Here is a 144,179-nt window from a genome sequence, read left to right as displayed (position 1 = left end):
GAATGTCGGCAGAATAGTGGTTTAAACCCTTCCCATTTTTTTTTCGAATATCAACTTGTGTTCGCGATTCCCGGTTTGAGGCTATCGTGTAACAAGTAAGTCAAGGGGGAATACAGGACCGTATCCCGTTCCTCGGTAGGGTCATTATTCCCGGAATTAGAGACCGAAATACCATTGGTACCGGAAAAAAAAGTGTAGAAAAAAGTGCGGCGGATTTGCTGGATTTTCACGGTGGTTATTACTGAGGATACCTGGATGCTACAGCTAAAAGGGCGGGCCCCTGGTTCGCTTCGTTCTCCTTGTGTAGAAAAATTTCTTTTTTGGAAGGTCAAAATGCCCGATTTTTTAAATTTTGCCCGTCTCTCCTGTCCAAACGCACGGGGATAGAAAGTTGTCCTTTACACCAGAGATAGAGTTTGAGGAGCTGAATTCAACGCACTCTTCGGCTTTATTGTCACTTCAAGCACTGAGGAATTATGGCGGCTAGAATGTCGGCAGAATAGTGGTTTAAACCCTTCCCATTTTTTTTTTCGAAAATCAACTTGTGTTCGCGATTCCCGGTTTGAGGCTATCGTGTAACAAGTAAGTCAAGGGGGAATACAGGACCGTATCCCGTTCCTCGGTAGGGTCATTATTCCCGGAATTAGAGACCGAAATACCATTGGTACCGGAAAAAAAAGTGTAGAAAAAAGTGCGGCGGATTTGCTGGATTTTCACGGTGGTTATTACTGAGGATACCTGGATGCTACAGCTAAAAGGGCGGGCCCCTGGTTCGCTTCGTTCTCCTTGTGTAGAAAAATTTCTTTTTTGGAAGGTCAAAATGCCCGATTTTTGAAATTTTGCCCGTCTCTCCTGTCCAAACGCACGGGGATAGAAAGTTGTCCTTTACACCAGAGATAGAGTTTGAGGAGCTGAATTCAACGCACTCTTCGGCTTTATTGTCACTTCAAGCACTGAGGAATTATGGCGGCTAGAATGTCGGCAGAATAGTGGTTTAAACCCTTCCCATTTTTTTTTCGAAAATCAACTTGTGTTCGCGATTCCCGGTTTGAGGCTATCGTGTAACAAGTAAGTCAAGGGGGAATACAGGACCGTATCCCGTTCCTCGGTAGGGTCATTATTCCCGGAATTAGAGACCGAAATACCATTGGTACCGGAAAAAAAAGTGTAGAAAAAAGTGCGGCGGATTTGCTGGATTTTCACGGTGGTTATTACTGAGGATACCTGGATGCTACAGCTAAAAGGGCGGGCCCCTGGTTCGCTTCGTTCTCCTTGTGTAGAAAAATTTCTTTTTTGGAAGGTCAAAATGCCCGATTTTTGAAATTTTGCCCGTCTCTCCTGTCCAAACGCACGGGGATAGAAAGTTGTCCTTTACACCAGAGATAGAGTTTGAGGAGCTGAATTCAACGCACTCTTCGGCTTTATTGTCACTTCAAGCACTGAGGAATTATGGCGGCTAGAATGTCGGCAGAATAGTGGTTTAAACCCTTCCCATTTTTTTTTCGAAAATCAACTTGTGTTCGCGATTCCCGGTTTGAGGCTATCGTGTAACAAGTAAGTCAAGGGGGAATACAGGACCGTATCCCGTTCCTCGGTAGGGTCATTATTCCCGGAATTAGAGACCGAAATACCATTGGTACCGGAAAAAAAAGTGTAGAAAAAAGTGCGGCGGATTTGCTGGATTTTCACGGTGGTTATTACTGAGGATACCTGGATGCTACAGCTAAAAGGGCGGGCCCCTGGTTCGCTTCGTTCTCCTTGTGTAGAAAAATTTCTTTTTTGGAAGGTCAAAATGCCCGATTTTTGAAATTTTGCCCGTCTCTCCTGTCCAAACGCACGGGGATAGAAAGTTGTCCTTTACACCAGAGATAGAGTTTGAGGAGCTGAATTCAACGCACTCTTCGGCTTTATTGTCACTTCAAGCACTGAGGAATTATGGCGGCTAGAATGTCGGCAGAATAGTGGTTTAAACCCTTCCCATTTTTTTTTCGAATATCAACTTGTGTTCGCGATTCCCGGTTTGAGGCTATCGTGTAACAAGTAAGTCAAGGGGGAATACAGGACCGTATCCCGTTCCTCGGTAGGGTCATTATTCCCGGAATTAGAGACCGAAATACCATTGGTACCGGAAAAAAAAGTGTAGAAAAAAGTGCGGCGGATTTGCTGGATTTTCACGGTGGTTATTACTGAGGATACCTGGATGCTACAGCTAAAAGGGCGGGCCCCTGGTTCGCTTCGTTCTCCTTGTGTAGAAAAATTTCTTTTTTGGAAGGTCAAAATGCCCGATTTTTGAAATTTTGCCGGTCTCTCCTGTCCAAACGCACGGGGATAGAAAGTTGTCCTTTACACCAGAGATAGAGTTTGAGGAGCTGAATTCAACGCACTCTTCGGCTTTATTGTCACTTCAAGCACTGAGGAATTATGGCGGCTAGAATGTCGGCAGAATAGTGGTTTAAACCCTTCCCATTTTTTTTTCGAAAATCAACTTGTGTTCGCGATTCCCGGTTTGAGGCTATCGTGTAACAAGTAAGTCAAGGGGGAATACAGGACCGTATCCCGTTCCTCGGTAGGGTCATTATTCCCGGAATTAGAGACCGAAATACCATTGGTACCGGAAAAAAAAGTGTAGAAAAAAGTGCGGCGGATTTGCTGGATTTTCACGGTGGTTATTACTGAGGATACCTGGATGCTACAGCTAAAAGGGCGGGCCCCTGGTTCGCTTCGTTCTCCTTGTGTAGAAAAATTTCTTTTTTGGAAGGTCAAAATGCCCGATTTTTGAAATTTTGCCCGTCTCTCCTGTCCAAACGCACGGGGATAGAAAGTTGTCCTTTACACCAGAGATAGAGTTTGAGGAGCTGAATTCAACGCACTCTTCGGCTTTATTGTCACTTCAAGCACTGAGGAATTATGGCGGCTAGAATGTCGGCAGAATAGTGGTTTAAACCCTTCCCATTTTTTTTTCGAATATCAACTTGTGTTCGCGATTCCCGGTTTGAGGCTATCGTGTAACAAGTAAGTCAAGGGGGAATACAGGACCGTATCCCGTTCCTCGGTAGGGTCATTATTCCCGGAATTAGAGACCGAAATACCATTGGTACCGGAAAAAAAAGTGTAGAAAAAAGTGCGGCGGATTTGCTGGATTTTCACGGTGGTTATTACTGAGGATACCTGGATGCTACAGCTAAAAGGGCGGGCCCCTGGTTCGCTTCGTTCTCCTTGTGTAGAAAAATTTCTTTTTTGGAAGGTCAAAATGCCCGATTTTTGAAATTTTGCCCGTCTCTCCTGTCCAAACGCACGGGGATAGAAAGTTGTCCTTTACACCAGAGATAGAGTTTGAGGAGCTGAATTCAACGCACTCTTCGGCTTTATTGTCACTTCAAGCACTGAGGAATTATGGCGGCTAGAATGTCGGCAGAATAGTGGTTTAAACCCTTCCCATTTTTTTTTCGAAAATCAACTTGTGTTCGCGATTCCCGGTTTGAGGCTATCGTGTAACAAGTAAGTCAAGGGGGAATACAGGACCGTATCCCGTTCCTCGGTAGGGTCATTATTCCCGGAATTAGAGACCGAAATACCATTGGTACCGGAAAAAAAAGTGTAGAAAAAAGTGCGGCGGATTTGCTGGATTTTCACGGTGGTTATTACTGAGGATACCTGGATGCTACAGCTAAAAGGGCGGGCCCCTGGTTCGCTTCGTTCTCCTTGTGTAGAAAAATTTCTTTTTTGGAAGGTCAAAATGCCCGATTTTTTAAATTTTGCCGGTCTCTCCTGTCCAAACGCACGGGGATAGAAAGTTGTCCTTTACACCAGAGATAGAGTTTGAGGAGCTGAATTAAACGCACTCTTCGGCTTTATTGTCACTTCAAGCACTGAGGAATTATGGCGGCTAGAATGTCGGCAGAATAGTTTTTTTTTCGAAAATCAACTTGTGTTCGCGATTCCCGGTTTGAGGCTATCGTGTAACAAGTAAGTCAAGGGGGAATACAGGACCGTATCCCGTTCCTCGGTAGGGTCATTATTCCCGGAATTAGAGACCGAAATACCATTGGTACCGGAAAAAAAAGTGTAGAAAAAAGTGCGGCGGATTTGCTGGATTTTCACAGTGGTTATTACTGAGGATACCTGGATGCTACAGCTAAAAGGGCGGGCCCCTGGTTCGCTTCGTTCTCCTTGTGTAGAAAAATTTCTTTTTTGGAAGGTCAAAATGCCCGATTTTTGAAATTTTGCCCGTCTCTCCTGTCCAAACGCACGGGGATAGAAAGTTGTCCTTTACACCAGAGATAGAGTTTGAGGAGCTGAATTCAACGCACTCTTCGGCTTTATTGTCACTTCAAGCACTGAGGAATTATGGCGGCTAGAATGTCGGCAGAATAGTGGTTTAAACCCTTCCCATTTTTTTTTCGAAAATCAACTTGTGTTCGCGATTCCCGGTTTGAGGCTATCGTGTAACAAGTAAGTCAAGGGGGAATACAGGACCGTATCCCGTTCCTCGGTAGGGTCATTATTCCCGGAATTAGAGACCGAAATACCATTGGTACCGGAAAAAAAAGTGTAGAAAAAAGTGCGGCGGATTTGCTGGATTTTCACGGTGGTTATTACTGAGGATACCTGGATGCTACAGCTAAAAGGGCGGGCCCCTGGTTCGCTTCGTTCTCCTTGTGTAGAAAAATTTCTTTTTTGGAAGGTCAAAATGCCCGATTTTTGAAATTTTGCCCGTCTCTCCTGTCCAAACGCACGGGGATAGAAAGTTGTCCTTTACACCAGAGATAGAGTTTGAGGAGCTGAATTCAACGCACTCTTCGGCTTTATTGTCACTTCAAGCACTGAGGAATTATGGCGGCTAGAATGTCGGCAGAATAGTGGTTTAAACCCTTCCCATTTTTTTTTCGAAAATCAACTTGTGTTCGCGATTCCCGGTTTGAGGCTATCGTGTAACAAGTAAGTCAAGGGGGAATACAGGACCGTATCCCGTTCCTCGGTAGGGTCATTATTCCCGGAATTAGAGACCGAAATACCATTGGTACCGGAAAAAAAAGTGTAGAAAAAAGTGCGGCGGATTTGCTGGATTTTCACGGTGGTTATTACTGAGGATACCTGGATGCTACAGCTAAAAGGGCGGGCCCCTGGTTCGCTTCGTTCTCCTTGTGTAGAAAAATTTCTTTTTTGGAAGGTCAAAATGCCCGATTTTTGAAATTTTGCCCGTCTCTCCTGTCCAAACGCACGGGGATAGAAAGTTGTCCTTTACACCAGAGATAGAGTTTGAGGAGCTGAATTCAACGCACTCTTCGGCTTTATTGTCACTTCAAGCACTGAGGAATTATGGCGGCTAGAATGTCGGCAGAATAGTGGTTTAAACCCTTCCCATTTTTTTTTCGAAAATCAACTTGTGTTCGCGATTCCCGGTTTGAGGCTATCGTGTAACAAGTAAGTCAAGGGGGAATACAGGACCGTATCCCGTTCCTCGGTAGGGTCATTATTCCCGGAATTAGAGACCGAAATACCATTGGTACCGGAAAAAAAAGTGTAGAAAAAAGTGCGGCGGATTTGCTGGATTTTCACGGTGGTTATTACTGAGGATACCTGGATGCTACAGCTAAAAGGGCGGGCCCCTGGTTCGCTTCGTTCTCCTTGTGTAGAAAAATTTCTTTTTTGGAAGGTCAAAATGCCCGATTTTTGAAATTTTGCCCGTCTCTCCTGTCCAAACGCACGGGGATAGAAAGTTGTCCTTTACACCAGAGATAGAGTTTGAGGAGCTGAATTCAACGCACTCTTCGGCTTTATTGTCACTTCAAGCACTGAGGAATTATGGCGGCTAGAATGTCGGCAGAATAGTGGTTTAAACCCTTCCCATTTTTTTTTCGAAAATCAACTTGTGTTCGCGATTCCCGGTTTGAGGCTATCGTGTAACAAGTAAGTCAAGGGGGAATACAGGACCGTATCCCGTTCCTCGGTAGGGTCATTATTCCCGGAATTAGAGACCGAAATACCATTGGTACCGGAAAAAAAAGTGTAGAAAAAAGTGCGGCGGATTTGCTGGATTTTCACGGTGGTTATTACTGAGGATACCTGGATGCTACAGCTAAAAGGGCGGGCCCCTGGTTCGCTTCGTTCTCCTTGTGTAGAAAAATTTCTTTTTTGGAAGGTCAAAATGCCCGATTTTTGAAATTTTGCCCGTCTCTCCTGTCCAAACGCACGGGGATAGAAAGTTGTCCTTTACACCAGAGATAGAGTTTGAGGAGCTGAATTCAACGCACTCTTCGGCTTTATTGTCACTTCAAGCACTGAGGAATTATGGCGGCTAGAATGTCGGCAGAATAGTGGTTTAAACCCTTCCCATTTTTTTTCGAATATCAACTTGTGTTCGCGATTCCCGGTTTGAGGCTATCGTGTAACAAGTAAGTCAAGGGGGAATACAGGACCGTATCCCGTTCCTCGGTAGGGTCATTATTCCCGGAATTAGAGACCGAAATACCATTGGTACCGGAAAAAAAAGTGTAGAAAAAAGTGCGGCGGATTTGCTGGATTTTCACGGTGGTTATTACTGAGGATACCTGGATGCTACAGCTAAAAGGGCGGGCCCCTGGTTCGCTTCGTTCTCCTTGTGTAGAAAAATTTCTTTTTTGGAAGGTCAAAATGCCCGATTTTTGAAATTTTGCCCGTCTCTCCTGTCCAAACGCACGGGGATAGAAAGTTGTCCTTTACACCAGAGATAGAGTTTGAGGAGCTGAATTCAACGCACTCTTCGGCTTTATTGTCACTTCAAGCACTGAGGAATTATGGCGGCTAGAATGTCGGCAGAATAGTGGTTTAAACCCTTCCCATTTTTTTTTCGAAAATCAACTTGTGTTCGCGATTCCCGGTTTGAGGCTATCGTGTAACAAGTAAGTCAAGGGGGAATACAGGACCGTATCCCGTTCCTCGGTAGGGTCATTATTCCCGGAATTAGAGACCGAAATACCATTGGTACCGGAAAAAAAAGTGTAGAAAAAAGTGCGGCGGATTTGCTGGATTTTCACGGTGGTTATTACTGAGGATACCTGGATGCTACAGCTAAAAGGGCGGGCCCCTGGTTCGCTTCGTTCTCCTTGTGTAGAAAAATTTCTTTTTTGGAAGGTCAAAATGCCCGATTTTTTAAATTTTGCCGGTCTCTCCTGTCCAAACGCACGGGGATAGAAAGTTGTCCTTTACACCAGAGATAGAGTTTGAGGAGCTGAATTAAACGCACTCTTCGGCTTTATTGTCACTTCAAGCACTGAGGAATTATGGCGGCTAGAATGTCGGCAGAATAGTTTTTTTTTCGAAAATCAACTTGTGTTCGCGATTCCCGGTTTGAGGCTATCGTGTAACAAGTAAGTCAAGGGGGAATACAGGACCGTATCCCGTTCCTCGGTAGGGTCATTATTCCCGGAATTAGAGACCGAAATACCATTGGTACCGGAAAAAAAAGTGTAGAAAAAAGTGCGGCGGATTTGCTGGATTTTCACGGTGGTTATTACTGAGGATACCTGGATGCTACAGCTAAAAGGGCGGGCCCCTGGTTCGCTTCGTTCTCCTTGTGTAGAAAAATTTCTTTTTTGGAAGGTCAAAATGCCCGATTTTTGAAATTTTGCCCGTCTCTCCTGTCCAAACGCACGGGGATAGAAAGTTGTCCTTTACACCAGAGATAGAGTTTGAGGAGCTGAATTCAACGCACTCTTCGGCTTTATTGTCACTTCAAGCACTGAGGAATTATGGCGGCTAGAATGTCGGCAGAATAGTGGTTTAAACCCTTCCCATTTTTTTTTCGAAAATCAACTTGTGTTCGCGATTCCCGGTTTGAGGCTATCGTGTAACAAGTAAGTCAAGGGGGAATACAGGACCGTATCCCGTTCCTCGGTAGGGTCATTATTCCCGGAATTAGAGACCGAAATACCATTGGTACCGGAAAAAAAAGTGTAGAAAAAAGTGCGGCGGATTTGCTGGATTTTCACGGTGGTTATTACTGAGGATACCTGGATGCTACAGCTAAAAGGGCGGGCCCCTGGTTCGCTTCGTTCTCCTTGTGTAGAAAAATTTCTTTTTTGGAAGGTCAAAATGCCCGATTTTTGAAATTTTGCCCGTCTCTCCTGTCCAAACGCACGGGGATAGAAAGTTGTCCTTTACACCAGAGATAGAGTTTGAGGAGCTGAATTCAACGCACTCTTCGGCTTTATTGTCACTTCAAGCACTGAGGAATTATGGCGGCTAGAATGTCGGCAGAATAGTGGTTTAAACCCTTCCCATTTTTTTTTCGAATATCAACTTGTGTTCGCGATTCCCGGTTTGAGGCTATCGTGTAACAAGTAAGTCAAGGGGGAATACAGGACCGTATCCCGTTCCTCGGTAGGGTCATTATTCCCGGAATTAGAGACCGAAATACCATTGGTACCGGAAAAAAAAGTGTAGAAAAAAGTGCGGCGGATTTGCTGGATTTTCACGGTGGTTATTACTGAGGATACCTGGATGCTACAGCTAAAAGGGCGGGCCCCTGGTTCGCTTCGTTCTCCTTGTGTAGAAAAATTTCTTTTTTGGAAGGTCAAAATGCCCGATTTTTGAAATTTTGCCGGTCTCTCCTGTCCAAACGCACGGGGATAGAAAGTTGTCCTTTACACCAGAGATAGAGTTTGAGGAGCTGAATTCAACGCACTCTTCGGCTTTATTGTCACTTCAAGCACTGAGGAATTATGGCGGCTAGAATGTCGGCAGAATAGTGGTTTAAACCCTTCCCATTTTTTTTTCGAAAATCAACTTGTGTTCGCGATTCCCGGTTTGAGGCTATCGTGTAACAAGTAAGTCAAGGGGGAATACAGGACCGTATCCCGTTCCTCGGTAGGGTCATTATTCCCGGAATTAGAGACCGAAATACCATTGGTACCGGAAAAAAAAGTGTAGAAAAAAGTGCGGCGGATTTGCTGGATTTTCACGGTGGTTATTACTGAGGATACCTGGATGCTACAGCTAAAAGGGCGGGCCCCTGGTTCGCTTCGTTCTCCTTGTGTAGAAAAATTTCTTTTTTGGAAGGTCAAAATGCCCGATTTTTGAAATTTTGCCCGTCTCTCCTGTCCAAACGCACGGGGATAGAAAGTTGTCCTTTACACCAGAGATAGAGTTTGAGGAGCTGAATTCAACGCACTCATCGGCTTTATTGTCACTTCAAGCACTGAGGAATTATGGCGGCTAGAATGTCGGCAGAATAGTGGTTTAAACCCTTCCCATTTTTTTTTCGAAAATCAACTTGTGTTCGCGATTCCCGGTTTGAGGCTATCGTGTAACAAGTAAGTCAAGGGGGAATACAGGACCGTATCCCGTTCCTCGGTAGGGTCATTATTCCCGGAATTAGAGACCGAAATACCATTGGTACCGGAAAAAAAAGTGTAGAAAAAAGTGCGGCGGATTTGCTGGATTTTCACGGTGGTTATTACTGAGGATACCTGGATGCTACAGCTAAAAGGGCGGGCCCCTGGTTCGCTTCGTTCTCCTTGTGTAGAAAAATTTCTTTTTTGGAAGGTCAAAATGCCCGATTTTTGAAATTTTGCCCGTCTCTCCTGTCCAAACGCACGGGGATAGAAAGTTGTCCTTTACACCAGAGATAGAGTTTGAGGAGCTGAATTCAACGCACTCTTCGGCTTTATTGTCACTTCAAGCACTGAGGAATTATGGCGGCTAGAATGTCGGCAGAATAGTGGTTTAAACCCTTCCCATTTTTTTTTCGAAAATCAACTTGTGTTCGCGATTCCCGGTTTGAGGCTATCGTGTAACAAGTAAGTCAAGGGGGAATACAGGACCGTATCCCGTTCCTCGGTAGGGTCATTATTCCCGGAATTAGAGACCGAAATACCATTGGTACCGGAAAAAAAAGTGTAGAAAAAAGTGCGGCGGATTTGCTGGATTTTCACGGTGGTTATTACTGAGGATACCTGGATGCTACAGCTAAAAGGGCGGGCCCCTGGTTCGCTTCGTTCTCCTTGTGTAGAAAAATTTCTTTTTTGGAAGGTCAAAATGCCCGATTTTTGAAATTTTGCCCGTCTCTCCTGTCCAAACGCACGGGGATAGAAAGTTGTCCTTTACACCAGAGATAGAGTTTGAGGAGCTGAATTCAACGCACTCTTCGGCTTTATTGTCACTTCAAGCACTGAGGAATTATGGCGGCTAGAATGTCGGCAGAATAGTGGTTTAAACCCTTCCCATTTTTTTTTCGAAAATCAACTTGTGTTCGCGATTCCCGGTTTGAGGCTATCGTGTAACAAGTAAGTCAAGGGGGAATACAGTACCGTATCCCGTTCCTCGGTAGGGTCATTATTCCCGGAATTAGAGACCGAAATACCATTGGTACCGGAAAAAAAAGTGTAGAAAAAAGTGCGGCGGATTTGCTGGATTTTCACGGTGGTTATTACTGAGGATACCTGGATGCTACAGCTAAAAGGGCGGGCCCCTGGTTCGCTTCGTTCTCCTTGTGTAGAAAAATTTCTTTTTTGGAAGGTCAAAATGCCCGATTTTTGAAATTTTGCCCGTCTCTCCTGTCCAAACGCACGGGGATAGAAAGTTGTCCTTTACACCAGAGATAGAGTTTGAGGAGCTGAATTCAACGCACTCTTCGGCTTTATTGTCACTTCAAGCACTGAGGAATTATGGCGGCTAGAATGTCGGCAGAATAGTGGTTTAAACCCTTCCCATTTTTTTTTCGAAAATCAACTTGTGTTCGCGATTCCCGGTTTGAGGCTATCGTGTAACAAGTAAGTCAAGGGGGAATACAGGACCGTATCCCGTTCCTCGGTAGGGTCATTATTCCCGGAATTAGAGACCGAAATACCATTGGTACCGGAAAAAAAAGTGTAGAAAAAAGTGCGGCGGATTTGCTGGATTTTCACGGTGGTTATTACTGAGGATACCTGGATGCTACAGCTAAAAGGGCGGGCCCCTGGTTCGCTTCGTTCTCCTTGTGTAGAAAAATTTCTTTTTTGGAAGGTCAAAATGCCCGATTTTTGAAATTTTGCCCGTCTCTCCTGTCCAAACGCACGGGGATAGAAAGTTGTCCTTTACACCAGAGATAGAGTTTGAGGAGCTGAATTCAACGCACTCTTCGGCTTTATTGTCACTTCAAGCACTGAGGAATTATGGCGGCTAGAATGTCGGCAGAATAGTGGTTTAAACCCTTCCCATTTTTTTTTCGAAAATCAACTTGTGTTCGCGATTCCCGGTTTGAGGCTATCGTGTAACAAGTAAGTCAAGGGGGAATACAGGACCGTATCCCGTTCCTCGGTAGGGTCATTATTCCCGGAATTAGAGACCGAAATACCATTGGTACCGGAAAAAAAAGTGTAGAAAAAAGTGCGGCGGATTTGCTGGATTTTCACGGTGGTTATTACTGAGGATACCTGGATGCTACAGCTAAAAGGGCGGGCCCCTGGTTCGCTTCGTTCTCCTTGTGTAGAAAAATTTCTTTTTTGGAAGGTCAAAATGCCCGATTTTTGAAATTTTGCCCGTCTCTCCTGTCCAAACGCACGGGGATAGAAAGTTGTCCTTTACACCAGAGATAGAGTTTGAGGAGCTGAATTCAACGCACTCTTCGGCTTTATTGTCACTTCAAGCACTGAGGAATTATGGCGGCTAGAATGTCGGCAGAATAGTGGTTTAAACCCTTCCCATTTTTTTTTCGAAAATCAACTTGTGTTCGCGATTCCCGGTTTGAGGCTATCGTGTAACAAGTAAGTCAAGGGGGAATACAGGACCGTATCCCGTTCCTCGGTAGGGTCATTATTCCCGGAATTAGAGACCGAAATACCATTGGTACCGGAAAAAAAAGTGTAGAAAAAAGTGCGGCGGATTTGCTGGATTTTCACGGTGGTTATTACTGAGGATACCTGGATGCTACAGCTAAAAGGGCGGGCCCCTGGTTCGCTTCGTTCTCCTTGTGTAGAAAAATTTCTTTTTTGGAAGGTCAAAATGCCCGATTTTTGAAATTTTGCCCGTCTCTCCTGTCCAAACGCACGGGGATAGAAAGTTGTCCTTTACACCAGAGATAGAGTTTGAGGAGCTGAATTCAACGCACTCTTCGGCTTTATTGTCACTTCAAGCACTGAGGAATTATGGCGGCTAGAATGTCGGCAGAATAGTGGTTTAAACCCTTCCCATTTTTTTTTCGAAAATCAACTTGTGTTCGCGATTCCCGGTTTGAGGCTATCGTGTAACAAGTAAGTCAAGGGGGAATACAGGACCGTATCCCGTTCCTCGGTAGGGTCATTATTCCCGGAATTAGAGACCGAAATACCATTGGTACCGGAAAAAAAAGTGTAGAAAAAAGTGCGGCGGATTTGCTGGATTTTCACGGTGGTTATTACTGAGGATACCTGGATGCTACAGCTAAAAGGGCGGGCCCCTGGTTCGCTTCGTTCTCCTTGTGTAGAAAAATTTCTTTTTTGGAAGGTCAAAATGCCCGATTTTTGAAATTTTGCCCGTCTCTCCTGTCCAAACGCACGGGGATAGAAAGTTGTCCTTTACACCAGAGATAGAGTTTGAGGAGCTGAATTCAACGCACTCTTCGGCTTTATTGTCACTTCAAGCACTGAGGAATTATGGCGGCTAGAATGTCGGCAGAATAGTGGTTTAAACCCTTCCCATTTTTTTTTCGAAAATCAACTTGTGTTCGCGATTCCCGGTTTGAGGCTATCGTGTAACAAGTAAGTCAAGGGGGAATACAGGACCGTATCCCGTTCCTCGGTAGGGTCATTATTCCCGGAATTAGAGACCGAAATACCATTGGTACCGGAAAAAAAAGTGTAGAAAAAAGTGCGGCGGATTTGCTGGATTTTCACGGTGGTTATTACTGAGGATACCTGGATGCTACAGCTAAAAGGGCGGGCCCCTGGTTCGCTTCGTTCTCCTTGTGTAGAAAAATTTCTTTTTTGGAAGGTCAAAATGCCCGATTTTTGAAATTTTGCCCGTCTCTCCTGTCCAAACGCACGGGGATAGAAAGTTGTCCTTTACACCAGAGATAGAGTTTGAGGAGCTGAATTCAACGCACTCTTCGGCTTTATTGTCACTTCAAGCACTGAGGAATTATGGCGGCTAGAATGTCGGCAGAATAGTGGTTTAAACCCTTCCCATTTTTTTTTCGAATATCAACTTGTGTTCGCGATTCCCGGTTTGAGGCTATCGTGTAACAAGTAAGTCAAGGGGGAATACAGGACCGTATCCCGTTCCTCGGTAGGGTCATTATTCCCGGAATTAGAGACCGAAATACCATTGGTACCGGAAAAAAAAGTGTAGAAAAAAGTGCGGCGGATTTGCTGGATTTTCACGGTGGTTATTACTGAGGATACCTGGATGCTACAGCTAAAAGGGCGGGCCCCTGGTTCGCTTCGTTCTCCTTGTGTAGAAAAATTTCTTTTTTGGAAGGTCAAAATGCCCGATTTTTGAAATTTTGCCCGTCTCTCCTGTCCAAACGCACGGGGATAGAAAGTTGTCCTTTACACCAGAGATAGAGTTTGAGGAGCTGAATTCAACGCACTCTTCGGCTTTATTGTCACTTCAAGCACTGAGGAATTATGGCGGCTAGAATGTCGGCAGAATAGTGGTTTAAACCCTTCCCATTTTTTTTTCGAAAATCAACTTGTGTTCGCGATTCCCGGTTTGAGGCTATCGTGTAACAAGTAAGTCAAGGGGGAATACAGGACCGTATCCCGTTCCTCGGTAGGGTCATTATTCCCGGAATTAGAGACCGAAATACCATTGGTACCGGAAAAAAAAGTGTAGAAAAAAGTGCGGCGGATTTGCTGGATTTTCACGGTGGTTATTACTGAGGATACCTGGATGCTACAGCTAAAAGGGCGGGCCCCTGGTTCGCTTCGTTCTCCTTGTGTAGAAAAATTTCTTTTTTGGAAGGTCAAAATGCCCGATTTTTTAAATTTTGCCGGTCTCTCCTGTCCAAACGCACGGGGATAGAAAGTTGTCCTTTACACCAGAGATAGAGTTTGAGGAGCTGAATTAAACGCACTCTTCGGCTTTATTGTCACTTCAAGCACTGAGGAATTATGGCGGCTAGAATGTCGGCAGAATAGTTTTTTTTTCGAAAATCAACTTGTGTTCGCGATTCCCGGTTTGAGGCTATCGTGTAACAAGTAAGTCAAGGGGGAATACAGGACCGTATCCCGTTCCTCGGTAGGGTCATTATTCCCGGAATTAGAGACCGAAATACCATTGGTACCGGAAAAAAAAGTGTAGAAAAAAGTGCGGCGGATTTGCTGGATTTTCACGGTGGTTATTACTGAGGATACCTGGATGCTACAGCTAAAAGGGCGGGCCCCTGGTTCGCTTCGTTCTCCTTGTGTAGAAAAATTTCTTTTTTGGAAGGTCAAAATGCCCGATTTTTGAAATTTTGCCCGTCTCTCCTGTCCAAACGCACGGGGATAGAAAGTTGTCCTTTACACCAGAGATAGAGTTTGAGGAGCTGAATTCAACGCACTCTTCGGCTTTATTGTCACTTCAAGCACTGAGGAATTATGGCGGCTAGAATGTCGGCAGAATAGTGGTTTAAACCCTTCCCATTTTTTTTTCGAAAATCAACTTGTGTTCGCGATTCCCGGTTTGAGGCTATCGTGTAACAAGTAAGTCAAGGGGGAATACAGGACCGTATCCCGTTCCTCGGTAGGGTCATTATTCCCGGAATTAGAGACCGAAATACCATTGGTACCGGAAAAAAAAGTGTAGAAAATAGTGCGGCGGATTTGCTGGATTTTCACGGTGGTTATTACTGAGGATACCTGGATGCTACAGCTAAAAGGGCGGGCCCCTGGTTCGCTTCGTTCTCCTTGTGTAGAAAAATTTCTTTTTAGGAAGGTCAAAATGCCCGATTTTTGAAATTTTGCCCGTCTCTCCTGTCCAAACGCACGGGGATAGAAAGTTGTCCTTTACACCAGAGATAGAGTTTGAGGAGCTGAATTCAACGCACTCTTCGGCTTTATTGTCACTTCAAGCACTGAGGAATTATGGCGGCTAGAATGTCGGCAGAATAGTGGTTTAAACCCTTCCCATTTTTTTTTCGAAAATCAACTTGTGTTCGCGATTCCCGGTTTGAGGCTATCGTGTAACAAGTAAGTCAAGGGGGAATACAGGACCGTATCCCGTTCCTCGGTAGGGTCATTATTCCCGGAATTAGAGACCGAAATACCATTGGTACCGGAAAAAAAAGTGTAGAAAAAAGTGCGGCGGATTTGCTGGATTTTCACGGTGGTTATTACTGAGGATACCTGGATGCTACAGCTAAAAGGGCGGGCCCCTGGTTCGCTTCGTTCTCCTTGTGTAGAAAAATTTCTTTTTTGGAAGGTCAAAATGCCCGATTTTTGAAATTTTGCCCGTCTCTCCTGTCCAAACGCACGGGGATAGAAAGTTGTCCTTTACACCAGAGATAGAGTTTGAGGAGCTGAATTCAACGCACTCATCGGCTTTATTGTCACTTCAAGCACTGAGGAATTATGGCGGCTAGAATGTCGGCAGAATAGTGGTTTAAACCCTTCCCATTTTTTTTTCGAAAATCAACTTGTGTTCGCGATTCCCGGTTTGAGGCTATCGTGTAACAAGTAAGTCAAGGGGGAATACAGGACCGTATCCCGTTCCTCGGTAGGGTCATTATTCCCGGAATTAGAGACCGAAATACCATTGGTACCGGAAAAAAAAGTGTAGAAAAAAGTGCGGCGGATTTGCTGGATTTTCACGGTGGTTATTACTGAGGATACCTGGATGCTACAGCTAAAAGGGCGGGCCCCTGGTTCGCTTCGTTCTCCTTGTGTAGAAAAATTTCTTTTTTGGAAGGTCAAAATGCCCGATTTTTGAAATTTTGCCGGTCTCTCCTGTCCAAACGCACGGGGATAGAAAGTTGTCCTTTACACCAGAGATAGAGTTTGAGGAGCTGAATTCAACGCACTCTTCGGCTTTATTGTCACTTCAAGCACTGAGGAATTATGGCGGCTAGAATGTCGGCAGAATAGTGGTTTAAACCCTTCCCATTTTTTTTTCGAAAATCAACTTGTGTTCGCGATTCCCGGTTTGAGGCTATCGTGTAACAAGTAAGTCAAGGGGGAATACAGGACCGTATCCCGTTCCTCGGTAGGGTCATTATTCCCGGAATTAGAGACCGAAATACCATTGGTACCGGAAAAAAAAGTGTAGAAAAAAGTGCGGCGGATTTGCTGGATTTTCACGGTGGTTATTACTGAGGATACCTGGATGCTACAGCTAAAAGGGCGGGCCCCTGGTTCGCTTCGTTCTCCTTGTGTAGAAAAATTTCTTTTTTGGAAGGTCAAAATGCCCGATTTTTGAAATTTTGCCCGTCTCTCCTGTCCAAACGCACGGGGATAGAAAGTTGTCCTTTACACCAGAGATAGAGTTTGAGGAGCTGAATTCAACGCACTCTTCGGCTTTATTGTCACTTCAAGCACTGAGGAATTATGGCGGCTAGAATGTCGGCAGAATAGTGGTTTAAACCCTTCCCATTTTTTTTTCGAAAATCAACTTGTGTTCGCGATTCCCGGTTTGAGGCTATCGTGTAACAAGTAAGTCAAGGGGGAATACAGTACCGTATCCCGTTCCTCGGTAGGGTCATTATTCCCGGAATTAGAGACCGAAATACCATTGGTACCGGAAAAAAAAGTGTAGAAAAAAGTGCGGCGGATTTGCTGGATTTTCACGGTGGTTATTACTGAGGATACCTGGATGCTACAGCTAAAAGGGCGGGCCCCTGGTTCGCTTCGTTCTCCTTGTGTAGAAAAATTTCTTTTTTGGAAGGTCAAAATGCCCGATTTTTGAAATTTTGCCCGTCTCTCCTGTCCAAACGCACGGGGATAGAAAGTTGTCCTTTACACCAGAGATAGAGTTTGAGGAGCTGAATTCAACGCACTCTTCGGCTTTATTGTCACTTCAAGCACTGAGGAATTATGGCGGCTAGAATGTCGGCAGAATAGTGGTTTAAACCCTTCCCATTTTTTTTTCGAATATCAACTTGTGTTCGCGATTCCCGGTTTGAGGCTATCGTGTAACAAGTAAGTCAAGGGGGAATACAGGACCGTATCCCGTTCCTCGGTAGGGTCATTATTCCCGGAATTAGAGACCGAAATACCATTGGTACCGGAAAAAAAAGTGTAGAAAAAAGTGCGGCGGATTTGCTGGATTTTCACGGTGGTTATTACTGAGGATACCTGGATGCTACAGCTAAAAGGGCGGGCCCCTGGTTCGCTTCGTTCTCCTTGTGTAGAAAAATTTCTTTTTTGGAAGGTCAAAATGCCCGATTTTTGAAATTTTGCCGGTCTCTCCTGTCCAAACGCACGGGGATAGAAAGTTGTCCTTTACACCAGAGATAGAGTTTGAGGAGCTGAATTCAACGCACTCTTCGGCTTTATTGTCACTTCAAGCACTGAGGAATTATGGCGGCTAGAATGTCGGCAGAATAGTGGTTTAAACCCTTCCCATTTTTTTTTCGAAAATCAACTTGTGTTCGCGATTCCCGGTTTGAGGCTATCGTGTAACAAGTAAGTCAAGGGGGAATACAGGACCGTATCCCGTTCCTCGGTAGGGTCATTATTCCCGGAATTAGAGACCGAAATACCATTGGTACCGGAAAAAAAAGTGTAGAAAAAAGTGCGGCGGATTTGCTGGATTTTCACGGTGGTTATTACTGAGGATACCTGGATGCTACAGCTAAAAGGGCGGGCCCCTGGTTCGCTTCGTTCTCCTTGTGTAGAAAAATTTCTTTTTTGGAAGGTCAAAATGCCCGATTTTTGAAATTTTGCCCGTCTCTCCTGTCCAAACGCACGGGGATAGAAAGTTGTCCTTTACACCAGAGATAGAGTTTGAGGAGCTGAATTCAACGCACTCTTCGGCTTTATTGTCACTTCAAGCACTGAGGAATTATGGCGGCTAGAATGTCGGCAGAATAGTGGTTTAAACCCTTCCCATTTTTTTTTCGAAAATCAACTTGTGTTCGCGATTCCCGGTTTGAGGCTATCGTGTAACAAGTAAGTCAAGGGGGAATACAGGACCGTATCCCGTTCCTCGGTAGGGTCATTATTCCCGGAATTAGAGACCGAAATACCATTGGTACCGGAAAAAAAAGTGTAGAAAAAAGTGCGGCGGATTTGCTGGATTTTCACGGTGGTTATTACTGAGGATACCTGGATGCTACAGCTAAAAGGGCGGGCCCCTGGTTCGCTTCGTTCTCCTTGTGTAGAAAAATTTCTTTTTTGGAAGGTCAAAATGCCCGATTTTTGAAATTTTGCCCGTCTCTCCTGTCCAAACGCACGGGGATAGAAAGTTGTCCTTTACACCAGAGATAGAGTTTGAGGAGCTGAATTCAACGCACTCTTCGGCTTTATTGTCACTTCAAGCACTGAGGAATTATGGCGGCTAGAATGTCGGCAGAATAGTGGTTTAAACCCTTCCCATTTTTTTTTCGAAAATCAACTTGTGTTCGCGATTCCCGGTTTGAGGCTATCGTGTAACAAGTAAGTCAAGGGGGAATACAGGACCGTATCCCGTTCCTCGGTAGGGTCATTATTCCCGGAATTAGAGACCGAAATACCATTGGTACCGGAAAAAAAAGTGTAGAAAAAAGTGCGGCGGATTTGCTGGATTTTCACGGTGGTTATTACTGAGGATACCTGGATGCTACAGCTAAAAGGGCGGGCCCCTGGTTCGCTTCGTTCTCCTTGTGTAGAAAAATTTCTTTTTTGGAAGGTCAAAATGCCCGATTTTTGAAATTTTGCCCGTCTCTCCTGTCCAAACGCACGGGGATAGAAAGTTGTCCTTTACACCAGAGATAGAGTTTGAGGAGCTGAATTCAACGCACTCATCGGCTTTATTGTCACTTCAAGCACTGAGGAATTATGGCGGCTAGAATGTCGGCAGAATAGTGGTTTAAACCCTTCCCATTTTTTTTTCGAAAATCAACTTGTGTTCGCGATTCCCGGTTTGAGGCTATCGTGTAACAAGTAAGTCAAGGGGGAATACAGGACCGTATCCCGTTCCTCGGTAGGGTCATTATTCCCGGAATTAGAGACCGAAATACCATTGGTACCGGAAAAAAAAGTGTAGAAAAAAGTGCGGCGGATTTGCTGGATTTTCACGGTGGTTATTACTGAGGATACCTGGATGCTACAGCTAAAAGGGCGGGCCCCTGGTTCGCTTCGTTCTCCTTGTGTAGAAAAATTTCTTTTTTGGAAGGTCAAAATGCCCGATTTTTGAAATTTTGCCCGTCTCTCCTGTCCAAACGCACGGGGATAGAAAGTTGTCCTTTACACCAGAGATAGAGTTTGAGGAGCTGAATTCAACGCACTCTTCGGCTTTATTGTCACTTCAAGCACTGAGGAATTATGGCGGCTAGAATGTCGGCAGAATAGTGGTTTAAACCCTTCCCATTTTTTTTTCGAAAATCAACTTGTGTTCGCGATTCCCGGTTTGAGGCTATCGTGTAACAAGTAAGTCAAGGGGGAATACAGGACCGTATCCCGTTCCTCGGTAGGGTCATTATTCCCGGAATTAGAGACCGAAATACCATTGGTACCGGAAAAAAAAGTGTAGAAAAAAGTGCGGCGGATTTACTGGATTTTCACGGTGGTTATTACTGAGGATACCTGGATGCTACAGCTAAAAGGGCGGGCCCCTGGTTCGCTTCGTTCTCCTTGTGTAGAAAAATTTCTTTTTTGGAAGGTCAAAATGCCCGATTTTTGAAATTTTGCCCGTCTCTCCTGTCCAAACGCACGGGGATAGAAAGTTGTCCTTTACACCAGAGATAGAGTTTGAGGAGCTGAATTCAACGCACTCTTCGGCTTTATTGTCACTTCAAGCACTGAGGAATTATGGCGGCTAGAATGTCGGCAGAATAGTGGTTTAAACCCTTCCCATTTTTTTTTCGAAAATCAACTTGTGTTCGCGATTCCCGGTTTGAGGCTATCGTGTAACAAGTAAGTCAAGGGGGAATACAGTACCGTATCCCGTTCCTCGGTAGGGTCATTATTCCCGGAATTAGAGACCGAAATACCATTGGTACCGGAAAAAAAAGTGTAGAAAAAAGTGCGGCGGATTTGCTGGATTTTCACGGTGGTTATTACTGAGGATACCTGGATGCTACAGCTAAAAGGGCGGGCCCCTGGTTCGCTTCGTTCTCCTTGTGTAGAAAAATTTCTTTTTTGGAAGGTCAAAATGCCCGATTTTTGAAATTTTGCCCGTCTCTCCTGTCCAAACGCACGGGGATAGAAAGTTGTCCTTTACACCAGAGATAGAGTTTGAGGAGCTGAATTCAACGCACTCTTCGGCTTTATTGTCACTTCAAGCACTGAGGAATTATGGCGGCTAGAATGTCGGCAGAATAGTGGTTTAAACCCTTCCCATTTTTTTTTCGAAAATCAACTTGTGTTCGCGATTCCCGGTTTGAGGCTATCGTGTAACAAGTAAGTCAAGGGGGAATACAGGACCGTATCCCGTTCCTCGGTAGGGTCATTATTCCCGGAATTAGAGACCGAAATACCATTGGTACCGGAAAAAAAAGTGTAGAAAAAAGTGCGGCGGATTTGCTGGATTTTCACGGTGGTTATTACTGAGGATACCTGGATGCTACAGCTAAAAGGGCGGGCCCCTGGTTCGCTTCGTTCTCCTTGTGTAGAAAAATTTCTTTTTTGGAAGGTCAAAATGCCCGATTTTTGAAATTTTGCCGGTCTCTCCTGTCCAAACGCACGGGGATAGAAAGTTGTCCTTTACACCAGAGATAGAGTTTGAGGAGCTGAATTCAACGCACTCTTCGGCTTTATTGTCACTTCAAGCACTGAGGAATTATGGCGGCTAGAATGTCGGCAGAATAGTGGTTTAAACCCTTCCCATTTTTTTTTCGAAAATCAACTTGTGTTCGCGATTCCCGGTTTGAGGCTATCGTGTAACAAGTAAGTCAAGGGGGAATACAGGACCGTATCCCGTTCCTCGGTAGGGTCATTATTCCCGGAATTAGAGACCGAAATACCATTGGTACCGGAAAAAAAAGTGTAGAAAAAAGTGCGGCGGATTTGCTGGATTTTCACGGTGGTTATTACTGAGGATACCTGGATGCTACAGCTAAAAGGGCGGGCCCCTGGTTCGCTTCGTTCTCCTTGTGTAGAAAAATTTCTTTTTAGGAAGGTCAAAATGCCCGATTTTTGAAATTTTGCCCGTCTCTCCTGTCCAAACGCACGGGGATAGAAAGTTGTCCTTTACACCAGAGATAGAGTTTGAGGAGCTGAATTCAACGCACTCTTCGGCTTTATTGTCACTTCAAGCACTGAGGAATTATGGCGGCTAGAATGTCGGCAGAATAGTGGTTTAAACCCTTCCCATTTTTTTTTCGAAAATCAACTTGTGTTCGCGATTCCCGGTTTGAGGCTATCGTGTAACAAGTAAGTCAAGGGGGAATACAGGACCGTATCCCGTTCCTCGGTAGGGTCATTATTCCCGGAATTAGAGACCGAAATACCATTGGTACCGGAAAAAAAAGTGTAGAAAAAAGTGCGGCGGATTTGCTGGATTTTCACGGTGGTTATTACTGAGGATACCTGGATGCTACAGCTAAAAGGGCGGGCCCCTGGTTCGCTTCGTTCTCCTTGTGTAGAAAAATTTCTTTTTTGGAAGGTCAAAATGCCCGATTTTTGAAATTTTGCCCGTCTCTCCTGTCCAAACGCACGGGGATAGAAAGTTGTCCTTTACACCAGAGATAGAGTTTGAGGAGCTGAATTCAACGCACTCTTCGGCTTTATTGTCACTTCAAGCACTGAGGAATTATGGCGGCTAGAATGTCGGCAGAATAGTGGTTTAAACCCTTCCCATTTTTTTTTCGAAAATCAACTTGTGTTCGCGATTCCCGGTTTGAGGCTATCGTGTAACAAGTAAGTCAAGGGGGAATACAGGACCGTATCCCGTTCCTCGGTAGGGTCATTATTCCCGGAATTAGAGACCGAAATACCATTGGTACCGGAAAAAAAAGTGTAGAAAAAAGTGCGGCGGATTTGCTGGATTTTCACGGTGGTTATTACTGAGGATACCTGGATGCTACAGCTAAAAGGGCGGGCCCCTGGTTCGCTTCGTTCTCCTTGTGTAGAAAAATTTCTTTTTTGGAAGGTCAAAATGCCCGATTTTTGAAATTTTGCCCGTCTCTCCTGTCCAAACGCACGGGGATAGAAAGTTGTCCTTTACACCAGAGATAGAGTTTGAGGAGCTGAATTCAACGCACTCTTCGGCTTTATTGTCACTTCAAGCACTGAGGAATTATGGCGGCTAGAATGTCGGCATTCGAATATCAACTTGTGTTCGCGATTCCCGGTTTGAGGCTATCGTGTAACAAGTAAGTCAAGGGGGAATACAGGACCGTATCCCGTTCCTCGGTAGGGTCATTATTCCCGGAATTAGAGACCGAAATACCATTGGTACCGGAAAAAAAAGTGTAGAAAAAAGTGCGGCGGATTTGCTGGATTTTCACGGTGGTTATTACTGAGGATACCTGGATGCTACAGCTAAAAGGGCGGGCCCCTGGTTCGCTTCGTTCTCCTTGTGTAGAAAAATTTCTTTTTTGGAAGGTCAAAATGCCCGATTTTTGAAATTTTGCCGGTCTCTCCTGTCCAAACGCACGGGGATAGAAAGTTGTCCTTTACACCAGAGATAGAGTTTGAGGAGCTGAATTAAACGCACTCTTCGGCTTTATTGTCACTTCAAGCACTGAGGAATTATGGCGGCTAGAATGTCGGCAGAATAGTTTTTTTTTCGAAAATCAACTTGTGTTCGCGATTCCCGGTTTGAGGCTATCGTGTAACAAGTAAGTCAAGGGGGAATACAGGACCGTATCCCGTTCCTCGGTAGGGTCATTATTCCCGGAATTAGAGACCGAAATACCATTGGTACCGGAAAAAAAAGTGTAGAAAAAAGTGCGGCGGATTTGCTGGATTTTCACGGTGGTTATTACTGAGGATACCTGGATGCTACAGCTAAAAGGGCGGGCCCCTGGTTCGCTTCGTTCTCCTTGTGTAGAAAAATTTCTTTTTTGGAAGGTCAAAATGCCCGATTTTTGAAATTTTGCCCGTCTCTCCTGTCCAAACGCACGGGGATAGAAAGTTGTCCTTTACACCAGAGATAGAGTTTGAGGAGCTGAATTCAACGCACTCTTCGGCTTTATTGTCACTTCAAGCACTGAGGAATTATGGCGGCTAGAATGTCTTCCCATTTTTTTTTCGAAAATCAACTTGTGTTCGCGATTCCCGGTTTGAGGCTATCGTGTAACAAGTAAGTCAAGGGGGAATACAGGACCGTATCCCGTTCCTCGGTAGGGTCATTATTCCCGGAATTAGAGACCGAAATACCATTGGTACCGGAAAAAAAAGTGTAGAAAAAAGTGCGGCGGATTTGCTGGATTTTCACGGTGGTTATTACTGAGGATACCTGGATGCTACAGCTAAAAGGGCGGGCCCCTGGTTCGCTTCGTTCTCCTTGTGTAGAAAAATTTCTTTTTTGGAAGGTCAAAATGCCCGATTTTTGAAATTTTGCCCGTCTCTCCTGTCCAAACGCACGGGGATAGAAAGTTGTCCTTTACACCAGAGATAGAGTTTGAGGAGCTGAATTCAACGCACTCTTCGGCTTTATTGTCACTTCAAGCACTGAGGAATTATGGCGGCTAGAATGTCGGCATTTTTTTTTCGAATATCAACTTGTGTTCGCGATTCCCGGTTTGAGGCTATCGTGTAACAAGTAAGTCAAGGGGGAATACAGGACCGTATCCCGTTCCTCGGTAGGGTCATTATTCCCGGAATTAGAGACCGAAATACCATTGGTACCGGAAAAAAAAGTGTAGAAAAAAGTGCGGCGGATTTGCTGGATTTTCACGGTGGTTATTACTGAGGATACCTGGATGCTACAGCTAAAAGGGCGGGCCCCTGGTTCGCTTCGTTCTCCTTGTGTAGAAAAATTTCTTTTTTGGAAGGTCAAAATGCCCGATTTTTTAAATTTTGCCCGTCTCTCCTGTCCAAACGCACGGGGATAGAAAGTTGTCCTTTACACCAGAGATAGAGTTTGAGGAGCTGAATTCAACGCACTCTTCGGCTTTATTGTCACTTCAAGCACTGAGGAATTATGGCGGCTAGAATGTCGGCAGAATAGTGGTTTAAACCCTTCCCATTTTTTTTTCGAAAATCAACTTGTGTTCGCGATTCCCGGTTTGAGGCTATCGTGTAACAAGTAAGTCAAGGGGGAATACAGGACCGTATCCCGTTCCTCGGTAGGGTCATTATTCCCGGAATTAGAGACCGAAATACCATTGGTACCGGAAAAAAAAGTGTAGAAAAAAGTGCGGCGGATTTGCTGGATTTTCACGGTGGTTATTACTGAGGATACCTGGATGCTACAGCTAAAAGGGCGGGCCCCTGGTTCGCTTCGTTCTCCTTGTGTAGAAAAATTTCTTTTTTGGAAGGTCAAAATGCCCGATTTTTGAAATTTTGCCCGTCTCTCCTGTCCAAACGCACGGGGATAGAAAGTTGTCCTTTACACCAGAGATAGAGTTTGAGGAGCTGAATTCAACGCACTCATCGGCTTTATTGTCACTTCAAGCACTGAGGAATTATGGCGGCTAGAATGTCGGCAGAATAGTGGTTTAAACCCTTCCCATTTTTTTTTCGAAAATCAACTTGTGTTCGCGATTCCCGGTTTGAGGCTATCGTGTAACAAGTAAGTCAAGGGGGAATACAGGACCGTATCCCGTTCCTCGGTAGGGTCATTATTCCCGGAATTAGAGACCGAAATACCATTGGTACCGGAAAAAAAAAAGTGTAGAAAAAAGTGCGGCGGATTTGCTGGATTTTCACGGTGGTTATTACTGAGGATACCTGGATGCTACAGCTAAAAGGGCGGGCCCCTGGTTCGCTTCGTTCTCCTTGTGTAGAAAAATTTCTTTTTTGGAAGGTCAAAATGCCCGATTTTTGAAATTTTGCCCGTCTCTCCTGTCCAAACGCACGGGGATAGAAAGTTGTCCTTTACACCAGAGATAGAGTTTGAGGAGCTGAATTCAACGCACTCTTCGGCTTTATTGTCACTTCAAGCACTGAGGAATTATGGCGGCTAGAATGTCGGCAGAATAGTGGTTTAAACCCTTCCCATTTTTTTTTCGAATATCAACTTGTGTTCGCGATTCCCGGTTTGAGGCTATCGTGTAACAAGTAAGTCAAGGGGGAATACAGGACCGTATCCCGTTCCTCGGTAGGGTCATTATTCCCGGAATTAGAGACCGAAATACCATTGGTACCGGAAAAAAAAGTGTAGAAAAAAGTGCGGCGGATTTGCTGGATTTTCACGGTGGTTATTACTGAGGATACCTGGATGCTACAGCTAAAAGGGCGGGCCCCTGGTTCGCTTCGTTCTCCTTGTGTAGAAAAATTTCTTTTTTGGAAGGTCAAAATGCCCGATTTTTTAAATTTTGCCCGTCTCTCCTGTCCAAACGCACGGGGATAGAAAGTTGTCCTTTACACCAGAGATAGAGTTTGAGGAGCTGAATTCAACGCACTCTTCGGCTTTATTGTCACTTCAAGCACTGAGGAATTATGGCGGCTAGAATGTCGGCAGAATAGTGGTTTAAACCCTTCCCATTTTTTTTTCGAAAATCAACTTGTGTTCGCGATTCCCGGTTTGAGGCTATCGTGTAACAAGTAAGTCAAGGGGGAATACAGGACCGTATCCCGTTCCTCGGTAGGGTCATTATTCCCGGAATTAGAGACCGAAATACCATTGGTACCGGAAAAAAAAGTGTAGAAAAAAGTGCGGCGGATTTGCTGGATTTTCACGGTGGTTATTACTGAGGATACCTGGATGCTACAGCTAAAAGGGCGGGCCCCTGGTTCGCTTCGTTCTCCTTGTGTAGAAAAATTTCTTTTTTGGAAGGTCAAAATGCCCGATTTTTGAAATTTTGCCCGTCTCTCCTGTCCAAACGCACGGGGATAGAAAGTTGTCCTTTACACCAGAGATAGAGTTTGAGGAGCTGAATTCAACGCACTCTTCGGCTTTATTGTCACTTCAAGCACTGAGGAATTATGGCGGCTAGAATGTCGGCAGAATAGTGGTTTAAACCCTTCCCATTTTTTTTTCGAAAATCAACTTGTGTTCGCGATTCCCGGTTTGAGGCTATCGTGTAACAAGTAAGTCAAGGGGGAATACAGGACCGTATCCCGTTCCTCGGTAGGGTCATTATTCCCGGAATTAGAGACCGAAATACCATTGGTACCGGAAAAAAAAGTGTAGAAAAAAGTGCGGCGGATTTGCTGGATTTTCACGGTGGTTATTACTGAGGATACCTGGATGCTACAGCTAAAAGGGCGGGCCCCTGGTTCGCTTCGTTCTCCTTGTGTAGAAAAATTTCTTTTTTGGAAGGTCAAAATGCCCGATTTTTGAAATTTTGCCCGTCTCTCCTGTCCAAACGCACGGGGATAGAAAGTTGTCCTTTACACCAGAGATAGAGTTTGAGGAGCTGAATTCAACGCACTCTTCGGCTTTATTGTCACTTCAAGCACTGAGGAATTATGGCGGCTAGAATGTCGGCAGAATAGTGGTTTAAACCCTTCCCATTTTTTTTTCGAAAATCAACTTGTGTTCGCGATTCCCGGTTTGAGGCTATCGTGTAACAAGTAAGTCAAGGGGGAATACAGGACCGTATCCCGTTCCTCGGTAGGGTCATTATTCCCGGAATTAGAGACCGAAATACCATTGGTACCGGAAAAAAAAGTGTAGAAAAAAGTGCGGCGGATTTGCTGGATTTTCACGGTGGTTATTACTGAGGATACCTGGATGCTACAGCTAAAAGGGCGGGCCCCTGGTTGGCTTCGTTCTCCTTGTGTAGAAAAATTTCTTTTTTGGAAGGTCAAAATGCCCGATTTTTGAAATTTTGCCCGTCTCTCCTGTCCAAACGCACGGGGATAGAAAGTTGTCCTTTACACCAGAGATAGAGTTTGAGGAGCTGAATTCAACGCACTCTTCGGCTTTATTGTCACTTCAAGCACTGAGGAATTATGGCGGCTAGAATGTCGGCAGAATAGTGGTTTAAACCCTTCCCATTTTTTTTTCGAATATCAACTTGTGTTCGCGATTCCCGGTTTGAGGCTATCGTGTAACAAGTAAGTCAAGGGGGAATACAGGACCGTATCCCGTTCCTCGGTAGGGTCATTATTCCCGGAATTAGAGACCGAAATACCATTGGTACCGGAAAAAAAAGTGTAGAAAAAAGTGCGGCGGATTTGCTGGATTTTCACGGTGGTTATTACTGAGGATACCTGGATGCTACAGCTAAAAGGGCGGGCCCCTGGTTCGCTTCGTTCTCCTTGTGTAGAAAAATTTCTTTTTTGGAAGGTCAAAATGCCCGATTTTTGAAATTTTGCCCGTCTCTCCTGTCCAAACGCACGGGGATAGAAAGTTGTCCTTTACACCAGAGATAGAGTTTGAGGAGCTGAATTCAACGCACTCTTCGGCTTTATTGTCACTTCAAGCACTGAGGAATTATGGCGGCTAGAATGTCGGCAGAATAGTGGTTTAAACCCTTCCCATTTTTTTTTCGAAAATCAACTTGTGTTCGCGATTCCCGGTTTGAGGCTATCGTGTAACAAGTAAGTCAAGGGGGAATACAGGACCGTATCCCGTTCCTCGGTAGGGTCATTATTCCCGGAATTAGAGACCGAAATACCATTGGTACCGGAAAAAAAAGTGTAGAAAAAAGTGCGGCGGATTTGCTGGATTTTCACGGTGGTTATTACTGAGGATACCTGGATGCTACAGCTAAAAGGGCGGGCCCCTGGTTCGCTTCGTTCTCCTTGTGTAGAAAAATTTCTTTTTTGGAAGGTCAAAATGCCCGATTTTTGAAATTTTGCCCGTCTCTCCTGTCCAAACGCACGGGGATAGAAAGTTGTCCTTTACACCAGAGATAGAGTTTGAGGAGCTGAATTCAACGCACTCTTCGGCTTTATTGTCACTTCAAGCACTGAGGAATTATGGCGGCTAGAATGTCGGCAGAATAGTGGTTTAAACCCTTCCCATTTTTTTTTCGAAAATCAACTTGTGTTCGCGATTCCCGGTTTGAGGCTATCGTGTAACAAGTAAGTCAAGGGGGAATACAGGACCGTATCCCGTTCCTCGGTAGGGTCATTATTCCCGGAATTAGAGACCGAAATACCATTGGTACCGGAAAAAAAAGTGTAGAAAAAAGTGCGGCGGATTTGCTGGATTTTCACGGTGGTTATTACTGAGGATACCTGGATGCTACAGCTAAAAGGGCGGGCCCCTGGTTCGCTTCGTTCTCCTTGTGTAGAAAAATTTCTTTTTTGGAAGGTCAAAATGCCCGATTTTTGAAATTTTGCCCGTCTCTCCTGTCCAAACGCACGGGGATAGAAAGTTGTCCTTTACACCAGAGATAGAGTTTGAGGAGCTGAATTCAACGCACTCTTCGGCTTTATTGTCACTTCAAGCACTGAGGAATTATGGCGGCTAGAATGTCGGCAGAATAGTGGTTTAAACCCTTCCCATTTTTTTTTCGAATATCAACTTGTGTTCGCGATTCCCGGTTTGAGGCTATCGTGTAACAAGTAAGTCAAGGGGGAATACAGGACCGTATCCCGTTCCTCGGTAGGGTCATTATTCCCGGAATTAGAGACCGAAATACCATTGGTACCGGAAAAAAAAGTGTAGAAAAAAGTGCGGCGGATTTGCTGGATTTTCACGGTGGTTATTACTGAGGATACCTGGATGCTACAGCTAAAAGGGCGGGCCCCTGGTTCGCTTCGTTCTCCTTGTGTAGAAAAATTTCTTTTTTGGAAGGTCAAAATGCCCGATTTTTGAAATTTTGCCGGTCTCTCCTGTCCAAACGCACGGGGATAGAAAGTTGTCCTTTACACCAGAGATAGAGTTTGAGGAGCTGAATTCAACGCACTCTTCGGCTTTATTGTCACTTCAAGCACTGAGGAATTATGGCGGCTAGAATGTCGGCAGAATAGTGGTTTAAACCCTTCCCATTTTTTTTTCGAAAATCAACTTGTGTTCGCGATTCCCGGTTTGAGGCTATCGTGTAACAAGTAAGTCAAGGGGGAATACAGGACCGTATCCCGTTCCTCGGTAGGGTCATTATTCCCGGAATTAGAGACCGAAATACCATTGGTACCGGAAAAAAAAGTGTAGAAAAAAGTGCGGCGGATTTGCTGGATTTTCACGGTGGTTATTACTGAGGATACCTGGATGCTACAGCTAAAAGGGCGGGCCCCTGGTTCGCTTCGTTCTCCTTGTGTAGAAAAATTTCTTTTTTGGAAGGTCAAAATGCCCGATTTTTGAAATTTTGCCCGTCTCTCCTGTCCAAACGCACGGGGATAGAAAGTTGTCCTTTACACCAGAGATAGAGTTTGAGGAGCTGAATTCAACGCACTCATCGGCTTTATTGTCACTTCAAGCACTGAGGAATTATGGCGGCTAGAATGTCGGCAGAATAGTGGTTTAAACCCTTCCCATTTTTTTTTCGAAAATCAACTTGTGTTCGCGATTCCCGGTTTGAGGCTATCGTGTAACAAGTAAGTCAAGGGGGAATACAGGACCGTATCCCGTTCCTCGGTAGGGTCATTATTCCCGGAATTAGAGACCGAAATACCATTGGTACCGGAAAAAAAAGTGTAGAAAAAAGTGCGGCGGATTTGCTGGATTTTCACGGTGGTTATTACTGAGGATACCTGGATGCTACAGCTAAAAGGGCGGGCCCCTGGTTCGCTTCGTTCTCCTTGTGTAGAAAAATTTCTTTTTTGGAAGGTCAAAATGCCCGATTTTTGAAATTTTGCCCGTCTCTCCTGTCCAAACGCACGGGGATAGAAAGTTGTCCTTTACACCAGAGATAGAGTTTGAGGAGCTGAATTCAACGCACTCTTCGGCTTTATTGTCACTTCAAGCACTGAGGAATTATGGCGGCTAGAATGTCGGCAGAATAGTGGTTTAAACCCTTCCCATTTTTTTTTCGAAAATCAACTTGTGTTCGCGATTCCCGGTTTGAGGCTATCGTGTAACAAGTAAGTCAAGGGGGAATACAGGACCGTATCCCGTTCCTCGGTAGGGTCATTATTCCCGGAATTAGAGACCGAAATACCATTGGTACCGGAAAAAAAAGTGTAGAAAAAAGTGCGGCGGATTTGCTGGATTTTCACGGTGGTTATTACTGAGGATACCTGGATGCTACAGCTAAAAGGGCGGGCCCCTGGTTCGCTTCGTTCTCCTTGTGTAGAAAAATTTCTTTTTTGGAAGGTCAAAATGCCCGATTTTTGAAATTTTGCCCGTCTCTCCTGTCCAAACGCACGGGGATAGAAAGTTGTCCTTTACACCAGAGATAGAGTTTGAGGAGCTGAATTCAACGCACTCTTCGGCTTTATTGTCACTTCAAGCACTGAGGAATTATGGCGGCTAGAATGTCGGCAGAATAGTGGTTTAAACCCTTCCCATTTTTTTTTCGAAAATCAACTTGTGTTCGCGATTCCCGGTTTGAGGCTATCGTGTAACAAGTAAGTCAAGGGGGAATACAGTACCGTATCCCGTTCCTCGGTAGGGTCATTATTCCCGGAATTAGAGACCGAAATACCATTGGTACCGGAAAAAAAAGTGTAGAAAAAAGTGCGGCGGATTTGCTGGATTTTCACGGTGGTTATTACTGAGGATACCTGGATGCTACAGCTAAAAGGGCGGGCCCCTGGTTCGCTTCGTTCTCCTTGTGTAGAAAAATTTCTTTTTTGGAAGGTCAAAATGCCCGATTTTTGAAATTTTGCCCGTCTCTCCTGTCCAAACGCACGGGGATAGAATGTTGTCCTTTACACCAGAGATAGAGTTTGAGGAGCTGAATTCAACGCACTCTTCGGCTTTATTGTCACTTCAAGCACTGAGGAATTATGGCGGCTAGAATGTCGGCAGAATAGTGGTTTAAACCCTTCCCATTTTTTTTTCGAATATCAACTTGTGTTCGCGATTCCCGGTTTGAGGCTATCGTGTAACAAGTAAGTCAAGGGGGAATACAGGACCGTATCCCGTTCCTCGGTAGGGTCATTATTCCCGGAATTAGAGACCGAAATACCATTGGTACCGGAAAAAAAAGTGTAGAAAAAAGTGCGGCGGATTTGCTGGATTTTCACGGTGGTTATTACTGAGGATACCTGGATGCTACAGCTAAAAGGGCGGGCCCCTGGTTCGCTTCGTTCTCCTTGTGTAGAAAAATTTCTTTTTTGGAAGGTCAAAATGCCCGATTTTTGAAATTTTGCCGGTCTCTCCTGTCCAAACGCACGGGGATAGAAAGTTGTCCTTTACACCAGAGATAGAGTTTGAGGAGCTGAATTCAACGCACTCTTCGGCTTTATTGTCACTTCAAGCACTGAGGAATTATGGCGGCTAGAATGTCGGCAGAATAGTGGTTTAAACCCTTCCCATTTTTTTTTCGAAAATCAACTTGTGTTCGCGATTCCCGGTTTGAGGCTATCGTGTAACAAGTAAGTCAAGGGGGAATACAGGACCGTATCCCGTTCCTCGGTAGGGTCATTATTCCCGGAATTAGAGACCGAAATACCATTGGTACCGGAAAAAAAAGTGTAGAAAAAAGTGCGGCGGATTTGCTGGATTTTCACGGTGGTTATTACTGAGGATACCTGGATGCTACAGCTAAAAGGGCGGGCCCCTGGTTCGCTTCGTTCTCCTTGTGTAGAAAAATTTCTTTTTTGGAAGGTCAAAATGCCCGATTTTTGAAATTTTGCCCGTCTCTCCTGTCCAAACGCACGGGGATAGAAAGTTGTCCTTTACACCAGAGATAGAGTTTGAGGAGCTGAATTCAACGCACTCTTCGGCTTTATTGTCACTTCAAGCACTGAGGAATTATGGCGGCTAGAATGTCGGCAGAATAGTGGTTTAAACCCTTCCCATTTTTTTTTCGAAAATCAACTTGTGTTCGCGATTCCCGGTTTGAGGCTATCGTGTAACAAGTAAGTCAAGGGGGAATACAGGACCGTATCCCGTTCCTCGGTAGGGTCATTATTCCCGGAATTAGAGACCGAAATACCATTGGTACCGGAAAAAAAAGTGTAGAAAAAAGTGCGGCGGATTTGCTGGATTTTCACGGTGGTTATTACTGAGGATACCTGGATGCTACAGCTAAAAGGGCGGGCCCCTGGTTCGCTTCGTTCTCCTTGTGTAGAAAAATTTCTTTTTTGGAAGGTCAAAATGCCCGATTTTTGAAATTTTGCCCGTCTCTCCTGTCCAAACGCACGGGGATAGAAAGTTGTCCTTTACACCAGAGATAGAGTTTGAGGAGCTGAATTCAACGCACTCTTCGGCTTTATTGTCACTTCAAGCACTGAGGAATTATGGCGGCTAGAATGTCGGCAGAATAGTGGTTTAAACCCTTCCCATTTTTTTTTCGAAAATCAACTTGTGTTCGCGATTCCCGGTTTGAGGCTATCGTGTAACAAGTAAGTCAAGGGGGAATACAGGACCGTATCCCGTTCCTCGGTAGGGTCATTATTCCCGGAATTAGAGACCGAAATACCATTGGTACCGGAAAAAAAAGTGTAGAAAAAAGTGCGGCGGATTTGCTGGATTTTCACGGTGGTTATTACTGAGGATACCTGGATGCTACAGCTAAAAGGGCGGGCCCCTGGTTCGCTTCGTTCTCCTTGTGTAGAAAAATTTCTTTTTTGGAAGGTCAAAATGCCCGATTTTTGAAATTTTGCCCGTCTCTCCTGTCCAAACGCACGGGGATAGAAAGTTGTCCTTTACACCAGAGATAGAGTTTGAGGAGCTGAATTCAACGCACTCATCGGCTTTATTGTCACTTCAAGCACTGAGGAATTATGGCGGCTAGAATGTCGGCAGAATAGTGGTTTAAACCCTTCCCATTTTTTTTTCGAAAATCAACTTGTGTTCGCGATTCCCGGTTTGAGGCTATCGTGTAACAAGTAAGTCAAGGGGGAATACAGGACCGTATCCCGTTCCTCGGTAGGGTCATTATTCCCGGAATTAGAGACCGAAATACCATTGGTACCGGAAAAAAAAGTGTAGAAAAAAGTGCGGCGGATTTGCTGGATTTTCACGGTGGTTATTACTGAGGATACCTGGATGCTACAGCTAAAAGGGCGGGCCCCTGGTTCGCTTCGTTCTCCTTGTGTAGAAAAATTTCTTTTTTGGAAGGTCAAAATGCCCGATTTTTGAAATTTTGCCCGTCTCTCCTGTCCAAACGCACGGGGATAGAAAGTTGTCCTTTACACCAGAGATAGAGTTTGAGGAGCTGAATTCAACGCACTCTTCGGCTTTATTGTCACTTCAAGCACTGAGGAATTATGGCGGCTAGAATGTCGGCAGAATAGTGGTTTAAACCCTTCCCATTTTTTTTTCGAAAATCAACTTGTGTTCGCGATTCCCGGTTTGAGGCTATCGTGTAACAAGTAAGTCAAGGGGGAATACAGGACCGTATCCCGTTCCTCGGTAGGGTCATTATTCCCGGAATTAGAGACCGAAATACCATTGGTACCGGAAAAAAAAGTGTAGAAAAAAGTGCGGCGGATTTACTGGATTTTCACGGTGGTTATTACTGAGGATACCTGGATGCTACAGCTAAAAGGGCGGGCCCCTGGTTCGCTTCGTTCTCCTTGTGTAGAAAAATTTCTTTTTTGGAAGGTCAAAATGCCCGATTTTTGAAATTTTGCCCGTCTCTCCTGTCCAAACGCACGGGGATAGAAAGTTGTCCTTTACACCAGAGATAGAGTTTGAGGAGCTGAATTCAACGCACTCTTCGGCTTTATTGTCACTTCAAGCACTGAGGAATTATGGCGGCTAGAATGTCGGCAGAATAGTGGTTTAAACCCTTCCCATTTTTTTTTCGAAAATCAACTTGTGTTCGCGATTCCCGGTTTGAGGCTATCGTGTAACAAGTAAGTCAAGGGGGAATACAGTACCGTATCCCGTTCCTCGGTAGGGTCATTATTCCCGGAATTAGAGACCGAAATACCATTGGTACCGGAAAAAAAAGTGTAGAAAAAAGTGCGGCGGATTTGCTGGATTTTCACGGTGGTTATTACTGAGGATACCTGGATGCTACAGCTAAAAGGGCGGGCCCCTGGTTCGCTTCGTTCTCCTTGTGTAGAAAAATTTCTTTTTTGGAAGGTCAAAATGCCCGATTTTTGAAATTTTGCCCGTCTCTCCTGTCCAAACGCACGGGGATAGAAAGTTGTCCTTTACACCAGAGATAGAGTTTGAGGAGCTGAATTCAACGCACTCTTCGGCTTTATTGTCACTTCAAGCACTGAGGAATTATGGCGGCTAGAATGTCGGCAGAATAGTGGTTTAAACCCTTCCCATTTTTTTTTCGAATATCAACTTGTGTTCGCGATTCCCGGTTTGAGGCTATCGTGTAACAAGTAAGTCAAGGGGGAATACAGGACCGTATCCCGTTCCTCGGTAGGGTCATTATTCCCGGAATTAGAGACCGAAATACCATTGGTACCGGAAAAAAAAGTGTAGAAAAAAGTGCGGCGGATTTGCTGGATTTTCACGGTGGTTATTACTGAGGATACCTGGATGCTACAGCTAAAAGGGCGGGCCCCTGGTTCGCTTCGTTCTCCTTGTGTAGAAAAATTTCTTTTTTGGAAGGTCAAAATGCCCGATTTTTGAAATTTTGCCGGTCTCTCCTGTCCAAACGCACGGGGATAGAAAGTTGTCCTTTACACCAGAGATAGAGTTTGAGGAGCTGAATTCAACGCACTCTTCGGCTTTATTGTCACTTCAAGCACTGAGGAATTATGGCGGCTAGAATGTCGGCAGAATAGTGGTTTAAACCCTTCCCATTTTTTTTTCGAAAATCAACTTGTGTTCGCGATTCCCGGTTTGAGGCTATCGTGTAACAAGTAAGTCAAGGGGGAATACAGGACCGTATCCCGTTCCTCGGTAGGGTCATTATTCCCGGAATTAGAGACCGAAATACCATTGGTACCGGAAAAAAAAGTGTAGAAAAAAGTGCGGCGGATTTGCTGGATTTTCACGGTGGTTATTACTGAGGATACCTGGATGCTACAGCTAAAAGGGCGGGCCCCTGGTTCGCTTCGTTCTCCTTGTGTAGAAAAATTTCTTTTTTGGAAGGTCAAAATGCCCGATTTTTGAAATTTTGCCCGTCTCTCCTGTCCAAACGCACGGGGATAGAAAGTTGTCCTTTACACCAGAGATAGAGTTTGAGGAGCTGAATTCAACGCACTCTTCGGCTTTATTGTCACTTCAAGCACTGAGGAATTATGGCGGCTAGAATGTCGGCAGAATAGTGGTTTAAACCCTTCCCATTTTTTTTTCGAAAATCAACTTGTGTTCGCGATTCCCGGTTTGAGGCTATCGTGTAACAAGTAAGTCAAGGGGGAATACAGGACCGTATCCCGTTCCTCGGTAGGGTCATTATTCCCGGAATTAGAGACCGAAATACCATTGGTACCGGAAAAAAAAGTGTAGAAAAAAGTGCGGCGGATTTGCTGGATTTTCACGGTGGTTATTACTGAGGATACCTGGATGCTACAGCTAAAAGGGCGGGCCCCTGGTTCGCTTCGTTCTCCTTGTGTAGAAAAATTTCTTTTTTGGAAGGTCAAAATGCCCGATTTTTGAAATTTTGCCCGTCTCTCCTGTCCAAACGCACGGGGATAGAAAGTTGTCCTTTACACCAGAGATAGAGTTTGAGGAGCTGAATTCAACGCACTCTTCGGCTTTATTGTCACTTCAAGCACTGAGGAATTATGGCGGCTAGAATGTCGGCAGAATAGTGGTTTAAACCCTTCCCATTTTTTTTTCGAAAATCAACTTGTGTTCGCGATTCCCGGTTTGAGGCTATCGTGTAACAAGTAAGTCAAGGGGGAATACAGGACCGTATCCCGTTCCTCGGTAGGGTCATTATTCCCGGAATTAGAGACCGAAATACCATTGGTACCGGAAAAAAAAGTGTAGAAAAAAGTGCGGCGGATTTGCTGGATTTTCACGGTGGTTATTACTGAGGATACCTGGATGCTACAGCTAAAAGGGCGGGCCCCTGGTTCGCTTCGTTCTCCTTGTGTAGAAAAATTTCTTTTTTGGAAGGTCAAAATGCCCGATTTTTGAAATTTTGCCGGTCTCTCCTGTCCAAACGCACGGGGATAGAAAGTTGTCCTTTACACCAGAGATAGAGTTTGAGGAGCTGAATTCAACGCACTCTTCGGCTTTATTGTCACTTCAAGCACTGAGGAATTATGGCGGCTAGAATGTCGGCAGAATAGTGGTTTAAACCCTTCCCATTTTTTTTTCGAAAATCAACTTGTGTTCGCGATTCCCGGTTTGAGGCTATCGTGTAACAAGTAAGTCAAGGGGGAATACAGGACCGTATCCCGTTCCTCGGTAGGGTCATTATTCCCGGAATTAGAGACCGAAATACCATTGGTACCGGAAAAAAAAGTGTAGAAAAAAGTGCGGCGGATTTGCTGGATTTTCACGGTGGTTATTACTGAGGATACCTGGATGCTACAGCTAAAAGGGCGGGCCCCTGGTTCGCTTCGTTCTCCTTGTGTAGAAAAATTTCTTTTTTGGAAGGTCAAAATGCCCGATTTTTGAAATTTTGCCCGTCTCTCCTGTCCAAACGCACGGGGATAGAAAGTTGTCCTTTACACCAGAGATAGAGTTTGAGGAGCTGAATTCAACGCACTCTTCGGCTTTATTGTCACTTCAAGCACTGAGGAATTATGGCGGCTAGAATGTCGGCAGAATAGTGGTTTAAACCCTTCCCATTTTTTTTTCGAAAATCAACTTGTGTTCGCGATTCCCGGTTTGAGGCTATCGTGTAACAAGTAAGTCAAGGGGGAATACAGGACCGTATCCCGTTCCTCGGTAGGGTCATTATTCCCGGAATTAGAGACCGAAATACCATTGGTACCGGAAAAAAAAGTGTAGAAAAAAGTGCGGCGGATTTGCTGGATTTTCACGGTGGTTATTACTGAGGATACCTGGATGCTACAGCTAAAAGGGCGGGCCCCTGGTTCGCTTCGTTCTCCTTGTGTAGAAAAATTTCTTTTTTGGAAGGTCAAAATGCCCGATTTTTGAAATTTTGCCCGTCTCTCCTGTCCAAACGCACGGGGATAGAAAGTTGTCCTTTACACCAGAGATAGAGTTTGAGGAGCTGAATTCAACGCACTCTTCGGCTTTATTGTCACTTCAAGCACTGAGGAATTATGGCGGCTAGAATGTCGGCAGAATAGTGGTTTAAACCCTTCCCATTTTTTTTTCGAATATCAACTTGTGTTCGCGATTCCCGGTTTGAGGCTATCGTGTAACAAGTAAGTCAAGGGGGAATACAGGACCGTATCCCGTTCCTCGGTAGGGTCATTATTCCCGGAATTAGAGACCGAAATACCATTGGTACCGGAAAAAAAAGTGTAGAAAAAAGTGCGGCGGATTTGCTGGATTTTCACGGTGGTTATTACTGAGGATACCTGGATGCTACAGCTAAAAGGGCGGGCCCCTGGTTCGCTTCGTTCTCCTTGTGTAGAAAAATTTCTTTTTTGGAAGGTCAAAATGCCCGATTTTTGAAATTTTGCCGGTCTCTCCTGTCCAAACGCACGGGGATAGAAAGTTGTCCTTTACACCAGAGATAGAGTTTGAGGAGCTGAATTCAACGCACTCTTCGGCTTTATTGTCACTTCAAGCACTGAGGAATTATGGCGGCTAGAATGTCGGCAGAATAGTGGTTTAAACCCTTCCCATTTTTTTTTCGAAAATCAACTTGTGTTCGCGATTCCCGGTTTGAGGCTATCGTGTAACAAGTAAGTCAAGGGGGAATACAGGACCGTATCCCGTTCCTCGGTAGGGTCATTATTCCCGGAATTAGAGACCGAAATACCATTGGTACCGGAAAAAAAAGTGTAGAAAAAAGTGCGGCGGATTTGCTGGATTTTCACGGTGGTTATTACTGAGGATACCTGGATGCTACAGCTAAAAGGGCGGGCCCCTGGTTCGCTTCGTTCTCCTTGTGTAGAAAAATTTCTTTTTTGGAAGGTCAAAATGCCCGATTTTTGAAATTTTGCCCGTCTCTCCTGTCCAAACGCACGGGGATAGAAAGTTGTCCTTTACACCAGAGATAGAGTTTGAGGAGCTGAATTCAACGCACTCTTCGGCTTTATTGTCACTTCAAGCACTGAGGAATTATGGCGGCTAGAATGTCGGCAGAATAGTGGTTTAAACCCTTCCCATTTTTTTTTCGAAAATCAACTTGTGTTCGCGATTCCCGGTTTGAGGCTATCGTGTAACAAGTAAGTCAAGGGGGAATACAGGACCGTATCCCGTTCCTCGGTAGGGTCATTATTCCCGGAATTAGAGACCGAAATACCATTGGTACCGGAAAAAAAAGTGTAGAAAAAAGTGCGGCGGATTTGCTGGATTTTCACGGTGGTTATTACTGAGGATACCTGGATGCTACAGCTAAAAGGGCGGGCCCCTGGTTCGCTTCGTTCTCCTTGTGTAGAAAAATTTCTTTTTTGGAAGGTCAAAATGCCCGATTTTTGAAATTTTGCCCGTCTCTCCTGTCCAAACGCACGGGGATAGAAAGTTGTCCTTTACACCAGAGATAGAGTTTGAGGAGCTGAATTCAACGCACTCTTCGGCTTTATTGTCACTTCAAGCACTGAGGAATTATGGCGGCTAGAATGTCGGCAGAATAGTGGTTTAAACCCTTCCCATTTTTTTTTCGAAAATCAACTTGTGTTCGCGATTCCCGGTTTGAGGCTATCGTGTAACAAGTAAGTCAAGGGGGAATACAGGACCGTATCCCGTTCCTCGGTAGGGTCATTATTCCCGGAATTAGAGACCGAAATACCATTGGTACCGGAAAAAAAAGTGTAGAAAAAAGTGCGGCGGATTTGCTGGATTTTCACGGTGGTTATTACTGAGGATACCTGGATGCTACAGCTAAAAGGGCGGGCCCCTGGTTCGCTTCGTTCTCCTTGTGTAGAAAAATTTCTTTTTTGGAAGGTCAAAATGCCCGATTTTTGAAATTTTGCCCGTCTCTCCTGTCCAAACGCACGGGGATAGAAAGTTGTCCTTTACACCAGAGATAGAGTTTGAGGAGCTGAATTCAACGCACTCTTCGGCTTTATTGTCACTTCAAGCACTGAGGAATTATGGCGGCTAGAATGTCGGCAGAATAGTGGTTTAAACCCTTCCCATTTTTTTTTCGAAAATCAACTTGTGTTCGCGATTCCCGGTTTGAGGCTATCGTGTAACAAGTAAGTCAAGGGGGAATACAGGACCGTATCCCGTTCCTCGGTAGGGTCATTATTCCCGGAATTAGAGACCGAAATACCATTGGTACCGGAAAAAAAAGTGTAGAAAAAAGTGCGGCGGATTTGCTGGATTTTCACGGTGGTTATTACTGAGGATACCTGGATGCTACAGCTAAAAGGGCGGGCCCCTGGTTCGCTTCGTTCTCCTTGTGTAGAAAAATTTCTTTTTTGGAAGGTCAAAATGCCCGATTTTTGAAATTTTGCCCGTCTCTCCTGTCCAAACGCACGGGGATAGAAAGTTGTCCTTTACACCAGAGATAGAGTTTGAGGAGCTGAATTCAACGCACTCTTCGGCTTTATTGTCACTTCAAGCACTGAGGAATTATGGCGGCTAGAATGTCGGCAGAATAGTGGTTTAAACCCTTCCCATTTTTTTTTCGAAAATCAACTTGTGTTCGCGATTCCCGGTTTGAGGCTATCGTGTAACAAGTAAGTCAAGGGGGAATACAGGACCGTATCCCGTTCCTCGGTAGGGTCATTATTCCCGGAATTAGAGACCGAAATACCATTGGTACCGGAAAAAAAAGTGTAGAAAAAAGTGCGGCGGATTTGCTGGATTTTCACGGTGGTTATTACTGAGGATACCTGGATGCTACAGCTAAAAGGGCGGGCCCCTGGTTCGCTTCGTTCTCCTTGTGTAGAAAAATTTCTTTTTTGGAAGGTCAAAATGCCCGATTTTTGAAATTTTGCCCGTCTCTCCTGTCCAAACGCACGGGGATAGAAAGTTGTCCTTTACACCAGAGATAGAGTTTGAGGAGCTGAATTCAACGCACTCTTCGGCTTTATTGTCACTTCAAGCACTGAGGAATTATGGCGGCTAGAATGTCGGCAGAATAGTGGTTTAAACCCTTCCCATTTTTTTTTCGAAAATCAACTTGTGTTCGCGATTCCCGGTTTGAGGCTATCGTGTAACAAGTAAGTCAAGGGGGAATACAGGACCGTATCCCGTTCCTCGGTAGGGTCATTATTCCCGGAATTAGAGACCGAAATACCATTGGTACCGGAAAAAAAAGTGTAGAAAAAAGTGCGGCGGATTTGCTGGATTTTCACGGTGGTTATTACTGAGGATACCTGGATGCTACAGCTAAAAGGGCGGGCCCCTGGTTCGCTTCGTTCTCCTTGTGTAGAAAAATTTCTTTTTTGGAAGGTCAAAATGCCCGATTTTTGAAATTTTGCCCGTCTCTCCTGTCCAAACGCACGGGGATAGAAAGTTGTCCTTTACACCAGAGATAGAGTTTGAGGAGCTGAATTCAACGCACTCTTCGGCTTTATTGTCACTTCAAGCACTGAGGAATTATGGCGGCTAGAATGTCGGCAGAATAGTGGTTTAAACCCTTCCCATTTTTTTTTCGAAAATCAACTTGTGTTCGCGATTCCCGGTTTGAGGCTATCGTGTAACAAGTAAGTCAAGGGGGAATACAGGACCGTATCCCGTTCCTCGGTAGGGTCATTATTCCCGGAATTAGAGACCGAAATACCATTGGTACCGGAAAAAAAAGTGTAGAAAAAAGTGCGGCGGATTTGCTGGATTTTCACGGTGGTTATTACTGAGGATACCTGGATGCTACAGCTAAAAGGGCGGGCCCCTGGTTCGCTTCGTTCTCCTTGTGTAGAAAAATTTCTTTTTTGGAAGGTCAAAATGCCCGATTTTTGAAATTTTGCCCGTCTCTCCTGTCCAAACGCACGGGGATAGAAAGTTGTCCTTTACACCAGAGATAGAGTTTGAGGAGCTGAATTCAACGCACTCTTCGGCTTTATTGTCACTTCAAGCACTGAGGAATTATGGCGGCTAGAATGTCGGCAGAATAGTGGTTCCTTCCCATTTTTTTTTCGAAAATCAACTTGTGTTCGCGATTCCCGGTTTGAGGCTATCGTGTAACAAGTAAGTCAAGGGGGAATACAGGACCGTATCCCGTTCCTCGGTAGGGTCATTATTTCCGGAAATATTGGTCATATCGTGGAACGGTTTGCGTTCTTTTATTCCCCCTTTACTTACTTCGAACACAATATCATCAAAATGGGAATCTCGAATACAAACTGATTATCGAGAAAAAATACCAAGGCTTTTAAACTTCTAATCCTCAAATATTCTCGCCGCCATATCTCCGCCATATGTGTAATTACAACAAAGTTGATAAATTTTTCGAATAGATCTCGTCGAACTCTTTCTGTAGTGTAAAAGACAACCCTCTGTCCCCAGGCATATGGACGGTAGAGTCCGTGATATTTAAAAAACCTCGTCATTTTGGCGTTCCAAAACAGAATTTTCTCGACACAGGTAGAACGAAGGAGCTCAGAGACCCTGTCTTTGCACTGTAACATCCCCGCATGTTTACTAATATTCACGAATAAAATCGATCTAATCCGTTGCACTTTTTTTTAGGGTTGTTCTCTTGAGCTGTGCATTTTTCATCCCTTGCAGTGAGGGTATTCCTGCTGACACTGATTGTTGTTTGCTGTTATGTACTGTACTCATCGACTTTAGAAATGTCAGATTTCTTCAAAATTATGGCAATTAATGTTGTTTTTGTCTCATCTCTAAGCCCCTTTGTTGTACTTTTTAAAAAATATATGTTTACTCATTATTTTAATAGTTTGATAATTATTTGGACATTTATTGTAGTAGTAAGCGCATTGTACTTTGTATACCTTACACCATCTGCAGTTCTCTTTCTCCTATTTCACATTTTCTGACAATTATTATCCTTGCAATGGTCAAAATGTAGATTTGAAATTGGGCAAAAGACTTCATTGAGGCACCAAGTCCTAGTTCAAAATTGTGGCTATGTTGCAAACTGAAACCGTTATTTTGAATTGAATGCAATTATTTAATTCCATGATTATAGTGATATATTCTAATGTGGGATATGTTTACAATGTTTGATTTTCCAGTTATGAATATTTTTCCTTTGGCATTCTTCGTTTGCTTCGTCTTGTTTATGTATTTCATGTCTTCGTTGCATTGTTGATTTCAAACATAGAGATATTGCAGCTATAACATTGCTTATGTTTGCAGACTGGTTCCTCGGGTAGATGGCAGTATGTCGCTGGATTGCCTGGCAGTTATGTTTCGTTCATGTCGCAGACTGGTGTGGCAGCACTGTCCTCGTGACATGATACAGCTGGACACGTAAAGAGTTGCAATGTGAGAAGAGAAAGTTGAAAGAATGAGTGGTTTAGTTAAATAATACAAGTTTATTTCAAGAACACCTTAATTGGACTATAGATACGCGCGTGTGTGTGTTTGTGTGTAATATGTATAAAGGAATAGAGGAAAAATAATTCTTAACAATAAGAGACATACTGTAAACTGCATAAAAGCTAATTTCATTGTCAATGATTTTCAGTATCCAACATGTTACAATTAGTGTTAATAGGAGGCTCACAGTATAAAATGTTGACGTCATTAGGCCTAGTATTTCGTAAAGAGAAGGTGTTAAAGGAATAGGTACTGTAGATGATAGAGATGCAATGTGTAATGAATAACCTTCAGTATAGTGACTATATCATTACATGAGCGGTGTTATAAGTTTATTAAGGCATGTAGGAACAGGATATATTTATTAACCCTTTCTTACCTATAGATACCATATGGCAATAATTAACTTTATAGCATTTATATACTTGTGTGTTACATATGAAGGTAAATTTTACTGGATAATTTCTATTTCAATACATTTTCATGAATATAGTTTTGTTTCAAATGTTGCCACTCCCGTAACTTGGTCCTAATATAGCTATTTGTTTCAACATGGATTGCTTGTAAATTTAATTTGGGTTAGAAAGGGTTAAGTCTATTTTAAGAAAGGAATGTTTGTATAATGTTGATGATAATTTTTTAAATATACATTTGAATAAAAATGTTTGACTATGCCTGTATACTTTGTATTTTATGACAATAAAGTAATATGAATATAAACAAAATGACATGGAGGAGGAATGCTTCCTGTGGACTCTTTGCTTGGAAGCGATCAGCACTTTGTACTTAACTAGTGAGCTAACATAACATGTATTTACGTCATTGAGTTCATACCTTACATTGCAATTGAGGCTAACTACACATGTGTATGACTAGAGTTGAGTCTGGTGTGAACAGGGTGCACAGCTGAATAGGACTTAACACGTCGAGCGCCTGGGTGGACCCTGGGGGTCTGCTATCTATATTTTCTTGTGCGTGAAGGCTGCCAGCATCCCACTACAGGCCACCTGACCGCTGCTGTATTGAATATGAATCCGACTGCTATGGGGTTTGCATGGTGTTTATTATCTATAGTAATAACAAATCTGTAGCCGAAATTTTTCTGGTAGTTTTCGATTTTCCAAAAATAATTGGTCCTAACATATATAATTAACCACCCTGAAAACGAAAATTGCTTTTTTTAAATTTTTGTTTGTATGTCTGTCTGTCTGTCTGTCTGGATGTTTGTTACCTTTACACGCGATAATGGCTGAACGGATTTCGATGAAAATTGGAATATAAATTAAGTTCGTTGTAACTTACATTTTAGGCTATATCGCATTCAAAATACTTTATTTCAAAGGGGGGTTATAAGGGGGCCTGAATTAAATAAACCGAAATATGTCGCTTATTATTGATTTTTGTGAAAAATATTACATCACAAAAGTTTCTTTAAAAATTATTTCCGATACGTTTCATTCCAAGCAAAATTTTGATGGGACCAAATTGCACCAAAAACGGATGTTCTCTGAATCAAATGATCATATTTTAATTATTTGCATGTAATAACAATTAAGAAACATGGTAAAGGAATTATCATTACACTAAATGAGTGATCTCAGGACCAAAATCATCGCATTTTAATTATTTAAATACAATTTAAATTAAGTAACATATTAAACGATTTATCCTTTTACGAAACACGAATGTTCCCTGGACCAGATGTCCTATTTTAATTATGTAATTACTTTATATTTATTTCTAACAAGTGCAGCGGAGCGCACGGGTACAGCTAGTAGAATCATAAATCTAAACATAATAAGATGCATATCACTACGAGTACAACATTTAATGAAGTAACCTTGAATGAACATTGCATCTTACTGTCTTGCTTGAAAATATTCGAAATGCAGTTTTTAAGCTACAGAAAAATTACATCATCGAACCTTGTTTGAAAGAGAGTAATTCACATTAGATTTTCTTTGACAAATACTACTTATTATAATTCATCCATGACATCTACCCGAAGTGGACTATGAAAATATTCCCGTCGTCGTCGATTTCGTCTGGTCGTCGTCTTTGGCTCGTCGTCATCGAATTCATCTCGTCGTCGACTTCATTTCTTCGTCGTTGTCGATTTCGTCTAGTCGTTGCCGTCCACTTTGCCTCTTCGCCGACGTCGACATCGTCCCGTACTTGCCGCCGACTTCTCGTTGTCATTGTCTGCCTCGTCGTCGTCGACTTCGTACCGTCTAATTTCGTCTAGGTGGCATTATCGACTGCGTCTCTTCGTAGTTGAAAAGTCATCTAGGTCTCGTCGTCTTCCACTTCATCTCATCATCGTCGTCTACTTCGTCTCGTCGTCGAAATCGTCTCTTCTCCGCCGTCGTCATATACTTCCTATTCCTCGTCGACTTCGGCCAGGTTCCCTGTCCAGGACGCCGGGATCTATATACAGGCCTCCGCTTTCAGGATTCCGGGTTCCGAGGAAACTATTTTGCGTTCCGGGTCCAAGACTCGCGGACCTGGATAAAGAACAATCGGTTCCGGTTAGGATTCTGGGACAATACTGTCTTCCGGATCCAGGACAGCGAGTTCCGGGTTCAGGACTCAGGTTACGCGTGGACACCCAAACTCCCGGTTCCGGTTCCCAAACTCCGGGTTACGGTTCCAAAATCCGGGTTCTAACAGCCCAAACTATGGTTTCCGGGTAAAACTCCGGTTTCCGCTTCCCAAACTACGGGTTCCGCTTCAGAAACGCCGGGTCCCAAACTCCGGGTTACACTTCCCAAACTGCTCGTTCCGTCTCCCAAACTCCGAGCTCCGGTAACCAAATTCCGGGTCCCAGATAGCGGGTTCCGGATCCCATACTCCCGTTCCGGGTCCCAAACTCCGGGCTCTGGATCCAAAACTACGGGTCTCAATCTCCGTATCCCAAACTCCGGGTTCCAAGCCCGATGCTCCGGGTACGGGTCCCAAACTCCGGGTCCCAAATTCCGGGTTTCTGGACCAAACTACGGGTTCCAGTCACCAAACTCCTGGTTCCGGTTCCCAAACTTCGGGTTCCGGTACCCAAACTTCGGGTTCCGGTTCCAAAACTCTGGGTTCCGGGACCCAAACTACAGGTAGGGGTTCCAAAACACCGGGTTGCGGGTCCCTAACTCCGGGTAGGGGTTCCAAAACTCCGGATTTTGGTTTGCAAACTCTGGCTCCACAACTCCGGGTTCCGCTTCCCAAACTCCGGGTTCTGGTTACCAAACTCCGGATTCCGGTTCCCAAACACCGTGTCCCAAACTCCTGCTTCCGGTTCCCAAAGTCCGGGTTCCAAACTCCGGGCTCTGGCTCCAAACCTAGGGGTCCCAAACTCCGGGTCCCAAAATCCGGGTGCCGGCAACAAACTCCTGGTTCCTGGTACCAAACTCTGCGTTCTGGGTCCCAAACTCCGGGATCCGGCTCCAAAACTACGGGTGCCAATTTCCGTTTTCCAAACTCCGGGTTCCGGGTTCCAAACTCCGGGCCACAAACTACGGGTTCCGGATTCCAAAGTCCGGGTTCCGGTTCCCAAACTCCAGGTTCCTGTTTCCAAACTCGTATGCATTATATCCATAATTGGATCACACATGTAATCCACGTATTTGGATCACATATGTAATCCATACATAATTGGATTACTTATGTAATCCAGTTTTGGATTACGTATGTAATCCATCCATAATTGGATTACACATGTAATCCATCCATAATTGGATTACACATGAAATCCATCCATAATTGGATTACGTACGTAATCCACACAGATTTGGATTGCGTATGTAACCCATTCATAATTGGATTACGTATGTAATCCTCCATAATTTGGATTATACATGTAATCCATCCATAATTGGATTACGTATGTAATCCATACATAATTGGATTACACATGTAATCTATTCATAATTGGATTACCTATGTAATCCACACAAATTTTGGATTACGTATGTAATCCATCCATAATTGGATTACGTATGTAATCCATCCACAATTGGATTACACATGTAACCTATCCATAATTGGATTACGTATGTAATCCATCCATAATCGGACTACACATGTAATCCATCCATAATTGGATTACATATGTAATCCACACAGATTAGGATTACGTATGTAATCCACCCATAATTGGATCACATATGTAATCCACGTACTTGGATCACATGTAATCCATCCACATTGGATTACATATGTAATTCACACAGATTTTGATGTCATGTACTCCTAAACTCCGGGTAGCGATCCAAACTCCGGGTTCCGGTTCCAAAACTACGGGTTCCGGTTCCCAAACTCCGGACAGGGTTCAAAACTCCCGGTTCCAGTTCCGAAACTCCGGGTTCCGTCCCCAAACTCCGGGTTCCAGTTCCCAAACTCCAGGTTTTGGGTTCCAAAATTCCGGGTTCCGCTTCCCAAACTCCGGACAGGATTCCAAACTCCGGGTTCCAGTTTCCAAACGCCGGGCAGGATTGTAAAACTCCAGGTTCCGGGGTCCCGACCTCCGGGATCGGGTCCTAAACTCCGGGTTCCGGGTACCATACTCCGGTAAGGTACCAAACTCCGGGTTCCTGTTCACAAACTCCGGGTATGGTTCCAAAACTCCGGGTTCCCAAAATAGGGGCCCCAAACTCCGCATTCCGGTTCCCAAACTCCGGGTAGGTTTCCAAACCTTCGGGTTCCTGTTCACAAACTCCGGGTTCGTGGTCCCATACTCCGGGTAGAGTTCCAAAGTCCAGGTTCCGGTTCCAAAACTCCGGGTTCCGGTTCCCAAATTCCGGGTTCCTTGTCCAAAACTCCGGGTTCCGGGTATGAAAATCCGGGTTCAGGGTCCACAACTCCGGGTTCCGGGTATAAAACTACGGGTAGTGTTTCCAAAACTCCGAGTTCAGGTCCCCAAACTCCGGGTTACTAGTCCCAAACGCCGGGTAGAGTTTCTAAATTCCAGGTTCCGGGTAAAAACTCCGGGTTCCGGGTATAAACTTAGGGTTCCGGGTCCACATACCGGGTAGGGTTTCAAAACTACGGGGTCCTCGTCCCAAACTCCGGTTTCCGGTTCCCAAACTCAGGGTTCCGGGTCCAAAACTCCGGGTTCCGGGTATAAACTCCAGGTTCCGGGTACCCAACTCCGGGTTCCAGGTCAACGCTCCGGGCAGAGTTCCAAAAATTCGGGTTCCGGGTCCCAAACTCCGGGTAGTTTCCAAAACTCCGGGTTCCGGGTACCCAACTACGGGTTACTGGTCCCATTCTCCGGGTAGTTTCTAAACTCCGGGTTCCGGTTCCGAAACTCCGGGTTCCGGTCCATAATTCCGGGTTCCGGGTCCAAAACTCCGGGTTTCGGGTACCCAACCCGGGTTCCGTGTCCACAATCCCAGAAAGGTTTCAAAACTACGGGGTCCTCGACCCAAACTCCGGTTTCCGGTTCCAAAACTTCGGTTTCCTGTTCCAAAACTCCCGGTTCCAGTAACAAAACTCCGGGTTCCGATTCCCAAACTCCGGGTCCCTTTTCCAAAACTCCGGGTTCCGGGTATAAACTCCGGGTTCTGGGTATGAAAATCCGGGTTCCGGGTATGAAAATCCGGGTTCAGGGTCCAAAACTCCGGGTTTCGGGTATAAAACTACGGGTAGTGTTTCCAAAACTCCGGGTTCAGGTCCCCAAACTCCGGGTTACTAGTCCCAAACGCCAGGCAGAGATTGTAAATTCCAGGTTCCGGGTAAAAACTCCGGGATCCGGGTATAAACTTAGGGTTCCGGGTCCACATACCCGGTAGGGTTTCAAAACTACGGGGTCCTCGTCCCAAACCCCGTTTTCTGGTTCCCAAACTCAGGGTTCCGGGTCCAAAACTCCGGGTTCCGGGTATAAACTCCAGGTTCCGGGTCAACGCTCCGGGCAGAGTTCCAAAAATTCGGGTTCCGGGTCCCAAACTCCGAGTTCTTGTATCCAAACTCCGGGTAGTTTCCAAAACTCCGGGTTCCGGGTACCCAAATACGGGTTACTGGTCCCATTCTCCGGGTAGAGTCTAAACTCCGGGTTCCGGTTCCCAAACTCCGGGTTCCGGTCCATAATTCCTGGTTCTGGGTCCAAAACTCCGGGTTCCGGGTCCAAAACTCCGGGTTTCGGGTACCCAACCCGGGTTCCGTGTCCACAATCCGAGTAGGGTTTCAAAACTACGGGGTCCTCGACCCAAACTCCGGTTTCCGGTTCCAAAACTTCGGTTTCCTGTTCCAAAACTCCGGGTTCCGGGCCCAAAACTCCGGGTTACGGGTCCAAATTTCCGGGTTCCGGGTACCCAACTCCGGGTTGCAGGTACCCAAATCCGGGTTCCGGGTACCCAACTCCGGGATCCGGGTCAACGCTCCAGGCAGAGTTCCAAAAATTCGGGTTCCGGGTCCCAATCTCCGAGTTCCTGTTCCCAAACACCGGGTAGTTTCCAAAACTCCGGGTTCCGGTTCCCCAACTACGGGTTACTGGTCCCATACTCCTGGTAGTTTCTAAACTCCAGGTTCCGGTTCCCAAACACCGGGTTCCGGGTCCAAAATTCGGTGTTCCGGGTCCAAAACTCCGGGTTATGGGTTCAAAACTCCGGGTACCGGGTATCGACTTTGGGTTCCAGGTAAGCAAATCGGGCTCCGGGTCCACAGTCCGGGTAGGGTTCCAAAAATACGGGTTCCGTTCCAACCTTCGGGTTCAGGTTCCCAAACTCCCGATTCCGCTTTTCAAACACCGGGTTCGGCTTCCAAAACTCCGGGCTCCGAGTCCCAATCTCCGGGTAGGGTTCCAAAACTCCGGGTTGCAGGTCACTAAATCCGGATAGGGGTTCCAAACTCCGGCTTCCGATTTCCAAATTACGGTTCCCGCTTCCAATATATCTGTAATCGGTTTCAAAACATAGGGTTCCAAACTCCAGGTTCCGGTTTCCAAACTCCGGGTCCAAAACTCCAGGTTCCGTTTCCCAATCTCCGGGTCGTGTTCCCAAAATCAGGGTTCCAAACACCGGGTTTCGGGTCCCAAACGTCGGGTTCGTAACCCATAATGCGGTTTCCTGTCATAAAATCAGGCTTACGGGTCCTAAACAAACAAAAATCAAAAAGCACATTGAAAATTATCCAAAAGATTTCCAAAAAGGCAATTTTTAAATAAACTTTAAAACAACGCTTTTAAAAAACATTTTCAAAAAACGTTTTTAAATTATTTTTCAAAAATGTTTTTACAAAAAAAAAAGGTATTAAAAAAACTGTTACAAATTATTTCAAAAAATTTTTAATAAAAAAATTACGAAAACAAACTCAAAGAAATAATTTTTCAAAAAAACTTTAAATTAAAACAAAAAAATTAAAAATTAAAAAAATTTGAAAATTTAAAAATATATATATTTTTCCAGAAAATTTTACAAAAAAAAAGTAAATAGAAAAATTGTAAAATTATCAAAACTTAAAAAAAAAGAAATTTTCAAAATATTTTATTTTAAAAATAAATTTGGCAAAATGATTTTAAAAAAAAATTAATAGCAATTTTAAAAATATTTTTTAAAAATAAAAAAAATTTCCAAAACAAATAAAAAAAATACTTCCGAAAAGGTTTTCAAAAAAGAATTTTAAGTTTGAAATTTTTTTCTGAATTTTTTTTTCTTTTTTTTTTGAAAGGATTTTTTTTTCAATTTAAAAAAAAAATTCAAAAATTTTAAAAAATAATGAAAAGAAATTAAAAAAAAATGAGTTACAAAAATTAAAAAAAAAAATGTTTTCAAAAACAAAAAAAAAAAGAAAAAAATTTTCAGAAAAATTTTTAAAATCAAAATTCCATTTTGAAAACTTTTGAAAGTATTTTTATTTGTTTTCGAAATTTTTTTCTTAATTTAAAAAAATTTAATTTGTTAAATTTTTTAAACTAATTCTACCAAATCCATTTTTAAAATAAAATATTTTGAAAATGTTATTTTTTTTTAATTTTTTGAAAATGTTTCAATTTTTTTTAAATATCTTAAAAAAAATTGTCAAATTTTCAAAAAATCTCAATAATTAAATTTTCAAAAAAATATAAAAAAAATTTCAAGAAAATTTCAAAAGATATTTAAAAAAAATTTAAGAACAATTTCAATTTTTAAAATTTGTTTTCTGAAAAATTATTTTTTTTTCTTTTTTCAAATTGATTTCTGAATTTTTTTTCATAATTTCTTTGGAAATTTTTTTTAAATTTTCTTGAAAATGTATTTTTCAATTTGTCCAAAATTTTTCTCTTTAATTTTTTGAAAATTTTAAAATATTTATTTTGGTTTTTTGAAAAATAATTTTTTTTTCTTTTCGAAATTTTTTTAAATTTTTTGAAAATTTTTGACAATTCTTTTCTGAAAAATAATTAAAAAAATATTGTCCAAGTTTGAAAAAATCTTAACCAAAACTTTCAAAAAGATTATTTTCAAAAAAAAATTAAAAAAAAAATTACAAAAAAAAATTTGAAACAAATTTTAAAAAACAATTACATTCTTGAAAATTTTTTTCTCTAAATATATTTTTTTTACTTTTTTTTCACATCATTCTTGAACTATTTTAATTTTTTTTCATATTTCCTTTGACAAATTTTTTTCTAAAATTTTCTTGAAAATGCATTTTTTTTTCAGTTTTCCAAATTTTTTTTTATTTTTCTTTTATTTTTTAAATTTATATTTTGTTTCTTTGAAAAAATATTTTTTTCTTTTCCAATTTTTTTTTAATTTTTTGAAATTTTTTAACTTTTTTTTTGTAAAAATATTTTTAAAACTTTTTTGAACATTTTTTTAGTGTTTTAAATTAATTTTTTTAAATTGCATTTTTGGAAATCGTTTTGATTTTTTCAATTTGGTTTTGGATTTTTTTTGTATAGGACCCGCTAGCCTTAGTTTATGACAGAAACCCGCATTTTGGGTCACGAACCCGACGTTAGGGACCCGAAACCACATGTTTGGATCCCTGATTTTGGGAACAGGACCCGGAGATTGGGACCCGGAGTTTTGAAACCGGATACAGGAGTATACGAAGCGGAAACCGTAATTTAGAAATCGGAAGTTTGGAACCCCAAGCCTGAGTTAGTGACCCGCAAAACGGAGTTTTGGAATCCTACCCGTAATTTGGAACCCGGAGTTTGGGAACCTGAACCCGGAGTTTGTGACCAGGAACCCGGATTTTTGAAACCCTACTTTGAGTTTGGTAACCGGAACCCGGAGTTTGGGAACAGTAAACACGGAGTTTGGGAACCGTAACCCGGAGTTTTCGACCCGGCACTATGAATTTTGTTCCCGGAACCCGGAGTTTTGGAACCGGAACAGATATTTTGGGATCCAGAGTCCGGAGTTTGGGGCCCGGAACCCGGAGTTTTCGAAACCTGCCCGGACTGTGGGACACGGAACCCGGAGTTTGGAACTCTACCCGGATTATGGGAACCGGAACCCGGAGTCTGGGAACCGGAACCCGGAGTTTGGGTACCAGAACTCGGAGTTAGGGGCCGGGACCCGGAGTTTTTTTAACCTGCCCGGAGTTTGGGAACCGGAACCCGGAGTTTGGGGAAGTAACCCGGAGTTTAGAACCGGAACCCGGAATTTGGAACCGGAACCCGGAGTTTGGGACGGAACCCGAATTTTGGAAACTGGAACCCGGAGTTTGGGGCTTAGAACCCGGAGTTTTTAAAACCTGCCCGGATTTTGGGAACCGGAACTCGGGTTTTGCGAGAAGCAACCCGGAATTTGGGTCACGGAACCAGGAGTTTCCGAAACCTTCCCCCGAGTTTGGCAACCCTAACCCGGAGTTCGGTAACTGGAACCCGGAGTTTGAGGACCGGAACCCGGAGTTTGGAACTTCTAACCGAATTAGTAGACCCGGAACCCGGAGTTTGGTACTCTACACGGATTATGGGAACCGGAACCCGGATTATGGGAACCGGAACCCGGATTATGGGGCCGAACCCGGAGTTTGGGAACCGGAACCCGGAGTTTGGAACCCTAATCGGATTGTGGGACCTGGGACCCGGAGTTTGGAACCTTACCCGGATTATGGGAATCGGAACCCGGAGTTTGGGTACCGGAACCCGGAGTTTTCATACCAAAGCCCGGAGTTTCGGCCCGGAAACCGGAGTTTTCTACACCTGCCCGGAGTTTGGGAACCGGAACTCGGGTTTTGCGAAAAGCAACCAGGAGTTTTGGGGCCGGTACCCGGAGTTTGGGAACTAGAACCCGGAGTTTCCAAACCTGCCCCGGAGTTTGGGAACCGGTACCCGGAGTTTGGTAAATGGAAACCGGAGTTTGAGGACCGGAACCCGGAGTTTGGATCTCTACTCGGTTTAATGGACCCGGAACCCGGAGTTTGGTACTCCGCCCGGATTATGGGAACCGGAACCCGGAGTTTGGGGCCGGAACCCGGAGTTTTGGAAACCTGTATGGAGTTTGGGAACCGGAACCCGGAGTTTGGAACCCTACCCGGATTGTGAGACCCGGAACCCGGAGTTTGGAACTTTACCCGGATTATGGGAATCGGATCCCGGCGTTTGGGAACTGGAACCCGGAGTTTGGGTACCGGAATCCGGAGTTTTGGTACCAAAGCCCGGAGTTTGGGCCCGGAACCCGGAGTTTTCTACACCAGCCCGGAGTTTGGGAACCGGAACTCGGGTTTTGAGAAATCCACCCGGAGTTTGGATCCGGTACCCGAAGTTTGGGAACTGGAACCCGGAGTTTGGGTAACGGAACCCGGAGTTTTCGAAACCTGCCCCGGAGTTTGGTAACTGGAACCCGGAGTTTGAGGACCGGAACCCGGAGTATTGAACTCTACGCGGATTAGTGGACCCGGAACACGGAGTTTGGGACTCTTCCCGGATTATAGGAAACGGAACCCGGAGTTTGGGAACCGGAACCCGGAGTTTGGGGCCGGAACACGGAGTTTTGGAAACCGGAACCCGGAGTTTGGAACCCTACCCGGATTATGGGACCCGGAACCCGGAGTTTGGAACTTTACCCGGATTATGGGAATCGGATCCCGGCGTTTGGGAACTGGAACCTGGAGTTTGGGTACCGGAATCCGGAGTTTTGGTACCAAAGCCCGGAGTTTGGGCCCGGAACCCGGAGTTTTCTACACCTGCCCGGAGTTTTGGAACCGGAACTCGGGTTTTGCTAAATCTAAACGGAGTTTGGGGGCCGGTACCCGGAGTTTGGGAACTTGAACCCGGAGTTTGGGTAACGGAACCCGGAGTTTTCGAAACCTGCCCCGGAGTTTGGTAACTGGAACCCGGAGTTTGAGGATCGGAACCCGGAGTTTGGAACTCTACCCGGATTAGTGGACCCGGAACCCGGAGTTTGGGACTACCCGGAATATGGGAACCGCAACCCCGAGTTTGGGAAGCGGAACCCGGAGTTTGGGATCCGGAACCCGGAGTTTTTGAAACCTGCCCGGACTGTGGGACAAGGAACCCGGAGTTTGGAACTCTACCCGGATAATGGCTACCGGAACCCGGAGTCTGGGAACGGGAACCCGGAGTTTGGGTACCAGAACTCGGAGTTAGGGGCCCGGGACCCGGAGTTTTTTAACCTGCTCGGAGTTTGGTAACCGGAACCCGGAGTTTGGGAAAGTAACGCGGAGTTTAGAACCGCAAACCGGAATTTGGAACCGGAACCCGGAGTTTGGGACGGAACCCGGATTTTGGGAACTGGAACCCGGAGTTTGGGGCTTGGAACCCGGAGTTTTTTAAACCTGCCCGGAGTTTGGGAACCGGAACTCGGGTTTTGCGAAAAGCAACCCGGAATTTGGGTCACGGAACCAGTTTTCGAAACCTGCCCCCGAGTTTGGCAACCGGAACCCGGAGTTTGGTAACTGGAACCCGGAGTTTGAGGACCGGAACCCGGATTATGGGAACCGGAACCCGGATTATGGGAACCGGAACCCGGATTATGGGAACCGGAACCCGGATTTTGGGAACGGGAACCCGCAGTTTGGGGCCGAACCCGGAGTTTGGGAACCGGAACCCGGAGTTTGGAACCCTAATCGGATTGTGGGACCTGGGACCCGGAGTTTGGAACTTTACCCGGATTATGGGAATCGGAACCCGGAGTTTGTGTACCGGAACCCGGAGTTTTGATGCCAAAGCCCGGAGTTTCGGCCCGGAAACCGGAGTTTTCTACACCTGCCCGGAGTTTGGGAACCTGAACTCGGGTTTTGCGAAAAGCAACCAGGTGTTTTGGGGCCGGTACCCGGAGTTTGGGAACTGGAACACGGATTTTCCAAACCTGCCCCGGAGTTTGGGAACCGGTACCCGGAGTTTGGTAAATGGAACCCAGAGTTTGAGGACCGGAACCCGGAGTTTGGAACTCTACCCGGATTAGTGGACCCGGAACCCGGAGTTTGGGACTCTGTCCGGATTATGGGAACCGGAACCCGAAGTTTTGGAAACCTGTATGGAGTTTGGGAACCGGAACCCGGAGTTTGGAACCCTACCCGGAATGTGAGACCCGGAACCCGGAGTTTGGAACTTTACCCGGATTATGGTAATCGGATCCCGGCGTTTGGGAACTGGAACCCGGAGTTTGGGTACCGGAATCGGGAGTTTTGGTACCAAAGCCCGGAGTTTGGGCCCGGAACCCGGAGTTTTCTACACCTTCCCGGAGTTTGGGAACCGGAACTCTGGTTTTGCTAAGTCTACCCGGAGTTTGGGAACTGGAACCCGGAGTTTGGGTAACGGAACCCGGAGTTTTCGAAACCTGCCCCGGAGTTTGGTAACTGAAACGCGGAGTTTGAGGATCGGAACCCGGAGTTTGGAACTACCCGGATTAGTGGACCCGGAACCCTGAGTTTGGGACTACCCGGAATATGGGAACCGCAACCCAGAGTTTGGGAAGCGGAACCCGGAGTTTGGGAACCGGAACCCGGAGTTTGGGGCCGGAACCCGGAGTTTTGGAAACCTGCATGGAGTTTGGGAACCGGAACCCGGAGTTTGGAACCCTACCCGTATTGTGGGACCTGGAACCCGGAGTTTGGAACTTTACCCGGTTTATGGGAATCGGAACCCGGAGTTTGGGAACTGGAACCCGGAGTATGGGTACCGGAACCCGGAGTTTTGGAACCAAAGCCCGGAGTTTGGGCCCGGAACCCGGAGTTTTCGAAACCTGCCCCGGAGTTTGGGAACCGGAACCCGGAGTTTGGTAACTGGAACCCGGAGTTTGAGGACTGGAACCCGGAGTTTGGAACTCTACCCGGATTAGTGGACCCGGAACCCGGAGTTTGGGACTCTACCCGGATTACGGGAACCGGAACCCGGAGTTTGTGAACCGGGACCCGGAGTTTGGGGCCGGAACCCGGAGTTTTGGAAACCTGCATGGAGTTTGGGAACCGGAACCCGGAGTTTGGAACCCTACCCGGATTGTGGGACCCGGAACCCGGACTTTGGAACTTTACCAGGTTTATGGGAATCGGAACCCGGAGTTTGGGAACTAGAACCCGGAGTATGGGTACCGGAACCCGGAGTTTTGGTACCAAAGCCCGGAGTTTGGGCCCGGAACCCTTAGTTTTCGAAACCTGCCCCGGAGTTTGGGAACCGGAACCCGGAGTTTGGTAATTGGATCCTGGAGTTTGAGGACCGGAACCCGGAGTTTGGAAATCTACCCGGATTAGTGGACCCGGAACCCGGAGTTTGGGACTCTACCCGGATTATGGGAACCGGAACCCGGAGTTTGTGAACCGGAACCCGGAGTTTGGGGCCGGAACCCGGAGTTTTGGAAACCTGCATGGAGTTTGGGAACCGGAAGCCGGAGTTTGGAACTCTACCCGGATTATGGGACCGGGAACCCGTAGTTTGGAACTCTACCCGCATTATGGGACCCGGAACCCGGAGTTTGGGAACCGGAAGCCGGAGTTTGGAAACTGGAACCCTGAGTTTGGGGACCGGAACCCGGAGTTTGGGGACCCGGAACCATGAGTTTTGGAAACCCTACCCGGAGTTTGGGAACCGGAACTGTGAGTTTGGGGCCCGTTTGGGTACCCGGAAACCGGAGTTTGGTAATTGGAACCTGGAGTTTGGAATTGTGCCCGGAGTATGGGACGCGGAACCCGGAGTTTAGGACCAGAACCCAAAGGTTGGGATCCCGGAACCCGGAGTTTTGGAATCCTGCCCGGTATTTGGGAACTGGAACCCGGAGTTTGGAATTCTGCCCGGAGTTTGGGAACCGGAACCTGGAGTTTTAGAACCCTACCCAAAGTTTAGGAACTCAAAACCCAAAACCCGGAGCTTGGGAACTGGAAGCCGGCGTTTGGGAACCGGAACCCGGAGTTTGGATCCCTACCCGGAGTTTAGGATTACATACGTGATCCTATTATGGATGGATTAAATATGTGATCCAAATACGTGGATTGCATATGTGATCCAATTATGGATGGATTACCTATGTAATTCAAATCTGTACGGAATACATGTATAATCCAATTATGGATGGATTACATATGTGATCCAATTATGGATGGATTACGTATGTAATCCAAATGTGTGGAAAACATGTGTAATACAATTATGGATGCATTACATGACATCCAAGTCTGTGTGGATTACATATGTAATCTAAATATGGATAGCTTACATAAGTGATCCAAATACGTGGATTACATATGTGATCCATTTATGGATGGATTACATACGTAATCCAAATATGAGTGGATTACATATGTAATCCAATTATGGATGGATTTCATGTGCAATCCAAGTATAGATGGATTACATACGTAATCCTAATCTGTGTGGATTACATATGTAATCCAATTATGTATTACATGACATCCAAATCTCTGTGGATTACATATGTAATCCAAATATGGATGGGTTACATATTTGATCCTAATACGTGGATTACATATGTGATCCAATTATGGATGGATTACGTATGTAATCCAAATCTGAGTGGATTACGTATGTAATCCAATTGTGGATGAATTCCATGTGCGATCCAAGTATAGATGGATTACATATGTAATCCTAATCTGTGGATTACATGCGTAATCCTATTATGGATGGATTACACGCGTAATCCAAATATGAGTGGATTACATATGTAATCCAATTATGGATGGATTTCATGTGCAATCCAAGTATAGATGGATTACATACGTAATCCTAATCTGTGTGGATTACATATGTAATCCAAATATGGATGGGTTACATATGTGATCCTAATACGTGGATTACATATGTGATCCAATTATGGATGGATTACGTACGTAATCCAAATCTGAGTGGATTACATATGTAATCCAATTATGGATGGATTCCATGTGCGATCCAAGTATAGATGGATTACACGCGTAATCCAAATCTCTGTGGATTACATACGTAATCCAATTATGGATGGATTACATATATGATCCAAATACGTGGATTACATATGTGATCCAATTATGGATGAAATACATACGAGTTTGGAAAGCGGTACCCGGAGTTTGAAACCGGAACCCGGAATTTAGTATCCGGAACCCGGAGTTTGTTGCTCGTTGTTTGGTTCTGGAGTTTGGAACCCGGAACCCGGGGTTTGGGACCCGTAACTCGGGGTTTGGGATACGGAGATTGGGACCCGTAGTTTTGGACTCGGAGCCCGGAGTTTGGGAACCGAACCCGGAGTTTGGTACCCGGGACCCGGGGTTTGGTACCCGTAACCCGGAGTTTGGGTCAGGAATTCGGAGTTTGGGACCCGGAACCCGGCGTTTGGTACCCCTAGTTTTGGAGACGGAGCCCGGAGTTTGGAAGCCGGACTTAGGGAACCGGAACCCGGAGTTTGGGAATCGGAACTCGGAGTTTGGGAACCGGAACTCGGAGTTTGGGAACCGGATCCCGGAGTTTGTGATCCGGAACGAGCAGTTTGGGACACGGAGTTTCTGAACCGGGAGCCGGTGTTTGGTACCCGGAGTTTGGTAACCAGAACCCGGAGTTTGGGAAGCGGAACCCGGAGTTTGGGAAGCGGAACCCGGAGTTTGGGAAACCCACGCAATACCAAAAACGAGAAATTTGGGAAATGGCTCCGAGTCCCAAGTCCGGAAAACGACGCAACCGCAAAAACGAGAAACTTGGGACAGGGATTCGCTCGCAGGGGTAACCCCAAGTCCGAAAAACGAGAAAACCAGAAAAATGAGAAACTTGAAAAATGCGACAGGGCTCTGCGGGGACGACTCAGCGCCGGAAAATGCGGTAACCGGAAAAATGAAACTAGAAACACGCTCTGGACTCTACGGAGGCACTCCCACATCCGGAAAAAGAGGGAACCGGAGAAACGGGACACTTGAAATATGTCTCTGGGCTCTACGGGGGCCGGCCCAGCGCCGGAAAACGCGGCAAAGGGGAAAAACGATAAACATGAAACATGCATCGGGGCTCAACGCTGGAAAATGATGGAACAGGAAAAACGAGAAGTATGGAACTTGCCACGGGGCTGTGGGAGACGCCCCAGCGCCGGAAAACGCAGCAACCGGAAAAATGAGAAATTTGAAACATACCTCGGGAACCTGCAGGGCCGCCCCTCCGGAAAACGTTGCAACCAGAAAAATGAGAAAGTTCTAATGTGCTTCAGGGCCCTGAGGGAGCGCCCCAGCGCCGGAAACGCGGCAACTGGAAAAACGAGAAGTATTTTATGTGAAATAAAACTTCATATTCAAATTACCGTGTTCTGGTTCGAAATTTTTGTCTTAGTTACAGTTTTTTATCTATAAGCAAAAGAATATTTACATAAAAATCCGTTCTCTAGCGAAGAGAAAAACAGTAATGTTGGTAATGAAGGAAGAATGATAAAGGTTAAATCATGATGACGCTCATCATGATAATGAAGGGAGGATAATAATAAGGGAAAGATGATAAGAGAAATATGATGGCATGTTGATGAAGAATAAAAAGTAAAAGATAAGAGAAAAATGATAAAGGAAAATGATAAGAGAAAGTGATGATGATGACTATGATGATGATAAGGTAATGGTGATGATGGTGGTGGTGATGAAGCATGCTTATAAAAGAACGATAATGATAAATAAAGTGGATGAAGATGAGGATTATGATCTTAATGGCAAGACCATCATGATAAAAGACAATAATATAAGAATAAGATTATTACAATGAAAGAGATATGATGATTATGCAGGATAGATAACAATGATAAAGGAAAAATAATTATGACCATAATGTAAAGTGGATGATGATAAAGAAAAGATCATAATGATAAATTATTTCATGAGAGAGAGAGAGAGAGAGAGAGGGAGAGAGGGAGAGAGAGGGAGAGAGGGAGAGAGAGAGAGAGAGCGGGGGGGGGCACAAGGAAGTGTATTTTCAGAAAAAAATATCCCCCACCTGAATTTTGCGAGTTCCAGATTCAACACACTGAACGTGCTCAGTGCTCCAAAACAGTGATACACACAAGATCGCTTTGGCGGCTTTGAAATTGATTTTACTTCGATTGTTGTAATCCGAAAGGCATTTGGAAAGATGCGATGAAAATTGATCTATTGTTAACAGTAGATGAATATTTGAGAGATTCGGAAACAAAACATGGTAAGTGACGTTGTAGTGTTTTGAAGTTACAGGTAGGTAAACAGTTTGGATAGTTATCAGAAAAGTAAAATCTGTATACTTCTGCCATCTGTTGAGATGTTTGAAAATTAACTACTGCATTAGACGCAGAATGTAAGATACCATATTATACACTACATATTTCATTTTTGACCAAAATGTCAGTTACCATCTTTTACGTCCAAGCCCCTCATTTATAAATTGTGCTGTAAAATAGAATAATGGTAAACGAAATGTAACCTGCATCATTAATTTAAAAAGAAAAAATCTTTTCCCTCAGCAGTATCCGAACCCTGCAAACAAGCACGCCAGCACAGAGCTATCAGAATGCTTGCAATCGTGGTTGTCGTATAGTGCCCTGTTTGTTTAATAATAACTCTTAGGCATCAATTTGATCTCATTCCCATATTAATTTCGTGCGTTTTGCATTAGTTGTGTAATACTGTTCAAGTAATACTGGGTTGAATTGTTGCGTGGAATCATGCGGCTCTTCAAGAGTCGAGCTTTTTTTTTTTTAGAACTGTACATTTATGCAGAAAGTACCTAGGTAGATACTGTTCACAGTGCAGTGTGACAGGAAAGACAGAATAAGTAGAAAATATTTAAAACCATAACAACCATTTAATATTTATTCCCTTCCACGAAATTCACATAACTTATGAAATGAGCCGCAGCACATAATACTTCACTTTATTTCTAAAATCCACACTTTGTAGATATTAAGGAAACAGAGTTCTGCCATAAAAAAGGGTAAATTGTTGTACAAAAATACAATTTATCAATAAACATATGGAATGTATTACAATGATGAACTGTACAGAAATCAAATATGAAGATCAAGCTGGAAAAAATCCTTGAGTGCAGTAACTGTGTTGCAGAAAGACTGGGGTTAAAGAATACACCACCACTGTGATTCCGCAAATACTAATGATACCTGGGATCCAGTCCCTTACGATTTCTAGTTTATCTCCACTTCAAGTCCAATTAAAATGTACAAGTCCCCTGCGGCAGAGCAGGAAAACTCATCATTGTCACACATGAAATTATTTAATAGGTACGAATTACCATTAACCATGCACTGTAACTGAATGAAAATAAATTAATAATTTTCAAATGTAAGGTTACAGAATAGTATTTTCAGTGCTCCAGGACCAGATCCCATGTTTGAAGGATCTTCAAGAGAAGACCACGCAGATCCTAACTTAAAAAGATGATGATTTTGAAAATTATTTCAAAATTCTTCAACTGGTTTTCTGAGAAGAGGAGGGGGCAGTTCCTGTGCAGACGTAATATTTACCATTAATCAAATAAATGAAAAGCGAAGAGAGTTTAATTTACCAACATACATAGGATAGGTTCCTCTAAGAGCACGCAGTCCTATAAGATTTTTTCTATGTTGGCTGCACTGCAAAGTGGCCTTTTTTTTTTACGATCGGATGTGTTTCTTCTTCCATTGACGTCACATGGTTGTAAGACTAGCGAGCAAGAAAATATTGCTGTATTTTAAGGTATTTTCAATCCATTTCTTGATTTGAGTTGCACAATGGACAGTTAGGGAACTGATATATTCCAATTCTATGCAGGTGCTTGGCCAAACAGTCATGCCTGTTGCCAATATAAAATTTTAGTATATGTGACATATCACTTTAAAGAGGAAAATCGAAGAATAAATTTTAAAAATAAAAAATAAATAATTTTCCATCAAAGAATCCATAATTTATGAACACGTGTTAAAATTAAAACACTTGTACACCCCTCCTCAGAAAACCGAACCATGAGTAGTTACATGTAATGTAATATTTTAAAAAGAGAAAACCAAATAATATCCAATTTTGATTCCCCCTCACAAACAGAGTGAGAAAGATTGTCATCTTGTAGATAAACTTAACGGGACACTCAACTATATTTTGGAACTTTTTTCCTATTTGACCAATCTTTTTCAAATTTGGAGAAAAAGTTTAATATACACATGGAAAGTAACATGCAAAATCTCAGCTCATTAGATCCAATACTTTTCAAAATAAAATATATTTCAATTTTTAATCAATCATTAATTGAAATATCACTTTTAATTATCATTTTTTATTTTTTGGCTTTGTGCATTTGACTGTGACTTCTCAATGAATAGGGGAAGAATTCTGCGTATTGATTTAGTTCTGTCACGTAAATTAGTGTAGAAATTTAATTTTTCATTTCTATGACACTTTTTCTCCAATTTTTAAGTTGAGTGTCCCATTAAAGCAAATATCAAGGCCGAAAGTGTCGACATTATGGAGATGCGAGGTATGCATAGAGTTGGCAAATAACTGCTTTAACCATGGAAGTAAATTACTCTGCAGCCATGCAGCAAGACAAGACGCCAAAAAACTTGTCTGTAATTTTAACATCTTTGCATTGCAATTATCAGCATGATACGAGCCCCTACATGTCTTGTCACACAAGAACTTGCACTGCTAATTGGACTCGAAGTGTCTCCACAATTACACTATCATATGGTACACCAAGCAGCCTATCAGTTTCCAAGTGATCTCTAAATACAGATAAAAATATTGCATACGAATTTAAAGACACATACAGGTCTTACATACAAACGTGGTGTCCCAAGCTCTACAAGTGGGGGTGGCATGACTAGAACTACCTTCTCTATTCTGGTGATAACATTACGTTCAACTAACAGCTACAAAAGGCACCATTCACAGACTTGAAATGGCTTCATTTCTCCTCAAAACCATGATTCCCACACAAAGAAATAGGCCACGATCTCACAAAGAACTCCGATTCATAGAATTAGTAAAGATCACTAATGCGTGTTCAGTTCAAAGTGTGTCATGGCTACATGTGGCTAGCCGATGGGCCTAGACAATTCAATCTTCCTACACTTCCGCAGAGGCATATTACCTATGTGCCAGAGAAGTTGCCTAGCAAGTACAGCGTTCATTCTGAAGAGTACTTACCGATACGTACGGTGACACCGGTAGTGGCAGGAATGTGAACTGTTTCGAAACACGTACTGAGGTGAGTTTTTTCTTACTGTCTAGATATGGGGAGAGGGTTAAGACGATTACTTACATATTTTTTGACATTAACTTCGACGGTCAACATGGACACGGAGCATTTGGTTTGTACGCAACCGATGATAGCAAATACCCTGCGTACGACTTGGCCTTGCAAACCACAGTTCGAAAGAGGTTATGGTAGCACACAGACCGTACAGACCGCCATCTGTTGCTACGACGTTCAAGTTATACCGTACACGTTCTCAAGTTCAGATTCAACGCCTTGATTAATAGACAACTTCTCTGACATAAAAGCTGAAACTCGCTTCAAATTGGTGACTCATCAACAGTGTCATGACACACTTTGAAATGAACACCCAGTAGTCTTCAACAAAGTGACTTAAACAGTAAAATTCTGGATTTGTTGCAACTGAGTATTGCTTGCATCTCCACTCTTTTTCTTGGATTTTTCCAATTGTTTCCGTCTACATTTTAAAGTAAAAACAATTAACATAACATTTATTATTAATTATTGCACACCATATTTTGGGAAACACAATCATCATAATTTTTACAAATCACAGGTGAATTTACTTGTAATGTATTAGACTATACCACAACACTTCCAACCAATTTTACAATAGTATTCGCCTCGTCTTCTTTTTCCTCTCCCACAAATTAAATATGAAATATGAAACTGTAAGGCTACACCATTTTGATCGGGGTATGTAAAAGAATTAAATTAACATGTTAATAAAATAAGGAGGAAGGAATTAAATGAGAAATATCTCATCCATCGAAACAGAGTTAGGAAATGATTCCAGGATGGAGGTAGTGTTCCCTTGCTGAACCACAATTCTAATGCATTGGCAAAGGAAATTGATACATCTAGGATCGCCGGTAACAGTGGGCATGTACCAATTTGGGTCAGTAAAACTAATGTTGTAATCTACACAGTCAAATGTTTTAGCAAAATAGCAAAATATCCCTCCAACACACAACATCGAACTTTAATAATTCAGTACTTCATTCACCAACCAGCAAAAAATATGTACTGTAACAAATGTCCTATTAAGAATTTCTAACAGTAATGACCAAGCTCAATTACATCCCCTGTAAGCTCTTTCGTTTTCGAAGTACGAGGGATGTCTGTCCTATCATTAACTAACTTCTATACAATATAATTATGAATACGCTAGATGAATGGAGTACAATTGCAGAGAAACCTGGACCTTTGTGACAATTTAGAGTTACGTAAATTTACAAATATGCAATTAAAAAATATTTTGTCATTTTGTTCACCAGAATCTTCTATGCTGTTTCGAAAATGGTTTCACTGAACAAATCAAATCATACTCTTGTAGTTCCTCACTGTGTCTTTTGCAATCTTCTATCGGACAGCAACTTCCAAGACATATATATATATATATATATATATATATATATATATATATATATATATATACATATATATATATATATATTGTCATCAGTTAGACAAATATTTCCATTCCAATTTGAACATTCTTGCTTAGAGTAGTCCAAGACACGTCGTGAAACTTTTGGTAAACAAAATTAGTACTTAAGGCCACTAATTGAATTTGGAGCCAGGGTTGCCAGAAGTCCTGGAATGTCAAAAAATTGGAAAAATACATTTTTTTTTTGCTGATTTCTATAGAACTATTTTTAAAATTCCTTAATGATTTTTTGAAGACCACTGTCCAACCTACATGTTCAACATTGTCGTTAACTTTGCCTGGTGCCTCCTACTGAGTTGAATAGTATGTACCAGTATATCTCTATTCTTTGCTCTCTTTGGAAGTTGATTTATTATTGATAGGGTTTAAACTCTGTATCATGGATTTTCATTTTCTCTGTATAGATCAGGCTGTAATATGACATTATTTTTCCAGACATTATCACAATTCAAAGAAAATTTCATAAATTTCTAGCAAAAATGTAACAAATAAAAAATTTGGTCCTATATAATTAGTTGAAATACATAAAAAGAATAAAATCAGTTGTACTGCAAACTGAATTAATTCAAATGTGTAGTCACGTTAAAGTACGCAGTATCATTACTGTCCTGGATTCCTCATGAAAGGATCTAGCAACCTGTGGAGCTTGAAGAAGGAAATAAGTCCTTGTTTTGTTAATTACTGTCTCTTATTAATTATTCTATATACAAAAGGAAGAAATGAAAGAGAAGAGAACAGGTAAAGGAACAAAGCAACTACCACATATTAGTGATTGTGAGGACAGAATAGTAAGGAGGGTGGAAGAAGAGTGCTGAAAAGTGAGAGCAAGAAAGTCAGGGGTGGCAAAATGATAGAATAAGAATAGAGAATAAAGTTCAAGTGTCAGAAAAAAGTGTAAAGAGTGTAGTAAGAACAGTAGCATAGCGTCAATGTAAGCTAAAAAGCTTAGCTTCCCCAGTTAATAATAATTTCATAATATTCCTGCAGTTTATGGAGAAAATTATTTATTAATTTTAATAGAGTTTATATTTACACGTTAAATATTGTGATGCGGCAGCTCAGGATGATTTGTGATGCAGCAGTAAACAAGAAGCCTGCACACACCAGCTTCCAAGCAGACTGGTTTCTTCTGTGTAATCCACCCCACAGATTTTCCATCCCTTTCTAACTAAACTACCCTAGTCGCAAGGCTCGCAAGAAGTAGCTTTAACATTGAAAATAAGTAGTTTCCGAGTTATCCCTTTTCGTCAGTTGTGTTCAGTTGAAGTGTTACTGTGCATTGTGGCTGATATAATAAATAATGAGTGAAATAACAGTTCCTGACACTAATTTACTTGAATTTTTTTAGGACAATTGTATTATCAAGACTGACTTACGAACAAAAGTGTGACTTAAAAACGAATGGCCGACTCCCTTGCTGTCAATGAAGGACACAACCAAAAGACAGACGCATACTTACGTAATGATACTAATATTGTGATTTCTCTATGACAGGGAGTGAGCTAATGTTATACGTATACGTGTCTATTTGTTAGAGATATGTGTAAACCGTGAAATCATATTTTACTACGTATCATTTGAGGTCATGCCTTATTGGTGTCACTTACGATGTTCCAACCAATCTTCGACTGCTGACTTGACATTGACTACTATTTATTTTAAGACTGTATTTTTGTAATACGTTTTCTCATATTGCATGAAAGACAACTTGAGTTAGCTTCCCCTACTCAAAATTTCATGCTACACCACTGGGTAAGACAGACATAGATGCAATAAATTAAAGATAATTAAAGTGAAAGAATATCTGAACAAATGAGAAGTGGAAGAGTGAGAAATTGGAAGTGTAATTAAGTGAATTGGATAATTCACTGGGCTGGGAGTAGCATCGGGGGTGCTGTAACTGTAGGAGTATTATAGATATAAGTATATGGAAAGACGAAATTTAGGAGTAATGTGAAAGGGATAAGTACGTAAATAGAGGATAAAATAGTAAGAAAATAATAAGTGATGTAAGTGCTGTAAAATAGAGAAAATGGTAATGCAGACAAATAATTTAGAAGAAAATAGCTGGAAAAGAATGATTAAGAGTGGGTAGATTTGAGAATAGAGAATAAAAAATCATGCATATTATTAAGAAAAGGAATATACAATATTTAATACGAACGCAAGAAATGGAAGAGAGACAGTGTAGATATGAAAGAGAATAGAAGAGGATAGATAGGGAAGGATAGATATTAGTTCAGTTAAAACATAAGCATAGGAAGTAATCAGGAAATACTTGGCAAATGAATACATTAACATAAAAGGTTGGTATGTGTTAAAGGGATGGTGGATCGAAAAGCAGAAATGTAAAGATCCACCATAACTATGAAAGTTGTAAAGTTGGCTGACAAATAAATATCAAATATCTAATTTATCTATGTTGTTATTGTTCTGGGAACTTTGTGACTACAGGTTTAACTGAATTCATTATTTTTAACTAATGTTGCAAGGTAATACCACAGTCTAGTATATACAGTCACGAAGCTTGAGTTGTGAGGGTGCTATACTAAAAGCCAGGTTATGAACCGACTAAACAGGAAGTAGTTGGATGGGCGAGAGGAAAGTGCGGGTTAGAGGGGTAGCCTGTGGAGTGATGACACGTTGAGCGTGAGGGGGTGGAGGAGAGAACGAGAACGGAGCTTTTCATTGGACCTCGCGTGAAAATGTCGTCTGCTAACGAATATCTGGCAACAGAATCACGGAGACAGTGTAGCTAGTTCATTTGCAGTACCACGTGCATTACAAGTCGCATTTGAATTCAAACGCAAACTTACTAGGCACTTGGTCAGTAATTGATTTCTTGTAAATAGTTTCTTTAATCTATCACAAAATATTTCAATATTCAGTAATTTCATCACTATAAAATTTTGTTATTCTAGATTTAATTTGTAATTCAGTAAATATAAAATATTCGTTGTTTCTCTATGATAAATTATGTAGCTTTAATTATTCAGGTAATCTTTTCGTACTTTGATTTTATTCTAATTGTAAATTTAATACTAATTGTAATGTTATTTGTAATTGTAATTGTAAATCTAATACTAATTGTAATTTTATTGTTGATATTGTAGTTGGAATCTCCTGGTAGAGGGGCAGAGAAGGCCTGACGGCCTTATCTCTACCAGGTTAAATAAATAAATACTAATACTAATACTAATACATTTCGTACCAGTGTCATTAGCTCGTGCTTTCTTAAAAACAGTAATTTTGATTACTAATATTGTGGATAGTGTTATCGAGAAGTATATACAATAGTTATTTTAAACATATCAGTCACAAATGCTGAACACGCTTTGAATCTCACGCCACTATGTGGCAACAGAGCTCAGAAAGAGAGCAACAGAACGTTGCTTCCAGTTTAGTCAGTTCATAACCTGGCTTTCAGTATAGGAACAACAGACAATGCCGGTACTATTTTGCATTGTCTGTAATGAGGCGATAGTAGTGATCCTAGTGGTTAGCAACTATCTATGGATGCATATTTACTACGTATTGAGCTTCGTGACTGTATATACTAGACTGTGGTAACACGTTATACACATAATGTGATCCATCATAATTCAGTTTCTCTGTCATATTGTGATTAATATTACTGTTTACAGTTTATTTTTTTGAATGACAAGTCCAAAACGACTTCTTCAGTATCGTATTTTCCTCAAAATCCAGACATCAATGTTCTTCAGCAACAGAGTACTTCCTCTTTTATACTCACAGTGTTCATCACTCCAGATGGATCGAGAAATTAATGCATGCAAAATAATGAAGGAAACAGAAACAAGTGTCACTTCAATATATAGAAAGTCGTGGAGAATAAATTGCCAACGTTTTACTCCTAATGCTGCTTTTAGGATGTGACAAGTTTATGCACTGCTGTGCAAACATTGTAACAAGCTTGCCAGGGAAATGGGTGGTATACCATGCCACAGTGATCCATGGTTGCCTTAATTTTAAGTATACATTATTTTAATGTACCGAAGTACATATGATATTTCCATGCAGATATTCTGCGTCATCATATGATGAAAGAGTAATGGAAAGGAGAAAAATTCTCTCTGGCACCGGGATTTGAACCCGGGTTTTCAGCTCTACGTGCTGATGCTTTATCCACTAAGCCACACCGGATACCCACCCCGACGTCGGACAGAATCGTCTCAGTTTAGGTTCCAACTCTTGGGTTCCCTCTAGTGGCCGCCCTCTGCACTACATCATAGATGTCTATGAACGTAGGACTAAAGTCCACACATGTGCTGAGGTGCACTCGTTATGAGTGACTAGTTGGCCGGGATCCAACGGAATCTTAAATCACGAAGAGGGAACCCAAGAGTTGGAACTTAAACTGAGATGATTCTGCCCGACATCGGGGTGGGTATCCGGTGTGGCTTAGTGGATAAAGCATCAGCACGTAGAGCTGAAAACCCGGGTTCAAATCCCGGCACCGGAGAGAATTTTTCTCCGTTCCATTACTCTTTCATCGCTTAATTTTAAGGTTAAAATAATTTTATGAGTACTACAAATGTCTATTACAACCAATAAGTACAAAACGTCAGTATAGGAATCATATAGCAACCTAAGTACACTGTACACCAGGTTCACAAATTACAAGCTGCATCTACTTCGCCCTCAGCCTTCACGATGCCACCCACACCACAGTGTCATTTCCAAGGTAGAGAACAGCTCTTTGTAATGTGGACAACTTTAACCTCGTGCATCCAGTTCAGATCACTCTGCCACTGACTGATCAGCTGTTTAGTGCGATCATGTTGAAGAAGATTTCGTAGATTCTGTTATCATCACTGTAAAGGATCGTAAATAAAACGAAATGTGTTGTATTATCGCCGCGCTCTCATGGTTAACATTCGGCAGGTCTTTGAAATTTAATTGCATTATTGTTTTCAATTTCTTATGTCGCCGCTCCAATCACTCGTCTCAATCAATTTCAATATTGCAACCAATAAGCTGCTTCCATTATTAAATGATACCTACTTGTCTAATCCACGTGGACTAAAACCGAGATTGCAATGTCTTGTGCTGAGGACGAACATTAAGGTATGTGATTAAAAATTATTATTAAGAGTTAAGAATGTCAACGTACTCGTATATGAAATAATAATAATAATAATAATAATAATAATAATAATAGCCACTTAACAATATAACAAACTAGTGCTTATTCTTATCGAGGAAGTAGACGTGACGCTTAGAGTGAAACCTACAGAGCAACAATCGGTCGGCAAAATTATTTTTTTAAACCACACCGCACATTATTGTATGATGCGGGCATGTTAACCATGAGAGCGCGGTGATAATACACAAAGACATGAAGATTCACCTCTGGACCTCATGCTGTGGATTTTAAATTTGGAATACAAAGCTCACATTTTAAGGGAACTGATCAGAATATGAGGCAAAAACATAACAGCTCTCGACATGTAAATAAGATAAATCATCGGTACAAATAAATGAATATGATTTGCAATATGTTTATAATAACTCAGTCTGCATTTTACACACTGAATTGCATTTTACATAGCCATGTATAGGATTAAATTCAACTGTAGTAGAAAAATGTATTGTAATTCAAAACAGGTGAAAACTTCAGTCCATTTTGAAGTGTTTGAGGAGCATCCTTTCCCTAAATGCATTTGAATTTCACTATTTCAAAAACTTAATAAAAATTGACATTTTATTGCCCGTAATCTTGAAAATTACAACTCTTGAACTATCAACATTCAGCTTATCAGCAGTGTTTACACTGCAAAGAATCTTTGACAACACGATACATGCTAGAAAACTCAGGTAGCAAATATAGGCTATTATTTATGAGCTAGACCTAAAATTCTCATCTTTATGAACAGACTTATCGGAAAAATCAAGCCATTTTTCAGAGTACTCTGAGAAGAGCAGTTTGAAGAAATTTCGTAAAAATCACGTCAAGTATTACACTATGGGACAATCTGTGGCTGTAAATGAACTATGAAAGACATACGGGATTTCTCTCAGACCCTGATAACCCTGTTCCACGTATTCTCTATGTAAATTCGAATATTTTAAGATGCCAATAGGGAACTAGATGCTGGCACATAGTATTTATAGCAACTGCTATGAAATGGGCGAGTATTTTTGTTAATTACTAACAAAAAACTAACTTCACTTGCTTTTATATCAACATTTAATTCTCCGTATTTCCCAGGCAAAGCAACGGTTATTACTGGCTGCACAACCTACTTGCAAGCTGTTGTGTAACTTAAAAATGGCAGCATATTATGTCCATTGCCTACTTCAACCAACTCTATTGCAGTTTTATAGTGAAACAGGGCCACTTGATACACATTAGAAGCGCTTCATAACATGTCCTTAGGTAGATGTCTGTACATGCCAACATTTCACAGATGTCCATGACGAATTATGAACCAGATAGATGAAGTTCAGCATAAATTAATATTCTTAATTCTGACAAAGTAGAGAATATAAGAGTGGGTACAATAAACAATGGACTGCCACATATCCACAGAAGCTGCTAACATACTTCCTGGCTGCCTACGCCACCACAAACACCCCCCCCCCCATATACTCCTAGAATAATTTTGATTCAATGTTGTGATAAGTTTTCTTTTAGCTTGAAACGTAATGCATTGTTTCAATTTACAAAACTACCACTTCTTGTCGATACTGACGCATGTAATAGTCATTAGTGCCCTCAAAGGATCGGTTCAGATATTGAGAAATCATTTGTATGGGAGTGATAATGGAAATTTCAAGTTATCTTAACAGATGGTTGTTGATTGGTTTAGATATCAATGCCAATTAATCCGTACTATTATTTTTCTCGCGGTATATGGCATTCAAATCATTCTAACCTATCTGATCATATTTTTTCCCCCCTTTCTTAACTGTAAATGGGCACAAACACTACTTAGGTGTAAATTTTTCTGACATTTTGCATATTCGATTCCCTAACCGTTTCAAATGTATATCATTTTACCTTTTAGGTGTGTTTCCAAATTACATGTAATACGCTTTGTCAAATCTGGCAACCTTTTCATAAGGGAAGCTAAATTTATTATTATTACCACAACTAAGAAATAATGAAATCAAACCAAGGTTTGAACAATTTCAAGGAAAAAATTGTTCCGAGGCCTGGTATCGATTTCGGGACCCTTTGCTTAGTGCAAGAATACTCTACCAACTGAGCTACCCAGGAACTACACCCGACACTATCTCAATTGTTCCTTTTATATCCACACAACTCAAGTGCGGTAACAAGGTGCCAGAAACCAACTCTGAGTGCACAAAAACTCTGTGACTTGAATTGTTGTTTTCTGTTAATATACCTACAGCGAAACCAAGGTTTCTTCATTTCGACCTTAAGTCTAAGAAGTCAGTACTATCAAGTAGTAATGTCATGTTAAATATTTAATAGAAACGTCACTGTGCGCGTTTACAATAACCAAACAGAACTGAAATGTTACTACTGTCCACACGAATTACATTTTCACAATTCATTATCCCACCAATAGGAAGATAGCCAGCAAATTTTGAGTTAATGAGATACGTGTCTCCATCAAATTGAGGCGCACATTTATTATGTAACAGTTTGGAGCAGTTAAGCCGTGGTAAGAATAAACATGAGTATATAGTATATACTGGACTTTTTTTAGTATATACTCTTCTTAATAAGAATAAAAACATTTGAGTACCTACTCATTTTTGATTACATACTCATAACATGGAAGCATAGTAGAATATACTCAAGTGTCCATCTTGTACAGAATATATACTCATGCTTGATAAGAATAAAAGCTAGTATATTCTCATATTTATAAGTTCGTTCTCATGTTATTCTGAGTATGGTTTGTAGCAGGCTCAATTCTGAATATTTGTTGATTTGTGTTCAGTTTAAAGTTAAATAAAAAAAAAATGGCAGAATTTATGAACGATGCAGTACCTCACGGAAAAAATATAGAAAAAGACGTGAACTTCAGAAGTCTTTAACACTTCACAAAAGTGAATGTGAAAAAAGGTTAAACACGTATTTGTTATTCATAAAAAAACATAACCTATAAAAATATGAACGGCTATCAAATTATAAGGTTAGATTGTATTGTTAAATATAATTAACAATTACAGTTTATTTTGTAAAATTTGAATTGCAATATATATATATATATAAAACTCTCTATAATAAAAAATAGAATTAGCATAACTGAAATTCTAGAAATGGATTGTAATCTCTATCCAACATCCCGTAATGACGATTTCCCAGTACTATTTTCTTGTTTCCTGTTTATTAACGTCACTTATCTGATTCTCTCTCTCTTTCATGTTTATTTATTTATTCATTTATTTACTTATTTATTTGTTTAATTAATTAATTTGTTTATTTATTTACTTATTTATTTATTTATTTATTTATTTATTTATTTATTTATAAAAAGCAAAACACAAACTACTACAGTATGCGGATAGCATGTGAAAGTCTATAAAAAAAACTGAGCATCACGGTGCAATGTGGTCAAAGAGGATTGGTAACACGAGTACATACTAACTTTTAAATGATCAAGAAGGCTGTAGAGATGAGTATATATTCGGGTTAGGTAGAATGTCTTTATTCTTACGAATATGAGTATGTTCTAGTAGTTACGAGTATATAATCACAGGAAGTGCTCATACCCAAAAGTATAAACCTTGAGAAAGTACGCTAATATGTTTTCGCGGGATATCAGCCGAGTTAAGATTTTGGAATGCTCCAAGCTGAGGCTGTATTACCCGGAAAAATCTGCAGTGGCGCAACACAGCATAGAAAAGGAGCATAAAATACTGTTTGACCACACCAAGGTCATTAACAAATCAAGCCACTACTGGGATCGTACAATCAAGGAGGCCATAGAGATCAAGCTGGAGAAAAACAACTTTAACAGAGACAGTGGACTCCAGCTCAGTCAGGCATGGACACCGGCCTTAGACCAACTCAGGCCCTCTTACAATCAAGGTCATGAAGATCACGGACCGAGGACGGCAACCGATTCCAACCGGCGGAACAGGGCTCGCCGCCCGCCAAACTTCACGCGGTAATCCCGGGAGGGGCGGAGCTTACGAGCGATGACAATTCCCGGCCCCGGATTGGCCGATCCGCCAACCAATCCCGTTTCACCTGAGACAGCCACATCTATATAACCTTTCGACTTTCTGTTCGGACATCACTTCCCTGAAGATGGCTGCAGAGATAGCAGTCGAAAGCTTGGAGCATTCCAAAATCTTAACTCGGCTGATATCCCGCGAAAACATATTAGCGAACCAACGCCAAGAAAGCCTCAAATCATACATACTTGAGAAAGTACTTAAGCTTTATTCTTACTACCCAAGGTTGAGCCGTATCGGAAAGGAGACACTCCAAGACTGGAGACCAAAAAAAAAAAAAGCAGCCATATTGGCACAGCCCCAGAAGAGAGACAAATTAAATTAAACAGGATTTAGTGATGACTTCAAAACTGGTCAGACTAAAGACTAGCAAACAGCTTGTGAGGAGAGAGCACAACCACGAGAAAGCTGCCCCAGGGCTTTTTTATTGCACTTGAAATCCACAGTCTTCAGTCAAGTGTGAATAGGTGGAAGTGGCTCCAACGGCAGGCGTGGTCAGTGGAACACTTTACATACAGATGCTGCCGACCATTAGACATACGTACAACAAATAATATTTTTCACAATAAAAATAAGAACACAAATTCACTAACCGATACACAACATGGTCATTTGAGTCCTGGATGTACTGCAATTCTTCACCAATTTTCAAATATGATTAAAATGTTCTGTTTATAAATGAAGGAAAACATACTGGAATGTATGTGCGATGAACACTAGGAAAAAAAAAACAATAATAACTTCAGAATACTTGCACAATAGCTTCAGCTTGTTTCACTTGATCACTGCAAGGATTAAAGCTGCTTTGGGTTTGAGTGTTAACTGACCCAACACTACTGACATGGCAAGGGAATCATTGGCTCTCAAACGGACCAGGAACCCGGAGTTTTGGAACCGGACTTTGGGTACTGCAACCCGGAGTTTGGGACCCGAAACCCAGAGTTTCAGACCCGGAGTTTGGGAACCAGAACCCGGAGTTTGGTACCTGGAACACAGAGTCTGGGACCGGGATTTTGGGAACCGGAACCTGAAGTTTGGGAATCAGTTTTGGAAATGGAACCCGGAGTTTGGGACCCGGAACCCGAAGTATTGGAACCGGACCTTGGGACACAGAACCCAGAGTTTGGAACTTGCAACTTCTGAACTGTGACGGAAATCCCAATTATAGGCACGCTATCTAGCATGCAATTTATGAATGTGACCCAACATGTCTTAGAAGACATATAAAAAATCTGCTATATTACCAAAAGGAATCTAAAACTGATTAAAGTTTCAGGACTGTTCACTTAACTCCGCCTTTTGATGTTAAACACAGGCACTAAGGGTTTGTTCCCGTCCCTCAAGGCAACAATACTCCTCAAACTCCAGAAGCAGCTCTCGTCCCACTGTAGTCTGGTGCCATATAAACGTAAGAGCTGTTTATGTAACAAGTAATCAGCATCTGACCATATAACATAAAAAAAATCGATCGTAACACCCGTTAACTGTTGGAGGTAAGTACAGATTATCTTAAAGATACAATGAGTTGAGAATAACAAGGTTCTATCTCCTCAATTAACATGTGCTTCAGATCGAAGTGATGCACCTGATGTGAAATAATTCCAACTGCATGCCAACTCCACTAGACAAACTGTAATCTTTCACAACACGCTCCTCATACAAGGCACGTGGCGTTATTATTAAGTTCATCCGCATGTGGCATCCTGAGAAATTACTGTAATTTAGTTGACACAGTTTTCTATTTTTGCAATATAGTGGAGGGTTGATAGCCTAGCAGTATGAACCCCTTCTAAACTTTAGGAGGAAAACAGGAGCAAAATGTGAATTGAGTAACGAAAATGAACTTGAAATGGCATGGATTTAAATTAATGTTCTAGAATTCCTGCGTCTCATCTTGTCTCTTTCTTCAAACCCTCTAGTCAATATAAAATCTGGCATTCTAGTAAACCTAAATATAAAAATATGTATTTATCAGGCCCTGGCTGTTGCAAGGCAATCTTACCACGTTTGTAGTCGGAATGGGGAGTGCTACTAGCTCTGGCTGTTGGCCACACACCTTTCAGAAAATGTATGGACATAATATTCAGATGAACTCATTAGGAAAAATAAACAATAATACCAACAGTAACAATTAATAATAAAACAAAAAGGTTTTGAACGAAATTGTAGTGCAGAGCAGAATAATGATTTTGTGCGAGATCGTGCGTATTTGCTTGGTTTCCGCACAAAACCAATCCGTGGAAAGTCTAAAATTCCACATTCAGTATTCCCAACCTAACACACATAACAATTTCCCTCTTCTTATCGCTTAAGTGACATATTGATTTTACTGCTTTAGGCTTTTAATATATTATTTTTAGAGACGTTCAATATAGTAATAATTATAAATTGGAAACTTACCACTGCAATTTCACTTAAATTGCACTGTTAAATATTGTTTTTAAATTTTTGCAAAAATTAAGTAAACTCTACAACTCCACTAAAGTTACTGCATTCGTGATGCAAGTAACATTAAGGAAGCCGTGAAAAAATCAACAAGATTCCAGACTCATCATAGAATGGGGGGGAAAAAAAAGATAGACGTATATCACAGCCTGCTGGAGTATAGTAAACACAGAAAACATTTTAAAGCAACAATGTTGAAGATAGATATTTTTGTTTTGCAAATTTGCCATCATTGAGCAGAAACTACGTTTCACTACGTTTCGCTTTTTCAAACTTTTCCTCGAACATGAAAACTTCAACATACCGCTCTTGTAACGCATATTACTATTGCACACTCAGCTTCATTACAAATCATATAAAGTAAAACCCCGTTTCAACATTCCTGTTTTTAAGGCATGATCTGTTAAGTTCCAGCCAAGAATGTAATAAATTTCTGCTTTCAACGAAACCTAGTTGAAAGAAAATCTCAATTTTAAGGAATACTTTTCAAGTGGATTTTTGTGATGATAAAGCCCGAAATATCGACTGAACTTTCAATAATCAACAGTATTGGCATATCAATAACAACACAACATTATGTGACGGCGTTATTCCTTGTGATCTTGCTTTGCATTGATTTGTTCTCGCGAGTTGTGTGGATCCTGTTTCCAAATTTTTTTTATTCATCGTTATAATGAATGAAATTAACTACTGGACAGACAGTGGGAATAATAAGGCTAATCCTGAAGTAGCACTATCAGATACCACAAAAAAAGGCATGATCTGCTAACAATGAGGAAGAAATTTTCAATGTCATTGGTTTTGGGCTTCATCATTTGCAGAGTTAGAAAATATTATAATGAAATTTATTATAAATAATAATTCTAGGCCTAATTAAATGATTATAATGTTTGATATATAACACACGTGTTAGTACTAATTATTTTAGTATTTCCTTCCCATTTTTTGTAAACTCCCTTTTAAGAAAAATCTTATTTAAGGAAAAAAAAGGAATCCCTCAGAGATTCGTTAAAAGGGGTTCTACTGCAACCAGATTTTCAATAATATTCTCTTTTGTCTGACAATATGCATCACATGATTCACCTCTGGCAGAATTTGAGTCTCTCCTGTATTTAGTTTTCTAATATAGCCTAAATAATTTTCTCGATTAATTCTTTAATTATTTATTATAATTCTTTTTATTTTAATATTTGAGATAATTTTCTGGATTTGTTCCAGGTAGCAACTGACAGAGGATTTCATATCAGACTGGAATGACGTCGATCTGAAGCACTACGGAGCATGGCACAGACCTTATGGCACTCTCAATAGCCGTCTCTACACACGAATTGAGTCTGGTGACCGTTATCTCGGCTCCTGACTTCGAAAGCTTCACTCATCCCCAGCACACTCCCTGAATTGTGGCTAAAGTACAAGAGGCGGTAGGGTCCAGTTGCGCGCACAGCTGTGTCTGGAAATACCACTTTCTTCACTCTGGAGTTGCTGTTCCCGCCAGCTGCCCCCCGCATGGCGTACACGTAACACAAGTAATCGTCCAAGCTGGAGAACTCGTCCTGCAACACAATTTACATCAACAGTTCAGCCTGTAACGACCTTAAACAATGATATGAACTAATTTCTATCACTCTGATTTCAGCATTAGAGAGTTGAATTAAGACCTTTTCGACTTATACTGGCGCATAACTGTTTATAGGCCTAACAAAAATATTACGTTTTTACGTTTTTATTATCCTATTGAAAATAAATTATTTAGAAGTATTTAAGTAAACAAATTTTATTGATAATTATATATAATAAATTTTCAGTCAAATACACTTTTCAATTTGTGAGGTCAGATAATCTGTTACATCACAATATTTAATACGAAGTCACTAATATTTTCGACTTTAAAAAGTCATCTTCAGGTGCATGAGATGCAAACAATATTTAAAAAAATAGGTGATAAGTTGATCTAGCAATTAATAACATGGTAAGTAATGCACATACTGGCATTTACAATTATATAAGTTTCGTGCCTCTTGAGGTAAACTGTACATGGTAAAGCTGAACACTGATGCTAGATTCTCGTGTGTATATAAGACAAGAAGAAGGCACGGCATGATATTAACCTTATACAATTCAAGGCTAATTATTCTCATTAGATCGTAACATTAAAATTAAATTTGTACAGTTTGATATTAACTATGTTAAAATGATAAATATAACGTATAAATTTAAAAGAGATGGAGAAGCTGTGATGCAAATGCTGTTGGTGGGAGAGCACGCAGTCTAATTCGTCGTGGTGAATGCCATAGTTGTATAGTTGTTCAGTTGTTTGCATCCAGACAAGGGGGCGTGTTTCACCCGACATTACATGTTTTAGACCTCACAAATTGAAAAGTGTATTTGACTGAAAATTTATTATATATAATTATTAATTGTATTCACACTTTTCTGAACCAACATGTCTTTCAAATTTTATTGAATTAAAGAAAATTTTATTTAAATCACTGATTTTGATTTTAATTTAAAAAAAAATCATGATTTTTTTTTCACCCTGAGCACACTTTAACTTTTTAACTGTAACAATCAAGACTGAATATTCGAACAGTTTATATTGCAACGGTCGGCCTCTGTCTACTTTGAATAGTAGGTAAAAATGATAAGTAAACAATACTTAAACAATATAGTATTACCCTGCCGTCGAAAGGTATGATAGGGTCGACTGTCTGTTTGGTAAGGTGTTACAAAGAAAACATTCCATATAAATCATCAACTCTCTCTATTCACATTTATTAATAACACTATAGAAAAATGGAAATGAACCAAGGTCTCCAGTAAAAATACAATCACTGATAATTCACCAGCACATTGACCCTGGCTTGTTACTGAAGGTCACTGAACTGGCATTCACCAATACACATACTAGTAATGCCATCTGTACTCCCAGATTGTAATCATAAGTAGCTAGCTAGACAAGTCCTAACTTGTCTGATATGGCAGAAATCACTATTACCAAAACCAAATACAACCAATGTAGCACCGCTTGACGAATGCCAGCTTATAATCTCATACTCCATATGAAATCAAACTCCTTCTATTAATCACAATAAACTTAACATTATTGATCTATAAAAACCTGTTACGATCCTTGGTAGACTAGCCTCGAAACCAACACAACAATGCTCTCTCTTCAACACTCATTCTTCCATAATCACACAGCACACTGCTCTGTAGCTTGGCTACGTCTTTATCCATAATAAATCACAATCCCCGTTCGAGTGCTGACTACTCTGTCATCCCATCGCAGGTAGTCGTTAAGTCCCCAAACCACAGCTCTCGTCCAACTTACTCTGCGAGAGTCTCCCCCAAACTGAACATGTCGAAATTCTCCCCCAGGAAAACCGACGCTAAAGAAAAAATGAAAGCAAAAATGGCCAATGAAAAACAAAGTGCCTGTCACGTGATAACTTAAATTCGCTCCTTATACGCGAGAAAAGGGAGACCAAGAATGGCGGAAATAAAACAAGCTATCTACAGGAGGAAGAAAGACTAAAAATGGAGGGGAAGGAAGCCACCTATGAAAAGTAGGGGTTACTAATAATAAAAAAAGAATATAACAAGAATAAAAAAAAAGAAAAGAAAGAAAGGAAGTGTGTGCCAAAACTAAAACGGCACAATATTTCAACCAATCAAGATCGACCAGCAGACCATCAACCTTGAAGAAAACAACTATGTGAAAATACGCATAACAGAATTTATTTTAGTTACTGAAGAGTCATACCAAATTGAATTACATTATTGTAAAAATTACTTTTTTTTTCAGTTTGAAATCTTCAGGGGGAACATCCTGGAATTTCCCCTCCCCCCACCACCTATCCACTGAATTAATCACTGTTGTAGAATAAAGCATGAGACAGGCACATCTGGACACCCACTTGTGTCACGACACAGGACTGAGAGGAGAAGAACAGAAATAAGACGAGAACTGCTGACCTTAAAGACTCCGATCCAGTCCCAGAGAGTGGGCTGCACGTCTCCTGACAGCGTGTAGGACGCCGAGTTCTCCTCGTCCAGGTACCAGGGCTCCACGGGCAGGAACTCCACCACGCGCTCGTAATAGTCACTGAACACCTGCAATGCCCAATGTTACCATATAACTAAGGGCCGATTGTATAAACCATTTAATCTTAGATCAGAGGTTAAATTGATCCTCGTTCTAGCTGAACTTGGAATTTTGTGTTGTATAAAGTCTAATCTGAGATTATTTTGTCTTTAACTAAAGTCAACTTTGACTGAAGAAATTTCTCCGATTAAGTTGGATGATCCAAGTTCAGTTATTTCTTTTCAGTTTGAAATATACGAATGGCAGATTCTGTATAAAGAATAACCATTATTATTAATATTAATAGATATGGTACGTAAATATATATATATATATATATATATATATATATATATATATATAATTTTCAATTTCTTGCCTTTATACACAAACATCCTTATAATTTACAAGGCTTTATCGTGTTCAGCAGTATCAAATAACATAACCTATAATTATAATTATATTATTGGCCAAACACCTACATAGAATTGGAATATATCAGTCCCCTAACTGTCCATTGTGCAACTCAAACCAAGAAATGGATTCAGAACATCTCAAAATCTGTGCTTCAGTGGCTGGTCATGATAATATCTTTGAAAAATATTGGAGTGCAAGAGGTCAAATGACTTCATTGTCAAATGCCTGGCATTAGAAAACAACAACAACACAATTATATTATGTCTAAAACAACCATTAATTATTAATGGATATGATAGGTACATTCATAAATTTTCAATTAACTGTATTACTAAACGAAAATTGTCGTTTTATAAAGCTTTATTATATTTGGCAGTATCAAACACCAATAACATGATAACAATTTCGAGAACGGTCGACCTTCTTCTTATTGTCCGCCATTATTTACAATGCACAAAACAAACCAGTGTCTCCAACAGAGTGTACGGAAAGTCGCCAAAATGTAGTTGGAAAGTCGCTAGATTTCTCATTATCAACAAAGAAAGATTAAATTTTGTCACTATGGGGTGCTAAAAAGGTCGCTAAATCCCTATTTAAGCAATATAAAAGTTGAAAGAAATTGCCATTGAAAAAGAGTTAAAATCGCTAGATTGGCGACACTGAACAAACCTGTACAACATGGTCCGCGCATCACATACTTCGCCTGTTTATGCGATGTTGCCAAGTCCTTTTCACGTGAATTTAGATCGCATTTGAACCAAGGTAATTTGATCGCAGAAAAGTTTTATACAATAGAAGAAGTGTCTGAACTCGGTTCACTTTCCGATCTTCGATCAAAGTTGATCTTTAGTCAGGGAGTTTCATACAATTGGGCCTTAGAGGGCTATAATAGAAGAGAGGGGTCCAATCCAATCTTTTTCCTGTTAATTGCTTCCAACTCTAAGCAGCCTCCACTGAGAGCTCTAGCATTGTTTCTTACCAACATTATGCCACTAAATTTAGACTCTTGGAAATGTGAAATTAACATGCATGCTCCTGGTTTAAGTTGTTAGTCTTGAATATACATTTTAAGGAAGACATTTTGAATTTTAATTATACAATTCTTGTTTGTATCTGTAACATTGCAACGATTGCACATATTGCGAGTATCCCAATTGCGAAAATAGGAGTAGCCATCCCACAAAATGTTTCTTCAAAATACCAGGAGATAGTGAAACGTGAGTTTTCATTTACAATATATTGCAATGTTATCACATAAAACTAATTTGATATACTGATAGATTTTTCTAGCCATCTGCATCATTGTAAATCAAATGTGCAGCATATCGAGGAATAACATACCGGTCACAGTTGCCTTAAATTGACGACACCATCGCAGAATGCTTTGGTGAAGTTCCAGGGTATTGTCTCTGGAATGCACGCTGTATGGTAACAAAGGAAAATGACTTCTCATATTCCAAAACTGCAAATGCTTCTGCTGTATAGACCATTTTGAAAACTATGCTTGTGCTGCAGTCTGTTTAAATGTGCCAAAGTTACAACAATGGAAAAGTAAACTTTCAGAGTTTTTCTTTCGATTCATGATAAGCACAAACATATTTCAACCATAGTGTTTCGCAAATATTTGACTTAAAACCTGATGTAATTTCCCTGTATTACAAAATATGCCAACATTTTCAGAGCACAACTATCTTGACATGATTTTAATTTACGGAGAATCATGCTACAACTTTCGTGATGCTCGACGACTGTATGATGAAAGACTTCCAGGTAGGAATGTCCCAAATGCAAGACATTTCTTTCAGTTTGTCAGCTTGTCCGTGACACAGGAAGTGTAATACCAGATTTTCGTAAATGGGTAATAAATGACCTGACAAAACTGTCAACAAGGAGAAAGAAATTTGAATTTGATGAACAAAATCCAGGATGTAATAGCCGCGAGGTTGAGGTATGGCATTGGACTGTTCTAAGAACATTTGGAGAACAGTAATTACTGAGGCTCGGATTTTCAGGTGCCAAAAATCAGGAAAATATTTATTTTTTATGTGCTAAAAATGGAGAAAATATGTGACAAAAAAAGGAATAATATTTAAAATTATGTTTCAATTATTTTATATGAATGTAAACAATAATCAGTACTCACCTGTATAAATTATATTATCATGCCAATTGCTGAAGAATTATAGTAACTGAGATTATTTATTTATTTATTTATTTATTTACCTATTCATTTATTTGTTTCCTTTTAATTTAATTTAATTTTATTTTATTTTATTTATTTATTTAATATAATTATTAACTTTAATTTAAATTTTAAATTTAAATTTAAATTCTAATTTAATTTTAAATTTTAAATTTATTAATTTTTAATTTTTAAATTTTAATGTTTAAATTTTAAATTTTTAATTTTTAAATCTTTAATTATTAAATTTTTTAATTTTTAATTTTAAATTTTTAAAACCTTAAATTTTACATTTTTAAATTTTTTTAAATTTAAATTTTTTAATTTTAAATTCTTAAAATTTAAATTTTAAATTTTTAAATTTTAATTTTTAAAAATTATTATATTTTTAATTTTTAAATTTTTAATTTTTAAATTTTTAATTTTTAAATTTTTAAATTCAATTTTAAATTTAAATTTTAATTTAATTTAAATTTATTTATTTAATTTGAATTTATGTATTTTAATTTAATTTAATTTTATTTATTTATTTAAATTTAATTTAATTTAATTATATTTACTTACTTATTTATTTATTTTATTTAAATTTATTTATTTAATTCAATTCAATTTTATTTATTTATTTATTTTATTTTATTTAATTTAAATTTATTTATTTATTTAATTACTTATTTATTTATTTTAATTCATTTTAATTTAGTTTAATTTACTTTAATTTAATTTAATTTAAATTTATTTATTTATTTTATTTAAATTCATTTATTTATTTTAATTTAGATTTTAAATTTAAATTTAAATTCTAATTCAATTTTTAATTTTTAATTTATTAATTTTTAATTTTTAAATTTTAATTTTTTAATTTTTAATTTATAATTTCTAAATTTTTAAATTTTAATTTTTAAATTTTAAATTTTACATTTTTAAATTTTACATTTTTAAAATTTAAATTGTTAAAATTTTAAATTTTTTAATTTTAAATTTTTTAAATTTAAATTTTTAAATTAAATTTTAAATTTTTAATTTTAATTTTACTTTTAAGTTAATTTAATTTAAATTTATTTGTCCATTTATTTAATTTAAATTTATTTATTTTAATTTAATTTTATTTTATTTTATTCATTTATTAATTTTAATTTAGTTTAATTTATTTCTATTTATTTATTTATTTTATTTAAATTTACTTATTTAATTCAATTCAATTCAATATTTATTTATTAATTTAGTTTAATTTAATTCATTTATTTTAATTTAATTTAATTTACTTTATATATTTACTTAATTTAATTTAATTCAATTTAATTTAAATTTATTTAAATATTTCATTTAATTTAAATTTATTTACTTATTTACGTAATTAGTTATTTATTTATTTATTTTATTTAATTTAAGTTTATTTATTCATTTTAATTTAATTGAATTTAATTTATTTTATTTATTTATTTTATTTAATTTAAATTTATTTATTTATTTTAATTTATTTCAATTTATTTTAATTTATTTTAATTTAATTTAATTTAATTTAATTTAAATTTATTTAATTTATTTATTTTAATTTAATTTAATTTGCCTTATATATTTACTTATTTTAATTTAATTTAATTTAATTCAATTTAATTTAAATTTATTTATTTATTTCATTTAATTTAAATTTATTTACTTATTTACTTAATTACTTATTTATTTATTTATTTATTTTATTTTATTTAAGTTTATGTATTTATTTTAATTTAATTGAATTGAATTTAATTTATTTAATTTATTTATTTATTTTATTTAATTTAAATTTATTTATTTATTTTAATTTATTTCAATTTATTTTAATTTAATATAAATTTATTTAATTTAATTCATTTATTTTAATTTAATTTAATTTGCTTTATATATTTACTTATTTTAATTTAATTTAATTTAATTCAATTTAATTTAAATTTATTTATTTATTTCATTTAATTTAAATTTATTTACTTATTTACTTAATTATTTATTTATTTTATGTTTATTTATTTATTTTAATTTAATTTATTTTATTTATTTATTTATTTAATTTAATTTAAATTTATTTATTTATTTTAATTTAATTTAATTTTATTTTATTTATTCATTTAATTATTTATTTTATTTTATTTTATTTACTTTAAATTTATTTATTTATTTATTTTAATTTAATTTAATTTTTATTTATTTATTTATTTTATTAATTTATTTATTTTAATTTAATTTAATTAATTAATTATTTAATGTAATTTTAATTTATTTATTTATCTGCTTATTTTAATTTAATTAATTAATTTTTATTTATTTATTTATTTATTTATTTAATTTTGACGTAATTTCGGCCATGAGCCCTTGTCTTCCACATCACCAGAAATACAAATAAAATAATAAAAAATCAAACTATAAATAAAGTAAAACCAAACGAACACAGTCACACAAACATTAAATGAAATAGCATTGTCTTGAAGTTCAGCAAAACAAAAACACACCCCTCAGTCTCTATAGGCCCACTTAGCATTGTATCAATGTTCTACATATCTTACATTTTATCTCTGTGGTGGCTTATTTCAGTCATGGGAGTCAACGCATTAAAAAGCATTACAACCTTCACAGAGGCAGAGATAAAATAATTATAAGATCTGTACACTGATCTGAAGCTGTGCATTTCACGTAATTTCATGTCTGTGTGTGCTTTCACTTGAATTTCAGAGACAGCTGACGATAAACAGGAATTCCCTTGTTCCCAGTCTGAACCCGTTAGGATGTCATCGAGAGCCAAAATCTTTCTCTCTATCGGTCATACCAATATATACGTATATAATTTAATTTATATTGGAAGATTTTTTACCCGTTGACTGCTGTACGGTTATTTTTTTTTAATATGACTTGAGAAACTATATCTCACAAATTCAGAACATATTATATTAATTCTTATTTTGTACACAGAAAATATAGATACAATATAAACTCGCAGTAAGTCATTTTTTAACGTGAAGTCTAATATTCTGAGAGACGTATACTGTTTTTTTTTTTTAAAAAAAGAGCGTGTTATTTCCACAATGCAAACAAACTACATTGGCAACGTGATTATACAGTTAGAATTTCGCAGTAACACATTTTCGGACATGAACAACAATATTTTGAGAGACATATTTTATAATTAATACAGTGTTATTTTCAGTCGCCTTACGTATATTCACATGCTAAATTAGCAATATGACAAAAGTATCACTGAATTGATTTTTGATGTGTGTAAAATCTTTTTTTTTTCCTACTTATTTTTATAAAATATAGTTGAGAATGTGAAAAACACGGAGTTTTTAAGTTAATGTCTGCAACTTTGAGCGACTCTCCTTCAGCTTAATTTTAACATGGCCATTAAAAATGCTGGTTGCACTGAAATTGCTGTTACTTAAAATCGAAAGGCATGTTAGTGGGTATCATAGGAATGCGTGGGATAAAAACATCATCTCCTTTCGTTTCGCCAGTTAATATTGTCACTTCTATTATTACGTTTTGAATGAGTTTTTTTCACACCAATTCTTGTTCCATTGCATAATTTTGGTGGGTCAATATTTCGCAATAGTACTATTGGTGATTCAGTGTTAAGTATTAATTTATATGGTAGCAATCCTTGTAGTTTCAAAGAATTCAGGAATTAAGTTTGACAAAACACAGTCTGCTAACTATCTACAATTGCATCGAGAAATTCATAATATGATCCTGGACTGCGTAAAGGTACTTATTGCATTAATTATATAGTTTTAGCCTTCATGATGTGTATCAACAATGTTATTTAATTTCGTGTTATAATTTCCATGGCCTCATGAAAGCCGATGTTGAATACAACAGACAATAATAAAAAACAATTGACTATAGAAGACTGCATTTTAATATTATACATGAATGTTTGATCACATTTATTTTTATTTTTTATTTCTTAATTAATTTAACGTCCATATGCACAATTTTAATGTTCTTCTCTGAGTTATGAAGGTTAAATGTGCAAACTTTGGCAAATATCGGTCAAAGCCTGTAGATTTGTATAGAGTACATACATACATACATACATACATACATACATACATACATACATACATACATACATACATACATACATACATACATACATACATGGCCACATTGACTTTTATATATAAGATTTGAAAATATATATTTAAATTTAAAAAAAATCAAAATATGTGTTTTTATGTGAAATAACATTTAAAGTATATGCTCAGGTGACCTTGTCCAAAGCTTAAAACACAATTACGAGTTTCTATTACAGTGAAAATAAAATATGTATTTACCTAACAATACTAGCCCTAGTTATCACATCCAGCGCATCGTACAATGTCTATCGTCACATAACTTTCATCTATGTATGTCCATTGTTTAGTATGACTATGTAATCAGTGTATGCGAGATCCAGATTTTGTAGGAAATATCATGGCCACATACCTTGATGACGAACTCGCCCATGACAGGCTTGTGGTCGCTCTGCACATAGTCCTGCGCACTCCTGTACAACACCTGCTCCGCCTGCAGTGTCAAGTTTTCGTACACGTTGGCATTCACTTTGAACAGGATGCGATCAGTCCATGAGGGCCGGCGTCTGCAATCACAACATTCTACATGAAAAGCTACATGTGATGATGATGATAATGGAAAGGATGTTGGTGAAGGATGATGAAAATGAACATAGATGATGATTTAAATTTTTTTTTTAATTTATGGTTTATTTAACGACGCTCACAACTGCAGAGGTTATCAGCGTTGCCGGTGTGCCAGAATTTTGTCCCGCAGGAGTTCTTTTACATGCCAGTAAATCTACTGACATGAGCCTGTCGCATTTGAACACACTTAAATGCAATCGACCTCGGCCGGGATCAAACCCGCAACCTCGAGCATAGAAAGCCAGCGTTATACAGATTATGCTACCGAGGCCAAGTAATGGATGATGATGGATGAGAGATAATGGATATTGGTGAAGGATGATAGATGATTATGAAGGATAATGGATGATAATGATGATGATAATGATAATGGATGATGGATGTTGGTGAAGGATGACAAATGATGGATGATGAACATAGATAATGATGACAGGTGATGGATGATGATAGATGATGGGTGATTATGGATGATGATGATAAAAATTAAATAATAATAATAATAATAATAATAATTTATTATTTATTTAAACAATGATAGTAATAATTTATTTACTTAAACAATAGTAATAATAATTTATTATTAACATAACTTGTCCCTTTTTTTTTTTTTATTTTATTAACTCAACCTCCATGCTCCATTACTACAGAGTAATATTACATGCAATGATATTAACTTGGTATACATGCTACAGTTAACTAAATGAAGGGTACACAGGAATAGCGATCAAGGTCCATTTTAGAAAGTTTCGAGAAAAACGAATTTTAAAGTTTAAGCACTTAATACTTTGTTACGTCTGTATTTAATAGAAATTGACGTAGTGGAATGTCAAGAACAATGATTTCTTATTACTAGCTAGACCACATGATAGTACTTCCTTTCCACTATAAGATAGCATTATTAACTCAATTTCGATTTTTGATGGACCTTGATCGTTTTTCCCGTGTATCCTTCAAATATTACAGTTACTTTCTTACAAGATGATGGATATACAAATTATTCTTTTCATTGTAACTTGTTAAAATCTATACTATTAGCAAATTTAATGAAGTTTGTGGTGTATTCTGAGATCAGTTTATTTTTGTTGACTGGCCAATTTTCTAACCGTAGAACTTTTGCTTTCAAAGTTTCTCTCTCCTGCTCTATTAATTATTTAAAATCGAATATAAGGTGATCCACTGGTTGTTCTGCTGTATTACAAGTGCACATAGGGTTGTCTATAATTTTATAATTGTATAAATTTGATTTTATATTACCGTGACCTGTTATCAAACTTGTACAATTAGGAGAAGTATTAATTTTGAGTTTTAGTCTCTGGACTACATTCTAATCCAGTATCCCATCCTGTATGCCACAGTATGAATGTTCATTAGTTCGTCAGCAACTTACAAACGCAGTTCCAAGTGATTGGCACTCACTTGAGATCATACTGTGAGGAATGGAACTCGAACTTGTAGCTGGGTGCAAACGTGGGCAGCTGCTCGGTAAGCTCGCTGAACGCCTCCCCGCTGCTCATCGCCTGGCGGAGCTGGTCTTTCTCCAACAACCGCGTCAGCTCGCCCTTCTTGATGAGGCGATCTATCTCTTCAGCATTGATGCCGTCCGCCAGGCGGAAGTTCAAGTCCCCAATCCAGAACACATAGCTGCGGGAAACAATACATCGTGAGAAAGCAGTTTTATCTCATTCATTGTCCAACTGTACTAAGCAAGACATAAGGAACGAATGCACAGTAGTAACAGTGACAATCTGAATAACAACTACAAGATAACAAATATCACAATATGATTAATTATTATTCAGTCAATATGGCATAAGCATTGCATTACATATGAAAGAAAAACATATGAGAAAAAATAATGATGTGTTACATCCTATTTAATCTTAATACAAACGTTTTCGCCCCTAATGGGGCATCTTCAGGTACAAATATAAGTATCATCTAAAATCAATTACAATACAAGCTTACATTTGAAACTGCCTTGACTAGAATAAAGTATGACATAGTGACTATATTATCTATACTTACTTACTTACTCACTGGCTTTTAAGGAACCCAGAGGTTCATTGCCGCCTTCACATAAGCCCGCCATCGGTCCCTATCCTGAGCAAAATTAATCCATTCTTTATCATCATATCCCACCTCCCTCAATTATCCATATCAATATTAATTGTCCTGTCAAAATTAAAAAGAAATTCATTTTAAAACAATGTGAATGTGCTTAGCCATACTAAGTAGATCCCTTGTATGGTATCTCAAATGTATTGTGTTGTCAATAAAATCATTAAAAATACTAAAACTATACAAATTAAAATCTAATATTATCAAATGTGGAGTCATAAAAGCGTGTATAACTAATTTCGTGCAGTTTATTCCATTAGACCAATTACGGGCAAAAACACATCCCTTCTGTTCAACAACTCATGTATGATGATTAGATTAGCATGATGTTATACGAGAGCATTGAACATTTTGCTCCACGAAATTAGTTATACATGCTTTATGACTCCACATTTGATAATATTAGATTTTAATCTGTACAGTTTTAGTATTTTTAATGATTTTATTGACAACACAATACATCTGAGATACCATACAAGGGATCTACTTAGCATGGCTAAGCACATTCACATTGTTTTAAAATGAATTTGTTTTTAATTTTGACAGGACAATTAATGTTGGTATAGATAACATAGTCACCATGTCATACTTTATTCTAGTAAAGGCAGTTTCAAATGTAAGCTTGTATTGTAATTGTTTTTAGATGATACTTATATTTGTACCTGAAGATGCCCCATTAGGGGCGAAAACGTTTGTATCAAGATTAAATAGGATGTAACACATCAATATTTTTCTCATATGTTTTTCTTTCATATGTAATGCAATGCTTAAGCCATATTGACTGAATAATAATTAATCATATTTTGATATTTGTTATTAACACGAGGCTTAGCTGAACATTTTCCAACATGAATTGTAAATTAACAACTACAAGAGTTTTCAACGTGTGGATCGTGAGCCCAGTAAGAGGCAGGCATTCTGCACATGTGTACTCACTCATGGAAAAAGATGTTGCTAGTCTCCTTGGCACGGAATATCTGCGCCCTTATGATGTTGTTGTAGTCAGTGATTCGCTCCTGCAGCAGGTGGTCGTGCGGGGTCAGGTGGCAGTTCACAAGGCACACGGAACAGCCATATATGCTTAGACGGATGGTCACCGCTCCCTTGTTCCCCTGCAACATTGTTTACATCAGCGATGGGCGTTTGAGTGCATTTGCCCTCCGTGCGCACGGGGCATTCCAAGTGCGAGCGCTGCAGCGCGCTGTAGTGTGCCAGCAGCTATAACAGATCTTACAGCTTTTAAACGAGCTAAATTTAGGACTTCAGGGAAAAGAAATTCTTAATACACAATTTGCAGGTAGAACTGCAGCTTTTAAGGAGAAATTGCTGTTATGGATACCTCAAATGCAAAAGGGCGAAATATATAATTTCCCGTCCTTATCTAAGTGCACAGAATTTTGAACAATGAAAATTTCGAAATCTATGCATATATCCTAGCTGGTCTATTAGAGGAATTTACATCAAGGTTCCACGATTTAGATTGCCTGGAAATGGATTTGCGTATTTTTGCTACATGTTCTGATTCCAACTGATTATTGATAACGTCCCCCCTTCATTATAGTGTGAATTGATTGAACTGCGATGTGATCGAGAGATGCGAGCGAAATATGATTCAAGGTCGAGTCTTATGCAGTCTTATGACGGATTCCCTTCTCTTTTTTGGGAATCACTTTCCAAAACTTGAAGAGATCTCAAAGGTCCCAGTCCAAAGTTTGATACAGTTCATCAAGAACTTGAAACTTTTGGACTGGAAGGGATGAACGACGGGGATGTGCAATAGATCTTATAGGTCGCAGTGCTTGGGCCGGAAGGAACACCCCTGTTAAATCTAATCTAATCTAATGACAGATTCCCAAGAGGACGCTTTCAAAATCTGCATAAGCTGTATGAGAAAGTTTTGTGTTTATTTGGTTCCACTTATAGATGTGAACAGTTATTTTCTATTACGAAAATAAACAAATCTCAAACAAGAAATGATGGGCTTTTAACGGCAGTTCTTCGCATAGCTGGTGCTAATACAGTTTCTCCAAATCTTGAGAAATTGAGTAATATGAATTAATGTGCAACAGGCATGTTTTATTTTGTGTTTAAGGAAGTGTTTCATTATTTTGTGTTCTTATTTAGCCTCGTAGAATAACATTTTCTTTTGAAACATACAGTACATACCGCAACTTGAATAAACCGGTTTTCGTGCACTCTATAAGCACACTCGTAGTACACCGTGCAAGCACAGAGTGCATAATTCTGCCCAACCCTGGTTTACATCTTCCTGGAAAGAACTTCAAACTGCATTTTCTTACACAATACGGATACCTAACTGCCATGGTGTTTTGTAAATGTCTATGCTTTTCGTTCATTGTTGTCAGTGAATTCTACGTGTTTGTACAAAAAAAAAAAAAAACTGTCAAAATTTCTTTATTAACCCTCCACTGGTAGCGTGGATCACAGTACTACATTTTTGATTGGTGGTTCCAGATGGCAGTGCTTATGGTATCTCTCGACCCTCTCAGTTTGTCTTTGCAATTGACAAAAGTCATGCAAGTATTTTCTTTGTGCATAATTAAATCTGTTCTTTCTTGGATCACGTTCGTGATCTTGCACAAACATTCCAATTTCCAAAATTAATGTTTTACAGCATTTACTATAATATATAACAAGGCTGTGGCCTATCTCCATTACTTTTCATCAATTATATGAACAAAATTATTAAAGATTGGAAATAGACGCGTCATGGTTCAATCTCTATCAGTCGAAATTTACAGTTTGACAGTTTAGCCCTAATTGCATGCAATGGAGATGAGCTTGAGTATTCAGGGCATAATCTAAATATGATCATTACAAAATCCATCAATCTTCTTAATGTATCCAGCTGTTTGCTGACAACATAAAGTCCACTATAGTCCACTGTAGTCTATTCAGTTGTTGTTTTTCACGAGAAATGTGGAGTGTTTATCATTACAAAATACGACATGGAAATCAATATTGAAAAAAAAAAAAAAAAAAGTCATGGCATTTCGTAGGAAATACCCGGTCGCAAGCAAAATTTGCCACTTCAGGAAGTTCCGACGAAATTAAGGAGCAATTAGATATTAATAGCATGTGGGACAATATCAGAGATAATATCAAAAATTGCAGCTGAGCAGAGCATAGGCTATTATGAAATTAAGAAAGAGAAACCGTGGTTTGATGAGGATTGTTGCATGGTAGTTGAAACTGACACAGTACATCAGTTACACAAAGTTTTCAAAATGGTATATGACTCGGTTAAGAGAAGTTTTATATAATATTCTTATTGAATTTGGTATTCCCAAGAAACTAGTTCGACTAATTAAAATGCATGTCAGTGAAACTTATAGCAGAGTCTGTATAGGCCAGTTTCTGTCTGTGTCTGACGCTTTTCCAATTCACTGCGGGCTAAAGCAGGGTGATGCACTATCACCTTTACTTTTTAACTTTGCTCTAGAATATTCCATTAGGAAAGTCCAGGATAACTGACAGGGTTTGGAATTGAACGGGTTACATCAGCTTCTTGTCTATGCGGATGACGTGAATATGTTAGGAGAAAATCCGCAAACAATTAGGGAAAACACGGGAATTTTATTTGAAGCAAGTAAGGAAATAGGCTTGGAAGTAAACCCCGAAAAAACAAAATATATGATTATGTCTCGTGACGAGAACATAGCACGAAATGGAAATATAAACATTGGAAATTCATCCATTGAAAAGATAGAAAAATTCAAATACCTTCGAGCAACAGTAACAAAATATATAAATGACACTTACTTACTTACAGCAGGTTCATTGCCGCCCTCACATAAGACCACCATTGGTCCCTATCCTGAGCAAGATTAATCCAGTCTCTACCATCATATCCTATTTCCCTCAAATCCATTTTAATATTATCCTTCAATCTACGTCTCGGCCTCCCCAAAGGTCTTATTCCCTTCGGCATCCCAACTAACACTCTATATGCATTTCTAGATTTGCCCATACATGCTACATGCCCTGCCCATCTCAAACGTCTGGATTTAATGTTCCTAATTATGTCAGGTGAAGAATACAATGCGTGCAGTTCTGCGTTGTGTAACTTTCTCCATTCCCCTGTAACTTTATCCCTCTTACCCCAAATATTTTCCTAAGCACCTTATTCTCGAACACCCTTAACATCTGTTCCTCTCTCAAAGTGAGAGTCCAAGTTTCACAACCATAAAGAACAACCGGTAATATAACTGTTTTATAAATTCTAACTTTCAAATTTTTTTAGAGCAGACTGGATGATAAAAGCTTCTCAACTGAATAATAATAGGCATTTCCCATATTTAGCTCGTCATCCAACTGAGCTGAAGTGACGGAGAATGTACATACCCACATACCCCCAAAGCCGGTCCGCGTGTACTGCGTCTCGATGTCGCGCAGGTGCAGCAGGTGCTTGCGCAGACAGAACAGACTGAGTAGCAGCCCCTGCAGGCGGATCGTTTTCACCTTCACATAGTCCCGCGTCGCCAGCACATCCCTGCACATCACACACAATATCAGTGTTATTTTTTCACTGTTTTACATTTTATTAAGCGGTGGAATCAAAACAACTCCAATATATTCTATGAGATTCCTCACTAATATTAACAGCATCAAAATGATAATAGAAGAAAAAGCACTGATTCAATATGAAAACTTATCAGATTACCAGGAAACAATTGGCATTCATACAGTCCTCTCTGTAGATTGAAAACTAAAAAAAGTTTCATATCCATTGTTCAAGAATTAAAACAGAAAATCAACGTCCCGAATTTAAAAGAAAACTTACAAATTAAACCAAACCCTTTAACACTATTAAATACAGAGCATAATCTAAATTTAACACAAGAAATAATGAAATCAGAAGTAAACACTGAAATAATGAAACAATTGTCTTTAGAGACAATTAATATTAGGTACCCTCCACAAAATTGACTTAATTTATGCACAGACGGATTCTTGATCTTCAGGGAATAAGGTGCCGGTGCAGGTGTTACGTGCTGTCTCTTCTCACTTTATAGATCTCTTGGATATGGAACAACAAGTTTTGATGGAGAAATCACTGCAATAAGTGAAAGTCTCAACAATCTTCTATGCCACATCAGTAAATTTAGGAATGCAGTTATATTGTCAGACTCCAAAGCAGCTATTCTATCAATAGTCTCTAGACACACACCTTCATCTCAAACAGCAGAAATAACTAAAATGCTCTCTCAATTAATATCACTCAATGAAAGAATTGTATTCCAATGGATACCATCCCATTGTGGAATCCTGGGAAACGAGAATGCGGATGCTTTAGCAAAGAAGGGCAGCACTGCTACTTACAGACCTGTTACTAAATCTACGTATTACTCTGTGAAAAGATTTATAAAATCCACATACTTAGACTTCAACAAACAAAATTTGATGACACAGTCTCAAGGGAAAAAATGGAACTCTCTGCATCATAATCCACAGTTAATTCCCGATTTACCACGAAAATCGTCTGTAGCTGCATTTAGATTGGCAACAGGCCATGACTGTTTGGCCAAACACCTGCATAGAATTGGAATATATCAGTCCCCTAACTGCCCACTGTGCAACTCAAACCAAGAAATGGATTCGGAATACCTCAAAATCTGTGCTTCAATGGCTGGCCATGATAATATCTTTGAAAAATATTGGAGTGCAAAAGGTCAAATGACTTTATTGTCAAATGCCTGGCATTAGAAAACAACAAACAACAACATTTTATTAACCAAGCACGGTGATGTACCGGTTACCACACCTCCAATATATTAGGAAAGGCCGGGATTCGATCCTATGGACCAGTTTTTGGTTTCCCATGTCTCTCCAAGCTAATGCTTGATAAATAGGAGTCACTCCATATCAAATCAACACAGGACACAACCCGACCCTCTTGGACAGTCATAAAACTTTGCAGGTTTCAAGATTTTGCGCTTTTATTTAATTTCGTGAAGTATTAAAAATTTCTACCGAATACCTCTACTGAAATTAATATTTGAATTAAAAAAAAAAAAACAAACCAAAAAAAAAAAAAAGAAATAGCCACTTTCACCTTGCTCCTTAATGTTGCAATTTAAATATCTCACGTAATTGAGCCACAAGACTCTTGAAGATGTCATTTTGAAGCTTATGAAATACACTTAAAGATGTTGCACAACAACACTATAATGACCTTGAACTACATTTGAAGGTCATGTAATGAAAACTTTGCCCTTGAATTTCTCGAAGATGGTAGAATTTTAAAATTATGAAAAAAAAAAAAAAAAAAAAAAAAAAAATCCACATCAATATCCTATATTTCCTTAAAACACACAGAAAAATCTAGGTTGGAACTCTAAATAATTTGCAAGCAATTAAACATTTTGTTCCTTTCTATAGTAACTAACACTACTATACCTGGTAAGGTTTATCTTGTCTCAGTAGCAATAAAACCAATTCCCTTCAAATGAGGGTGGAGATTATAGGAGAGTTGTAAATTTTCAGGATTCCTTTTAAAATCTTGTTATTGTACAGGCTGCCGGAACTCAGTTTCTTGAAAGACAAGCTCAGTGACCGAACTACACAGTACGAAGAGAGATATTTTGTAATTTTATTTTGCGCAACAGAATGTATCAACTAGTCCCTTCCGCACTGCATGGATGGACGGCATCACTCCACTCGCCCATTGCCATAACAATACAGACGAAGTAAGACATATCTCCTTTCTCTCTCTTTTCACAGTGAGACAAGATACAGTAGCGTGGAAATTAATCTGAACACGACATATTTTTACATTTTCTGTCATTGTTGGCCTCACAGCTGCTCATACCGCTTTAATTGACATCTCTAGTACGTGTAATTCCATTGTTGAAGGTCTGTCATTATTTTTTTTATAATATGTGACATTTTGCCTGTCGTTTTGTACTTATAAGCATTTCAGTTGTGTTGAAGACTTAATACTGCAATCCTGTGTACATTCTGTCGTCTTCACAAATGGATACAACTCCACGAAAACGGTCTAAAATTATAACATTAGCAGAGCATTCTTCTATGACACAGAGGCAAATTGCTGCAGAATGTCACATCGGTTTGGCTACTGTTAATTCGATCATAAAACGATACAGGGAGACTGGATCCATCACACCCCAGAAAAAAAGGAAACTGTGGCCGGAAAAGGAAGACTTCACCTGCAGATGATCGTTTAATTGTCAGGAAAAGTAAATTAAATCCTAGACTAACTGCTGTCGACTTAACCCGCGAGTTAATGGCTACCACTGGGGCGAATATTCATGTCACAACAGTGCGGCGTAGGCTTTTGGAAGCTCGTAAGCCTATTAAGTAGCAACTGCTAACCCCTGTTATGTGCAAAAAACGCTTAATGTGGGCAAAATTACATCAACACTGGACAGTGAATGACTGGAAGAATGTACTTTTTTCCGATGAGTCTCATTTCGAGGTCCACGGCCACCGTGTTTCTTACGTATGGAAAGGATCCGAAAAAGTAACAGCAGCTCATCTCCAACAAGCACCCAAATAGCCCCCTAAAGTAATGTTTTGGGGTTGTTTTACACATTAATACCTATCAAGGGAATGATGAATTCTGACAAATATATTCACTTATTGGAAACCAGAATCGTATCCCAGCTGCAAAAATCATTTCCGGATGGCAGAGGTGTGTTCCAACAAGACCTGGCACCATGCCATACGTCTCGAAAAATTACAGAATTCTTCAAAAAGAAGAATATTCAGGTACTCCCCTGGCCAGGCAACTCACCTGACATCAACCCCATTGAGAACTTGTGGTCAATTTGCAAAAGAAGAATGCAAAAAATGGATTGTTCTACGAAGGAGAAGATGATTTCTGCCCTCATTGGTGTATGGTTTCGCGATGAAGAAATGAAGAATATTTGTGGGAAATTAGTGGAATCCATGCCAAATCGTCTCAGAGCTGTTATTAGGAACAAGGGAGGCCACATAGATTACTGAGGTATGTCTTAGATCCTTTTTTTATCCCGTTTGAGTGTTTTTGCATAAGTAATTACGTTGTTCGGATTAATTTGCATGCTACTGTATATCACACAGACTTTAGCTAACAATATTATATAGATTTTTCCCAGCCTTGAAAAACATTGCATTATTTTAAAATATCATTACACAATGTTGGCAATCCTACTGCCTCTGGATATGTGTTACACGTAAAAGTATAGGAAGAATCAGACTGAGTGAAGATTATATTACTCTAACAGACCATCAACCAACCATCTTCTGTTTACCCTGCAAAACTGACATCAGGTAGATCTGCATTGCCTAGGCAGCCAGTATTGATGCAAGTTGATTTGCAACCAAGTACAGGAAGAATAAATTCAAGGGAAAATTTGTTCCAGGGCAGGATATCGATCCCGGGACCTTTGGCTTAGAGCACCAATGCTCTACCGATTGAGCTACCCAGGAACTTCATCCGGCACACAAACTCTATATTGAAATTGAGGTTTTCTGTTAACGTACCTACAATGACGTACATATTATGCAAATCTAGCTTTCAGGTAAAGCTCCCTGTGAAGCAGGCTTGAATAAATTCAAGGGAAATATTGTTCTGGGGCCGGATATCAATCCCAGGACCTTTGGCTTAGAGCACCAATGCTCTACAGACTGAGCTACTCAGGAACTTCACCCAACACCGTCATGTGTTTCTTCCACCTGGGTGGCCGATCTCAAACAAGGGCAGCGAGGGTGGCAGGTGGGGGGGGGGATGAACGTCTTCTCCCTAACTCACAAGGAGCATAAATGAACGAATCACAACAATAACCCCCCTGTTGTTGTCCTTGCGATACTACCGAGACAAGACTACATAATATCACATTTGAAATGGAAAAAAAATAAAACACAAGTAGAGCTCCTAGGACTGGGAGCAGCAGCAAAAGACATGATCTGTTATTATAACAAAGGAACTAACCTGTACGCATTGGTCCATGGGTCATCAAATATGGCGTCCATGACGATGTTCTGGGGCTGGGACTTCACTTCTTGTAGGCTGAAAACGATTAATAAGGTAGTTACTTACATAGTTCAGGCCAGAAACATGTTAACACAATATTAAGTCAATGCCAAAATAATAAATTGTTGTCTAAGATCCAAGACAGAACAAAATACGTCTGATAGTCAAGTTTATATGCTGTGCACTCTTGTAAACCTGTGAACATGTGAGGCTGAAGAACCCAGTAACGTTATTAGATGATAATATGGCAGCAAGAACAGAAGGGGAAGCAATAGGCCTATTCTTGGAAAAATATATATATTATATAGCCCAGAATCGGAGCTGTTCTTGTATGATATCTTGCTATTTCTTTACAATTGTGCTACCAAAGATAGGTCTGATTTATTTACTTGGCTTCAGCACATGTTTCATTTTAAATAAGGCAATACTGGAGCCTACTCCATAAAGGTGTGGTGTTATACATTACCGGTAATGAAAAATGTTGTAAAGTATGGAGTTATATTTTTCTGGTCCATGAGAGAATTAAAGTGTGTTGTACAATACCAATGAATTGCGATAATACTAGTGACTTCAATCAATAAACATACTATGTCACAGTTTGGAACCCTCACTATCACTCGCACTCGGTCATTCTAGAGAGAGTACAGAATTAAATCCTAAAACTCCTATATATGAAAAAACATTCATGTTACAACATATTCCAATCTTATGAATCCATGCTGGTTGAATTTAATGTACCATCTCTCAGTAGTCGCAGGATAAGAGCACAACAAATGTATTTGTTCAAAACCATAAATGGCTTAATAGACAACCCTGATCTTCTACAGCTAATTAGTTTCAATATTGGTAAATCAAATTTGAGAAAGCGATCTTTCTTTTATTTACAGACAACAAAAACACTATCTCATAAAATGTCTCCACTTTTATTAATGCTTCGAACTTACAATCATCTTCAAATAAACAGGATTTACATTTTTCGTTATCGTACAGTATGTACAAGAAAAAGTTATGTAAAGCATTACTTGAAACACATGTTCTGTGTTGGTGAGTTTTTTTTTTTTTTTTTAATTGAGCCTATTGAGCCGCTGTGTAGCGCTGTATATTGAATTTATTAGATGGTGTTGTATTTGCTCTGCAATTTGCCAATTATAGCTACGCCTACATTTTGCATTTTTGGCTGTGATGTCTGTACTTGGTTCTTTTTGATTTGTTTTTATTTGGTGTTTTTCATTTATATCTGTATCTGTCTTTTTCATTTAGTTGGTATCTATTTGTTTTCTTTTTTCCTTCCCCTTTCCATTTTTAATTTGTAATTACACTTGTATCTGTTTTACCTCTTTTTCCGTGTTGTATGCAATATGTTTTTTTATCTGTACTGTCTATTGTAATTGGGGCTTTGCCCTGTTATGGACATAAATAGATAAATAAATAACATGAAGCAGCTGCTTATCTTCGTATTTCATTCATCGAATTAGGTTATGTTTGTCTCTTTAATCGTAATATGTTTTAAGGCAGGTTATACAGTGCTCAATAATTCGTAGATTCTATGAATTTCGTAACCCTGCACAAGTTTACTTCTTTAATAATGAAACATTTACTTCCTTATTATTACCATCATGTTCTTCCACGATCCGTACATAATGCTAGACTTACATGATAGTTTCCCATATTAGCCAACAGATGGCACTAAAACCATCTTTACCCCCAAACTTAATTGTTACGAAATTACAAACACTGCAAAATTATTGAAATGGTATCAAAGGAGATGAAACTGTTTCTTTTGAAGGAAATAGAATCAAGAAATTATATTCTACTGCACATATTTATCAAAATATATCTTAATATTACGAAATTAATATATTTAAATAGCATTAGTACACCTTAGTCTCCTTTTGTTGGTAAATTCAGTAGTAAGTTACAAATACAAATTAAACTTCACTGATAATTTGTAAGTATGGAGTGGTAAAATACTACTGTAGAAAAATCTTTTGTGGAACAGAAACTCTAAGTATTTTTACTACTTACTAGAGAATTTACTTGTAATGTACAACACCCTACCCTTGTGGAATAGGCCCCTGGTGTAAAAATACACACATTATCAAATTCTTTAGTGTTCGGTTTCCTCTCTGCCAACAATTCTATCTCAAAAGAGCAGACTTGTCTGTATTTGTCGAATGCGCATCACAATTACGAAAAGGCAGTAAAAGGCACTTTTCATCAGTGCCAACAATTTACTTCGTGTGCACAAGATAGGAGTGGTGGGGATAAGCTGTAAGCTGAACTTCATCCTAAGTTCTACTTTAAAAACAAATGTAAATTAACACTCCCACAGAAAAAAATCGCAGATCATTAAATCTGGGCTGCAGGCAAGCATTGTTGTGCATCACGTCTGCCAATCTAATGATCATGCAGCCAATTACGTACATCATTAAAAAATGTAGACATGCACCATCCTGCATAAAATGAAGTTGTGGAATGTTTCTCTGTGACATTACAGGCCACATACAATCTAGCAGCATTTCCCGATATCTTACGGAATTTATTGTTTCTCACAGAAAGAAACAGCCAACAGTAATTTGACAGTTTTTGTTTCTGGGAGTGGGCTAAGAAAGTGTACTGGAGAAAACCACAAGATTTGGATCAACTGGAAACAACAATATCCGATTTGATCAACAATGTTCCACAATTTTTTCTGCAGGCAGTAGCAAACATACAGGGTGGGCCACTTAAGGAAATGTGTCTAAATGCTGGGGCTTATGTGGAAATTTAACAGGATGCCAAACAAAATCTCAAGAAATGCTGTTTCTAATAATACTAGTTTAAAAAAATTGTTTAACAAATAAAGAAGTCGTAATGATTTAAAAATAGAGACACCCAGATTCTTAGTTTCTGATCAGACTGGCCGATACTGAGATTTGAATCGACTACCTCCAGAATGCAAGTCTAGTAGTTACCATTTCGCCACCATGCTCAGTCAAAACCGTCTGTATGTGCTGGAAAATTATCAAATTTTGCTATAAAATAGCTAGAGAAATATGGTGTTCATAAGAGAGTATTCAGCTATGTTAATTAAAAAAAATCACTTCGTTTAATCCACCCTAGTGGCTACCTAGTGATATTCAAAGATAAGTGGGTCGTTCAGCTGATGTCCTCGCTTTGCGCTACATGAGTATGGTGAAGCTACACTGTTAGTGCAAATTACACATACTGACATGTCTTCACCCAGGATGACCCAATGAACAAGCTCTGCTCAACATACCCTATCACGTAGAAGTCTGGAAGTCTTTCCTGCATTTTCTGTTTCCCCGGCGTCCCCAGTCCAAGCATCTCGTGCAGGTCTTCCTCTGGATGCCTAGTTGCCACATTCCAGGTGACCATATATAGCCTGAGAAAGAACAAACTATTACTAAGTCAACGAATTTGTTACATATCACAATGGTTAAAGTAATTACAGTAGAACTTGGTAATAGCGACATCCAAGGGACCTTAAACATTATGTTGTTATAAACGAGTGTCGTAGTAACCGAGATTCACATTACCAATCTAGTGAGGTGGAAAATGAAAAATAACAAACTTAATTAGGCTTATATATTTTGATGTACCGAAGTACATATGATATTTCCATGCAGATATTCTGCATCTAACCGGCGTCGGGGTTGTATCCGGCGTGGCTTAGTGGATAAAGCATCAGCACATAGAGCTGAAAACCCGGGTTCAAATCCCAGCGCCGGAGAGAATTTTTCTCCGTTCCATCACTCTTTCATCATTAATTAGGCTTATTTTAGATTTATGTATTGACTTTTAAGCCTACAGTGAACACAATAAAATACACGTAGGCCTACAATTATAAATACAGTATTCTGTATTAAAACAGTTTGTTCAGTACGCACCAAACTACTTTACTTAGAAGTGAAGTTAATCAGTCATTTTACTCTGTTGTCTTCTACTTGCCCAATACACATTTTCTAGGACTAAATTACGTTCTATGTTCATAATTTCAGTTGCAATTTCACTGCTCCCTTCCCTAGCTTCATGGAACATGTTCATAATTCTAATGACTTCTAAAGCGTCACTCACTTCTTTCAGTGGCCATACTGCGTTAAAATGCGTGCACTTAGTGAAAACTTCCTGTCGAAACTGATCTAATACCGCATGAATTCGGGCAGGTTACAATGGGGTGGGGAATCCGCCTGCATTCCACAGGTCTATGACAGAAGGAGACTGTAAAGAATTTGTCAGGATCAGATTTCAACAAAAGATTTCTTAAAATACTTTGGTCCTTAGAAAATCTTATTCCAAACTGAGGTTGAAAATGACGTTATATGCGAAGTAGACGCATATGCGTTTGTCGTATTAAGCAAGGTAGGAAAACATTGAATGTGTTACATCAGCTTCTTGTCTATGCGGATGACGTGAATATGTTAGGAGAAAATCCTCAAACGATTAGGGAAAATGCGGAAATTCTACTTGAAGCAAGTAAATCAATAGGTTTGGAAGTAAATCCCGAAAAGACTAAGTATATGATTACGTCTCGTGATCAGAATATTGTACGAAATGGAACTATAAAAGTTGGAGATTTATCCTTCGAAGAGGTGGAAAAATCCAAATATCTTGGAGCAACAGTAACAAATATAAATGACACTCGGGAGGAAATTAAACGCAGAATAAATATGGGAAATGCCTGTTATTATTCGGTTGAGAAGCTTTTGTCATCTAGTCTGCTGTCAAAAAATCTGAAAGTTAGAATTTATAAAACAGTTATATTACTGGTTGTTCTGTATGGCTGTCAAACTTGGACTCTCACTTTGAGAGAGGAACAGAGATTGAGGGTTTTTGAGAATAAAGTTCTTAGGAAAATATTTGGGGCTAAAAGGGATGAGGTTACAGGAGAATGGAGAAAGTTACACAACGCAGAGCTGCACGCATTATATCCTTCACCTGACATAATTAGGAACATTAAATCCAGACGTTTGAGATGGGCAGGGCATGTAGCACGTATGGACGAATCCAGAAATGCATATAAGGTGTTAGTTGGGAGGCCAGAGGGGAAAATACCTTTGGGGAGGCCGAGACGTAGATGGGAATATAATATTAAAATGGATTTGAGGGAGGTGGGATATGATGATAGAGAATGGATTAATCTTGCTCAGGATAGGGACCAATGGCGGGCTTATGTGAGGGCGGCAATGAACCTCCGGGTTCCTTAAAAGCCAGTAAGTAAGTAAGGAAAACATATTATGTCTTATGGGGAATTAGTTGGGACCACAGAATATTTGACGTTATAGGCGAGGTGTCGCACAAAATGAGGTTGCTATAACCAAGTTCTACTGTACAATGTAGCCAAAATGCATTATTCAGTAGACTGATACACCACGTATCTAACAGTTATTCATATGAAATTACACAAGTGAATTTGAATTATAAACATCCGGACGTTATTTGCATGCTGTCCCACAGCCAGGTCAAGTCACACAGATGGAGAAGTGCGGGTGTGTGTGAGGAGTATTTATCTTTTTTCTTACAGGGTGGCTATGTTGGTACAGAGTGGAAGAGAAATAATCCTGCAGATTGAAAGGGATAATAGAGTACACTGAAATGAATAGAAAACCTAAACGACATTTCATACAAGTTGAGAGGATGCGAAAGCATTTGAATCGCTCCATGCAGAAAGGGCTTCAGTTCATTAGACCTAGTTTTGAGAAAACTAAGAAAGATATTCTGTACACTGTATTCCTTTCTGCATAGAACTTTGAGACTGGAGCTTCACTTTCTGTCTTTCCAAGCATTGGACTGAATATCTTTCTGCACAGGCCGTTGGAGCCACACATAAAGATATGATTTCCATCGAAATCTCGTTTTTTCAAAATTTGTGACTGAAGTCCTTTCTGCATGGGGCGATTCATTTCTTTCCCCTTCTACTTGCCCTGAGTCCATCAGAGACAGACCAGTAGCTGTTACCTCTTATACCTGCACCCCCCAAGTTGTACACACAAGAAAATAAAATATTAAATAAAGTATATAAGTGGATATAAAGCACAGTGACACAGATGTTTGACAATTACATGGTTGAGTATATTTTAGTGTCGTTCTTACAATATTTTCAACTAATAATTAATTAAATTAAGGGAAGTCAGTTTGTATTATGGGGAAGTGACAGTGTGGATTATCCCGTTGTGTATGCTTAGAGTAGCAGTTGATATAAACAACAATAAAATGAAATACAAACACTTAGTATAGATTTTCGAAATATAGATTACCGGTAAACATTTTCAATAACAAGAATTTTCACTATGTTCAAAGTCAATTAGTCGAACGTTAGTAAGATAGACAGTAGCATCTTCCCCTTCACGGATGATAAAGGGTGTGAGTAGAGGGGAAAGCCTATCAACCAAACTGAAATGGGGATTATATTATGTTCTGTGATTAAATGCACAGTTAATTATAAAATTGTGTTGGAAGTTTCAGCAGTCCAGCAACATCATCGCTAACACACTGCTCTTTCTTCTTGAAATGCAGATGCAAATGTAAGAGGTCAAGGAACTCAGATCTATCTGCCAAGGCCAACTACTCCACTTCCCTCTCTGGTTACATTGTGTGTGGCTTCAAATTAGTGGCTTTCAAATTAAATTTACACGAAACCTTCCACGCTACTGAAATATGCCAGAGGGATAAATTGAGGACCTTTTTTGCAAAACTTGCTAACTGAAAAAAACTAAATTTTACAGGAGACACAAAAAGCTGAATAGAGACAAGTAAGTTATAGGTGCAACGATCACACTTTGACACACTACAATGAAGAGAAATAATTCAATTTTACTAAGATGCCTTTAACATCGTGTAGAGGCCTGCCTTATGTTAACGAATCCACCAAAATCTCAATTTTGTAAATTTTGCAGTTAGCAAGTTTTGCAAAAACGGTCCTCAATTATTCTTTATTACATTTTCTATCAATATGGACAAAAATCACGATCGTACTTGCAATAATTGCCGAATAAGAGGGTGTTAAACATTTGGGAGGGGAAAAAACTTTTTTTTCTGAGAAAACTATGGACTTTCTACCAATATGGTATTACACTTTCTTGTTACACACAACATGAGTTATTCACTCTGAAAATCTGCAGGATTATTTCACCTCCACCTTGTATATTATGTAACACAGTACAGAGATCATTATGCTGTAATATTAGTGTTAGTCACCTGCCCCAATATTGGATAAACATAGTTTTTGCTGTGCCTGGTAGATGGTAGACAGCAACTATGTATTATTTGTTGATTCATTGCATTCGACAGGTTGAGACACGTCTTGGGCCTCTACAGCAGGTTATGTGAGTGTTTTAGTATGAGATGTATGTTATGTCTTAAGGGTGTTTGAGAATAAGGTGCTTAGGAAAATATTTGGGGCTAAGAGGGATGAAGTTACAGGAGAATGGAGAAAGTTACACAACGCAGAACTGCACGCATTGTATTCTTCACCTGACATAATTAGGAACATTAAATCCAGACGTTTGAGATGGGCAGGGCATGTAGCACGTATGGGCGAATCCAGAAATGCATATAGAGTGTTAGTTGGGAGGCCGGAGGGAAAAAGACCTTTAGGGAGGCCGAGACGTAGATGGGAGGATAATATTAAAATGGATTTGAGGGAGGTGGGATATGATGATAGAGAATGGATTAATCTTGCTCAGGATAGGGACCGATGGCGGGCTTATGTGAGGGCGGCAATGAACCTCCGTGTTCCTTAAAAGCCAGTAAGTAAGTAAGTAAGTAAGTTATGTCTTATTTTCTACACTTCCTACTGTCTCTTGAGGTGACTAGCATTTGTTATATGTAGTTATTGGATTGTATATTAAAAGAGCTACATACTATATAATTGGTTTTGATTTGCGAGTGACTATGATGTAAAAGCAGGAAATTTTAGGTCAGCACGCTAGTCACCCAGTACCGGACAAGAGAATTTCATTAAGGATAAGATTTCATAGCCTATTTCTGATTTCAAAGCCTTTGTTCTGATGTGGAAAATAAGAGAGGCAAATGGGAAGAGAATAATATCAAGCTTGGGCGCACGTGGACTGTACTATTGATTATTTTGTATCTGCTCATTGTCAGTAAATCCAATAATTGTCTCACACAATCAGTGCCTTCGAGTAGTGTGACTAAGGATTGTTGTGATATTTGTGTATAATCAATATGCTTATGTAGTTGCTTGCTTGTATTTGTTTTAAATTATAAGACAAATGGTGTTTACTAATGTCCAATATTGGGATCCATTTTTTGCTGTGTAATATCAAGGCTGTTTAACTCTAATTGTTTATATAATTCATCTTAATTTAGGTCATTAAATTGATGGAGATTGTGCGAGTAAAAATCAATTGATCATATTTGCAGTAGTACTATTTCAATCAGTTGCTTAAATTTTTCACAAAAAAAGCTTAAAAGTCCAGTACTGGGAGACCTACCCCTAATTACTTAAGTGTTCATTTAATTTCAGTAATGATAAATCCTAAGTTCAAATAAAAGAAATAAAACGATATCTGAAGATAGAGTTATCAATTACAGATTACATCCAATACATTTATTAATTTCCAATTTTTATTTTTCGATTATGGTAACCTAAAACAAGGGCCCCAGCTTGTAATCGCTCGAACTCTACGAGTGGTTCATACATATTGCCAATGTCAAGAAACGTGGACCACTTAGTTCACCAGACACTATCCAGTGTGGTGGATCTACATTACACTGTAATGAACGATGGAGAATTGTTGGGCTCTACCTACATGTTGCCTTGACCATGGGCTTGCCCAACAGAAGTTATAAATGCAGGGTAGAGCAGGATCAGGTCCTTTTACTTAAAAGCCCAGCTCTCTACCACTGAGCCACTGTGGTAGGTCTAAACGAAAGTGTTTGCAAGAGCACATCACAGATGTTGGAGAAATTAAGTATTCGAAGGTAAACAGCATCAACTTTTACAACGAACTTTGTCATGGGAATGACAACTTTTTACTTAGGTGTAAAAAATGTGCAGGTACACTTATAGCAGTATCTACACAGCTGGCGTTCCCTGCTTATTTGCTCTACTAGATGGATTCAGGAAATCTGCCTTCTTGAGAGTGACCCGACTTGCCATCGAATGCAAGACAGGAAGGAAATAACCTCAAGACACTACAAAACATATAAAGTTAATTATTGGCACAGTTTCACAACTTCAATACCAAAAATTCTCAATGGAAACAGATGAACAGAGGTGCAAGACAAGGCTTCATTCTTCATATTACGGACCAAGATTATACACAGAATCAGCTTGTTAAAATAAAGCCAGAATTAAGTAACCTTAATAACAACATTTTCAGTAAGAGAATTAAATATTAGGTATATTCCTTTAAATAATTTAACTGTCCTATACAAATCTGGCTTTCAGGTAGTAGCTCCCTGTAAAAGAGGTTTGAATAATTTCAAGGAAAAATTGTTCCGGGGCTGGGTATCGATCCCGGGGCCTCAGGATCGATACCCAGCCCCGGAACAATTTTTCCTTGAAATTATTCAAACCTGCTTTACAGGGAGCTACTACCTGAAAGCCAGATTTGTATAATACATTCGTTACTGGAGGTACGTTAACAGAAAACCACAATTTAAGTCTCACAAGTATTTGTGTGCACTCATAGTTGAGTTCTGGCGTCTTGTCAGCTCATTTGAGTCGTGTGGATACAAAGGAAAAATTGTGACGGTGTCGTATATAGTTCCTGGGGTAGCTCAGTCGGAAGAGTATTCACGCGCTAAGCAAAGGGCCCCGGGATCGATACCCGGCCCCGGAACAATTTTTCCTTGAAATTATTCAGTTTAACTGTCCATTACTTAACTTTTTTCGTATAGGTATTTTTTTTCTTTTTTATTTTTAACCTTGGAACCACCCCTAGAACGAGAATTTGCTCTTTTGAATACAAACTACATATTTTAAATACCCGTATCATAAAGTGTAATTTCAATAAAGACATAAATAAGCTTAAAACAAATGTTTTTTTCTTCCGGATTCAGTGGTTATTTTATAAAATTACTAACGAATAACAACAAGAACGAAGGAAATAGGATTCGATTCAACACATTAGGAAAACGCCTATGAAGGGAATATCACAAAACAAGACGGACAGAGAAGTTCTGATTTACAAAAAATATCAGAAGTCTTAGCCATGTTGGTGACGGTGATGGTTGTTGTTGTTCTTGATGGTGATAATTATTACGACGTGATGATGATATGATAGATATCATTCCTATTATGGACTGGCAATTTCAGATGGTACACAAACTTGTTATCATACACACTTAGCGTCTGAGTCCCAGGCACCGTGTTCCATTGCCAGCACGAATTAGAAGGTCGTGAGGGGCATTCTACCTTTAACTCAAGATCACAGTTTACTAATGTTGGAGCAAGCAGTTCTCACCATTTTTTTTTTTTTTTTTTTTTTTCCCCCCCCCCAGGGCAACAAAGTGGGCATCAAGATTCAAGTTGGCATAGCAACTGCGAAGTGTTTTAATATTCCTGACTTTTTTTCATATGGATTATCATTAGGTTTCCTCAAGGTCCCTGACTGTATATAAATAAAGGTCGAGATACATTGATTAACTGCACCCAGAAACCCTCAACTATTTAAATACATTCTAAGGCTGCCTGAGTCAATTTCTCAGTCTCCAACAACAACTTCTCCTGGCCATACTGCCCATGCTTTCACTTACAGAGGCCGATTGTTCTGTATGGTTGTGAAACTTGGACTCTCACTTTGAGAGAGGACAGAGATTAATGGTGTTTGAGAATAAGGTTCTTAGGAAATTATTTGGGGCTAAGAGGGATGAAGTTACAGGAGAATGGAGAAAGTTACACAATGTAGAACTGCACGCATTGTATTCTTCACCTGACATAATTAGGAACATTAAATCCAGACGTTTGAGATGGGCAGGGCATGTAGCACATATGGGTGAATCCAAAAATGCATATAGAGTGTTAGTTGGGAGGCTGAAGGGAAAAAGATCTTTGGGGAGGCCGAGACGTAGATTGGAGGATAATATTAAAATGGATTTGAAGGAAATGGTATATGATGATAGAGACTGGATTAATCTTGCACAGGATAGGGACAAATGGCGGGCTTATGTGAGGGCAGCAATGAATCTCCGCATTCCTTAAAAGCCATAAGTAAGTAAGAGGCCTCGATTTTCTCCGTACGTGTGCAGCTCATTGGTCGAATAATACTTTACATCGAGTTTCTTGAGCACATTTGAAATTCCAATTTATCACTTATCCCTTAAATTCTGTTTCCTACAGTGTCAGATGGGTCATTTTCAGCCTCTCGCAGGCAGACAGCTCACAAGTTTGCTCGAATTTCAGCTTGACTTGCTGCCTAAGAGCAGCTCGTCAGTAGTGACAGAACTTTGCATCGTGTTTCTTGGGAATCTTTTAAATTTAAAGTCGATGATCCACCTTTGGAACTCCCACACCCGCCCTTGCTGACGCAATATGTGCTGCACAACACATTAACAATTATTCATCTTCGGTACTTCTAATGTCTTCACTCACAAACTGAACGAAATGTTCGTCTTGGTTCCGGCCATGGGAACAGATGCATTATAGGACCCACCCTAAATATAAAAATATGCAAAGCCACAAAAAAAGGTCAACAGACGTAGCGTTTCGATCAATTAAATGATAGATATATATTGTTTTCATTATATTGCCAACCAATCAATATTGTTGTAAATTAGTTTGTTCATAATCATAGTGGCAATTTCGAATGCTATAGTTAAATATAAAAAAGAAGTGGATCGAATTCTCCCTCTTGATTTAAAATGTAGGCCTCGAAATGGAAATTATGGAATTATAAATAGTCTAAGTTGTAGACTTTTTAGTTGCTTGATCCATGAATAAAGACATGTAGGCTATGTTTATGGTTTTTTTATGTGAATGTGGTTTACTTAGGAGTGAAATGTTTTGCGAAACATGTAATCCTGGGATGAGACTGAAGAAATTTAAAAGTAAACGAGATGAACTCCTGTGGAGATGTCATTGGAAATTACAAGGCATTAAATGATAGACACAGGAACGCCGTATCGTAGCACTTTGTGAAATCACTCGGAAAACGGAGAAGATGAAACGGAACATCTCCAGTGAGGTCCATGGTAAAATGCTAATTTTACATCAATTTTGTTTTTAATTCTTTGGTCCAGGGAAAATACTGGTAAAAATGTGTTTTTGTGAAGGACTAGTATTTTCCCTGGACCAAAAATGCAGTATAAATTGAGTAGAATTAGTATTTTATAATATATTATAAAGATGACTAATATTAACTTAATTTTAGTGTTGTATTGTTTCAAAGTTTAATGTTACTATGTTTTTTAAGTTTAGTTTTGGTTTGTTTCTTTTACTTTATTTTGAATAAAATTTAATATATTGTATAACAAAGGTGACTAATATGAGCTTAATATCATTATTGTTGGTTTTATTAAATTATACATTTTTATAGTATTCTGTATTTAGTATTGTTAAGATGGCATACTTGATATAATAATCGAAAATATATAATATATAATCGATACTATGGAATACTCGGGGTCGGTCCTATAATGCATCTGTTCCCGGCAATGGAATCATTTGCGAACATGTTTGCAAAACAATGTTCGTGAACAAAGCTCGCATTGATCTGGAAGTGCCTTCAAGGTATGTAAATTATTTTCAATAAAAACACAGGAGCAACAGAAGTTGAGCAATTGTCGCCAACCACAAAGTTACGACACTGATTCCAGAAGGAAAAAGGGGTTTTTCTTGTTTGCAAATTCTCTGTGCAATTCAAGGGCATAGCAGGCTACCTGAGGCAGGTGATCTGCAAGATGAAATACAAGAAGTGGCTTTGTATGTGACTGATTACAAACGATGTCACTATAGACTTTCAATAGCAAACTGTTTCTGATAAGAGTTTGGACAAACAACTTTCTTTGCAAGATAAGATTGTCCCTTACACGTGAGAGTTGACTGTAGAAAGAGCTCAGAACCTAGTTCTGTACACAGCTTTTGCGGGCACTGGGGGCAGGACTAAATTGGGCCTGTCCTACTAAAAGTACCCTAGATTTCAATTTTTATTTAATTTTCACCACCTGAAAGCTGTTATTTTCAAAACTGAAGTATTACTGCCCGTAGATTAAATTAAAATATCTTTATTCATATCACTAATACATTATGTTACTTTATTACAATTAAATGAAGTAGATTTTTATTAACAAACTAGCCATACCCATGCGCTCCGCTGCACCCATTAGAAATAAATATATAGTAATTACATAATTAAAATAGGACGTTTAATCCAAGGAACATTCGTGTTTGATAGAAGGATAAATCGTTTATTATGTTACTTAAATTGTATTAAAAAAAAATTAAAATGCAATCATTTTGATCCAGAGACCACTCATTTGGTCATAAAAATTATTTTAGGAAATACAGGAAACGAATGCCTATCAAGTTTTCTGTGCATAAGAAGCTGTTTTAATCTTACCTGTCCTCGATTCTGTCAGAAGTTACTGTAATAACATTAATGCATTATGTCCATCTAGAGAAACTACACTTTCCAATGGTGAATTAATAATTAATTATACAAATCGGTTAATTTAGCTTCCGCTATTACTTCATACAAACACACATTCTCTGTAGGCTATGTTTCATAGCTTTCGATTGTTGTTGTCCAAGGCCCCTTATAGACGAAGTCATTTGTTTTTTATTTCATTACACCACCTTAGATGGCATTGTTATTGTAATTTTGAAACTAATTTATCTCATTAAATACCAGTCCTATCAAAATTTTGCATGGAATGAAAGTTATTGGAAATTATTTTCAAAGAAACTTTTGTTATATAATATTTTTCATGAAAATTAATAATAAGGGAGATATTTCGATTTATTTAATTCAAGCCCCCTTATAACACCCCTTTTTAAATAAAATATTTTGAATGCCATATAGCCTAAATTCTAAGTTATAACGAACTTAATTTATATTCCAATTTTCATATAAATCGGTTCAGCCATTATCACGTGAAAAGGTAACAAACATCCAGACAGACAGACAGACATACAAACAAAAATTTCAAAAAAGCGATTTTCGGTTTCAGGGCGCTTAATTATATATGTTAGGACCAATTACTTTTGGAAAATCGAAAATTACCAGAAAAATTTCGGCTACAGATTTATTATTAGTATAGATAAAAAATAAGGAAAAGAAACAATTCCACAAGTGAAGTACACTATTAAGCCTTTACGTGTTTATTTTTCTTAGCAAAAGAATTAATGGCACTTTCATAGTTAGTTTCACGGGCTAGTTTATTTTCTACACAAATCATTCCTAAAAAAGTAAGTCCAATCTGTCTTGTGGTGCATCTATGCATATTTTTCACGCGATCAAAGAGTCTCTCAGCCTCTGCAATGGACACAGGAAGAATACATAAGATTCGCAATGCAACACATATTGGGGAAAATTTCTGACAAATTTTCTTTGTTCAACTTGTTCAGAAGTTTGAATGGGCACAGAAGATTACCTCCCAAGTTTTCCTCAAGGATTGCTTTTAAATGAATCAATGATATCAGACGCTTCGTCATTTTTCACACACATGCAACAAATTACTATATTGCATTGATTGAAGATTTCATCTTGTACAGTAACAGATATTTCCACAAAACGAACAGGAATCATTTACCCATATGTACCTCTTCATTTATATCTTTCAGTCATTTTCAAAACAGCTTAATCTACATTTATTTTTAGGTTATGCTAGTGGTTAATATCTTCAGTAATTCATTCCTTGTCAAGTAAGCAAGAAAAAATGTTACAGAAAAGTACTATGATTAACTAAAATAGAACATAAGTACATTTACCTTTGTAGCCTATAATTTTTATATTTTACAATTCATTTTGTATTCAGATAAATCTAATATAATATAATGAAAATATTTTGAGTTCAATCCATAAGATTTATCTATTTGCTACAACATGTATAGAATATTAACGTTTTCGCCTTTTCGGCATCATCAGATATGTTAAAAACACATAATCTAGAACTTGAACAAATTAACGAATACACATTGTAATATACATGACAGATAGATTTTCATGAGTTTTATGTATTATGTTAATATAGGTAAAAATGTTGTTGTAGAAAATTATTTCCAGGACATGTCAAATGTGATTGCATATACATATAACTCATGTTACAAACACATATGAATGATTAAATGACAAGCATTAAATTATTGCCAAGTATGAATGCAGAAATATATGCTTGTAGATTTAGAATGGGTGATATGGTATGTGTATGCCTCAGCTTACGTGTTGTAGCAAATAAACACTTGCAAATAGATAAATCTTATGGATTGAACTCAAAATATTTTCATTATACTATAATTTTTATGTAAATCAGAACTTTCGACCAAACATTCAGCTTAATGTAAAATTGGTGGGAAATCTTTCAGACAAGTAAGATTTTGGAGGAAACGGGTATTGACGACTGTTGATAACTTAAACTTCAGATTTAGCAACATTTGAAACCTATTTAATAATGTGTTGTGGGAACTACCTGCAATAAATCAAAATACAGAATTCCTGTGTTCTCTATGCTCTAATTTTGTAACACCCGTCACATTAAAACATTTGCTATTTTTAGTTTTAAAAAAATTTAAAAAATGCTGTACTTTTGGCATCATATTTCGACTTAGCTATCAAAATTTGGTGCCTTCAGGACAAAAACTGAGAGCAAGAGAGTAGGCCTAACTTAAAGCATATTCTGTGACGGGTGTTACATAAAAACACTTATTTTTAAAACAGCAAATTTTTAAACTCACTGACATTCATAAAAGTAAATTGACACTGATTTTAAAGTCTTCTCTTCCTGTTAATAGAGTTACAACAGAGAACAGCCTTGTTTATTAATTTTAAGTTATGGTTTGGCAACAAACTGCCAAAGTAAATTTGACAGATCAAAAGTACACATTAAAAATATTCACTTCGGATGTATGTAAAACAAAGATGAATTAAATAAATCGAACTTTTCTGCTGATTTCTAAAAATATGCACTTTCCTGAAGAAAATGATATAAAGAACATATATTAAACAAGAAATTTAATTTTAACTTCTATGTCCAACCTATCGTGGAAATTGAAATCAAACACCTAGAAGCTCTGGACCTCCCCGGAGTGTAAGAGAAGACCTTAGGGCCTTAACTCTGCCAGGTTAAATAAAGCCATTATTATTATTATTATTATTATTATTATTATTATTATTATTATTATTATTACTATTATATCCAATCTATAAGCAATATAAAGTGTTTATATTTTAAGCAATGCTTAGTTACAGTACGGTAAGTTATTCATAGATTTCAAAAAGCCGTATGACTCGGTTAAGAGAGAAGTTTTATATAATATTCTTATTGAATTTGGTATTCCCAAGAAACTAGTTCGATTAATTGAAATGTGTCTTAGTGAATCTTACAGCAGAGTCCGTATAGGCCAGTTTCTATCTGATGCTTTTCCAATTCACTGCGGGCTAAAGCAGGGAGATGCACTATCACCTTTACTTTTTAACTTCGCTCTAGAATATGCCATTAGGAAAGTTCAGGATAACACAGAGGGTTTGGAATTGAACGGGTTACATCAGCTTCTTGTCTATGCGGATGACGTGAATATGTAAGCAGAAAATCCACAAACGATTAGGGAAAACACGGAAATTCTACTTGAAGCAAGTAAAGCAATAGGGTTGGAAGTAAATCCCGAAAAGACTAAGTATATGATTATGTCTCGTGACCAGAATATTGTACGAAATGGAACTATAAAAATTGGAGATTTATCCTTCGAAGAGGTGGAAAAATTCGAATATCTTGGAGCAACAGTAACAAATATAAATGACACTCGGGAGGAAATTAAATGCAAAATAAATATGGGAAATGCCTGTTATTATTCAGTTGAGAAGCTTTTGTCATCTAGTCTTCTGTCAAAAAATCTGAAAGTTAGAATTTATAAAACAGTTATATTAACGGTTGTTCTGTATGGTTGTGAAACTTGCACTCTCACTTTGAGAGAGGAACAGAGATTAAGGGTGTTTGAGAATAAGGTTCTTAGGAAAATATTTGGGGCTAAGAGGGATGAAATTACAGGGGAATGGAGAAAATTACACAACACAGAGCTGCACGCATTGTATTCTTCACCTGACATAATTAGGAACATTAAATCCAGACGTTTAAGATGGGCAGGACATGTAGCACGTATAGGCGAATCCAGAAATGCATATAGAGTGTTAGTTGGGAGGCCGGAGGGCAAAAGACCTTTGGGGAGGCCGAGACGTAGATGGGAAGATAATATTAAAATGGATTTGAGGGAGGTAGGATAATGATGGTAGAGACTGGATTAATCTTATTCAGGATAGGGACCAATGGCGGGCTTATGTGAGGGTGGCAATGAACATCCGGGTTCCTTAAAAGCAAGTAAGTAAGTAAGTATACGTTAGAAAATACATAAATAACTTATACCAGTTATATTACAAAGACGATGACTATATGTATATACCACGTGATATTTTCTGGAACTCCGAACGCTCTATACAGTCCGACCTCCCCTTTCAGGATAATAATAATAATAATAATAATAATAATAATAAAGAAATGTTTAGTGGCGTATTTGAGAATTCTATCTTAGTATTTGATCGCACATGGTAGAAGAATCATACCAGTCAGACGAGAATCGAATAGAAGCTGTCATTCAAAATTTACCACTCACTGCATTTACTATTTCCTCCCCCCCCCCCAACCAGACAAATGTAATGGCGTGAACTAATTCTTACAAATGACCCTCATAAAATAAATCAGTCTTGCACAATAGCAGCTTTGGACAATTAACCCAATTACGGCCAAGACAGCTTCCACAACTCCCATGGCCCCCTGGATAACAAAAGCAAGTACAGCATGTCCTTCATCTTACAAAGGCTATTATTTGCATGCGTGACGATTGTAAATCCTCTTATCCGCCATCATAAAACACATTACGTAATCTCGCAGTACCGAGAAAGAATTACCTAAGAGAGAAGCGAAATTACTGGCGGACAAGCCAAACTGGTATTGATTGAGTCGAGAAACTTTCACTTCCATATCTGGCACGAGCAATCCAATTCAAACAGGTGAACTGCGGTCTACTGACGATGTAACTATATATGTGGTTCCATTCTGCGTTCAGTAGCTGAATTCAATCCCCTCACAGAGGCGGAAGGGAGAGAGAGCACGTTAGTATCTGTAACATGAATGACAGATTTCGGGAAAGAAAGCAACGTGGCTTCCGGAAGTTATGCGAAAGGGAACAGATAAAAGGCACGATTCACATTTCCGATTATAAACTTTACAGTGAGTACCGGTATGTGAGGGATATCAGAAACTCACGGCACCCTCTTTCAGTTTCTCTTCTCTCTTCATTTGTTATTACAACGTAATGTGATGATTAAAGCTGTGATTGCCCTTTTTGTCTGTCATTCCTTTATTTTTAAAGTTAGCCTCTTTAATTAAATATTCATTACAGAGCTGCAACACTTCCCTAACATAACGAATTATTCCATACCATATTCTCCAGATCTCGCGCCCTCAGCTCTCTATCCAGGAACTCTTTGGATAACAAAGACGCTTCAGAAACTTGGCCTGACGACCTCTGTAACTTCAAACCGGTAGATTTCGAAAAACTAATCCAGCGCTGGCAGAGGGTCATAGATAATGTACGAGAATATATTACTGATTAATTTCTGCCTAGATATTCATCCCAAAAACTTTCACCACAACGATAAAACGCTGTGAACTCTTGCTTCAACTCAATAATACAAATTATATTTTACATTAAAAACTGTCTCCATATAAGCAGTTCCTGTACAGCTGTCTTGTGCAATTTGTGATGTAGTATTTTTGTATTTTCCATCTCGCTGGCAAGTGACCTACTTTCGCTCGATGGCAAGTGACCCACTTTCGCTCGATGGCAAGTGACCTACTTTCGCTCGATGACAAATGACCCACTTTCGCTTGATTGCAAATGACCTACTTCCGATGGATGGCAAGTGATCTACTTTCGCTGGATGACAAGTGACCTACTTTCGCTCGATGGCAAGTGACCTACTTTCGCTCGATGGCAAGTGACCTACTTTCGCTCGATGGCAAGTGACCTACTTTCGCTTGATTGCAAAAGACCTACTTCCGATGGATGGCAAGTGACCTACTTTCGCTCGATGGCAAGTGACCTACTTTCGCTCGATGGCAAGTGACCTACTTTCGCTCGATGGCAAGTGACCTACTTTCGCTCGATGGCAAGTGACCTACTTTCGCTCGATGGCAAGTGACCTACTTTCGCTCGATGGCAAGTGACCTACTTTCGCTGGATGGCAAGTCATCTACTTTCGCTGGATGGCAAGTGACCTACTTTCGCTTCATGGCAAGTGACCTACTTTCGCTGGATGGCAAGTGACCTACTTTCGCTTCATGGCAAGTGACCTACTTTCGCTGGATGGCAAGTGACCTACTTTCGCTTGATTGCAAGTGACCTACTTCCGATGGATGGCAAGTGACCTACTTTCACTTCCGATGGATGGCATGTGACCTACTTTCGCTCGATGGCAAGTGACCTACTTTCGCTCGATTGCAAGTGACCTACTTTCGCTCGATTGCAAGTGACCTACTTTCGCTCGATTGCAAGTGATCTACTTCCGATGGATGGCAAGTGATCTACTTCCGATGGATGGCAAGTGACTTACTTTCGCTGGATGGCAAGTGACCTACTTTCGCTCGATGGCAAGTGACCTACTTTCACTGGATGGCAAGTGACCTACTTTCGCTCGATGGCAAGTGACCTACTTTCGCTCGATGGCAAGTGACCTACTTTCGCCTGATTGCAAGTGACCTACTTCCGATGGATGGCAAGTGACCTACTTTCGCTCGATGGCAAGTGACCTACTTTCGCTCGATGGCAAGTGACCTACTTTCGCTCGATGGCAAGTGACCTACTTTCGCTGGATGGCAAGTCATCTACTTTCGCTGGATGGCAAGTGACCTACTTTCGCTTCATGGCAAGTGACCTACTTTCGCTGGATGGCAAGTGACCTACTTTCGCTTGATGGCAAGTGACCTACTTCCGATGGATGGCAAGTGACCTACTTTCGCTTGATTGCAAGTGACCTACTTCCGATGGATGGCAAGTGACCTACTTTCACTTCCGATGGATGGCAAGTGACCTACTTTCGCTCGATGGCAAGTGGCCTACTTTCGCTCGATTGCAAGTGACCTACTTTCGCTCGATTGCAAGTGACCTACTTTCGCTCGATTGCAAGTGACCTACTTTCGCTCGATTGCAAGTGATCTACTTCCGATGGATGGCAAGTGACTTACTTTCGCTGGATGACAAGTGACCTACTTTCGCTTGATGGCAAGTGACCTACTTTCGCTTGATGGCAAGTGACCTACTTCCGATGGATGGCAAGTGACCTACTTTCGCTCGATGGCAAGTGACCTACTTCCGCTGGATGATGCAGTCTCTTTTCTTACAACGTACTGTATTCATCAAGCATATCCCATTTCTGCCCCTCACGACTATGCCAAGATTAATACTATCGCACAATCATCATCCTGCATATTGCTATGTTTTTTTTTTAATTTTTTTTATAATAATTTCGACCGACCAGAGGCCGTTTACCGAAGTTATCTTTGTTTTCCTGTTTTCTTTCATTTGTTTCCTTTTACTTAAACTAATACAAATCCAACACCCATGCCCGAGGCGGGTCTCGAACCCACAGCCCCTCGGAGCAAGCGGTAGAGACAGTCCGTGCCTCTAGCGCTTGCGCCACCCAGGCCGGCATATGTGAGGACCACCATCATCCTCACAAGGCATGGACGCTTATCGCTACTGAACTATAATATGCCAAAGTGTCATATCATTACGCAAGTTTCGCCAGTAATTATCTATCCCTACTTATTTCAGGTCGTCTCCCACGTTATCAGTACATTTCAATCGTATATATTCAACGATAAATCTTCATTTAGTTTACACGCAAGTATCTACTTACGTAATTCAAAGATATCACCTTTTTTTCCTATCAGTGGTCTTTTATTATCAAGGTCCACAACTCTTCTGGGTAACAGTATGCAGAGAAATATCACTTTGATGAATATATAAGATTTTCGTATTTCGTATATCTTTGATGGGTAAGATAGGCAAAAGTTTATCTCATTCAGAAATATACGATTTTCACATTCTGTACAAATGAAGTCCATATCTGTGAAGGGTAAGATAGACAAAAGAAAATCTCTATCATTTTTGTGTGGTTATTTTACGACGCTTTATCAACATCTATGATTATCTTGCGTCTGAATGATATGAAGGTGATCATGCCAGCGAAATGAGTCCATGGTCCAGCGCCGAAACTTACCCAGCATTTCTTCTTATTGTGCTGAGGGAAAAACCAGAAAAAACCTCAACCAGGTAACTTGTCCCAACCAAGATATGAACCAGCGTCCGCTCGTTTCACGGCAGCAATTAACAAATATACGATTTTGATATTCTGTCTTTGGCGCGTAAAGAATGGGAAGAAGAATATCTCATTGATAACTATGCACTTTCGATTTGATAGAAATAATGTTGGATGAACAGTACATAACTACAGACCGAATTTCGAAATGTGTACTCACGGAATATCAATTTCGAAGTTTTCGTAGTTACTATAGTAAACCTACGAAGAACATAATATCACGGCGGATATGATACTTAAATCAGTCGTGTATCTTATAATAATGGTCAAGTATGTGCGTGTTATTTCTAGTCACAGCGATAAATAAAGAGTACAACGTTTAATTTTTTACTCAAGAGGAGAGAGCAAAACCGTTTGATCAACCAGAGCTTCATTCATGTTTCTGGGCTGCGTGGGTTCGAATTCCGTCTGGGCTCATTACTTGGTGGTATTTTTTTCCAACTGTAAGGCGAATGTCAAGTAATTCCATGACGTATAATAGGATACATCTGGCCAAATGCCGTCCAGTGATCGGCCAATTCCACCGACGCTAAGTAAACGGGCGATTGATAAATGAATCAAATGGAATAGGGGGAGATATGGGGCTGTGTGAACAGTCATGTGAGCTTCAAGGCAGCTGACCACTTCTCTCACTCCGTTTAGCGTAGATTGAAGAGAAATCTGAAAATGGACCTAACCTATCCAATATGGGAGAATCTCTGTAACACAGCTCGAGAGCAGCAATGCTGAGTCGTAGGGTGAGAAGTACGTCGCTATCTTCGCTAGACGAGAGAACCAGCGAGTGATGACGAAGTAAGCTCGCCCACAAGTACCCACAGATGTTGATAAAGTACCCTAGCAGACTTGCGAATCCTTGAAATTGGAAAATTCTTAAACTTGCTGGACAGTATTTCGGTCTCTAATTCCGGAAATAATTACCCTACCGAGGAACGGGATGCGGTCCTGTATTCCCCCTTGACTTACATCTTACACGATAGCCTCAAAACGGGAATCGCGAACATAAGTTGATTTTAGAAAAAAAAATGGGAAGGAATCCCTATTCTGCCGACATTGTAGCCGCCATAACTCCGTAGTGCGTGAAGTGAGAACAAAGCCGAAGAGTGCGATGATTTCAGCTCCTCGAACTCTATCTCTGGTGTAAAGGACAACTCTCTATCCCTGTGCGTTTGGCCGGGAGGGGCCCGCAAATTATCAAAAATCGGTCATTTTGACCTTCCAAAAGAGATTTTCTCTACACTAGGAGAACGAAGTGGTCCAGGGACCCGCCCTTTTAACTGTAGCATCCCCGCATCCTCACTAATAAACACTGCGAAAATCCAGAAATCCGTCGCACTTTTTTCTACACTTATTTTTTCGGTACCTAAAGTATTTCGGTCTCTAATTCCGGAAATAATGACCCTACCGAGGAACGGGATGCGGTCCTGTACTCCCCCTTGACTTACTTCTTACACGATAGCCTCAGAACGGGATTCGCTAACACAAGCTGATTTTCGAAAGAGAATGGGAAGGGTTTAAACCCCTATTGTGCCAACATTTTAGCCGCCATAACTCCGCAGTGCTTGAAGTGAGAATAAAGCCGAAGAGTGCATTGAATTCAGCTCCTCGAACTCTATCTCTGGTGTAAAGGACAACTCTTTAACCCCGTGGGTTTGGATAGGAGAGGCCGGCAAATTTTCAAAAAAAGGTTATTTTGAAATTCCAAAAAAGAAATTTCTCTAACAAGGAGAACGAAGCTGCACACGGGCCCGCCCTTTTAACTGTAGCATCCACGCATGTTCGCTAATAATCACCGTGAAAATCCAGCAAATCCGTCGCACTTTTTTCTACACTTATTTTTTCGGTACCTACAGTATTTCGGTCTCTAATTCCGGGAATAATGACCCTACCGAGAAACGGGATACGGTCCTGTATTCCCCCCTTGACTTACTTGTTACACGATAGCCTCAAACCGGGAATCGCGAACACAAGTTGATTTTCGAAACAAAAAAATGGGAAGGGTTTAAACCACTATTCTGCCGACATTCTAGCCGCCATAATTCCTCAGTGCTTGAAGTGACAATAAAGCCGAAGAGTGCGTTGAATTCAGCTCCTCAAACTCTATCTCTGGTGTAAAGGACAACTTTCTATCCCCGTGCGTTTGGACAGGAGAGACGGGCAAAATTTCAAAAATCGGGCATTTTGACCTTCCAAAAAAGAAATTTTTCTACACAAGGAGAACGAAGCGAACCAGGGGCCCGCCCTTTTAGCTGTAGCATCCAGGTATCCTCAGTAATAACCACCGTGAAAATCCAGCAAATCCGCCGCACTTTTTTCTACACTTTTTTTTCCGGTACCAATGGTATTTCGGTCTCTAATTCCGGGAATAATGACCCTACCGAGGAACGGGATACGGTCCTGTATTCCCCCTTGACTTACTTGTTACACGATAGCCTCAAACCGGGAATCGCGAACACAAGTTGATTTTCGAAAAAAAAATGGGAAGGGTTTAAACCACTATTCTGCCGACATTCTAGCCGCCATAATTCCGCAGTGCTTGAAGTGAGAATAAAATGTTCCATAAGTGCGACTAGAATAATTGGTCTCGTTTTATTTTTACAAAACAATTAATGCTGCCCTGTAATTTTGAACAGTTTTTCCTCACTTCACTGCAGTAGCAGCAAGATGGGGCTACAGCTCATACAGCTTGGGCTTCATTACATGCGATTGCTAACTTCTTTGGTGACAGGGTTGTGGCCTGCTCGATCCCCAGTCTTAACGCCTGCGACTTTTATTTGTGGAGCACTTTAAAAGACAAACATCCAACCCGTAAACATTATATGAATTGCAAAATAATATACAAGAAATAGCCGCAAGCAGAGTTGCAATGTGTGAATTAATAGTACATTATGCAACGAGCCTATAACGATAGTAATTAAGAAGCGAGTATGGATGTTTATGAAACGAGTGCAAGCGAGTTTCATAATGTTCACACGAGCTTCTTAACTACCATTACAGGCGAGTTTCATACGGCTTTTTATGCTCGACCATATTTCTAACTTGAAATTATTCAGATGTATACATTTTATTTGTATCTGACAAGATCGGAAGTGACCTTGTTCTAGGTCGTGAATTGTGAGATGTGCGCAGACGCGAAAGTATTGATTTTTTCCGAGGAACAATAATGTCATTGACCTTGATGTAATCCCGTTAAACTTGGTATAACCTTCATTATTGAATTCGACATTGAAAAACGAGATGACAAATTGAATTTATTTGAATATTATTTACAATTAACGCTAATTATTATAGTAACAGAACATAACCTTCTGCGACAGTATTGGATTTCCAGCCTCCGTGACTTTTCGCTAATTCTTTTTCGATTGCATATCCGAGAATAATCGATACTTGCGGTTTTATAACGGTACAAAGCTGACTTGTCATTGGCTGAACACCTGTAAGCTGAGTTGTCATTGGCTGAAAACACCTGTACTTTAATGACTAGGTGTACTTTAATGACATGCATTAAAGATCTGCTACCAAGTGTATAATTACTACATTTCGGCATGGTCGAGCATAAAATTTCTTACGATGCTACATCTGTCTTAAAGCACAAGGAGAACAATTTCAACATCATCTTTGAAAAGGATTAGCCACGTTCACAATTTTTATTTGTAAAATAATGGCACTAGAGTAGAACTGCCATAGTTACCGGCATGGCTGCACCTAATGCACCACCGTTACAAGCTGGTGCCACATGCAAGGTGGTCGAATTTGGGCAGGAGTCATCTTAGCACTTCATTAACTACTCAAAGGAAGTGCATATGCTGGTAGTGAAAATCTCATGAAAATGAAACTAGTAGTTTTTGGTAGCAATGACAGTGATATCGACACCTCCTGGAGCAGTAATCACTATGTAACACTATTTCTGTCCTTGGATAGTAAGTGTTATTTCTTGATTGCTTATGTCTAAAACATGCAGAAGATGACAGTTATTGTTAACAGACTTTGTTTTTCTAGTCAGCAATTTGATACCTTTAAATTCCTCAATTTCACTTATTTCTGTATTTTAAAAGTAGATTAATTTTGATTTCTGCTTTGAAATTAATGTGGAAAACGCAATTGAAGTGACCACAAAAAATTTAAAGAACCCTAAAAAATTTGAAAACACATAGAAGCGACCAAAAGAAAATTAAAAGTGAATATTTTTCCGAGATTTTCGGCTATATTACAAGACATTTTCCCGAATAGGTCCCCAAATATAGTCTCCAAACATGTTTTCATTATACTGTCCTTGATAACAACGTTCAAATTCCAATACATCTTGATGGAAGCGCTCGCCTTGCTCCTGCGAATAAGCTCCCATATTTTCCTTCAATTTGGCAAGATGTGCATCAAGAATATGGACTTCCAGTAACATTCTGCAAACATTTTGTACCATAGTTTCAACCAGGTTCACATACTTTTCGGCTTTTTGTAACTTCCCAAGGAACCCTTAATAACTGCAAGAAAACAATTCCAAGCCTTTTTCTCCATTTCATTAAGCATCTTGGAGAATTTTGCACACTCCATTATCTTCTTAATCTACGATCCAACGAATACACCAGCTTTGACCTTAGCCTCAGACAATTTAGGGAAGAAGTCTCTAAGGTATTTGAAGGCCATTGACTCCTTAGATAAAGTTTTCACAAATTGCTTCATGAGGCCCAGTTTGATGTGAAGTTGTGGCATCAACACTTTGCTGGGATTTACTAGTGGTTCCCACTTGACATTGTTGATCCCCACGGAAAAATCCAAGTGTTCTGGCCACTGCCATTTATGATGTCCATAGCAAGGAAAAATGGTAAATCCACCTTGGGGACCAATCAAGAATGCCACCATTTTAAAATTACCGATAACTTCCCCGCCATATTCATCGTATTTAAATGATTTCAGTAGGTTCTTGATGTTATTGTCTTTGAGGTGCACAGAATGAGCCAGGGGAAAGATGGATTTTATTCCCAGTATGGAGTAACACTTCTGGATGAGCTTTCAAACAAGCACCAATCAATTGGATTGCATTGTATCCCAATGGCTTCAAACAGACCGGACACATTGTGGCAGCGGCGAATTTTCAGGGGAGGCAAGGGAGGCCGTGCCTCCCCTAATATTTTACCAAAACACAATAAGGCAGTAATAATTTCAGCTGAATTAAGATCACAGACAAGTTACAGCAAGTGACGAACATTTTTCCTTTTATATTCATTTTACTATTCACTACGACTAAGAAGTAAGTTACGTAAAGTCGACCACATTCAGTTGGTGATGCCCTCTCGCTATACTGTAGATGGTACAAATAATTCGTACTGAAAAATAACAGATAGCGCTGTAACCTGTATAGTCGATATCTAGCAGCCTGCAGTGTCTATGCGAGAGCGGGAGAGAGGAGTCGGCTACATGACGCTACTCCCCGGTAACCGTGACAACAGCAGTTCAACCAATAAGATAGCTGGTTAGAAGAGCGTTTAAACTTGACTAGAACGCGCGAGGGGAGCCGATTTGGAGACGTCCTACCCACCGCTGACACCTGTACTGTTTATAGTCACGGCTGTATTGGGAAGCTCTCTCTCTTTCTCTCTTCGTGGTTTTAGAAAATTGAGTCACATGTTGTTAGTTTTCTCCCCCTGCGCAAAAGTTTTCATTTATGTTGTTAGATTTTCTCTTGTTTGCATGTGTTCTTGTTATTTTATTCTTTTGTGTTACGAGATGTATATACTTTTACAGTATTTTAAATATATCGAGAGTTTAGAAACAAATGCAGATTTGTCTCTAGCTTCTTCTAGTAGCAGTTATTCACTATGTTGTGACCTATTTGATCGGTTTGCGTAGAAAAAGGAACGTCCAGTTAATTTGCTGTAAAATTAGACTATGTAATAGTAATGAGCAAGACCCGGATTCTTAGGGTTTGTTGCTATCTCGTTACTCTCGAAATATTGCTTTTCTTGTTCGTTTTATGTAGCAAAGAGTAACATTCTTAAATTCAATATGACCTAAAAAGACTTAATTCGTAGGTTAGGACTTAGAGTGTCCTAAAGAGAGGCAATCTTTACCAAGCCATTGTAATAATATTAACAGTATGTTGTTTATTTTTATTTTTTCCCGTAAAATCGTATAAATTCCTAAACACAAGATTTAAAATCCTAAAACCTAAATTCGAAAACCTAATTTTTAATGTCTTAAAATCTATAAATTCTGCACTTGGTAATGAGGTACGTCATAGGCCTTATATTTTTATATTCTCAACTTTCAAATCCACTGTCCGCTACTGCATTGTGGCAGAAACAGAGTCCATCTTGATTAGTATAGAAGCTTGAAAAGGCCTGATGACACTTCCTCTGACTCGTGACAAGCACATTTTTATCTAATAAGTCCCTCTGCCTTAGCATTGGTCTTGGTAAGACCAAAGTCTCTGACCAAATCATTAAGGTCTTTCTGGTTAGTGTAATATGGATTTCTCTCTTCACTTCCTATTCTCACACTGTATTCAGGATCTCCAATTTTTTGTTCACACTACACTTACTTTATACAGGTTAGACGATAGTTATAGAAGTTTTTTTTGTAAAAACTCACTGATTACATCCACTCAGATCTAGAAAGTAAGAAATTTGATATTTCAATATTTCTCTACCATAAAAGTTCAAAATATCGAAGTCCTGGACATGGAAACAAAGATTTTTGGAAACAATTCTTATTTTCTAAAGTAGTAGGACATAAAGAATGTGAAAATAACAGCTATTACTACAGGACAGAAAAAAAAAATTATTTTTGTTACATAGTGATTATTGGGGCGGCCGGGTAGCTCAGTTGGTAGAGCAGCTGGCTACGGACTGGAAGGTCCGGGGTTCGATCCCAGGTGGTGACAGGATTTTTCTCGTTGCCAAACTTTCAGAACGGCCCCGAGGTTCACTCAGCCTCCTATAAAATTGAGTACCGGGTCTTTCCCGGGGATAAAAGGCGGTCAGAGCGTGGTGCCGACCACACCACCTCATTCTACTGCCGAGGTCATGGAAAGCATGGGGCTCTACCTCCATGCCCCCCAAATGCCTTCATGACATTTTACGAAGATACCTTTACCTTACCTTTACCTTTTACATAGTGATTATTGACAGTGATCTTGGTGCAGCACCTCTAGAGACCTGTAGAATCATTCGTAAGTAGGCCTACTAGATAAATACAACAAATATAAAAATTATGATTTAGATATACGAATATCTGGAAAGTATTTACTGCCCTTTGGCAAGGAATTTAACAGATTATATCTAATCTGAATTCTAATAAACTCAATTTCAAGTGTTCAGAGGGTAGAAGAGGGTACGTTGTAATTTTCTGGTATAGAGAGAGATAGAAATTTCTCCTGGATTCACCACAGAATGAAACAAATAAAAGATTAAAATATGTTTTATACCAATATACACAATTTAAATTACGTAGGTACTGTTACTCTTTAGAAACCGTTTTTGTATTCGTATTCGTTCACAAGAAGATCAACAAAGCATACATTATGTAAGCCTATTCTGTTCAATTTTATAACATTGTCCCGTCAGTGAGGGGAAGGTTGGTGAAAGTGCCCCAGATTTTCAATATATATAGGTTGGATAAAAAGTAATGGCAACACTGCTGTCACGTGATGATGGTGCATTCGAGAGTTACCAGCTGTGTGGACATGAAAAAGGACTATTAGTTGAGTTAGTGCAGCCAGCGGCGACAGTACTCCGTCAATCTACTGCAGTGTGCAGAACATTTGACTTTCATAGGGATAGTGCGAGCGCCCTAAGACCACATTTACAAAACTAGAGCAACGTTCCTGGATCAAAATTGAAGTGACACCAGGTCGTAGTGCACAAGAATGTTTTCAGGGACTGCATGAAGCATATGCCAATGCAGCGTTGCCATATCGCACGGTGGCATGATGGGTTAAAGTGTTCCGGGAAGGCAGGGATGACGTTCAGGACAACCTCTGTACAGGACGACCCCGCATGGAGGACAACTCAGTTCAACTCCTTGCTTCCCTGTTGGATCCTGATCACCGATGGACTGCGCGTGACTTAGCAGCAGAAGTCTGAGTATGTCACAAAATTGTGCTCCACATTCTGCAAGACATTCTGGGTTACCGAGGTTTAACAATGGCACCGCTATTCAGTCGCACAGGCCTTGTTGGATTGGTACCAAAGGAAAGATGACGACTATCTTGGATGAATCATCGCTATGGACAAAACCTGGGCTCGTTCATATGAACCAACCAAACTTGAAACGTTAATCATATGAATGGAAGCATCCCAGTTCTTCTCGTCCGAAGAAAGTGCACCCTACACAAAGTGCTGTGAAGGTGATGTTCATTGTGGCGTATGACATTGATGGGGTAATACTGCACCACGCTGCACCTCCAAGGCAGACGGAAAACGCGGACTACTGGAACATCCACCGTACTCACCCGATATGATCCATGCGATTACGATCTTTTCACCAAAGTGAAAGCACCACTGCGAGGAACCCGGTACAATACCAGAGATGAACTTATCCGTGCTTTAGGGCGGTCAATACGGAACATCAACAAAGATGGACGTGCTGATGGTGTACGAAGCCTTCCAAACATTTGGCAAAAGGTAATAAATAATGGGGGCGACTATATAGAAGGTACGTAAATGTTGTACCCCTGTGAATAAAGCCATGTCAGAAATATCGAACTGTTGCCATTACTTTTTATCCAACCTTAGTACATAACTACTTCTTGCTGCTACTTCCTACTGGAATGGCACGATATTTATTTATTGATTATAATTTTTAATTTATTTAGTACTCCAAGAAATTAAGAGTAATAATAAATTTCTCTCAGTCTACGCCTTAATATCGTTAATCTACTCCTGGCAATGTTTCTCTTTCCATCATTTGTTTGCTGATCGTGTAACAGTAAATGTGACAATACTGCAACAGCATAACATCACCAGTAGCAAGCATCAAGTCAACTGATTGGGTGCCGACTCCACTATAAATAAATCAGCTTTGTCCATTCATCTGATTTATCTTTGTACGTTGGTCTGCCATCACATGGGGAGTGAAGTGTTTGCAGCGAGCAGCATGTGCTTACAGCCATCGCACTGCTAAAAACGAGCCCATGTAAAATGACGACTCCATAATTATGTGGGTAAATTATTAGATTGTCCCTTCAACAATCATCGCTTTCAAGTCAGACATGACAAAAATGAACAATCGTCATGCAACTAACAAAGCAATCAGGGAACAAGCATAATCCAAACCGTGGTCAGTGGCTAAGTACACAATGTGCTGCAATGTCACATCTGTTTCCAAATTTCTCATAAAAATAACAATTTTTAATATAGGGGAAATATTTTGATCAAACCATGTTATCTCCCCAACTCCAATTAAGTATCTAGGCCTACATAAGGCTATTTAAAGAAAACATACATAGGATCTACACTACATGTTTCCCATGGCTAAAAAAAAGTCCTGAAAAACATTTCTCAGGTGGATTTGCTTTGTAAAGCTGTAATTACATGTACTGGAAGACAGTCCACACTAGGGCATTGCAAAAAATTGTTTTCTTAAATTTCCTAAGTGCACCCCCGCCATGTTATTACGATTATTGAAACATACTTATGTACAAATTTTCAGGTGTTTAGGTCATATTTTGATCCCCGCTCACATCAATAATCACTTTTGCTATAAGGTACACAACATGTACAGAGCAAGCAAGAGCTACTTTTACTTCTGCAAATGAATGAGAGCTCTCTGATAACGTGAGATCTCTCGTTTTTGACACTGCAGCTTCAAATTCAGGATGGAAAATCGGAGCATGTGTACTTACTTACTTACTTACTGGCTTTTAAGGAACCCGGAGGTTCATTGCCGCCCTCACATAAGCCCGCCATTGGTCCCTATCCTGAGCAAGATTAATCCAGTCTCTATCATCATATCCCACCTCCCTCAAATCCATTTTAATATTATCTTCCCATCTACGTCTCGGCCTCCCTAAACGTCTTTTTCCCTCTGGTCTCCCAACTAACACTCTATATGCATTTCTGGATTCGCCCATACGTGCTACATGCCCTGCCCATCTCAAACGTCTGGATTTAATGTTCCTAATTATGTCAGATGAAGGATACAATGCGTGCAGCTCTGCATTGTGTAACTTTCTCCATTCTCCTGTAACTTCATCCCTTTTAGCCCCAAATATTTTCCTAAGAACCTTATTCTCAAAAACCCTCAATCTCTGTTCCTCTCTCAAAGTGAGAGTCCAAGTTTCACAACCATACAGAACGACCGGTAATATAACTGTTTTATAAATTCAAACTTTCAGATTTTTTGACAGCAGACCAGATGACAAAAGCTTCTCAACCGAATAATAACAGGCATTTCTCATATTTATTCTGTGTTTAATTTCCTCTCGAGTATCATTTAGCCTATATTTGTTACTGTTGCTCCCAGATATTTGAACTTCTCCACCTCTTCAAAAGATAAATCTCCAATTTTTATATTTCCATTTCGTACAATATTCTCATCATGAGACATAATCATATACTTTGTCTTTTCGGGATTTACTTCCAAACCTATCTCTTTACTTGCTTTCCCATGTTTTCCCTAATCGTTTGTGGATTTTCTCCTAACATATTCACGTCATCCACATAGACAAGAAGCTGATGTAACCCGTTCAATTCCAAACCCTCTGTGTTATCCTGAACTTTCCTAATGGCATATTCTAGAGCGAAGTTAAAAAGTAAAGGTGATAGTGCATCTCCCTGCTTTAGCCCGCAGTGAATTGGAAAAGCATCAGATAGAAACTGGCCTATGGAGCATGTGTACAGCTCGAAAAATTACTGGACAAAAAAATTGTTTGTTAGCTTGTTGGCATCACGTTTTTGAGAGAGTCTTGTGTTCGGTTCATAAGACATTGTTTGGTGAAACATCAGGTCCTGAAAATGACAATTTCATTCAATTCAGGTATTCTATTTGGAAAACTATCAATACAGAAGAAAAATTTACGACCATACAAATCAAGGACATGTCATTGAAACTCATAATGGAAAATACAATTCAATCACTGAAGAGAATACTTTACACCCCAAATAGAAATAACTTATTACCCCATGCTGATTATCGGAAGTGTATTGAACTGATGTTGTTAATTCTGGGAGAAATACCTGAATGAGGAATACACTGGTTAAAACCTGGAGCAGCTCACCACGCTCGATGGATGCTGTCCATTTTGTATCCAGCAGAGACGTTTGCTTTCAGTGCTCAAGCAGGATATGACAAGATCATGATCGATAAATTAGAAGCACTATGCAAATTCAATGCACTCTTCCATGTTGAAAAATGGCTCTCTTCATCCAATGGTGCCGATGCAGTCTACAATGATCTGAAGCTGACTTGACCAAATACCGCAAGCATGATCCTCAAGTTGCTGATGCAGCCATACACGCCATGGAAAGACACTTGTGGTATTTAACCGAAGAGTGTGCAGTGTTGTCCCTATTTTCAAACAGAGTTACTGATTCGGAGCGGCAGAAAATTGCTCGGACATTATTTCGATTTCCGAGACCAAAAGAATTTGAGAGGGGCATTCCAACATTTCCAATCCTGAACCACAGTACGAAACTCTCATCTCTTATTGGCCCTAAATCCTGGTTCTTGTTTCACAGCATCGGCATTGAGGTCCAATGGCTTGGAAAATCCGTTAGCCAATGGCATCTAGATCCCAGATATCAAGAAGCTGAGGCATACATACGGCATTTCAAAGTGGTGAATGATCTCTCTGAATGGGCCGTAAAGGTGATTCAAGACTTCTCAACTAGTGATATCTTGACGTCATAAATGACGAAACTCAAAAACAGTACTTATTGCAAGTGGTTGAATATCATCGCAAACAAATTCCCAGCTATAAAAAAAAGAGACATTAAGGATGTTTGTGCGAGATCATGCGTATTTGCTTGGTTTCCGCACAAAACCAATCCGCGGAAAGTCTAAAATTCCACATGCAGTATTCCCAACCTAACATGCATAACAATTTCCCTCTTCTTACTGCTTATGTGACATATTGATTTTACTGCTTTAGGCTTTTAACATATTATTTTTAGAGACGTTCAATATAGTAATAATTATAAATTGGAAACTTACCACTGCAATTTCACCTAAATTGCACTGTTAATTATTGTTTTTAAATATTTGCAAAAATTAAGTAAACTCTACAACTCCACTAAAGTTACTGCATTCGATTAAGGAAGCCGTGAAAAAATCAACAAGATTCCAGACTCATCATAGACTGGGGGGAAAAAAAAGACAGACGTATATCACGGCCTGCTGGAGTATAGTAAACACAGAAAACATTTTAAAGCAACAATGTTAAAGACAGATATTTTTGTTTTGCAAATTTGCCGTCATTGAACAGAAACCAAGATGGAGATTTCATTGCAACTAATTAGAAATTTCTCTTTCAGGTATGTAATAAACGATCTTCGCACAAAATAATGTATGATACATGAGCGGTATGTTTTCTTTCAATTCTCGGAAATTAAAAAAGCTCAACTACGTTTCGCTTTTTCAAACTTTTCCTCGAACATGAAAACTTCAACATACCGCTCTTGTAACGCATATTACTATAACAGCAGCCTATAACAAACCTTAAATTCAGTAAATATTGTAATTTAATGTGGATATTATATAGCTGAGGGCAAAGTTTAATTTCAGTACTTGTTAATTACCAGGGAAAGGATTTATATGTAAATACATATTTACTTATAAAGCTAATATAATTTATATTTTGCATTATCTTTATGTTTCACAATGTGTAGGGTTGAAAAATCCTACTTTTATTTTCCATATTTTTCCATATTTTAGAGTTTAGTACATATTTTCGTTAATTTCCATATATTTTCCATATTTCATATAAAACAGTCCATATTATATTAGGTTTAACAATAAAACAAAACAAAATTCCATTAACTTTTAAAAATACATTTCAACAATAGAGATTTAAACACATGTTCAGTAATCCCTTTAACATCAGAGTTATTTGAAAATTAGCAGTCCTATCAACAATGGGAAAGTAAGTTACAAAACTGTATTAATTTAATTTAAAATTTTTAACAGACTTCAGTTGTGCAGCTCAACAGTTAAATGCCAGTCAGAGTACACATAGGTTCAGTTTTGTAAATCATACTATAAAGACGGTAAATATGCCAAAAGTACGTCATTCAGTCAATTTAAAATCAAAACTAACAAGTTACATTTCAGAATTTAAAGAAGATGGTTTATCAACTGACAATAAAATATTATTTTGTAATTTGTGTCAGTGTGCAGTATCATCTACACAAAAGTTCCTGGTGCAACAACACATTACAACTAGTAAACATCAGGCCAACAAACAACTAAATTCCAAGCAGAGACAATTGTTTTTAACACAACCAACAACATCGAATGTAAGATCTGAGTTTAACATCGACCTGTGCCGTTCTCTCATCTCTGCTGATATTCCTCTCTACAAACTAAAGAATAAGGTCTTCAGGGAATTCCTTGAAAAATATACTCAACATACAATCCCGGATGAGTCAACACTTAGGAAGACGTATGCTCCATCCATCTACGATGAGACAATACAGAAGATAAGAGATGAAATTAAAGATAGTTCAATTTGGGTTTCCATTGATGAGACTCCCGACAAAGAAGGTAGACTTGTTGGTAATGTAGTTATCGGTTTGTTAAGTGAACAATATTCTGAACGAATTCTTTTACATTGTGATGTTCTAGAAAAGTGCAATAACAAAACTATAGTTAAACTGTTCAACGAAGCTATGGGTATCCTGTGGCCAAAGGGTATTATGTACGATAATGTGTTATTCTTTATTAGCGATGCTGCCCCTTATATGGTCAAAGCTGGACAAGCATTATCTGTTGTATATCCTAAATTGACTCATTTTACTTGTGTGGCGCATGCATTTCATCGTGTGGCAGAAGTGGTCAGAGACAATTTCCCTAAAGTAGATTTGTTGATTTCATCAGTGAAAAAAGTATTTCTCAAAGCTCCCAGTAGAGTTAACGTGTTGAAAGAAATGTACCCTGAAATTCCATTGCCACCAAAGCCAATTTTAACTAGATGGGGTACATGGCTAGAAGCAGTTGAATATTATGCCGAACATATAGACTCTATTAACAATGTTCTCCTTGCATTGGACTCTGAAGATGCAGTCTCAATTGATACTGCGAAAACAGTTACCTGTGACATAAGTGTGAAGAATGACTTAGCTCACATTCAGCATACATTTTCATGCATCATAAAAACGCTCAAAAGTCTCCAAAATAGGCACCTTTCACTATCTGAAAGTTTTGAAATTATAAATAGTACTGTGGAACAACTGAATCGTGGTAGAGGTAAAGTTGCAGATGCAGTAAGAGCTAAGGTGGACACTGTACTTTCAAAAAACCCTGGATATGAAGAACTACAAAAGGTTGTTGCTGTGATGAGTGGTGAATCAACAGTGAAGATTAACTTGGACTTATCCCCAGCAGACATTGTGAAATTGAATTATGTACCAGTTACTTCTTGTGACGTCGAACGCTCTTTTAGTCAGTATAAATCTATCCTCAGAGACAATAGAAGAAGATTCACTTTTCAGCACTTGAAAGAAATGTTTGTAACCTATTGTTATGGTAACAGACAATAAAAATTGTGTTTTGTTGAAACTACATTGGAAGATAAGGTACGTCCATTATATTTTTTGTTTAGTTTGATTAAAATGTACCAATATTTAACGTACATAGTCATTTTTTTATAATTTTAAGTCCATATTTAATTCCATATTTTGGTAAAAATCCATATTTAATTCCATATTTTGGTAAAAATAACTACATATATATTTACATATTTCATATATTTTTAGTCCATATAAATCCGTTCCCTGTTAATTACTATAGGTGGATTTACAGTATTGTATAATGCACTGCATTAAAAGAGAAACATTTAATATTACATTTTCACATTATTTTACTATAAGAAAAGAAAGTCTTATTAGTCAGTCATATTGGGCGGGGGTCAAGACATGACCGAACTACCTAAAACTTGGTATACACTCATATTTTATCAAGTGAAACAACATAGAAGGGGTGCGTCTCGGAAATTTAAAAAAAAATAATTTTCCCCATATCCCCATGCAATGGCCTAGTCCACACCCACGAAACTGTTCTTTCACATGGGAAACAGAAAAAAAAATCACAACGTGCTAAGCCAGGGAGTATGGAGGTCAATTCCACGATAGGTTGGACATTGAAGTTAAAATTAAATTTTGTGTTCAGTATATGCTCTTTATATCATTTTCTTCAAGAAAGTTCAAATTTTTTTAGAAATTAGCAGAAAAGTTCGATTTATTTAATTCATTTTTGTTTTACATACATGCGAAGTGAATATTTTTAATGTGTACTTTTGATCTGTCAAATTTACTTTGGCAGTTTGTTGCCAAACCATAACTTAAAATTAATAAACAAGGCTGTTCTCTGTTGTAATTCTATTAACAGAAAGAGACGACTTTAAAATCAGTGTCAATTTACTTTTATGAATTTTAGTGAGTTTAAAAATTTGCTATTTTAAAAATAAGTACTTTTATGCTCGACCATGCCGAAATGTAGTAATTATACACCTAGTAGCAGTCCTTTAATGCATGTCATTAATGTACACCTACTCATTAAAGTACAGGTGTTTTCAGCCAATGACAACTCAGCTTACAGGTGTTCGGCCAATGACAAGTCAGCTTTGTACCGTTATAAAACCGCAAGTATCGATTATTCTCGGATATGCAATCAAAAGAGAATTAGCGAAAAGTCACGGAGGCTGGAAATCCAATACTGTCGCAGAAGGTTATGTTCTGTTACTATAATAATTAGCGTTAATTGTAAATAATATTCAAATAAATTCAATTTGTCATCTCGTTTTTCAATGTCGAATTCAATAATCAAGGTTATACCAAGTTTAACGGGATTACGTCAAGGTCAATGACATTATTGTTCCTCGGAAAAAATCAATACTTTCGCGTCTGCGCACATCTCACAATTCACGACCTAGAACAAGGTCACTTCCAATCTTGTCAGATACAAATAAAATGTATACATCTGAATAATTTCAAGTTAGAAATATGGTCGAGCATAAAAAGTCGTATGAAACTCGCCTATAATGGTAATTAAGAAGCTTGTATGAAAATTATGAAACTCGCTTGTGCTCGTTTCATAAACATCCATACTCGCTTCTTAATTACTATCATTATAGGCTCGTTGCATAATGTACTATTATGTAACACCCGTCATAAAATATGCTTAAAGTTACTCTCTTGCTCTCAGTTTTTGTCCTGAAGGCACCAATTTTTGGTAGCTAAGTCGAAATATGATGCCAAAAGTACAGTATGTTTCTAATTTTTTTAACTAAAAATAACGAGTGTTTTAATGTGACGGGTGTTACAAAATTAGAGCACGGAGAACACAGGAATTCTGTATTTTGATTTATTGCAGGTAGTTCCCACAACACATTATTAAATAGGTTTCAAATGTTGGTAAAACTGAATTTTAAGTTATCAACAGTCGTCAATACCTGTTTCCTCCAAAAGCTTGTCTGAAAGATTTCCCACCAAATTTACATTAAGCTGAATGTTTGGTCGAAAGTTCTCATTTACTTAAAAATTATAGGCTACAAAAGTAAATGTACTTAGCATATATTCTATTTTAGTTAATCATATTACTTTTCTATTCTGTAACATTATTTCTTGCTTAGTTAACAAGGAACGAATTACTGAAGATATTAACCACCAGCATAACCTAAAAATAACAAATGTAGATTGAGCTGCTGCATTTTTTTAAGAATATACGAAGTTGCACGTTAACCTTGCAGTTAATTATTTTAACGTTTTGAGATAGCTGGATCCGTATATATTTAATTGCAGAATGGGGAAATCAGCAGCTGAGAGGCAAGCTGAATGCCCTAGGCGAAGAAAATTAAATAAAGATAAAATTCTGTGGTGTTCGAGTAAAGGAGGATAAGTAATTTTTTGTATCGATGGAATTTTGTTCCCCAGATGAATACACAAGTTAAATTACAAGTGAGTGTGCAAAAAATGAAAAGAATACTAGCAGTTGATGTGTTTTGTGTAGAAAAGTATTTTCAGTAAGAGTTCCAAGTTTAATTTTCATTTATCTCCAAGCTCATTTTATGACATCTCCCTTTACCCAAACAACACAGATATGAAGACTATTTGCAGAAGGAGAGAGAGAGAGGGAAAAGCTTAGGAGAACAAAGAAGCTATCAAGAAAAGAACTAAAGGGGCCTTTACACTGAGGCAACTAGTTGCCTACAGAATGCGATCGTTGGTTGCCACTCGTGTTGCCACGCAGCATGCTGTCGGGAGCAATCATTGCAGCATGCTGCCGACTCATTTACGCCCATTGCAATTGGTTGCTTTAATTTTTGAGCGAGTTTATGCAGAGATGTCGGTGCAGACAGATGCTGCTGCTGCCTACCTACTGTTGAACAGGAGGAGGAAACTTATTCAGAGAAAGATGTGGTGCAGGCAGATCTTCATAAATAGTGATATACATCGCAATGACTTTTTAAATAAACTCCTTGCTGATGACGCTTACCTGTTCAGAAATTTTGTCCGAATTAGTAAAGAGGACTTCGATTATCTTCTGTACAAGGTAGCTCCTCTCATTTCAAAATCCGATACCAATTATTTATCGAGGTAGTATACAAGCTGAAAAACTACATTGCACATTTTGTGTATTCCGAAAACATTACTTTTGAAAATAGAGAACACAAAACAGGTCAGGAAGTTTCGAGTGTGAAAGACAGGATGAAACAATTATCCCGGGGCATGGCGAAATATAATTCGAGGAGACACAGGCATTCTAGACCTTCAGAGACTTCCTAGAAGACAGAAAGAAGCAGCAGGGATGAGTTTAAAGCCTACTTCGTGTTGAGTGAAGGAAGTGTCCCATGGCAAGGCACTTATATTTAGACGTGTTTACCCTGTTAAAATTTGGCATAAAACTGAAGATTTGTGCTAAAAGTGAAAATATTTATGGAAAATGTTCATTGCTATTATTGTGTAGAATAAAGACATTTAAATAATTAAACTGGCTCTTTATTATTTTCCTAACAATGCATTTCTTTCATAACAGGTATTCTATTATTTTAATTTTACGTAAAATGCATTTGATCACTGATATAATGATTTTATGTATACTAAATACAAACACTTGCCTCGGAATCATTATTCTCATCAGTTGAAAGTCACCTTCTTGGCACGTCAACATTAAGAAGAAAACACAGTGAAGCGAAATTCACCCACTGATCACCCTGAGCTGACCAGCTTTTTTTCTTCCTGTAGCTGTGGAATGTTGTTCTCAAGATTTTACTTTGTCCTTAGCTTCCTTTACTGCTACAATCGAATTTAAAGCTATTTTTTTTTTCCCATAACTTCAACTTCTTTCTATTATCTTTGTAATTGGGAACTTGCAAGTCCCACAAAATGTGATTTTCATGGTATTCTTCAATTAGCTTTGTTTTATTTTTGTCTTTATCACTTGGTCCGAAAGGTTGTGGGTTCGAGTCCAGCCTAGGGCATGTATGTTGTGTACGTACTAGTTTAAGAAAAGCGGAAAAAAAGAAAACAGAAAAGAAAAACGAAAAAAAAATGGATCCCAATTTATCGTGCCGCATGCGACTGGACTACTGAACCCATCAGCGGTGGATAAGCTTGCAAACTGAAGCAATCGGCGGATTGGCGCCGCAAGCCGTATGCGACTGTGCTGCCGCCTAGACAAAGTGAGCAACCTGCAGCATGCGACCGTGCCGCATGCTGCGTGATTGCCTATGGTTGCTTCAGTGTAAAGCCACCTTTACTGCTCACAGTAGGAAAACAAAACTGAAAGTTCGAAACTATAGGGCAAGAAAAGCTGCATTTATGAACACTAGTATTTTCAGTGATTCACCTGTGTACGAAATTCCAGTCACTAGGAAAAGCTGCCCAAAGAGTAAAAATTGAGACAGCTCTGAGTATGGTGCTGCTTAAGTTCTTGCATTTTGTTTTGCAATAAACAGTTTTAGTAAAATTTATTAAATTCTATTATGAGAATTATAAATTTATATTTAGCATTTGTTTAAGTGACCATATATACAAAAAAGTAAATTTATATTAGGAACAACAGTAAAAAAAAAAAAAAAAAAAAGGTATCCCTGTCATATGCCATGAAGGCACTTGGGGGGCATGGAGGTAGAGCCCCATGCTTTCCATGACCTCGGCACTACAATGAGGTGGTGTGGTTGGCACCACACTCTGACCGCATTTTACCCACAGGAAAGATGCGGTACTCAATTTTATAGGAGGCTGAGTGAACCTTGGGGCTGTTCTGAAAGTTTGGCAATGAGAAAAATCCCGTCACCACTCGGGACCGAACCCCGGACCTTCCAGTCCGTAGCCAGCTGCTCTACCAACTGAGCTACCCGGCCGCCAGGAACAACAGTTTAATATCAAAAACGGATCTATTTTTCTAGCCACACTCTTTTGATTTTATGGATGTATTTTTTATTGTATTAATTTACTTTAAAGCGTCAGAAGTACAATTTTGAACCTGTCAGCATCATATTTGTAATGTACTAAGTGAAAGTTAACTTAAAAAAAATTGCACACTTTTAAAACATATGTCTACCCTTGATATTAGGCTACCAGTACTCTTAAGTCTATGTAGTGGACTACAGAAAATGTATGTTCAGAGTAAGTGTTCTATCATTTGAACAAAAAAAAAAAAAGGTGAAATTTCTTCAGTCAAGTAACACCCGTCACATTATTAAGTAACACCAGTCACATAAAATTAATTGAATTGTAAGTGCAAGGCTTAATATTTTAATTACATCCATTATATCACTCGATTCCTTTAACTTTCCTCTCACTGAAAATAGGTAACACAATTAATTCAAACTGTGAACTTCACAGAGTTATCAGTTAAACTGTATCATTAATTTATGCATGTCTTTTTCATGTTACACCCGTCACATTGTTTATTTCACTTATATCACCTGACAAATAATGGTTAGAAGAAAATAATTAGTTGTGTCTGACAAGCAAGAAGTGGAGATTCATTGAAGTACAAAAGAACTAGTATAAATATTTTATTAATTATTGTATTCCAGTTAAATTTCGAAGAATCTCTTTCTGAAAATAACACCCGTCACAGTGGAATTGACCTGGAGGATATGGAAAGACAGACGTGTATTGTTGTGCAGTGTTCAAATGTCAGCATATCCTGCTGTGACCACTACACTTCATGTAATCTAGTACAATTCATACGACGAGCATGAACAACTCACATGTCATCATGAACAATGTAAAGGTGGCACTGCTTGTGTGCCACATGCCTGCTGGCTCACAAAATGATTGCCTATGGCTCGCTTGCAGGAACACAAGGTCATGTCTGAATCACAGCCACTACCTCTTCAACATCAGAGATACTAAATCAAAACTTTCTGCATGGTCTACTTCATAATTACATGTTAGTACTACCGGTAAGGTCTGTTAACAACATGTTGGGCATACATTGACAGGGGCAGCTGCTACGTACCAAACATCCATCCTGAGTGGCATCCAGGCTACTCAACTGTGGTATGGAAGCCCACCCTGAGAAAAACGTTCAATTTTGTAATGGTCTGCACAGTAACACATCAGCAATTGTGTTACAAAAATATATATGTATTCACAAACAACAGTTTTTTCTTTAAAAATAATAAAATGAAAGTCTCTGACAATAATTTAATTTCATTGTTAAATAAGTGAGATTCCTTTAAAACAAATTCAACCTATCATGAGTATAACACCAGAACATCCCAAAACATACATCTGAATTACCACAGGCTTACCAGAAGTCTTAACAGCATATCACATAGAGGCAGCAATTTATATAATAAACTTCCACAGAAAATCAAAGAACTTAACATAAGAAAATTCAAAAAAGAGGTAAAGAACATTTTATTAACACATATGCCATTTTGCACAAATGAATACCTAAATTTAAAATTTTAGAATTTAACGTTTCTTGATACTGCCCTTGACCATTTATGTTTCAGGTAACTCAGAGTTGAAGAAAAGACAGGGGAAAGCAACAAGAGAAGATACTAGGTAGAACAGTGGAGACTGAAGATCAAGCTTGTCCTATATATATATATATATATATATATATATATATATATATTTTCTCTCTTTTTTTTGCATGTCACTTAATATTAAACTGTTAAATTTATTTAGAATTAAGTCTATTTTTGTATGTTATGTCATTTTTCTTGTGTACTGACGACGCCATGAATGCTTGTAATTCTATTCGGCTAATAAAGATCTAATCTAATCTAATCTAATCTAATCTAATCCTTTTCTAACAACTAATGCTATAAAAAAAATAACATTCAGTAAGACCATTGAAGAAACTTAGCTATTTCTAAATGCGATTTGTCTACATGATGATGCTGCTTCTAGTAGGTGTAATTTATCCTGAATCAAGAAGCCAAGGCAATTAACTGTTCAAAAAATAACATCACAATAGTGAGAACTAGGCCTACATCAATCCGAAATTGTGAGCAAAAGCTGATAACAAACAAAGTTTGTACCAAAAAGTAATCAATAGCCTATTCCGTCTATAATATCAATTGCCTAGGCCTATTTCAACAATGCTAACATGATTTGAATACAAGTATCTTCCAGATGACATACCATTAGATCATATTTTCCCAATAAAATAAAATTTAGGCCTACGTTAGAGTTCAGTAAATGTCGGACTAAAGTTATGCTATTGATGTCATTTAGGAAGGTTATTAAAACAATCATTTAACAATTTTTTTAAAGCTCTTAAAGAATAAAGGCGTTATATTTTTGTGTTCATTACTTTGTAACATTCACAAATAACCTAAGTTACTTACTTGACAATTCAGCCTGCAAGAGGGATTACACATATTTATTTTCTCATAATTAGCTACAATACAGAAAGTAATCTTCACTTTCATTATTATATTTACGGTACTTCAGTGTTACATCACTAAAATGATAGGATTCCTCTAGCATGTATTTCATTGGAATTAAAAGTGACTGGTTGTGTTATTGCACATTCAATTACGGTACCGGTAGTTTTCTTTCATTAAATTAAGTACTGTGCCATATTCCTTACGATAGCCAACGGTAAGGCACAATAATAGTACCGGCACTTGATATTATATGGATATTTTAAAACGATTTTACTCCTGTAATATTATGTATACATCCATTACGTTCTAATTTTACGCACTAATGAGACAGATGTCTAAGCAACCCCTCATATACCATGTGTTTTTGTACAGTTATATTTCGCGAAATCATTCCCGTTAATACAAAATACCATGTGTTTTTGTACCGTTATATTTCGTCAAAACAGTCCCGTTAAGTAATACAAAATATTTGTCTATATATGTCACAATTACACTCTGGGTAACAGAAATACTATTCTAAACATAAAATTCGCACTTGCATGGTTGTAAATGTCATAAACTGCCATAACCTAAAAAAATGACAGTTTGTAAGTTTAGTTCTGAACAAACTTGCGCTGTGAATTATTACTAATACTTCAGTTTTTGATTACGGAGTAGCAAATAATCACAAATTATAACAAAAAAATCATTACCTGAGATTATCCATTGCTAATTCCTTCGATTTTATACTGGTAACAACTTGTCAAGACTACAGTCATCTTTCTTCAATAACCTCATTTGGACTCCATTTGAAATTGGGTTTTCACTCACAAATGACGTTATCTGTTTAATTCGTAACTGTAGGCCTAGCATTTCAGTTTATGTATTTCACAAGTCATCTCCCTTCCCTACCTTTCTTTAACACATTCATTACGCAACTAAATTCTAGTACCAATGATTGACATAAGATGTCGCAACTACGACATTTGAATTCAGAGCACCTCTGCCATCTTCAGCCATAACTAAAAACTATAGATATCAATTCACGGCCGTGATCAATTATTTACATTTCCTTAGTGTTTGAATGTAAATTATATTTTTGTTATACTGAATTATGTACAACAATATTACATAATTATACATCTTGTAAAAGTCAAGGGTCCATTTTGCGACCTGGTACTTAAACAAATTTACATTTCTGAAAGAAAAAAAATACATTTTCGTAATAGAATAATCTATAGTACTAACTACATCTACTTCAATTACGCATTCATGTACATTGAAGAATGTGCAAATATTCCCAGTTTTTCATTTTACCAATTAAAGAAAAAAACGCGAAGAAATTGCACGACTCCATAATTTTTACACTCACTATTTTTCATTGTATCCTTTAGATTTGGAGATTTGTGAAACCCCTCAGTGTACTCAATATTTGCTTTTTAACCGGGACATTTCCAAATTTTTACTTACGAAATTGGGACACTTTCCATAAAATATTCAAAGTTAAGAAAACCGAAAATAAATCACCACTATGTTTCATTTTAAATAAAACAGGGGTACGGCTCAAATATTCGTTATAAAATTATACACATTAACAAAAATCCTACTTTTAAATAATAAGTATAAATCACAAACACTTCCAAAAATTCACCTTTAAAAATACTGCCAACAAAAGCATAAAGAAAATAAGAGCATCGCCATTAGAATAGCCAACATCGTAATAGAAACTGATCAACAATGTTTCATGAATTGACCAACAGGAGTAGCTACATGATTATACAATCGACTTCCGATAATTCGCATGCGGGTAATTTGCCGCCCTTTCGGGGGTGGGGGGGGCAAAGTAACGTTGACATTTTCGTTTTTACTCGATTTACACTCTCTCCCTCCCTCATAAGAAATCTGCGATCTAAAATCGGAAAAAAATTAACAATCCCCTAAGAAA

At 39.3% G+C, this 144,179-nt stretch overlaps 1 protein-coding gene across 2 annotated transcripts; it reads right to left on the bottom strand.

Moving 5' to 3' along the window:
- Positions 1 to 60,722: 60,722 nt before the first annotated feature.
- Positions 60,723 to 143,183, bottom strand: LOC138715801 (inositol polyphosphate 5-phosphatase K-like). Of its 2 annotated transcripts, XM_069848886.1 has the most exons (10): positions 142,948 to 143,183; positions 140,869 to 140,924; positions 101,949 to 102,074; positions 98,648 to 98,725; positions 94,057 to 94,204; positions 90,628 to 90,803; positions 88,990 to 89,214; positions 87,359 to 87,512; positions 80,196 to 80,333; positions 60,723 to 77,773 (listed from the first exon to the last, which is right to left on the bottom strand). In XM_069848886.1, the coding sequence occupies exons 2-10, from the start codon at positions 140,889 to 140,891 to the stop codon at positions 77,525 to 77,527; spliced, it is 1,317 nt and encodes a 438-aa protein (XP_069704987.1). In that variant the 5' UTR covers positions 140,892 to 140,924; positions 142,948 to 143,183; the 3' UTR covers positions 60,723 to 77,524. The 2 variants fall into 2 exon arrangements, with proteins under 2 accessions (XP_069704987.1, XP_069704988.1); XM_069848887.1 differs by lacking the exon at positions 140,869 to 140,924 and having other exon boundaries at positions 142,948 to 143,182.
- Between the last annotated feature and the right edge of the window lie 996 nt (positions 143,184 to 144,179).

The sequence above is a fragment of the Periplaneta americana genome, chromosome 15 (genome assembly GCF_040183065.1).
Source record: "Periplaneta americana isolate PAMFEO1 chromosome 15, P.americana_PAMFEO1_priV1, whole genome shotgun sequence".
NCBI classification, from domain to species: Eukaryota; Metazoa; Arthropoda; class Insecta; order Blattodea; family Blattidae; genus Periplaneta; species Periplaneta americana.
This window is presented reverse-complemented; position numbering and strand designations above follow the sequence as displayed.

Excerpts from the sequence above, each read along its gene's own strand:
- LOC138715801 (XM_069848886.1), bottom strand. The coding sequence starts at position 140,891 with ATGCCACTCAGGATGGATGTTTG. Across the intron at positions 94,205-98,647 it reads CCATGGACCAATGCGTACAG|GGATGTGCTGGCGACGCGGG; the intron begins GTTAGTTCCTTT and ends TGTGATGTGCAG. Across the intron at positions 77,774-80,195 it reads ACTGGATCGGAGTCTTTAAG|GACGAGTTCTCCAGCTTGGA; the intron begins GTCAGCAGTTCT and ends ATTGTGTTGCAG.